Source organism: Spinacia oleracea, chromosome 5 (genome assembly GCF_020520425.1).
Source record: "Spinacia oleracea cultivar Varoflay chromosome 5, BTI_SOV_V1, whole genome shotgun sequence".
Classification (NCBI taxonomy): Eukaryota; Viridiplantae; Streptophyta; class Magnoliopsida; order Caryophyllales; family Amaranthaceae; genus Spinacia; species Spinacia oleracea.
In genome coordinates this window covers 15,400,299-15,544,477 of record NC_079491.1, presented here as the reverse complement: position 1 = coordinate 15,544,477, position 144,179 = coordinate 15,400,299, and the positions used below count along the sequence as shown (strand labels likewise).

The 144,179-nt window shown below is 36.1% G+C and overlaps 9 protein-coding genes across 13 annotated transcripts in view; 5 read left to right on the top strand and 4 right to left on the bottom strand.

Moving 5' to 3' along the window:
- The window catches only part of LOC110784628 (serine carboxypeptidase-like 45), a 3,804-nt gene extending 918 nt beyond the window's left edge, over positions 1–2,886 (top strand). The window contains exons 3-10 of the mRNA XM_021989082.2: positions 15–110; positions 256–348; positions 450–529; positions 1,118–1,402; positions 1,509–1,633; positions 1,731–1,823; positions 2,137–2,254; positions 2,381–2,886. Coding sequence (XP_021844774.2) covers positions 15–110; positions 256–348; positions 450–529; positions 1,118–1,402; positions 1,509–1,633; positions 1,731–1,823; positions 2,137–2,254; positions 2,381–2,530 — 1,040 coding nt within the window. The 3' untranslated portion in view covers positions 2,531–2,886. The remainder of the gene's footprint in view (positions 1–14; positions 111–255; positions 349–449; positions 530–1,117; positions 1,403–1,508; positions 1,634–1,730; positions 1,824–2,136; positions 2,255–2,380) is intronic.
- An 11,760-nt stretch (positions 2,887–14,646) lies between these two features.
- LOC110784625 (dual specificity protein phosphatase PHS1) lies at positions 14,647–42,261 on the top strand. Of its 2 annotated transcripts, none has more exons than XM_021989081.2 (11): positions 14,647–15,094; positions 15,262–15,354; positions 15,457–15,599; positions 36,987–37,191; positions 37,682–37,855; positions 37,937–38,097; positions 38,428–39,505; positions 40,285–40,431; positions 40,732–40,959; positions 41,289–41,446; positions 41,531–42,261. In XM_021989081.2, the coding sequence occupies exons 1-11, from the start codon at positions 15,044–15,046 to the stop codon at positions 41,886–41,888; spliced, it is 2,796 nt and encodes a 931-aa protein (XP_021844773.2). In that variant the 5' UTR covers positions 14,647–15,043; the 3' UTR covers positions 41,889–42,261. The 2 variants fall into 2 exon arrangements, with proteins under 2 accessions (XP_021844773.2, XP_056684129.1); XM_056828151.1 differs by having other exon boundaries at positions 14,656–15,153.
- A 389-nt stretch (positions 42,262–42,650) lies between these two features.
- On the bottom strand, positions 42,651–50,623 carry LOC110784624 (ATP-dependent Clp protease ATP-binding subunit ClpA homolog CD4B, chloroplastic). The gene is made up of 10 exons (XM_021989080.2): positions 50,321–50,623; positions 48,552–49,131; positions 47,797–47,912; positions 47,582–47,704; positions 47,278–47,463; positions 46,341–46,556; positions 45,972–46,189; positions 45,493–45,568; positions 45,282–45,371; positions 42,651–44,163 (listed from the first exon to the last, which is right to left on the bottom strand). The coding sequence occupies exons 2-10, from the start codon at positions 49,111–49,113 to the stop codon at positions 42,982–42,984; spliced, it is 2,769 nt and encodes a 922-aa protein (XP_021844772.1). The 5' UTR covers positions 49,114–49,131; positions 50,321–50,623; the 3' UTR covers positions 42,651–42,981.
- Positions 50,624–70,734: 20,111 nt separating this feature from the next.
- LOC110784623 (laccase-7-like) lies at positions 70,735–88,777 on the top strand. The gene is given in 7 exon segments (XM_021989079.2): positions 70,735–70,900; positions 71,515–71,666; positions 72,647–72,725; positions 72,727–72,892; positions 75,956–76,084; positions 76,337–77,308; positions 88,487–88,777. Coding segments are annotated over 7 exon segments (1,722 nt in total). The 5' UTR covers positions 70,735–70,807; the 3' UTR covers positions 88,618–88,777.
- Positions 77,317–87,153, bottom strand: LOC130461135 (uncharacterized). The gene is made up of 3 exons (XM_056829089.1): positions 86,122–87,153; positions 85,675–85,737; positions 77,317–84,382 (listed from the first exon to the last, which is right to left on the bottom strand). Exon 3 carries the CDS (start codon positions 84,379–84,381, stop codon positions 83,302–83,304), a length of 1,080 nt encoding a protein of 359 aa, XP_056685067.1. The 5' UTR covers position 84,382; positions 85,675–85,737; positions 86,122–87,153; the 3' UTR covers positions 77,317–83,301.
- Positions 88,778–88,928: 151 nt separating the features above from the next.
- LOC110784622 (uncharacterized) lies at positions 88,929–102,142 on the bottom strand. Its single transcript, XM_021989078.2, has 13 exons — positions 101,903–102,142; positions 99,673–100,005; positions 99,188–99,316; positions 97,171–97,263; positions 96,977–97,056; positions 94,600–94,713; positions 93,818–93,891; positions 90,571–90,647; positions 90,188–90,271; positions 90,015–90,107; positions 89,819–89,926; positions 89,650–89,724; positions 88,929–89,511 (listed from the first exon to the last, which is right to left on the bottom strand). Exons 2-13 carry the CDS (start codon positions 100,000–100,002, stop codon positions 89,110–89,112), a joined length of 1,659 nt encoding a protein of 552 aa, XP_021844770.1. The 5' UTR covers positions 100,003–100,005; positions 101,903–102,142; the 3' UTR covers positions 88,929–89,109.
- Positions 102,143–111,273: 9,131 nt separating this feature from the next.
- Positions 111,274–115,561, top strand: LOC110784621 (transcription factor ICE1). The gene is made up of 4 exons (XM_021989077.2): positions 111,274–112,713; positions 114,415–114,636; positions 114,736–114,906; positions 115,196–115,561. The coding sequence occupies exons 1-4, from the start codon at positions 111,451–111,453 to the stop codon at positions 115,298–115,300; spliced, it is 1,761 nt and encodes a 586-aa protein (XP_021844769.1). The 5' UTR covers positions 111,274–111,450; the 3' UTR covers positions 115,301–115,561.
- A 1,865-nt stretch (positions 115,562–117,426) lies between these two features.
- Positions 117,427–123,254, bottom strand: LOC110784620 (auxin response factor 2B). Of its 4 annotated transcripts, none has more exons than XM_021989073.2 (15): positions 122,718–123,254; positions 122,485–122,606; positions 122,158–122,253; positions 121,986–122,042; positions 121,733–121,888; positions 121,545–121,629; positions 120,619–120,709; positions 120,361–120,525; positions 119,974–120,093; positions 119,757–119,832; positions 119,506–119,677; positions 118,469–119,403; positions 118,176–118,366; positions 117,879–118,095; positions 117,427–117,781 (listed from the first exon to the last, which is right to left on the bottom strand). In XM_021989073.2, exons 1-14 carry the CDS (start codon positions 122,815–122,817, stop codon positions 117,927–117,929), a joined length of 2,535 nt encoding a protein of 844 aa, XP_021844765.1. In that variant the 5' UTR covers positions 122,818–123,254; the 3' UTR covers positions 117,427–117,781; positions 117,879–117,926. The 4 variants fall into 4 exon arrangements, with proteins under 4 accessions (XP_021844765.1, XP_021844766.1, XP_021844768.1 ...); XM_021989074.2 differs by having other exon boundaries at positions 117,896–118,095; XM_021989076.2 differs by having other exon boundaries at positions 122,485–122,600.
- Positions 123,255–139,037: 15,783 nt separating this feature from the next.
- On the top strand, positions 139,038–139,952 carry LOC110784566 (uncharacterized). Its single transcript, XM_021989024.1, has 2 exons — positions 139,038–139,073; positions 139,170–139,952. Exons 1-2 carry the CDS (start codon positions 139,038–139,040, stop codon positions 139,950–139,952), a joined length of 819 nt encoding a protein of 272 aa, XP_021844716.1.
- The last annotated feature ends 4,227 nt before the right edge of the window (positions 139,953–144,179 follow it).

Genomic DNA, 144,179 nt, shown 5'->3' with positions numbered 1-144,179 from the left:
ATGTGGATTTGCAGAAGCTAATATGTTGTATTTGGAGACACCCGTGGGAGTTGGGTTTTCCTACTCAATTGACCCTACTGGGTATGATGCAGTTGGTGATGCAGTTACAGGTATTTCTGATGCAGAAAACATAATTATGTAAACTTCTGGAAAGTGGAAATTATAAAAATTATCCATTAAACTAAAAAGTTTCTATTTTGAGATGATTTCCTTTAATAAATGTTCTAAAATTGTTTATGATTTTTGTGTGTTAAGCAAGGGACAACTTGGTGTTTTTGAGAAGATGGTTTAACAAGTTTCCACAGTATAAACACAGGGATCTGTTCATTACTGGAGAAAGTTATGCAGGTAAATTAAATATCTTTTGGTAAAATAATATCATAGAATTCAGAAATATTGTATAGTGTATATCACATGGGTTTTCTTAGACTGTTAATTTAATGATGTAGGCCATTATATTCCTCAACTTGCAAATCTCATGGTCCAATTCAACAAAAAGGAGAAAGTGTTTAACTTGAAAGGGGTTGCGGTATGTGTCCAACCTTTTGCTTGTTTTTTCTTTTTACAAAAGTTTTAATTCTGTTAGTATTTTTTAAGAAGAACAACATGATTAATGTCAGGTTCCATCCAATCATTCATATTGTTAATTTAATCCGACCATTCGATTAATTAACTGATAACACAAGTTTTACCAATCCTAGTGGTTAAAACTGGAGCGTCTACATACAATAAGTTTCAGGTTCAAATCTACCTTCACGTGTAATTTGTATTGCCATTGTGGCTCATTCGCACTAAAAAAATATAACATGAGTTTTGGGTTATATGCTCAAAAGATTAGTCGAAATGGTTCATTTTACCTATCACCATTTGTTTTTTTTTTAGCACTAATGTATGAGAAAATAACACTTTGGACTACATTGAAAATACACACCCAGACTTTGAGATAATTCGTGTTAATCTATCAGTTGGCCTGATGTGCAAACTTGCTAGTTTGTATGACACTCTCAGACTCAGAGGATATGTATAGATATAAGAATTTGTAGTCATTTACATTGGTTTCAAGAGAACATACATCCTAATTCCTAAATAATGGATGTTATGGTTTGATGTAATGCAGTTAGGGAACCCGGTTTTGGAGTTCGCTACAGATTTCAACTCGAGGGCAGAGTACTTCTGGTCTCATGGATTAGTATCAGATTTAACCTACAAAATGTTTACTAAATCCTGCAATTATTCGCGGTATGTGAGTGAGTATTATAGAGGATATGTTTCGCCAGTATGTTCCAAGGTGATGAGGCAAGTTGGTAGGGAAACAAGCAAATTTGTGGACAAGTATGATGTTACCCTTGACGTTTGTATGTCTTCTGTGCTTTCTCAATCCAAGATTATTAGTCCCCAGGAGGTAAACATGACCCTCCAACCTTCTATAATCCATTCAAACTAATAGGTCATGAAATTGTTCTCTTTTGGTGGATTAGAATTTTGAAATTTTTTGTTCTAATTTGCAGCAAAATGGTGAGAGTATAGATGTCTGCATCGAGGATGAGACCGTCAACTATTTGAACAGGCAAGATGTGCGGAAGGCTCTTCATGCCCGGCTTGTAAATGTTCGTCAATGGGCTGTTTGCAGCAAGTAAAATTCTTTCTTGTACAATATTTTTCAAGTACAAGCTTTAGACATTGAACCATACAATTAACCAACCTCCTTTTTATTTTTTTGTTGGTGGCAGCATTTTGGACTACCAACTTCTTGATGTAGAGATACCCACAATTACCGTTGTTGGTTCACTTGTCAAGAATGGAATCCCCGTCTTGGTTTACAGGTATAAAGTTTTTCAAGCATTTTTAGGTTCATAAAAGTCTCAAACATACAAGTCATTATTGTCAAAAGGGACATAATGTTAGCACTTAAAAAGTCATAGTTTGCACTAGAGTTCATCATTTGCTGGGCCACGTAAAGAAAAGTCAGCTCATTTCGGGCCAGGAGGTTGGCGTGCAAGGCCAATTTTTGTGTAATCCCCTGTAAATAGACAATATGAAAAATAGTATTCTCACAAAGAGGAAATTGATTTTTTCGTTTTAGTAGTGATGGCTGACTTTGTGTCTTTGGTTGTGAAAATTGGTTGATCAAAACAGTGGTGATCAAGATTCAGTAATTCCATTGACTGGAAGCCGGACTCTGGTGCATCAACTAGCCGTTAAACTAAAGCTCAACACTACAACTCCATACCGAGTTTGGTTTGCTGGCGAACAGGTACTTGAAATGAAACTCTTTAATTATATCATAAATTCATAATGATGTACTAGTATAACATTTTGCAATTCATTCATTCATTCATTCATTCATTCGATATAATGTGCATTGATCAATGTAATGCAGGTTGGTGGATGGACTGAATCATATGGGAATATATTGTCATTTGCAACTGTAAGAGGAGCAGCACATGAAGTTCCTTACTCTCAGCCCGCGAGATCACTAGTTCTGTTCAAGTCATTTCTCGATAGCAGACCTCTACCTGAGATGCTTTAGAAACTAATCTCATTTTGAAAAATTCAAAATCTTTTAAATGGCAAAAAGGATAGTTATATGATTTCAACTCTTTTTTTTTTTCAAAAAATTCATTAGGTTCAGTTGAAAATTGTAAAGTAGATATGCTTATTTGTGTAATGTTAGTTGAATAGAAGGAAAAGGAAAAATGAGTGGCCTTTTTTGACCCTAACAAAAAAGGGCAAATGGGAAAAGGGAATTTTGAGTTTTTAGTTTCAGGAATTGTGTGGGGATGTCTCTGTGTTGTGGTTTTGGGTGTTGTTTGCTCAAGTTTTGTAGTTTGTACAAAAGGGATCCAAGATAAAAGAAATAATAAAAGTAATGTTTTTTGTTCTCAACTTTGTGGTATTCTCATTTCTCGTGGATGTCAACTAGCTCAAAGTCAAAGGAAGTGATACTCATGATATGAGATCGAATCTCATTTATATACTACCTCCGTTCCTAAAAGTTCTTTACGCTTTCCGTTTTAGTCCGTTCCTGAAAGTTCTTTACACTCCTACTTTATTCCATTTTTACTCTTATTTGGCCCACCATAACTTACCCACTCACATACTTAATATTAGTTTCCACCCACTCACATTGTTGGACAATTTATAGCCACTCATTTTCCATTTGTTACCCCACCATCACATGTTCACCAAAATTCCTTAATTACCGTGCAAATAGTAACCGTAAAGATCATTTAGGAACGGAGGTAGTAGCTCATAGTCAAATGATAATGAAGTGATACTCAGGATCTGAGATCGAATTTCGTCTCTATTATTTTCTAAATCTCGCGGATGTCCAACTAACTCACAATCAAATGAGGTATTACCCATGACCTGAGATTAAAATCGTGTTTGGAAACTTTACTTTAAAGAAGAAAATGTGGAAATATGAGCTAGAATTCCTTAATTTTAACTTGTTTGGTAATTTAAGGCTCCGATTGTTTCAAAGGAAAATGATTTTACATGGAAAACAATTTTCAAAGGAACACATCAAGGGTAAATAGTTTTCCTTTGTTTATTTTCATACAAGAAAAATAAAATATAGAAATGGAAATGAGAGAAAAGGAAATATAAGATTAGAGTGGAAAATGTCACATTTCTTCTTTTCAATGTCACATTCATTATTTTCAAAAGGAAAGTTGATTTTTCCCTAGATAAAATTATTTTTCACCTTTGGGGAAATTATTTTCCACTCTTAACAAAACAATCAAAGGAAAATGGGAAAATCAATTTCCGGAAAGTTGTTTTCCGTCAAAACAAACGGAGCCTAGATGGAAAAGTGAGGAAAATAAAATGTGGGGAAGTATGAGAAAATCAATTAGTTATATTTTAGTTGTTTTACTTTCTACACTTTTCCCCTCACAAGTGATGGAAAAATTGTGAATTATGTGAAAAACAAAATTAAAGAAGTAGAAAATATGTAATATTCTATTTTCCCCAAATTTAAATTTAGAGATTTCCACATGTTCTTCGAATTATTTTTCTACAGATTTTCATAGTTTTACTTTTCTTCACATTTCCACATTAACTAGGTTTCCAACACAGCTTAAATCTCGTATATATATATATATATATATATATATATATATATATATATATATATATATATATATATATATATATATATATATATATATATATATATATATATATATATATATATATATATATTTTGAAAAGGAAAATTAATTCATTAGTAAAGAGTCATACGACATCTAAAAGAGAAATATAGATTTAACCAATACATGAAAAAATGAATCGAATAAAGGTTTCCCTCATCAAACTACGGCCGTTGAATAGATCTTGCAATGTAGAACGTCTCCCGTATATAACGCTGGAACATGCAAACTTTTCAGAGAGAGGGTTCTAATTTAACGATTTGTTGTAACCGCGGGGATGATTTCCACTTGATTCATATGAATGTACTCGGAAAATTGATGTCTGTTGCGATCCCGCGTAAATACCAACGGACCAACTCTACATAAATTCACTATGAGTGCACGACAAACTAAACATACTAAAACTAACTCCACCATAGAAAGATTAATTAACGAACAACGACGAACTCTCGTGTATATAATTTGCCCGCAAATCATAAGGTACACCCGGTTGCGTGTAGAGCTACACGCAACCGGGTTAAAACTACGTCGTTTTGATAGTTTTTGCCAACAAAAAATATTTTTTTTAAAAAAAGAACAAATATTTTCCGGAGATTCAGGCAGTTATCTAAAATAGCGCAAATAAGTAGGTGCACCCGGTTGCGTGTAGCTCTACACGCAACCGGGTTAAAACTACGTCGTTTTGATAATTTTTGGCGAAAAAAAAAAATTAAAATTACATAACTAACTCCCCCCAAAATCACGCATATCATGGTTACTTTACAAAAAGAATCAGTTATTTTTATTGATTAAAAAAGTCAAAAATCCTATTAATATTTTAACAAATCTTTACAAAAACAATCAGTTACTTTTATTTGCATTTAAATCTTTAACAATTTACATTGTTTTATTTGCGGTTTTATTCATACTCCATATTTCTCATATCATGTATTAAATTAATATGGAGTAGAAATACAATACATGTGTAAAGGCATATAAAAAAACAAATCGTAAAACAAAAATACATTGAAGGTGTAAAAGTACATGATAGGACAAAAAAAAAAACATTTAACCAAAAGCACATAACTAAGACCAAAAACACATTACTTTATATAAAAGTACATCTTACTTCACATAAAAGTACATATTTACAACTACAAGCACATAACTATGACAAAAAAAACATTACTTCACATAAAAGTACATATTTACAACTACAAGCACATAACTAGGAAGAAAAGCACATGTTCAATTGGAAAAGGGAATCAACACAAAATAGGACAAATTCTAATTACTGGTTGATAAACACTACGTCTGCCATTGATTAAGATGCACGTCTGTTCTTGGGAGTAAAGAAAACCCATGAAATTCCAATTAATAATAGATAAAATTATCAAAAACTGTCAAAATAAATGAAATTAACAATTAAATTACACATGAAAAAAACATCAATACACACTTACTTGAATAAATGAAGATTAACACATACGAAATTTACGAATTTGAGCAAATGTGTCGCCTAATTTGCGATTTTTGGAGATGAAGATGTTCTTTATTTTGGTTTTCCTCTTTTGACGACATCAACAATGATTCTAATTGATTCTCTAAATCTTTTTCCTTTTCTATTGACTTTTTATTTGGCAGTTTTTTAAAATTAAAAATTCTATCCTAATATAACTGCCAAAAGATACCAAAATACCCGAAAAGTATTTTTGTGTTATTATTATTCTTATATTTTTTTTTTGGTAAAAGACTATCAAAACGACGTAGTTTTGACCCGGTTGCGTGTAGAGCTACACGTAACCGGGTGTACCTTCTACTAATTGCTAAAATAGCAATTGGTAGAAGGTACACCCGGTTGCACGTAGTTCTACGTGCAACCAATTCATTTATACTTTTAACCCCTCAAAAGCATATTTTTATAGTTTAAAAGCACATATTTACAAATTAAAAGCATTTTTTACAGTTTTAAAGCACATTGTTACAGATGAAAAGCAAAGTTTTGCAAGTAAAAGGGAATGAAAAATATATAAGTATGTGCTTTTAAATCGTTAATGTGCTTTTTAAGTATGTAAATGTGCTTTTAAGCCGTAAAAATATGTGCTTTTAACCTGGTTGCATGTAGAACTACATACAACCGGGTGTACCTTATAATTTGTGCTAAAATAGGATAAAATTTAAAAATTTAAAAAACTGCCAAAGAATAAGGCTAAAGAAAAGGAAATAAATTTTGGGAAATCAAATTATCACATAGGGAGTGAAATCGGTTCCTCAAGAACAGACGTTGGGTCAATCGATTCGTTTACCAATTGTTGCACCATCGTGAGTACTATTATTTGTTGTCGGTTTGTTTTCTCGAATTGTCTGTTGTTGTTCTTTTCCAGATTGAACATATGCTTTTATTCAAAGTTATGTGCTTTTAGTTGTAATTATGTACTTTTATGTGTAGTAATGTTTTTTTTGTCGTAGATATGTGCTTTTAGTTATAGTCATAAGATAACTACTTGGAGGTGACTAACTACGAGATCAATTGTTAATTTGAGTAAGATTTTGTTCTTAAATGTTGTACTTCTAGTACTATTATTTGAGTAGGATTCGTTTACCAATTGCTGCACCATCGTGAGTACTATTATTTGTTGTCGGTTGGTTTTCTCGAATTGTCTGTTATTGTTCTTTTCCAGATTGAACATATGCTTTTATTCCAAGTTATGTGCTTTTAGTTGTAATTATGTACTTTTATGTGTAGTAATGTTTTTTTGGTCATAGATATGTGCTTTCAGTTGTAGTCATAAGATAACTACTTGGAAGTGACTAACAACGAGATCAATTGGTAATTTGAGTAGGATTTTGTTCTTAATTTTTATTTTAAGATTTTGATGGAAATAATTTGTTAAGATATTGATGGAATCTTTGGCTTTTTATTTAACAAAAGTAACTGATTTTTTTGTAAAGATTTTTTTTTGTAAGCAATCATGATTTGCGTTTTTTCTAGCGGAAAGTAATTATAATTGTGATTTTAATATATTTTTTTGGGCAAAAACTATCAAAACGACATAGTTTTAACCCAGTTACGTGTAGTTCTATACGCAACCGAGTGTACCTTCTACTAATTGTAATTTACCCTTTGTAGCATTCATTATGCAAATGATTCTCAAATGTCAATCTCATGTTGACTTGTTACAGCCTTATACAGTTATATGTCTATTCAGATGATCTTTTACGTACTATAACTCTATGAGTCGTGAACATAAAAGTGTAAATCATATTCATCACATTTTGTCATTTTGCATTATTACATCTACAGTGCCTGATTGCCAAATACAGTTTAAGCATCTAATTATGTTTGCCAAAGTGTTAGGTCTGGAACATTTACCCAGATCATATTACGTGCACGATACATCTTTTTACATTTTCCCCTTACATGTAAAGAGTAAATATGAGAGGAACCATTCATAGACATAATAATGCCATTTAGTCTATGGTATACCTGAGTGCACCTAATAATTTTCAACATTTACCAACTATCCTTTCTGATTTAGAGATGGTACTGTTAGTAATCTAGAAGGACTGACTAAAATGAACTAAATAAGACACCGGATAAATATACTACTCCTCCTCCGTTTTTTTTACTTACATCATTTGCAAATTTACACTATTCAAACACTCTCTTTTATCAATTTGTTGTGATTTATACATACATAATGAATTATATACTAATTTGAGATATTGTTAGATTCGTCTTGATATATATTTTCAAAATATTAACTTTTTATAATTTTAGCTAATGTATAATTAGAGATATTGGCTAAAGATTTGCATCGGCAAACCTGGAATATCAAATGGTGCAAAAACGGAGGAGGTGTTTTTGTGTGTGTGTGTGAATAAGAGGGGTAATATAAAGACACCGGATCATTTGAGGGAATTCCCGATGATTTTGACTTTTTGGTCCTCTGTAAAATACCTATTATATTCTTATTAACGTATCAAAATTGTTTTAATGTATAAAGTAATAATCCATCTACGTCTGGAAAAAGATCATTTAAACAAAAATATATTTAATATTTCCATTATTTGAAGCAACAATATGCTCTGTATGACATTTGTTTTATAAAATTGTATTCATATGAAATGCCAGACACGTATCACGTGTATAAACACTATAATTTTCTTTTCTTTTTGCCAATTTTGGCATACCACGTGACCTTGCATGAACATATTAATTATAACGACTATTTTTCAACGGTCATTTTTTATATTTTCGATTCATAAGAAATATAATTTGTTTTTCCAAATGTCATGAAATTACGAGATCCATTATGATATAATTTTAACACAAAACTAATTCTCATTTCTCTACCAAAAATTAATTACTCGTCTTCTAATTAGGCTCTCTTTTATTTACCTTATTTTCACTCGTTTCCGGAAAAAAAATACAAGAAAGATGATAGTTGATCAAGTATAATTTATAATTAAAAATAAATTCAGAATAAATAAGTGAAAATCAGGTGATAAATCACACCCTTATTGTTATTTTTATCTTTAATTTATTATTATAATTGTTGTTAGAGGAAACTAGGGAAGTAGTGGGGAGACGGAGAGATGAAGACTTTTTTCTTTTACTAATGGTGGAGATTTTTTTACTAATGGAAAAATGGTAAAAAAGGAGTGAAAAGTGGGTAGGGGTGTATTTTTTTTTCCATTATTAATTTAAGGGTGCGTTATGTTCACCTTAAAAAACAAGTTTCAGGTCCAATAAGTCCAGATAAGTTCCAATAAGTTCAGATAAGTCAAGATAAGTTCCAATTATTATTATTTATTATTAATCTTATTAATTATTAGGAAAATTTATAAATATTAATCCAACCTTTGCCCGATTTTCTTTAATTAAGCCTACCTTTGCAATATTTCTAAATAATCCAACCTTTTATCACCCAATTACTATTATTAAGCCTAACAAGTAAATGGCCTGTTGTAACCGGTTACTATCCTTACGTGGCAAATATAATCGTTACAGTTTTTTTTCCCCTCGTTTTCTTTTAATTCCTATTTTAATGTTCTTCTCTCTCCTATGCGTTGTATTTGCTTCCTCTCTGCAATTTCGTTCCTCTCTCCTCTGTTCATCATTCATCCTCTACCTCATTCAATTTCTTCTACCTCTGTTCATCGTTCATCATTCAATTTCGTCTCTCTCCTCTGTTCATCATTTAATTGCTATGACTGGGTTAAACCAATCAACTGTTGGATCTGGATCTTCTTCAAATTCAAGGGGAGGAATGGTGTCACCATTGTTATTTGAGTGCGGAAATTACTCAGTTGTGCGGACTGTTAAGCGAGGGCCAAACATTGGAATGAAGTTTCATGCATGGTTGTCCTTTATGGCCGGTAAGATTCCGTGATTCTTGGCAATTTTTGTACTTTTTTTCCCCAAATTCACGAATGATTTAGGGTTGTTGGTTCGTTGTGGTTCGTTGCAATTGGTTTTAATTTAGTTAACAAGGATATAGTTTTCGTAATTAATTAGGATTTAAGTAAACTTTTGTCACCTGAATTTGAAAATATGAAGTATGATTAAGGGTTTTTTTCCCCAATTTCACGAATTATCTGCAATGTTGGTTTTGTTGGTTTAGGGTTTTTTTCTTGTGGATTCACGAAAATATGAAGTGTGAATGTGACGTGTGAATTTGGGTTTTTTCCCCCAAATTCACGAAAATATGTAGTGTGAATTTATCATGTTTTATTGATTAATTTTGTTGTTGTAATCGCATTGTAGAATACGAAGTCTGGATTTTTCATGTTTGGTTGACTAATTTTGTTGTTGTGATCGTATTGTAGAATACGAAGTGTGAATTTTTCAGGTGGATTCCCGATAACAATGAACTTGACAACCTTCAACTTCAAATATTTGAAGCTAATACTACCGTTGCTGAGATGGAGTATGAGAAGAAGTTGATGGAGGAAAAAATTAAAAAGTTGCACACTAAAAAGGATAATCTGGAGGAAGATGTACAAGAAATGAAGAACGGGCTTTGTCAAATGCGTATTGAAATGATGAAGAGTTCAAGAAACGAAAGGAATTGTACCATGGCTCTGTATTTTTCATGGGTTTTTTTTGTCCTTGTTTTATTTTGGTTAAAATAGTTAACAGTAGGAATATTTCCATGTATGTTGTTTAATGTTGGCAATTTAACCATCAATAAAACGATCAAGCTTGTTACTTCAAATTACGTAGTTTTTCACTTCAAACACCAAATTATTTTCCCTAATTTACGAGCATAGTCTTACTTCAAACAATACTAATGTTATGACCAAATTAGCAAATTGTTGCCTTTAAATGAGCAAGAGTTGACTTTAAATGAACATTAGGTGGACTTAAGTTGACGAGAATTGTGCAACTTGACTTTAAATGAACGCATAGGGGTTAACTTTAACATTTAGTTATCAAAATCAATTTCATTTCATTCATTAAATTCCAACACATATCTTATGAACTACGCCAAATAAGAAGGCAAATCCTGCCAAAAATAGTTGCCTAATTAATTGCTGTTTTAGTGTGCAATATCTACCAAAATGCAAACTTAATTCTTGCTTAAATTTTGTTTTATGAACTACACAAAATAAGCCCATAGCTGACTGTTTGCTAATGTTAGCTTTTGTCGCTGCACAAAGATTTTGCCCTTGGTTCACACATCGTTAGAGGTCCTACTGAGTTGGTTGATGACAACTGGAAACTTGGCTTGACTGTGGTCCAATAGGTGTTGTTGCCTGTGTCACCAAATTACACAAAATAAGTAAAAATACTTAACGAAATCAGCAAAATGAACAAATAATGCAACTCTTAACTAGAGTTGTACCTTCTGTTTACCCCTCCCTCTTAACGGACAACCTTTTACATACTTCACCCCTAACCTTTGTTGTCTACTGAAGGAAATAATGCCCTTGGTCCAAGTATGCATTTAATAATAAGTCTAATAAATGCGGTTCAGTATTAATTAACAAGTTAATAATTCAGTGAGATCAAGTGAGCTGAATGCCTAGCTAGAGGTCGCTTCAGTTCAAGTGGAATTAATGATATTAATCCACAGCTTACTCTTGACTGAACCCGTAGGGTCACACAAATAGTACGTAAACGGATCAAGTATTTAATGACATTAAATACTCCATCTATGGATATTCGGAATCGACGGATCTTGGTTTCAGTGGGAGCTAAGATCGTCAAAGGCAAGTAAATGAATAATCCGGAAACGATGATATTGCCGGAAACGGAAATATGGATCATATCGGAAATATAAATATTATCCAAGTCGTAGATGTTGCCGGAAACGGAAATATGGTACGTATCGGAAAATATTATAGGAAAGGGAAATATTACCGGAATCGGAAATATTGCCGGAAACGGAAATATTGTCAGAATCGGAAATATTATCGGAATCGGAAAATAATTCCGGAAACGGAAATATTAAATATTTGTTCGAAACGGAAATTAATTCCGGAATCGGAAATGTTGAATATTGTTCGTATTGGAAATGAATTCCGGAATCGGGAATTTAACCGGACACGTATCGTACGAATTAGCATCGGACGAGGCTTGCTAGACGAAGTCCCAGCACGAAGCCAGGCCGTCGCCCAGCAAGCCACACACATCAAACAAACACGCCAAGGCCTCGACCAAGCCCAGCGCAAGGCCAGGCCCAGCCAAGGCTTGGCGCGCGAGCACGGATCAGCAAATGGGCTACGAGCATGGGCCTCGGAGCCGTGCAGCTCGCGTGGGCCGCGAGGCATGCGCGCAGGCTGTGCGGTGCTTGTGTGCTTGCTATACGAATCCTAAAGCTATCGGAATTCGTGCATTGATTAAATCCTAATCCTAAAAGATTAAATTAATTATTTAGAGTTCTAAAAGGATTCTAATTAATTAATTAGTATTCTATCAGGATTCGAAATCCTTTCCATAGTTCTATAAATATATGCCTAGGGTCATAAATTTATACACGAGTTTTTTAACAAGTATTCATACAATTAAAGCAGTGATTTTTGAGTAGAAAAATCAGTCATATTACTTGCCCATATTAGCCGAAAATTATAGTACCTTAAGGACGATTCTAGTTGGTCAATCTTAAGGCGGACCCGGACGTGCTGTGGACTATCTACGGAGGGACGACACTTGGAGTCCTAAAGACTTGTTCTTGTTCGGTTGGGGCGCAGCTAGAGAGGGCACGCTACAAAGTGTATGCACCTGAATTATGCTAACTGATTATGTGTAAATAATATGTTTTCCTGGCATTAAGATTTTTCCGCATGATTTATGTTTTTCATATGTATCATAACCTAACATCTACGTATATCGCTAGCCTGTATGTATAAGTTTCTCCCCTGTAAAACAACATACTTAGCCACAACTTCTTTGAAAGCAGCCTTGTTGGGAAACCTTTGCCCCACTTTCCACTGGAACACAGAAAAATCAGTGTGTTCACCTACTAAAATAGCTTGCCTTATCCTCCTACCGATAGTCAAACCCTCATCACCACTGTCAGGGGGAGTGTGTATATCATGTTCACTATCCTCGTACTCACTCACATAACCACCTGCAACACTAGTTCCCTCCCCGGTAGTATCCTTTGACTGACCACCACCTAACTTTCCCTCGGCTAAATCATTTTGAAGTTTTTGAGCTACTTCAAACAGGTTGTTGTTACGGCTCTTCAACTTTGCCCTAGCTGCAAAATACTCCTCATCACTTTCATCTGAATCAGACTGTTTTTCATCAGCTAATATCTCCTCATCCAGTAATTCCTTCTCCAGATTGTCATCACTGATATGGTCATTGAACTCACTACCTGAACTCCAGTTGGGATAAAGCTCATCATCTTCATCACTTATGTCACTGAATAAATCATTGTGCTTCAATGGACTGTCCGTTCTTGGATCTTCCCATTCATAACTTTCTAGGAATTGGCTACTGCTTGCATTTTCAGTAGTTTCAGTGGATTGGGGTTGCTGAGGAAGAAGATTTGTTGTGGTTGGTGTAGGGTTTAGAGGGGTGGGAGACAGTTTGTTGGTGGATATGGTAGCTTTAGGTACAACTGATGAGGTGGCAGCATCTTTTTTGGGTGATGATGAGGTGGCAGGATTTTTTTTAGCTAATGACATTTGTGTTTTCTTGGTTTGGTAACTCACCTCCATGATATACATACATCTCAACACACCTATACTTTAACACCAATTCAACCATCTTTAATACCTCTGCATCTTCATACACCTTTCTTAATCCATTCGCTAAACTATACCCCGGAATCAAGTAGTAAAGCCCTTCGATACTCTCATACCCACATTTATTAGCTAAGGCTTCTAAATCCCACCAACACAACTCATCAACATCAACAGGAAATGTTATACCTCGTCCTCCCTCATACACTGTCTCACCATTCGCAAAATTTTTAAAAACACCTCCATGCCAAAATTTCAGAGTACCCGAAGCCATCCTACCAATTTTCAAAAGTAATAGGGAAAATCAACAACAATTCAAGTCAATTTAACACATAATTAACCCTACTCAAACAATTTCGACAACGACAATCAATCAACAATTTACACGGCTAAAAAAAAACTTTTGTTTTTCAACATGACCACAATAACCAACATCCCACAACATGAAAAAAACCTAAATTATTGCAACAACTATTATTTTTACGAACTAACAATCAAGGAAGCCCAAAATTCAAAATTTACCAAAAAAGGAAGAAAAACTCTAGGGTTCGTAGGTTCACCTTTAATTGTACGATTCTGGAGATAACTTTGAATGCGCGGATGAGGTCACCTATTTCCCCAAGAAATTCGTTGATGATGTCATTATTCAGTACAATTGTGGTTGAAGACTTGAAGTTGCAGTTATGGAGGAGAGAGGAAGTGAAATACGTGATACCAGAGAGGAAAGAGGAGAGAAGGGTTAAGGGGATTTTTGGAAAAAAAAAAAAATAGAAAATCCTTTTAGGTGGCACGTGATGTTACGTGTCCAAAGTTTTAGGAGGGAAAATCAGCATTAGTTTGTCAACATTTTTAATGTTGACTTTTGTAACAGGTAACCGGTCACCCGGCTTAATAATAGTAGTTAGGTGATAAATGTTGGATTATTTAGAAATATCGCATAGGTTGGCTTAATTAAAGAAAACCGGGCAAATGTTGGATTAATATTTACAAATTTTCCTAATTATTAATATTAATTATTAATAAATATTTATTATTAATCTAACTAATTACTAATTATTAATTATTACTCCGTTAATTACTAATTATTAATTGTAATTAATAATAAATAATTACGGAGTAACAATTAATAATTAATAGTAATAATAATAATAATTATTATTATCATTATTTTTCTTTTATTATTTTTATTAATATCAATAATAAGTTTCAACAAGTTTCAATAAGTGGGACAAGTTCAAATAAGCTACACTAAAGCATCATCCAATTGAGGTAGTATAACCGTTCTCTCTGCTTATGTTTTTTATTTTACTGTATGTTAATGGTTACAAACTTGCAATGCATTAATTTCCAAGTTCGAATCGCATTTGGTAAAAATCTTATCATAAACTTTCAAGATACAGAGTAATGAGTACTTTTATTAGCGGATCAGATTTAAGTTCGGTTTAGATCAGCTTTTGAAATCTCTGAATTTCCGTTCCCCGCCTTTTTTGGTTGCTGCCGGTAGTATAGTCTTGCTGTATAGCAGTATACAGAGATCTAAAATGTGCAACTCCTCTCTTCTTACCTATCTCCCACTCCAAAATACTACTCCGTAGATCATCATTTTCCCCCAAAAAAGCGGGAAAATAACTGCTTACCAGTTGTCTGAATTTCAGTTTCCCCATTTTATTTGAATCAATCAACTCCAAAAAAAATAGTTTTAAAAAATCATGACAGATGAAGATCAAAAGCATGAGTCCATCACCATTCCAAAGCTCCAGGTTTTGCACTTTCTGATAACCATAGTATTAAGAGTACCAATATTTTCAAGCAAATTAAGGTTTCAACTTACTGATATTTGATGAGATTCAACTAAAACTTGAGTCAATTTGATTAGATTTCAATTGGCTAATTTGTATTCTGGATTGTATGTTTGCCGAATTCGCAGGACCGAGAAGACGAAGATCAGGCTTTGAGCAAGGAATTTGAACCAGGATTTGATGAGTCTGAAACCCCTTTACCTCTTACTGTCACTTCTAGGGTTTGCTTCTTCGATTTTCTTTTGATTATAGGATAATGGGTTTTTGATTTCGTAATTGGGGAAAAATGGAGTTTTTGAATGGATGAAATGAAATGAATACAGGTGTTGTATATGTTGGGGGACTTGACTGCTGGTCCAGCTTACAGGTTTACACAATGGTTGGAATTGGTCCGTAAGAGAACCGCTCAGTATCGGTCCTCCGGTTTTCCTCATCGGACAAGTTTTGATCTTGATACTCCCTTGAGGTACTTCCTTTTTCCAATCCCATAATCTAATTGTTCTGCTGATATAGTTTTTTCCTCTTAATGATCAAACATTTCCTTTGTGTTGTCAAGTATTACTTGGATGATCTTGTCATCTTGTGTGCCGAATGGCGAATAACTGATGCTTTTAGTTTGATCTTGTATTGCCGGTGACCTTCTGTTTCGTCGCACTAGTTTAGTAGTCTTCAGATTATGGAGATGGAGAAATTATAAGTACATATTGTATGCATTAAGTTAGTTTGTCAATGAAATGTAGAAAAAAGTATCAGGGCAAATATGTAAAAGGGATAAAGATAATCTAGAGCTGTTCAAAGAGTGGGATAATATTTATTAGGAGTACTTTGAAACGTGCAAGAAGGATAAGTGAACTGTTATCTATAATGGAGCAACATATGACAATTTCAAAAATTTTGCTGGCAGAAATATGATAAGGAACATGAGATTTCTTGATGAAATCTTACAAGGGTCATGGACTCATGGTAGAGCTAGACAAGCTCAGGCAAAAACCCCATTGAAGTGATCTTGATAGTATATGTATTCTGTTGCTACTTATTTGACCTTGCTCGATTCCTTTTAACCAAACGTGGTTTAATGGAGAGGCTATTACAGATCAACATGTCGTAGAAAACATTATGCTAATCTTTGATCTCAAAGTTTGATCCTGTTGTGAACAATTGACGTAAACTTTATCAACGTCGTCATAATTTTTTTTAAGGATGTTGTCCTCACATCATGAACAACGAATGAATCAATGAACTAACATCCTAACTCTGAGTACATTTTTGCATAGCTAGACAATTTTTAATCAACACCGAGGTTGGTAAGTTGTGAGCGTAGCTGTAGTCGAGGACAAGAAAGGGACTTTTCTCTCCAATAGAGAGTAGAGAAAATATTGGAGAAAGGTGGAAGAATGACCTTTGAACTGTAGAAAATCCACTTTGTTTTTGAAGGGGTGCCTTGAACGCTTTAAACTTATTAAAGTTTTGAGATTTATCTTAGGGAAATTGATACTTCGTAGAACATTCTAAAAAGTAGAAGTACTTCCAAGGAATCTATTTTCGTCATATCTTATTCATGTTAACATAATTGAAGGTGACAAATCAAATTTATCAGTTTTAGTTACAAGGAAAATGAGAGACAAGTAAAGAGAGAATTAAGGCACTATCTTTAGTGTATGTTGGGTATTTTAATTTTTATTGCTAAGAGGTCTTGTGTTACCGTCTATCATCCTCTCCCTTTTTCCTTTAATATTTAGAAAGCTAGAGAGATACATGCATTAGGATGTAAAAAAATATAAGTGAAATGCAGTTTAAGCTGTATCCTTCTTTCTTTGTGTGAACATGTAGAGACTTCTGAAGAAGATTTCTTTTGAGAATAGAAAATCTTAGTTTCGAGGGATCCATTTTCTTTCTATGCAGAAACTAGAAAGAGAAGTAAAAAAAGCTGCACAATTACCTATATCCCTCTAAGATTTTTTTTATATTTTATAACAAACTTACTAATTATTACCATCCCTTGAATCCTTGATGGAGATTTTTCTTAGCCTTTAATATAAGTTACTGGACTTTGGCCACCAGAAAAAGGGATGCATAAGTTGATGATGACCCCTAACTCATAGAATTTTTATGTGTCAAAGTTTTATGTGTAGAAACTAATTGTGTTGTGAGAATAATTTTCCCATACGTAAATGGGGCATGATTTAAGGGAGAGAGAAGCTTGTAGTGAAGGTTAGAATGATGTGAAAACTATTGGGTTTCACTATTGGGAAGATATTCATCCTTGTTGAACAATATACAAGAGTATTTTCCGTAGTTTTAAAGAAGGCTCTTAGGGGTCGTTTGGTTCTAACAAATAGGAAAGGAATGGATTGTAAACCCATGCCAGGGAGGTATGGATTGACATCCCCATGGTTAGCTTTGGAATGGATTCTATATCCTATACCCATTGTTTGGTTCGCTTAGCGATGGATTAGTATCAAGTACTAATACTCTACGGTGGAAGTATCGAATTACAGAAATTATGCTTAATATTTTCATTTATATTATCAAAAGAACATTGTGTTCTCTCCCATTAATTTCATCCTACAAAAAGCAAAATTATTTGGATCCAGAAAAAAACACAATATTGAAAGGATTTAGCCGGAAAAAATGAAGGGTTTGTGTAAGTGCAGTGATGCATATCATATTGCAAATTGGAAATACCAACACAATCAACTGCTGAATAAGGATTTTCTGTTAAAAAAAAAACTGCAAAATAAGGATTTTAAGGAAAGAAAATAAAGTCTGCAATTTTAATTGAGAAGTACAATGGTGAGGACTGAGGTTACTGGAGCTTGAGAAGTATGATTGAGAAGTATAATAATGGTGAGGAATGAGGAGTTCCATATGTTAGGAAATTATGCAACTTTCCTTATGAATCAGATTAGTAGGAATAACAAATAATATTTACAATAACACAGACAAATAAATTGATTATCCGACAAGTGTTATTATCTCTAAATACGCTGCAAAACTTTTACTGAAAAGATAAATAATACATAAGTGTTCACAACACTTATTGTAACTCACAACCTATACGCACCCCAATTACACTCGAGAATTTTTCTCTAAAAATTCCCGTAAAACTTTTCTCTCTCTCTCTCTCCATGCTTTATGTTTTCTTTTTGTTTTGAGATGATTTTACAATGATCAATAGCATGTTTATATATGCTTTTGTTTTTCCTAAAATAGTGGGTGAATTAAAGTAAATATCTTAGAACCTCAAATTGTTTTAGCATTTCTCTTACACATCCTATAATCTTGCAAATGATGAAATTGCTTAATTTATTTTTAACTAAAAATAAAAAATGCTTTATATTCCTCCAACAATCTCCCACTTGAAGACTGATTTTAATCTGTCTTCACACCTTACTCCACGGAGTACAACTTTCTCGTATGTTACTCATGTATGCCAACTAAAGTGGAACACAACTTTAGTTTGTCATTAGTCACCGCCTTTGTTAATATATCTGCCGGATTCTTAGTTCTTTGAACTTTTTTCAATTTTAACACTTCATCCTCTAGTAAAGATCGGATAAAATGACGAAGCCCAATATGCTTTGTTCGAGAATGGAATGTTGAATTCTTTGCCAAGTGTATCGCACTCTGACTATCACTATATAGAACATTATTCTCCTACTTGAATCCCAACTTAGTTAAACAAACCTTGAAGCCATATCATCTCTTTACTGGCTTCAGTTACTACTACATATTCAACCTATGTAGTGGATAAAACAACAATCTTTTGTAACTGCGACATCCAACTAACCGTTGTATTTCCAACTGTGAATATATAGCCGGTGGTGCTGTTTCTATGGTCAACTTCACCTCCAAGTCTGCATCGACATATACTTGTACTTTTAATTCACCTTTACCAAAGTACAAACACTTCTCTGTGGTACCTCGTAGATACCTCAAAATCCATTTCACTGCTTCCCAATGAACTTTTCCTGGATTTGACATAAACCTGCTAACAACTCCCACTGCATGTCCAATATCTGGTCTTGTACAAACCATTGCGTACATCAAACTCCCAATGGCTGAGGCATAAGGAACCTTAGCCATATAATCTTTATCTTCCTCCGTCTGAGGGCACTGATCCTTGGATAACTGGAAGTGACTTGCCAAGGGTGTACTAACTGGCTTGGAGTCACTCATATTGAATCTCTGTAAAACACGTTTGATGTAACCTTATTGAGATAATTGCAAAGTACCTTTATGCTTATCTCTTGTAATTTGCATTCCAAGAATCTTCTTTGCTGGACCTATGTCCTTCATGTCAAACTCCTTTGACAATTGCTGCTTCAACCTTTTAATATCATCCATATTTGGACCTGCTACTAACATATCATCGACATAAAATAGTAAGATGATATAACTAGACTGATATCTTTTAATGTGGCAACAGTGGTCACCGTTGCACTTCTGGAAATCTTCCTTGTGCATAAAGCTATCAAACTTTTTATACCACTGTCTCGGGGCTTGTTTTAGGCCATACAAACTTTTCTTAAGTTTGCACACCATATTTTCTTTCCTACTTTCTAAGAAACCTTCTGGTTGATGCACATATATCTCTTCATCCAGATCTCCATGAAGAAATGAAGTCTTCACATCTAATTGCTCAAGATGAAGATCTTCAATGGCAACAATACTCAACACTGTTATGATGGTATTGAGTTTAACAACAGGTGCAAAAATCTCATTTTAGTCAATTCATTCTTTCTGTTGGAATCCTTTGACTACTAATCGAGCTTTGTATCTCTTGGAACCATCATGCTCTTTTTTCACTCGATATACCCATTTATTATGAAGTGCTTTCTTACCTATGGGTAACTCAACTAGTTCCTATGTCTGGTTTGAGATCAAAGATTGCATCTCATCTTTCATTGCAAGCTCCCACTTGACATGCTTCATTATAGCATTCAGGCTCTCCCTCATCAGTCAATAACAAATAATTCATATATTTTCTGTTTGGCACATGTGGACGAGTAGTCCTCCTCAATACTGGTGCTGGACTAGAAGGTTGTGGCATGTTGGACTGTGGCATATTGATTTGTCCAATGGATTCATCTTGTTGAGGTTCCCTTACAATTGACTCTGTCATTGTACTATCTGGTACATAATCTTCATTAACAAACATCGGCCCACTGTCGCTGATGTCAGTTTTGTGTATATCCTTGTAAATAACTCTTTCATTGAAAATCACATCTCTAGTACGGATCACCTTTTTGTTTTCATCATCCTAGATGCGGTATCCAAATTCATCCCCACCATAGCCAATGAAAGTACATTTCTTAGATTTGGGATCAAGCTTATTCTTGCCTTGATCACTAATATGCACATATGCTACACAACCGAATACCTTTAAGTGAGATAAACTTATCTCTTTTCCACTCCATACCTCTTCTGGTATTTTGTAGTCTAACGGAGTTGATGGTCCTCGGTTGATCAAGTAAGCTGCTGTGTTGATTGCTTCTGCCCGGAACTGCTTCGGTAAACCTGACTGTATATGAATGCTTCTGGCTCTTTCTGTCAACGTTCGGTTCATACGCTCAGCTACACCATTGTGTTGAGGTGTACCAAGTACGGTTCTTTCCATCCTTATTCCATGATCATAGCAAAACTTCTTGAACGTGGTGTCTTCATATTCACCACCATTGTCAGTTCTGAATTTTTTGATTTTCAGACCTATCTCATTTTCAACCATAGCTTTCCATCTCTTGAAAGCTTCAAACACTTCAGATTTATGTTTTAGAAAGTAAACCCATATCTTCCGAGAATGATCATCAATAAAAGTGACAAAGTAGTTCTTTCCTTCGATGGATGAAGTATTTGTTGGTCCCCAAACATCGAAATGAACAAGCTCCAACTTTTCCTTCTTTGGGGTTCTACCGCTAGTCTGAAAGCTTACCCTCTTCTGCTTTCCAAGTATGCATTCCTCACACATGTCTACTTCAACAGACTGCAACTCTGGAATTTTTCCTTTCGAATGCATAAGATTCATCCCTTTCTCACTCATATGGCCAAGTCTTTGGTGCCATAATTTGGAATTTTCATTTCCCGATGCAACTGCAATTGAACAACACGCTCTTGCTGTCATGTAAAGAGTACCACTCTTTTTACCATGCGCTACTGTCATTGCACCTTTTGAAATCTTCCAATTATCACTTTGGAAGTTTGTAGTGTAGCCTTCGCTAGCCAACTGCCCGACTGAAATCAAGTTCTTTCTTAGGTCTGGAATATGCCTGACATCTTTCAGCTCCCAAACTGACCCATTTAACTTAATCTCACTACACCTTTACCAACAATATCACAAGGTGATCATCACCAAGGTTTCCAGGGACATACCTCTCGAAGAAATCTTTCTTCGAAGTAGCGTGGAATGATGCTCCAGAGTCTAACACCCAAGACTTTTCCTTGCTCTCCAGAGAGCATATCAACGCATCATCTCCTTCCAAAGTAGAAGTGATATTTGCTTCTGCCTTCGCTTCTTGCACTGATATTTGTAGTGCCCGATCTTCCCATAATTCCAACACTCGATAGTCTTCGAGCTTGTTGAATTATCGGGAGTCCTTGATTTCGATCTCCAATTTCTAGATTTACCTTGAGCTTGATCTTCCACGTTCATTCCTTCTGGTTGAATTTCTCCCTCTTGACTCTGTATGAAATACTGAAGAGGTTGATGATTCACCCGACTCTCTCCGTCGGATCTCTTCACTGAGAACCAGATCACGAACGTCGTCAAATTTTAACTTATTGCAAATTTTAACTTATTGCTTCATGACGAGCTACTCACAGCTGTGACTGTAGCACTCCATCTATCTGGTAAAGAAGATAAAAGTATGAATTCTCGAACTTCATCTTCAAAATCTATTTCGACTGAACTAATTGAGTTGTGACTGAATTAAGTTCGTTGAGATGTTGAACTACCGATGCACCTTCCGTTATCCGCAAATTGAATAATCGCCTCATTAAATGAATTTTTTTAGAGGCTGATGGCTTCTCATACATATTTGAGAGAGCTTTCATAAGACCTGCCGTGGTCTTTTCCTTTGCTTTATTAAAAGCAACATTGCACGATAACGTTAATCGGATAACTCCGAGGGCTTGCCTGTCGAGAAGATTCCAATCTTCAACTTTCATTCCCTCTGGCTCAGTTTCCGAGAGAGGTTCATAAAGCTTTTTCTGGTATAGGTGATCTTCGATCTGCATCTTCCAAAATCTGCACCATCGAATTTCTCGAGTTTTATCTTTCCTTCACCTGCAACCATTGCTCCCACTTAAATCTAACTTCTTTAGATCGTATTTGACTATTCGTCTATGGATACGAACAAAATTTACCAACTCGTCTCTGATACCAGTTGTTAGGAAATTATGCAACTTTCCTTATGAATCAGATTAGTAGGAATAACAATAATATTTAAATAACACAAACAAATAAATTGATTACCCGACAAGTGTTATTATTTCTAAATACGCTGTAAAACTTTTACTGAAAAGATAAATAATACACAAGTGTTCACAACACTTATTGTAACTCACAACGCACCCCAATTACACTCAAGAATTTTTCTCAAAAAATTCCCGTAAAGCTTTTCTCTCTCTCTCTATGCTTTATGTTTTCTTTTTGTTTTGGGATGATTTTACAATGATCAATAGCATGTTTATATATGCTTTTGTTTTTCCTAAAATAGTGAGTGAATTAAAGTAAATATCTTAGAACCTCAAATTGTTTTAGCATTTCTCTTAGGCATCCTATAATCTTTGCAAATGATGAAATTGCTTTATATTCCTCCAACACCATAGTGGTATTAATGTTTTTGATGATTGAAGGTGAGATCGCCGAATCGAAGGTCGAAGAAAGCCATATTGAAGGTCACCGATGATGGTCACTGGTCGGAGATGGTGGCGGCTGCAACCTCTCTCTCCTCCCTCAGCTCTTTTGTAAGTTAGGGTTAGTAATTTGGGTGGAATGGATTATGAATCTTATGTTAAGAGGTGGGTATGAGATTCCAAGGGTATGAGGTGGAGATAAAACCCTCTTGGTATGAGACTCCATTCCAAAATGCCCAACCAAACAATAAAATAGATGGAGTGGATCCTAATTCCATTTCAATCCATTCCAAATTGGCCAACCAAACGACCCCTTAGTCTCTTAGTGTGACAATTTAACTTATTGTCACATCCTTTTCTTGAATGCCAAGCTGAGGCGTGTTGGGCCCTTGTTGGTTGCCTCTCTCAACTTCTGACACCCAAGTCCAATAGGTCTTTTTACACCCTCTCACCCTGTTTTCATTCGACCCCTTAGAGACTAGACACCGTGATGGTAAAATTAGATAGAATAATAAAAGGGACAATTCTTGATTGCATTTGATTAATGAAAAGGAGCAGCCTTATATAAGGCAAAATGAAAAGCAGTTATGCTAAGATAATGGAAAGGAAGTGGGCAAAGAAATGTCCCACGTACACAACTCACTACTACTGATAAATAAGAAACCACTAACTAATCGTGCTTAATTAAAGTAAAAATTCAATAACAAACTTTGAATTAACTACTTAATTATCCGACATACCCCCTTGATTCAAAGTTGCATACTTCCATCTTCCTCCTGAAGAAGTCTTGTTTCTTGGATGCAAATGACTTGGTAAGTATATCAGCAATTTGTTGATTTGTCAATTCCACCCTTTGCTACTCAGTCACGAATGAAGTGGTGCCGTATGTCGATGTGCTTCGTACGACTGTGAAAAACAACATTTTTGGTCAGATTGCTGACATGTTGTCACTATATAACTCTATAGCACTTTGTTGCTCTTGAAGGAAGTCTGCTAACAACCTCCTTAGCCAAATTGCTTGATATGCTGCTGAAGATGAGGATAAAGCCACTGCACTTTGTTTTTTTGATGACCAAGAAATAACACCGAACCCAAGAGTGAATACATACCCGGACATGCTTTTTCTGTCATCCACTCATCCCTCATCCCCAAAACCAGCCCAATCCCTATTACAATAGCCAACCAGCTTCATTTGATCCACTTTCTTACACCAAATTACATAATCGGACGCACCTGCTATATAGTGCAATATCCTTTTCACAGCTCCAAGATGCTTCGTCGGACTATGCATAAAACGAGAAGCAAGACCAACAGAATGTGCAATATCCGGTCTCGTGTGAGATAGATAGTTCAAACCACCTACCATGCTTCTGCACGACAATTTCTCATTAATATTCATAGGAGTACAAGTTGGTGTGCACCTTGTCAACTGAAACATTTTGAGCAGGTCTTCTGCAAATTTTCTTTGGGATAGAAAAATACCATCACCTTCTTGCTTCACCTCTAACCCAAGAAAATAATGCAATAAGCCCAAGTCTGACATTGCAAACTTCTTCATCATGCTACTCTTGAACTCAACAACAATAGATTCACAAGACCCTATGTATATCTTATCATCAACATACAAACAAACTACCAAAAAATCAGCGTTACCTTGCTTCCTCAAATAGAGTGTAGGCTCATTTTCACTCCTTTCAAAACCATCTCCAGAAAATAAGAATCAATTTTGTTCTACCATGCACACAGGGCTTGTTTAAGGCCATACAAGGCCTTCCTTAGCCTATAGAATTTGTCCTCCTTATTATGAGCAACACAGCCTAGCCTCCAGGTTGGGCAACAAGTACGTCCTCCTTAACTCTCCATTAAGGAAAGCCGATTTGACATCAAACCGGTAAACAAGCCAACCAAGTTGAGCAGCTAAGGTAAGAAAAGTTCTCAACATTTCAAATCGAGCTACGAGAGAGAACATCTCATCATAATCAACACCATGCTCTTGTGTGTATCCCTCGGCTACTAGCATGGCTTTGTGCTTCTGTACACTCCCATTAGCATGATATTTGGTACGGATCACCCACTTTAGCCCAATAGCGTGTTTTCCTTCCGGAAGATCAGCTAGCTCCCATGTGTTGTTCTTCTGTATGCATTTGATTTTTCCGTCATAACATCCTGCCATACTGAGCAGCATCACCATTGTAAACAGAATCCGATACCGAGAGAGCAAAGTTAGTTGCTCCATAAAGATCACTTAGTGTACGAAACCTTAGTCGAGATTCTGGTGTACTCTCTAGTGACGATGATGTGTTCTGCTGAGTTGTGGGCTTGCTGGTGGAGTAGTATTTTCTGGGCTCGTTGGTGGAGTACTCCGGCTGTTTGGAGAGTTGATACTGTCATCTTGTGTTGCATTGTTGCACCAGATGCTTCTCCATCATCAATAAAAGGAACGGCCTTTCCTGTTTCATTAGAACTCGAACTTGCAGACTTATTAAATAACACATCTCGACTTTCTCTCTCTTCCTCCAGCTTCTCTCTGCCAAGCTCTCATCAATGGCGAAGCGTAAGTCTACCAGGAAGAAGGTTTCTCCTTCTTCACCAGCGCTTCCTTCGGCTTCTGCTTTGTTGAAGAGTAAGAGGAGAAAGGTGGGGGTTAAGAATGAGGAGATCGTTAACAATGGCGGAACTGAAAGTACTGAGCTAAGTCTTACTGTTGAGGGAGAAGAGATCGCAGGTCAGGAAATCGTGCAATCTCCGGCTGGTTCTGGCCGGAAAAGTTCTTGGAAAATTGTTAAAAAGGAGGAGAGGGACTATAAATTCCTCGGCGATCCGGTTTCTGCTGATGAAGCTAAGTTGTGTTGGCCTCATCGTTATCCTGATAAGGTAGGACAAGGAGCCAAAAAATCCAAAACTGATGAAGATAAAGAGCTTACACTAGCAAAATGTCACTAATTGAAAGTTGAAGTCGAAGGTACCAAGTTCTTCGATTTGAATGATGACACTCATTTTCAGCCCGAAGAAGGTAAACCGTCGTACATCTGTAAGATCGTTGAAATATTCGAGGGAGTTGATGGCTTTCCGTGTTTCAGAGCGCAATGGTATTACACATCCGTAGACACTGTTATAAAAAAGGGTATTACTTTAAAGGAGGCAAAACGGGTGTTTGCTTCTGAAGTCATGGATGATAATCCATTGGATTGTCTTCTTGAAAAGCTGAACATCTTCAGGGTTGCTCTTAATTTAGACATAGATTCAAAAATGTTAGCCATTCCAGAATGTGATTACTATTTTGATATCAAGTACTTGATGCCATACTCCTCTTACATAGCACCACCTCCAGAAACACTAGTCCTCTTGGAAGTGAATCTCAGGTCTACAATTTCCAATGACATCCAGGCTGATGGAGCCGCTCTTGATAAAAGAATCTTATTCTGCCAAGGTTAATCAAGGGGAGAAGACACACAACCAAGAGGCAACACTACTAGATTTATATTGTGATTGTGGAGCTACTGGTTTATGCTTAGGTGCAAACTTGTTTGGGACCAACCTTGTAATGAGGTGGAATGTTGACTTCCATGAAAATGCATGCACTAAATCATCCAGAAACCAATGTACGAAATGAGTCTGTTGGGGACTTTTTGAAGTTGTTAAAAGAGTGGCCGAAGATCCGTGTATCCTTTAACTTGCCAAAGTGAAAACGCACATGAAAAAAATCGATGCCATGGTTTTGGGGGACGATGAGGACGGTGACGGTGCTGAGAATGATTCTAGCAAAGATGACAGGGAGATATTTGAAGTTGAAAAGGTTATCGGGATATGTTATGGCAACCCTCCAGAGTGGGAAACCAGAGTTTCACTTCAAAGGTTCTATGGAAGGGATATGGAGCGGAGTAAGATACATGTGAGCCTTTGGAGGGGCTAATCAATTGTTGTGAAAAGATCGGAGAATTTGTGAAGGAGGGATACAAGGAAATTTTTTTGCCTTCTCCGAGTGATGTTGATGTAGTTTCTGGTGGACCTTCATGCTAAGGGATAAACGGATTCAATCAGTTTAAAAATACAGAGAATCCACTTGCTGGTCCTAAAAATGAACAACTTGTAGTGTACATGGATATAGTAGCGTTAATGGAGAACGTGGTTGACCTTGTGATGTTCGCTAAAGGTTTTTTAGTGACACGCTCTGATACCAAAATAGAATATGAAAAGGGAAAATTCTTGATTGCATTTGATTAATGAAAAGGAGCAGCTTTATACAAGGAAAAATAACATGTGAGAAATGTGAACACACAAGAGAAACATAAGGAGGGATTAAAATGGAATTTCTTAAAATGGAATTTCTATTGTTAATGTTTGTTTCTTAAAATAGAATTTCTATTGTTAATGTTTAGTTAATTATAGGAAAGAAGATTTTTGGTTGTTATAGAAACAATGTAAACCATTGTTTAATTAGTTTTTTAAATCATTATAAATGTGTAGAAGTGTTATGTAGAATTCATTCAATACAATTCACATCATATAAAAGTTTAATTTAAGAAAAGTTAATATTTTCTTACGTTACATGTATTATTTCCTTCATAAGGGTTGTTTGTTTATCTACAAAATATTATTTATTTATGAGGTATAGATTTCATATTATCTAGTAGAAGCCACAAATATGAAATCTGGCGGAAATTTGGCTTCTACTAGATAATATGAAATCTATATCTTACAAATAAATAATATCTTGTGGATAAACAAACAACCCTTATGAAGGAAATAATAAATGTAACATAAGAAAATATAAACTTTTCTTAAACTAAATTTTTATATGATGTGAATTGTATTGAATGAATTCTACATTACACTTCTACACATTTATAATGAATTAAAAAACTAATTAAACAATGGTTTACATTGTTTCTATAACAACCGACAATCTTGTTTCCTATAATTAACTAAACATTAACAATAGAAATTCCATTTTAAGAAATAAATATTAACAATAGAAATTCTATTTTATTCTCTCCTTATGTTTCTCTTGTCTGTTCACATTTCTCACAATTGTCCACCTCGTTCATAATTTGAGAATATTCAAATTTTGGACGAACAAATTGCATCATTCGTATCCGGTTGCACCATTTTGACAATGATTGCCTACGTACCCTCGATTGAGATCAAACCAATCGTAGTTCCATTAATTCTTCCATGTAGTGTTTAACATGGGACAATGTTTAGCAATTCCAAAAAATGTTGGAACTTATTTCCTGACACAACTTCGGTTAACATATCTGCGGGGTTCTCATTTGTATGCACCTTCATAAGAGAAATACTACCTTCCTCTATGACATCTCGAACAAAATGATATCTCACATCTATATGCTTGGTACGAGCATGATGAACCTGATTTTTAGCCAAATTAATTGCACTTTTGCTGTCACAACTTAGATTCACACATTCCTGCTTCAACCCCAAGTCATCTAGAAGTCCCCACAACCACAATGCTTCCTTGACTCCTTCTGCCATAGCCATGTACTCGGCCTCTGTAGTAGATAGAGCCACCGTGGCCTGTAATTTATCGCCAACTAACTGGAGCACCATGTATTTTAAATACATAACCAATAGTAGATCGTCGTTTATCTAGATCACCGGCATAATCAGAATCAACAAAACCATTTACTTGACATGTATCTCCACCAAAGCACAAACTTGTGTTAACAGTACCTTTTAAGTACCTTAAAACCCATTTCACAGCTTCCCAATGTGCCTTTTCTGGATTCTATGAATCTACTGACACGCTTGTGAAATATCTGGACGTGTACACACCATGACGTACATTAAACTGGCAACTGCACTAGCATAAGTTACAGTATCTATGTATGTCTTATCTTCCGCTGTAGTGGGAGATTGTTGACCAGAGAGTCTAAAATGTGGAGTCAATGGAGTTACCACTGACTTAGCACCTTTCATCCCAAACCTTTCAATTACCCGCTCAATGTAACCTTTCTGGCTCAAGAACAATTTTTGGTTTGATTTCTCTTTTTTAATCTCCATACCCAATATTTTCTTTGCAGCGCCCAAATCTTTTGTTTCAAATTCTTCACCGAGTTGAGTTTTTAAACTATTTATCTCCACCTTGCTTTTTGAAGCAATAAGCATGTCGTCCACATACAATAGAAGATAAATATAATCACCTCCACGAAGTTTACGAATGTATACACAACAATCATAATTACTTCTAGAAAACCCTTGCTTAATATAAACGAATCAAATTTCTTGTACCGTAGCCTAAGAGATTGCTTCAATCCATAAAGTGATTTCCTCAAGCGACATACTTGACTCTCTTTACCCTCAACCTTGTATCCCTCAGGTTGATACATATAGATTTCCTCATCCAAATCACCGTGTAAAAAGGCTATCTTCACATCAAGTTGTTCCAGCTCAAGCTCACTATGAGCAACAAGACTTAATAGCACCCGAATAGAAGTGTGTTTTACCATAGGAGAAAATATTTCATTGTAATCAACACCCTCTTTATGTGCAAATCCCTTTGCCACTAGCCTAGCCTTATATCTTATACCATCGATCTTGGAAGGATCCTCTTTTCTTTTATACACCCACTTACAACCTAGGATGCTCGGACTCGGGTACGGGTGTCGGACCCGGGTAAGGGGTCCGAGTGTCGGACATGAGAAATTAAAAAATCAAGGACTCGAGGGCTCGTTTTAAAAGGGTCCGAAACTTGTATATGGACTCGGGGACACGGCAATGCAAAAACAAAATAAAGATTTTTTAATTTTTATTTGCGGATTTAGAAAAAGAAATACTGGTTGTTAGTTTTTTTTTTGGTTTTTGGTATGAAGTACTGGTTAGTCAAACTCTTTCCCAAATTTCAGTAAATAAAATTAAAGACCCCATCAGATAAAGATGCATACTTCATTATTCAGTTTTAAATAAAGTAAAAAAAACCAGAAAATGAGGCAGAATATATGACCAGATAAAGATACCATACTTTATTGCTATTTTTTAAATAAAGTAAAAACTAAAAAAGAGGCAGAATTAAATAGACTACTTTATCTTCCACCTACCCAACCCCACGTCAAAACAAAAAAACAACAGAACCAAGAAAACAAAAGGTAGAAGACAGTTTCAAAGAGAAAAAAAAGGCTGACGATAAGAAGAAGATAGCCTCCTTCACCGGAGAAGAAACCCGACAACTACGTGGTTCCGATCTACTTTTTTTTTTGGCCGAACAAAAGACCTAAGGTTTCGGCGCTTGATTTGTTGGATTTGAGATTCAATTTTAGATCTAGGGTTAGTGAATGCCGAGTCCACTTTCTCTCCGGCGGGTCCGATCCGGATTCCGTGTCCGCACCCGAATCGCGTCGTGTCGACACCGGTACGGAGGGGTGGTGAGCCGAGTCCGAGCATCATAGCTTACAACCAATAGCAATCTTTCCCACGGGCAATGGGGCTACCTCCCATGTCTTGTTTTTATGAAGAGATTGCATCTCTTCCTCCATAGCAACCAACCAACTCTCTTTATCCTTGTCTTTGATAGCTTGTTTGAAGGTGATCGGCTTATCATCCTCCACCGAGAGTGCGTATTCTGCCAAGATAACCTGCCCGTAATGCCTCGGAGGTTTGTCTGACCCAAATTTCTGAACTGATTTATAATACCTCTTTGGCCCGGTGGTTGCCAAAGATTCCTGCTATTGTTGTAACACATGTACATTTTCCCGCTGAATTTCCTCATGTTCATCCTCCTCATCATTAACACCAAGATGCTCCACCCAAACATGACTAGAATCTGGTTGGTCTCTAGATTCTATCTCCACCACTTAAGTATTTGAAGTAGTCCCGACATCACCATTATTTGACACCATAGCTTTGGATAAAGCTATCATAGATCTTTCATCAAAGGTCACATCCCTGCTGATTACAAATTTAGAATCCTCTACACTCCAAAGATGATAGCCATTAACGCCTTTGCAATACCCCAAGAATATTGCTTTCTTGGCTCTTTCATCAAGTTTGTTACCCTTGACATGATAATAAGTTGTGGACCCAAAGACTCTAAGTCTCTTGTAATCTGCATGTTCCCCTGACCACACCCTATAAGGCGTGTGGTGATCGATTCACTATATAACAAGTTGTAGCAACCGACTCTGCCCACCATTCCTTGCCTAAACTAGAACTAGAGCGCATACACCTAGCCTTCTCAAGTAGTGTACGATTCAGTCTTTCCGCGACTCCATTCTGTTGTGGTGTGTTTCTGACTGTCCAGTGTCTTACAATGCCTTCCTGATCACAAAACTCCTTGAAAGCTCCCTCTGTGTACTCCGTTTCATTATCAGACCGTACAATTTTTAGCTTTCGACCCGTTCTGTTCTCAACCATTGCTCTCCACCACTTGAAAAAGTCGAATACCTCATTCTTATGCTTCAGAAAATAAATCCATGCATATCTAGAATAATCATCAACAAATGTAACAAAGTACCTGGAAACCACCCTTGGAAGAAACTTTACCTGGACCCCAAACATCCGTATGCACATAGTCTAACAACCCTTTGCTTTTGTGCTTGCTTGTAGAGAACTTTACCCTATGTGCTTTCCCCTACACACAATGTTCACAAAATTCCATTTGTGGTTTCTTCATGTTCTTCAACAAACCTTGTCCACAAAGCAATGATAGACCTTTTTTCCGACATATGGCCAAGGCGCATGTGCCATACCCTAGTGCATTCTGTTTGGTCTTTACTTCCATTGATTCCAACTGCTAAATCATTGTCCCCCAAAAAGGATAAAGATTACCGTGACGAATCCCCTTCATCACTACCAAGGAACCGCGAACAACTTTTAAAACCTAGGATGCTCGGACTCGGGTACGGGTCCAAGGATCGGACTCGAACTTTTTTAAAATCAAGGACTCGGGGACACGTTTTAGAAGTGTCCAAAATTCAGATACGGACTCGGTGGACATGACAACCATTCAAAAATATTAATTTTATTTATTTAAATATTTATAATGACCGGATAATAAATATTAACAGAAAGTATTTTTGTGATTAAAATAAAATTTAAAAAGTAAATGTTCTGAAAATTGAAAACTTGAAACTATAAATTAAAAATCACGTGATATCATTCCCAAGATAAGAAAGTGGGTCAAAAGAATATCAAAAGTTAATAAAAATAAAGATAAAGAAATAAAATACTGACATGTTGCCCCACTTGAGTACTTATTTAATTATTCCCCAATATTTTACTTTTTCACGTTATTTAATTTACTTTCAGTTGCTGACAGTTGTCCCCCACCTTCCTCCTTCCCCAGTTCCCCACACCTGCTTACTTTCAAAAAAAAAAAAAGCATCGACTTTCATGGAGTTCGTTTCCATGGAGGTCGTTGCATTCTGCAACATGCAAGAGCATCAAACCAGCCGGCAAATATTCCTAGTGACTCGCATTTCTCAGGCGACCAGAAGCCCCAAGTTCTCGGCCTCCATATCCCTAATTCGAGGCCTCTATTTTCAGATCTGATTTTCAAAACCCTAAAAGACGAGTCCATTTTCCCCAAGGCGAGTCCGGTCCGGATTCCGTGTCCGCACCCGCGTCGTGTCGTGTCGACACCGGTACGGCGGGGTGCTGGGACGAGTCCGAGCATCATAGTTTAAAACTCCATTTTCCATGACTATGTTGCAACCATTTTTCTCTAATAACCCAAGAGAAATAAGGTTTTTCCGCAAATTTGGGATGTGTCTCACATCCTTCAAGGTTATTATTGTTCCATCATCCATCTTGACTCGGATAGTACCTAACCGACAGTCTTGTAGGCATGATCATTTCCCATCTAAACTGTGCCACCATCCAAACTTTGATAAGTGGAGAACCACTTTCTGTTTGGGCACTATGGTGTGATACTCCTGAATCAAGCATCCACTTACCAGATATTTCAGTGCATTGTTCAGAAACAGAGTAACAATAATCTTCCTCGTCATTTGAGACAACACTTGCGTCTTGTTTTTCTGGTTGTTTTCCTTTGTAGTTGTTGTTGTCCGACCTCTTGAAAGTAACCCTCTTATTTGGGCAATTTGCTTTAAAATGTCCAAGCTCACCACATTTGAAACATGTTCTTCCTGCAAGAGGTCTAGATTTTGATCTAAACTTTACTCTCTTGCCTCTTCCTCTTTCATTGGTCCTTCCTCTAGTTGTAAACAATCCCTGAGCTTGTTCCCTGTAATCTCCTCCACTGCTAGACATCATCCCGCTTGTAGCAACCTTTCGAAGATCACCCGCTAAAAGTGTTGTTCTAGTTTCATCCATGGTTAGAGTATCACCCACAAGCATCAATGTTTGAACTAGATTTTCATAAGACTTTGGTAATGAAAGCAATAACATGAGCGCTTGGTCTTCCTCATCTATCTTCACATCTATAAGTCTTATATAATCCTATCAAACTTATTGATATACTCCCAAATTGAGGCGTCATCTTCCATCTTGCATGTATACAATTTGGATTTTAGCCATCCTGTTTGTTAGAGTTTTCGTTATGAAATTTGTCTCTAACTTTGTCCACACGCCAGCAGCCGTTGCTTCTTCATTTACCAAGAATGCAACATCCTTCTCAAGGCACAAGATTATGGTTGCTCGTGCTTCAAGATCTAACTCTTCCCAATCCTCATCCTTCATCTCTCCGAGGTTTTGTTCTTTTCCCACTAGCGCTTTGTACAACTTTTGCGAAATTAACAAATTTTTCATTTGCATCCTCCAATAGGAAAATTCATTTTTCCCATTGAACTTTTCAATTTCATATTTCCCACCTTTTACCGTTCCACTAGTACATCCATTATAAATATTTTTCAAAATAAAAAATATTTGGAAAAATTACTTTAAATAATCCAACATTTCGACGATTTTCCGCTAATAATCCAACCTATCGATTATTATCTAATAATCCAACCTTCATACCCTTTTATCTTTTATTGAACCCAAATGACCGCTTATCTGCTAACAAAGTCACCCTCCCACCTTTATTAAATATGAAAAAAAAAACACATTATTTTTATTTAATTACTTAAAAATAACAAAAAAACTCCTCCCCTTCCCCTTGACCAATTCACCAACCTCTATCACTCTTCAGCAACCAACAGCAACCACCGTCGTGCCGCGTCTGCAATCGCCACCGCCTGGATTCTTTCGAATTGTCGTGCTCAACGCTTGCACTTTCTTCCTCCCCTTGTTGCTGCTCCACCACTATAGACCCTTTCTCATCTCTTTCTCCCCACGGTTTAGCCACCACCATCAATACGGACCCTACCTATATCTCCAGGCTCCGAGACACTGCGTCCACAACCACCACCAATCTCCAACGACGGTGTCGACAACCCATTTTCTCACTAGACCCACAAAAATCAAATTGGGGAAAGAAAATCTAGGGTTCATGTTCAAACAATATGAGTCAAATTTTGAACAATACTTATACGCATTAATTTAGGCATGTATTCAAGTACTTGGTGTTTAATTTCAATTAATTTAATCTTGTTTTACAGTTTGTATAAAAAATTGAAATTAAGAAAATTAAATTGGGGGAAAATCATGATTTGTGTTGTGGGTGGGTTGGAGGAAGTGGTTGGCAGCGGCAGTTGGTTAGGTGTTCCAGGCGCATGCGGTGGTGGGTTCAAGTGCCAACAGCGTTAAGTGGACGTTTTGGAGTTCGTGGCTGAGTATTTTCATGTGGTTGGTATTTCCATGGTGTTATGGAAAAGAGAGATAAAATCAAAAGAAAACATGAAAGAAAGGGACAGAAGAAAAAAAAAAGATAAAATAAATTATAACGGACTAATGGCAGCATGCCATGTGAAAGATGACCGGGTGCACCGGATGTTTTACCTGCTGGGTGCAATAAAAGTAGATGACATATAAAGGTTAGATTATTAAATAATGATCGATAGGTTGGATTAATAACAGAAAATCGTCGAAAGGTTGGATTATTTAAAGTAATTTTTCCAAAATATTTAACCACTTAATATATTGACGTTGGCTCCGATACCAATTGTTGGAGCTCGCAGCGGAAATTTGGCTTTTACTAGATAATATAAAATCTATACCTCACAAATAAATAATATTTTGTAGATAAACAAACAACTCTTTAAATGTAACGTAAGAAAATATAAAACTTTTCTTAAACTAAACTTTTATATGATGTGAATTGTATTGAATGAATTCTACATTACACTTTTACACATTTGTAATGAATTAAAAAACTAATTAAACAATAACAACCGACAATCTTGTTTCCTATAATTAACTAAACATTAACAATAGAAATTCCATTTTAAGAAATAAACATTAACAATAGAAATTTCATTTTATTCTCTCCTTATGTTTCTCTTGTCTATTCACATTTCTCACAATACAAAAAAGTTCCGCTAAGATGTGGAAAGGAAAGTAGGGAAAGAAATGTTCCACGCACACAACTCACTACTATTGATAAGTAGGAAACCACTAACTAATAGTGCTTGATTAAAGGAAAAATCAATAACAAACTTTGAATTAACTACTTAATTATCCAACAAAATTTTGTAGTGAGGGTGAAACTTCTGAGCCCCCAGCATTCTCTTGCTAATTATTACTCCCTCCGTTCCTTTTTTATCTTCCCATTGTGGAATCGGGGTGGAATTAAGAAAACTAGAATCTTGTAATGATTAGGTGTAAGAATAATGATTGGGTGTAAGAGAAAGTAATAAAGAAATGAAGGAGAGAGAATATATTTTTATTAAAGTAATTATAAATCATAAAAACGGGGTTGGGTGGGTGAACAGGGAAATGTGAATGAATTAAATAAGGGATAGTGGGGAAATTATGGTAGAATATGTAGAGACTCTTAGGTATTTTTGGTACTTAGAAAGATAAATAAGGGTATTTGGGTAAAAATCATGCCCAAAAATAGAAACAGGAAGAACAAATAGCAATGCTATTTATGGAAACAGGAAGATAAAAAAGGAACGGAGGAAGTACATAGGAGTAGACTTCGGTTGATTATTTAAACTGCTGATTTTTGAAAGTTGTATAGCTTGTATCATTGCAGTAAAGTTGCCAAATGTTAGCTTAAGCTCTGTTGAGTTATATAGTTAAATTTTTGCTAGTTTTTGTGTATATTTGTATCCGATGTTAGCAAAGGAGCTAATTTTGAGTCAAGCTCTCAGGTTGAGTGAAACTGGTCATTTGAACAAAATGTTCCTTAATTATCTCCTTATAGCAATGTGGGGATTCTCCATTGGGCAAAATATAAATTGAAAGCTGAATACAATTTGCTAGGTTAACTCTTGGCACAATTTGCCTGAACAAATAGTTGCTCTTCAAAATCCGGTGTAGTGACTATCACACATCACATAATGGTCTGTTAGGACTGTTTCCAGTCCAATCAAACTGTAGCACAGAAGAAAAGTGTTCTACATGTTTGAAAATAATAATCTAAATATATTTTGATGTTGTTCAGGATTGCTGAGCAGATAACTAACCTTATTGTGCTAAACTGCTAATATTGTTGCTCTACTTTTATACCTTTGTCAGCATGAACTTATTTAGGATTAGTTATTAGCCTATGATCTTGGAATTCTTGAAAATTGTGATATCTTCTCGTTACATGATGAATGAAGATGCAATCCCATGTGAATTGTAGTCCTAGTTCTGGAACTTCCATTACATAACTGATGCAGCTACATGGTAAATGAGATCTCTAATTCGTTGCTTGTAAATGTGGAAGTGCGTGTCCTTTTCACTCTTTAGTCTTAGTGACCATGTAATGGACAAGTACGACTGTCGCTGGTAGAAACAGTGATATTTTTGAGAGATAATCTATCTACATGCTTAAAATTGGATGTTACTGTTGTGTTATGAAGTTATGACGCTGAACTTTCCTTCACTTTTTTTTCATCAGAATAGGATTTTTGTTGAATTCATTGACGGGGGAAATTTGTGACAATCATCTTTAACTTAGGACTTGCATGTTTGCTGTTGAATTTTGGTTACGCAGAGAAGGCGAATTAGCTATTGGCCCTGAAGACTCTTCACCCTCTGACCAAGCTACTGGAATTAATCTTTGGGAAAGGCTTGGCGAAGCTGTTATGTTGGACATTGAATCAAGCACCTTTTCTTGGGACAATCTTTCTTCACTTCATCACACAGAGCACAGTGGCAGCACTGACCAATCTGATGATGATATGAGTAAAGCCCTTGAGGTATTGGATTATTATTATTTTTTCTTTTTTTTTATAGAGGAACTTATAGCTACTAATATTTTATAATAAAATCAAGGAGCCATTGAAATAAAAGAGTTTTGATATTCATTTCTTTATCTGCTGATTCTGCTCTTTGTATGCAAATTTTAATTTTCTCATTTGTCACTGAAATTCGGTAAAGTAACTTTTTGAAATTTCTCTACTTGCATATAGTAGCTGTCATATGTCTGTTATGGAAGCACTGAGTCTCCCCTACTTTTGTTGGGTAAACTATCAAATTTAGAATATGGCTGTGTACAATCTGTCAATGAATGATAGACGTTGCAAATATATCCCTTCTCAAGGTTAAGATATAGTCTTTTGCAGAATCTACATTATTAAGAGATCTAAGTGGTTGGTGTGTGTGTTATTTTCCGTGGGAGAGGGTTCCAAAGGTCTTTATGAACTTATGGATTGAAAATAATCTCTGTTCCCAACATCTTCATTATAGGTGACTGTCAATTCCGGTGGAGTTGTCTTCTTTGCTTTGTTCAAACCTGTAAATGATGATTGCAAACTAAGAGAAAGTGTTGCGGTGATCAAGTTTTCATCTTCTAGAATGGCCACACAATCAGAACGTTTTGGCTATGAATTATCAAAGTGGCTAGGTGTTCGAATACCTCAGGTTGGTTTCTGTTACATTTGAGTATCAGCCTCTATAGGTTGCTGTATGAGATTGTTTCATAATTATTTCTGTTAATTTTAGGCAAGAGTCATTCATAATACAAGTTCAGAGTGGCTTCGCATAAAGGAGGCTGCTGAAAAGGCCAGAGAAGTAGCTGCTTCAGAGAGAGATGAAGTTGGCGAAGTGACATGCTCTGAGCTTCTTGAAGCTCTTGAACTAAGCCGATGCCTTTCTTTAATGAAGTATGCCCCTTTGTGTGTGTGTGTATGTGTTTAGACATAGTTTGTAGTGCTGGAAGCAGAAATTTCATGCATTCCTAAATTTTCAATTCGTTTTCCTTCAAAAGTCAGCTTATGGCAATTTTACAAGTTCAAATAACAAGAAAAGGGTGGAGAGAGGGTTTGCCTTGGCTACTGTATCTATTCTGGACTCAGATGATTTTGAGCTATAATAAGACAGAATCTGTCCAATCACGCAGGATATGTCTATAGGGACTATAACGGGAAGGGGAATTATGAAATTATGTTAGCACCTGCTTAAGAGCTTCGGATCTCATCTTCTTTCTTTTGCAGTTATGTGCATGGTTCCCCCTTGTTGGAGAACCAAATTGCATTCAATTCCAGAGATACTGCAGAGAAGATAGCATCAGCTCTCGGCAGGATTTTGATGCTAGATCTTGTTATCAGAAATGAAGATAGATTGCCTTGTAAGCAGCTAGGCTGGCGTGGCAATTTTGCTAATTTATTGTTTGCTGACAAAAATGCCTATGCAAATAAGGAATTGTTGGAGGATGCATATGATTCTGCAATGAAGCGCTTTATACCAGGAGTGGTCAGAGTATTGCAGAAGGATAGAAGGGCAAATTCTGTTGATAGCAGATTGGACCCTAATAATACTGGAATGAACTCACAAAAGTCTGATCTTTCTGATGTTATGGAATCGCCAATATCCAGTAGAGGATCTGTAGCAGATCAACATATGAATGAAATGGGTGACAGGGACTTCAATATTGTGGCAATTGATTCTGGCGTTCCTCGCAGACCTCCAGCTGGGAAACGTGCAAATGACCAGACAAATTATCCAAGGCTAGTGGAGCTGCTTCTGAATAGCTCCACATATTCTTCACATCTACTATATGAACTAACTGGAGGAAAATTAGGATATTCTGAAGCTGATAAGATGAATGATTGTTTTTCTGACATGAAGTCCATTGTCCAAGCATTCCGGCTTGGATTTCGTGCTGCTCTAAGGGACCTGCAGGGTTTTCATATGTTCCTGCTTACACTGAACCAAAAGCTGGATTCTGTTTTGCGCTCTTTTATGTGTATAGTTAACCGAAATTCTGCTGGGGAATCAGATAAAGAGGATTTTGTGGTTCCTGATTCACCAGTGTCTGCTGGAATCCATTGCCCTTCGCCCACTTCACATATAAAGGAACAGACAGTAAATGATGGTACTCCAGTCTCAAATGACACGGAATCGCATAGAACTACACCTAAGCAATCATCTTCAGGACCTAAGGAACGTTCTGACTCTGTATCTCCCAGCGCACGAGAAAGCTCCCAGGGAAAGTATGCAAAATGGAGTGGTGAGCCTGTTCGTTGCTTACGCTTGACAACAAAGCTTCGAGACTTCCATAAATATGCGAAGGTGCATTTCTTTTTTATTATTAACTATAAGAATGACTGCTGAGCAACTACCAGCATATCAGTCCAGAAGTTATAAATTGTAAAGATTCTTATTTGTTCTGATAAATGAGCAGATAACCTCTCTATGAAGATGATTTGATTGAGTCCAATAACATATCTTTTTGTAGTTTATACTCTAGATAACAAGTAACACATCCTTTCATAGTTTATACTTAATAGGTGTCTAAAATGTGGGAGTTGCTCAGTTTCTGGAAAGGCATTTACAATTAAAACTGTGGATCTATTTATAAGAGTTATTGTTATGTTAAAGTAACTGAAGGTAGGAAACTTATGTGCGGAAGACGCGTTTGAGTTCATTAGCATACCCTTTTGTGGTTTCTAGGCATCTAAAATATGGGAGGTTACTCCATCAAAAGGCATTTCAAATTAAATTATTTCTAGATAAGAGAGTTTCTAGATTCCAGAAAGTTTTTTAACTTGACCAATGCCATTTCTTTGAATCTGAAGTCTGCTGGAGTTGGGCTTTAGATATCTAAACTCCCAGCAGAAAGAATTGGATTTGGCGATTCTCCATCAAGTGTACTACTGAATAGAAGTACTACCAATAGTTTTCTTTTGCTCTGACTTCTCTGCAAGATATTGATATGTTTTTATGTACTTCTGCTGCTTCTTTTTAGCATATGTGATTTCAGTTGTTTTGTGTACCTGATACTCTGGGTGCTTAGGTTATAGCTTTTGACAAGCAGATTTCTTATTCGTGCTTTCTGTTATATTTTTCAGGTCGATGCTGAATTGAGTAAAGAACTGGAACAGTGGAATGATACGCTACGAAATGATGTAGTCAAATTATGCCAAGAAAACAATTTCAATTCTGGTTTCTTTGAGGGAAGTGATAACAACACCGTGGTTGATGCTTATGAGTTGAAGGTGTGAACCATTCGTTTACTTGTGTTTCCGTTCACTGAATATTTCTTTTGTTTTTTACAAGGTAAGATGAAGTGTCCTACAGGGCCGGATCCCCTTCTGGGTCAACCCGGCCCGGGAATGGTAAGGGGAACCCCTCCCTCAAATTGTAGTGGGGATTGAACCCCCTTTTTGTTGGAAGGTGGAATGGAATCCTTTCCATTCCACTAGGCCAAGGCATTGTTTGGGATTCTTTTGTTTAATTAGGGTTATAAAAAAATTCCTTTACTAATCTCTTACTTATGTATCTGTGTAATTTTGCAGGTAAGGCTGGAGCATATCCTTGAGAGGATATCGCTGATATCTGATGCTGCTAACACAGAGAAGCCATCGTTAATTACAAATAATTTGTTCATAAGTGGAGCTCTGGCTGCAAGATCTGTGTACACACTTCAGCATCTAGGAATCACACATGTACTCTGCCTTTGCTCAAACGAAATTGGACAGTCGGATTCACAGTTCCTTGACTTGTTTAAATATCGTAACTTTTCTGTAAGTTTCCCTCCCACTGACTTCAATGTGTGTGTGTTGTTCCTCAATAAAAAAAATTGCATAATTATGTTCCCTGTTGGGGTGCTTCTATATGAAGATGTGACGGTATCAGTTAGCTATTGGTAAAAGAATAAATTAACACGAAAATGTTTACTGCATGATATACTTCTTATTAATAGAAACTGTCTTCTCTGTAACTTCACTCCTGGATGAAGATATTTTGGTGGTGCATATATGCTCCCATTATGAATTGAATGGAGTATTATTTACGTACCCTGAATGCTAGTTATTTGCTTTTTTTTTTCATATTGTATTACTTAATGCAACAGATTACTGACGAGGAAGATTCAAACATTGGTAGTCTTTTCAATGAAGCCTGTGACTTCATAGACAATGTTGAGAGAACAGGTGGAAAGGTTTTGGTTCATTGCTTTGAAGGAAGAAGTAGAAGTGCGACAGTTGTTCTTGCCTATCTCATGCTCAAGAAGTAAGTTGAAACCGATACTTTAGTGACTATGGGGCCTTGTAATGGGGTTTATGGGAAATAACGTACAAGTTAATTTTGGTACAGGAAGCAAACCTTATTAGAGGCATGGAATGCGCTGAAGAAAGCTCACAGGCGAGCTCAACCAAATGACGGGTTTGCAAAGATATTGCAGGATGTGGATGTATCATTGCATGGGAAGGTTTCAATGGAGTGGCAACAGAGGAAACCCTCGATGAAAGTTTGCCCTATTTGCGGGAAGAATATTGGGTTAAGCAGTAGTTCACTAAAACTTCATTTGCAGAAATCACACAGGAAGCTGTCATCTGGTAGTGTAGACAGTGCAATGACAATGGAAATACAGAAAGCATTAAGAGCACTCAAGATTAGTCGAGGAGGGAGTGTTAGTCCAACTCAAAGAGAGTCGCCCTCCATGTTGGAGTAGCACATATCATATGCCGCCTTCTTGCTGTATAATTCAGCAAATTAGCAATCAGTGTCAACAATTGTACCATTATGTTCCAGTAAGTGTCAAGGATGGAACAGTAATTATCCTTTTGAGGTTGCTTAAATCCTAAAGGATGACTCTTGTATTCTAGCATGTTTTACATTCAATGTATAGGGAGCATTGTTTTGTTACCCCGTATGGGATGTATGTATTGATAAACATGTTAATCCAGCAATACGTTGTGTATTGGGAACCATATGTAATACGGCGGTGGAAATGAGAGCAATACATGTAATGTCAATTGTGAATTCGTGATACTTAGAACGAAAGTGCATAGATAAATTTTCACGGTCATATATATAATATATTACTTTGTGTGTTAAAATGAAACTGCTACCCACCCAAAATCGGTAATATATTACTTCGTAGGTTATCGTGACCTCTTGGGTCTCATTGCATTGGCGATTTCACCCTCCGTCCCTAATATCGGTTGAAAAGTAGTACTGAAAAAATGGTATAAAATCTACAGTTTTTGAAGTCCCAAGTTTTAGGCGATTAAACTCACACAATGGTCTGAGTTTACTGTTATGCCGAAACCTTGTTTATGTGCAAAATAATGAAACGAAAATTTATGCCAAGACCACTGCAGCCACGCAGGGAACCTGAATCATACACCCTCCCTGTTTTATTAGGGACTTACCACTTAACCTCCAGTCAGTTAAATCACCTGATACGAACGCAACTACTTGCATGCAAGAGTTTAACAAGGGAAAACCCATTATTACTTACAGGAGAAATAGATAAATTAATGTGCAGCAATAATGATAATTTCATTATCCTTCAACTACAACATTCTAATTCCTACAAAATCCGAAAGTTCACCTACTATCTTACTTTCTGGAGAAAAATTAATACTACAACTTACTGAATCTGTTAATGACAGATTAATGTCACATATGGTCACAGACAACCAATTGGTATTTCTACATTTTTAACAAAGACCATATCTATATGGAATTCAGAAAGCAAATCCAAGTACAAGCAAACATACTTTGGAAATCAAACTGACAGTAGACGGCATGTTTGGTCTCTACACAGTGAGAACTTCTGGTAAGCTCTCTGGAGGTGCACCACTGCTACCATTGAGGACGATAACATTTCCATCAGAATCTACATCCACAATCACTGAATCACCCTCTTTGATTTCCCTAGCAAGCATTTTCTCAGCCATGCTATCCTCCAGAAGTCTCATAATAGCCCTCCTCAAAGGTCTAGCACCATAACTAGGGTTGTAGCCTTCATCCACCACCCTATCTCTGAATCTCTCTGTTACTTGAAGCTCAATTTCCTTGTTCTTCAACCTCCCAAATACTTCCTTCAACATAATATCGGCAATTTCCTTGACCTCCAGCTTTGTAAGTTGCCTAAACACAATCATCTCATCTAATCTGTTCAAGAACTCAGGCCTAAAGTACTGCTTAAGCTCTTCAGTCACAAGGCTCTTGATACGGTTGTAACTGCTGTCCTTCTCATCATAGTCTAGGTCAAAACCTATCCTACGCCCACCTTTCTCGATTACACTACTTCCAACATTTGATGTCATAATAAGAAGTGTGTTCTTGAAATCAACAGTCCTTCCCTTGCTGTCAGTCAACCTCCCGTCTTCAAGAATTTGAAGCATCATGTTAAAGACATCAGGATGTGCCTTCTCAATTTCATCAAAAAGAACCACCGTGTATGGGCGACGTCTAACAGCCTCAGTAAGCTGGCCACCTTCAGTATAACCTACATAACCTGGGGGTGAACCAATTAGTTTGGATACAGTGTGCCTTTCCATGAACTCACTCATATCAAGCCGTATCATAGCTTCTTCTGAACCAAAGTAGTAAGCAGCCAAAGCTTTGGCAAGTTCAGACTTTCCAACACCAGTTGGACCTGAGAAGATGAAGCTTGCAATTGGACGGTTGGGGTTCTTTAGGCCTACACGAGCACGGCGGATGGCACGGCTAATGGCTTTAACAGCTTCATCTTGACCAATTACTCTGGTATGAAGTGTATCTTCCATCTTGAGTAGACGATCAGATTCATCAGTAGATACTTTCTCAACAGGAATACCAGTCCAAGAAGACACTATGTGCTGAATATCAGATTCTGTGACCATAGGACCGACATCCCCAGCTTCTGTCTCCGCCTTGCTCATTTCCTTGTTCTTCTCTACAAGAGCACTAATTTGGGCCTTGAGGTCCATTTCTCTGTCACGCAACTCACCAGCCTGCACATAATTAATGTACATGGTTAATAAGCAAGAAAATAAGTTCACAGAAGGGAAAAAGATACAAGTTTCAGTATCAATCCTGAACATATTTCGAAACTAGCAATGAGAAAGAAATGAATAAACTTCCTACTACCCCTGAACAACAAAAAAAATGAAAGCAAGAACAATATACATGTCTAGAAGACATGTATTAAGAAGATGCCATAAGCGTTTATGCATCTTTGACCTATGAAAAGAAAAATGCCTGACATTTCAACATGCTACAAAAAAACTAATAAACAAAAACATATACTACGTAAAAAACTTCAGAAACGATTGGGTGGCTTGCAAAAAGTTATAATTCATGTACTGGAGTCAGACGAGTCACCAAAAGGGGCAAAAAAGAAATTGAAGCTCGTCTGAAATACTACTATTTTGTTGCACAGCTTCAGCTATATATCATCAGAGCTGAGTGTCACGTGCTGCTTATTTCCAAGCTCTATCACAGCCCCGTCGGATCACTAGTCAAGGCTACCCGATGATTTTGCTAGGCTAAGTGTGCTACGAAAATGGCTAAGTAAGGAAACTTGTAAGCAAGTAAGCAAGAGTGGCTGGAAAGGTTTTTATATTGCTCGAAGTGTTTACAATGTGTTCTGCTGTACAAATGAATGGGGCAGCCTATTTATAGGCACCTAAGTCCCTAGAGCCTAGAACATTCTACTCTCTAAATATTCTACACTACTCTTTACAAGGAAAGTCCTACACAATTCTAGATTGTCCCACCTCCAAAGGAACCCTCTATATACAAGGAGTCATATTTTTACAAAATATAATCCCAGTGGTCAACTTGTAATACTACGATTGGTTTTTGGATATTATAGGCTTACATCACAATTGCAGTAGAAACCTTTTACTTAACAAAATCTTAATAGCCATTTTGCACTTCCTTTTATAACGATTTTTCTGGTCCCATATCTGAATCTTATTCCTAACTCTCATTTCTGTTCCATATGATGCACTATATACAAAGCCAAAAGGGGTCTGACATGAACCTGCTGCATCAGGTATAAAATCACATACAAGCCTATTCACAGGAATGTTGTTCGAGATCACATGGAGTCATGGAGGCATCATACCTTTTCAAAGTCTTGGCCACGGACAGCTTCATTCTTCTCCTTAGTGAGCTGCCTAAGTTCTTTCTCAAGCTCTCTAGCTTCTTCAGGGAGCTACAGAAATCAGAAAACATAAAAGTTAAAAAATTAATAAATCATTCAGTGTTATAATGTAGAATTGAAGAATACCCCTGAAACACGGCAAATGCAGAATCCATATCACAATTTTTTTTACCTGGGCATGTTGTAACCGAACCCGGGAACCCGCTTCATCTATAAGGTCAATAGCTTTATCAGGCAGGAAACGGTCACTGCAACATGTTGAACCATATCAGTATCAGGACAGAAGATTCACAGAAATAGAAGACGAGACAAACCCAATCCTACAATTTAATTAACTGAAAAAGGTTCATGTTTTATGCTGCATTTTGGTGTGGTTCCAAGGCTATCATTACAAATTGTTTCACAAGCAATGAGGATTTTGAAAGGAAGGCATACTTCCAAGTGAAATAGAGTAGCTGACCCTTGCAAGAAAAAATAATACCTAAATGGCTAAATGCTTTAAGATGTCCAATTGATGTAGAACAGATGAAAAAAACTCCCACACAAGAAAAATATTTTCACGTGCTCTACCTTCTCTACAGATAAATTTACTAACACACCAGTACCACCATGAATCATGAAAATTTACAGCAGAAACACCGGAAGACAAACCTGATGTACTGGTAAGAGAGTTGTGCTGCAGCCACTAGTGCTTCATCCGTGTACCGAAGTTTGTGATGGATCTCATAGCGTTCACGAAGCCCTTTCAAGATCTGTATAGTTTCATCTACAGTTGGCTCGGGCACTTTAACAGGCTGAAACCTTCTCTCAAGTGCTGGATCTTTCTCAATGTGTTTTCTGTACTCATCAAGGGTGGTAGCTCCAATACACTACAAGCAAGCACGCACAAAAAGGAAAAAATCCCTGAGATCCAAAAAACTTCATATGGCTGTGTATGCATGAAAATGTAGGATGCAATTACGTCAAAATGTAACCAATCTAGGTTCATACATTAACAGCAAACTGAGAGTCTTAGCTTACCTGTAATTCACCCCTTGCAAGAGCTGGTTTCAAGATGTTTGCAGCATCGATGGCTCCTTCTGCTGCTCCTGCCCCAATCAAAGTATGTACTTCATCAATAAATAAAATTATTTCATCACTTTGTTTAATTTCCTCCATCAACTTCTTCAATCTTTCCTCAAATTCTCCACGGTATTTAGTTCCAGCAACCAGAAGACCCATATCAAGAGTAATAACCTGATTCAATATATATATAACAAGAAATTAATAGCCTGCACATAACCTACAGAAATTCTGGGAAATGCAAATCATCGGTAGCATTTACCAAAAACATTAGTAGAAATGTACAAGGCAACTATTAGCAATAAGTGGTTCCTAGTTTCTTATTCCAGGCTTCCAGCCATTGCAGGGCTTAGCTCATCTTCCACAGATGATTAAATTAAATAACTGTAAATTCAAATAAAATGTTCTTAATAATGGCCAGAATAAATAAGCAAGATTCAAGCTCCTAGGGATCCAATGTCTTAATTGCAAATGACACAGAACTTTTTCCAACATTACACGGATATGACACAAACACACACACACACACACACAAAAACTCTGTCTTGAGCTTTTATAGGGCTTCATCTACTTCCCAAGAACCCAATATTCTTGAACAATATACACATGCACGGAACCAATGCATGATTATACCACCATCCATCAAATACAAGATCAACATAACTTGAACAAATGTATCTCTTCTTTTTTTATGGGACAGCGAAAAATAACAATTATATTTATGTGGGATAATTAGCAATATAACATGTGTAAACATCCACAATCATGTTGTGCCCACAACCAAGTCAGATGCTCCATTTAAGTCATGTTTTTATCAGCCTCGAGCACTTAGAAGCACATAATACAAAGATATTTATATTTTCTGTTTTTCTGTATAATGCAAAGAATGATATACCTTCTTTCCCTCAATTGTTTCTGGAACATCACCAGTAGCTATTCTTTGAGCAAGGCCCTCTGCTATAGCTGTTTTACCAACACCGGGCTCTCCAATAAGACAGGGGTTATTTTTTGTTCGCCTACCCAGAATTTGGGTAACACGCTCAATCTGTGCTTGTCTTCCAACAACAGGATCCAATTTTCCCTGAGAAAACAAATTAATTCAGTTTGGTACCTGTTAACTCTAAAGCAGATTGACGGAACATTATACACATTCCTACACAGAGCATGATATAACGGTAAAAGAATAACTTGAGACCTACCTCTTCCGCCAATTTTGTCAAATTTGTTCCATACTCTTCCAAAGTTGGCATCTTATTCCCTGTAGTGCCACCTCCAACACCAGCACCAACAGCTTCTGTGTTTTCACCGACCATACGTATAACCTATTGATCCCATGAAAAGGTTTTACAGTGTTAAAAGCATAATATAGACAGTAGAAAAAAATCAATTAAAAAGCAAGAACTGTGTTTCTGACCTGCGTACGGATGTTACTAGGATCAGCACCCAAATTCTCTAAAACACGAGCAGCTACACCCTCACCCTCACGAAGAAGACCCAGAAGCAAGTGCTCTGACCCAATATAGTTGTGGCCTACAGCAGTTACGAAACCATGTTAGAATAAAAAACACTGAACACCCCCACATGTATAATACTAAGACACACTATCTTGGGGAATCCCCTCCAAATGTGCAAAGTAAACTGAAGCCTCACTTCTTTATATTCCGTCATAGGGTGGGTAGCTAAGCTGAATTGCTAATAAACACAATCCATTGAAAGACTGAAGGGAAAAGAATGCTGGACAGACAAGGAAGACAAGGTAGCACTCAATATAGCATCAACAGTGGGCTTGGAACGCAGCAATCACAACGTTAAGGCCATCTATAATGCAATCGTCTCAACAAGAAGAGATGCACCACTCAACCGATTGAAGACATTTTGCAGTATTTGCATGTTAATACTAAATAGGCAAATATTCATTACACTAAAAAATGATGATTTGACTTCTGCAGACGCATCATAATATTAGAAGGCCAAATTTCTTGCAAACATGTATTTCCTGCATCACATAAAGATATGTACTCCATCTGATCCGTTGGTATTAAGAGGAAGAGGGTAAGCTTAGAAAACAGAACAAGAAAATAAGAATCACATGAAAAATTAGTAGTCCATCTTCCATCTAGTACAGATTCAGAATCTTATTTCGGAAGCTAAAGGCCCACATGGACTTACCAAGTTGACGGGCTTCCTCTAATGAAAGTTCCAAAACACGCTTGGCACGAGGAGTAAATGGAATTTCAACAGCAACAAATCCGCTGCCCCTCCCAATAATTTTCTCAACTTCTACACGAGCATCTTTCAGATTAATTCCCATGGATTTCAAGACCTTGGCAGCAATTCCAGTGCCTTCACCAATAAGACCCAGCAAAATCTGCTCTGTGCCAACAAAGTTATGGCCTAACCGTCTTGCCTCTTCTTGAGCAAGCATGATTACTTTAATTGCTTTCTCAGTGAAACGTTCAAACATAGCCCTAACTACACCACGGCTGGCTGTCCCTTTACGTACAGAAAGCACAGCCCTCATCTTGGAGTAGAAACATTCACTGGTAGTTCCCAAAGTATCCAAAGCATTTCCTCCACGCAACCCCGAGAAACTTCGCATTCTATATCCGGGTGCCTGAAGGCTGGCCATCATCTTCACAGCCTTCTTACCCTTATCAGATCTTTGAAATTGGCCATTTACTTTGTAAGCCAATGAAGGGATGTTAGTTGATTGAATCAATGCCCCAGCCATGACTCACACCCAGAAAATCTGCATTTGATGATAATACTTGATTAGCAAAAAAGATATAAAGCAAAGCTCAGGAATGTGGAAGAAATTACAATCAACAACTTAGTTCTACAAAAACTTGAAAAAAATGGCAAGTGCAAGCTTGATAAGACAGGCCTTGTTTTCCATTAAATTGGGTCTCAAACAAATAGCTGAAAATGGCAACAAATATGGCAAAATGAAAATAACAGAAGGTTTGCAAAGTTTCAGAAAGAAGACTTAAAGCTCCGAATTAGTATTGTATAAATCAACAGTTAGTTGTAGCTTCTAAGTTCTAACAGTAGAAGATGAAAGCCATAAACTAGTGCCAAGAAGCAGCTTTTCTGTAATTTAAATCCTAGCTAAATGGATTCACGACAGCCATTTTAAAACTACAATCACTACAATTGAAAGGAATAGAACTAAGAAAACCACATGTGTAACATAGATGAGATGACACAACCTAAAACTATAGGAACATCACATATGATATGGCGATTAATTGAAAATAACAAAGCAATTCAATCATCACTAGTTTCCCAAGCTGACAACTTTAGAGTATAATTACTGAATATCAAACCCCTCGTGCCTCACCCTTTGGACGCTGATTCGAACAAACAATCACCACCTTAAAACTAGATACTGGAGATATAATTGCACACAAAACATAGCTTATACAACCATGGACCATCCATCTGACCCTCACATAAGCTTTCACCAGCTAAAAACACATCAAAGACAATTACCTCTAAAGATTTAAAAGTACAATATCTTTCACAATTATCCTCAATTAAACCCAAAGCTCCATTCCAAAAACAAACCCAGATAATACCTTCCTTTTCAGCAATAATTCCCCACTAATTTAAATTGAAAAATGGGAATCACATAAATAAATTTACAATTAAACTGGGAAATGGGAATCACATGTGAAAATTAATAACTACTCCCAAAAAAACCCAGAAAACTGACATCAACCATTGCGATAACAAGAAAAGAAGATGAACCCACCAAATATTATCAACTCAGGAAAAGATCCCAGAAACAAATAACCAAACAGACAACAATAGAAACAAATTCAACAAAAAATGAGAAAACCCTAACTTCCAATAACCCAATTAATTGAATAAGCTAGAAAAAGCGAGAGAATTGAACAAAATGATAAGAAAAGGGTAGAAGATGCAGATAACTTTACCGGAAAATGGAAGAGAGAGAAAATGGGATGGGGTGAGATGGTGGGTGAGGGAAGAAGAAGAGACTTTTCCTTCCAAGTGAGAGGGGAAGGAACGGCTGAGATGAGGTTGTGAACAAGGAAGAGATGTGTAAAACTGAGAAGTGGATAATATATTGTGGTGTATGATTATTGGGGCGGTGTGTACTCTTAATATATCATATATACATAATACACTTTCTCTATCTTAATTATCTTTGCTTAAACTTAACTTGTACAACTTCTTCTCCTTTGTTCATTCTACATTTTGCACCCTTTGGCGTTTCATGCTTATCGTTGTATTTCGTAGAACTTTAACCAAAAAGCCATTAAAAAGCCATTTGCCAAACAAGGCCTATATCTATCGTTGTATTTTGTTTAATTATCACACAAAAAATTACAATAATTTGATACGTTGAAAGTACATATACTGAAAAGGATTTTACATGATACGATGTGAATATGTGATACTGGAGTATTTTCTTTTTCCTTATGTATAAATCACAAGATATATTCAAAATAAAGCATGTGGATAGTGTAAAAGTTCAAACGATGTAAGTAATAAAATAATAAAGTATTTGAGTAAGGGTGATGCACCGAGTTGTCATTATGGGAATAATAATTAAATATTATATTCTTTAATAAAATTATATTAATTTCTTTTTCACAAGATAGTTATTCTACATTATATAATATTAATTAATTTTGCAAAGATGTCATGTAAAAGGTTATAGCTCGATTGAATAATGTTCTAGAGTCAAAACTGTAGGTTGCAGGTTCGAACCTTATGCAATAGCAAACATATTTCTCATTTTTAAAATGAAATTGGATTACTAACATAGATTTATTGATTAAGGATGAGCGACAAGTGACACATAGACGTTTGTAGAAACGTCGTTTAATATACAGTGTAGATGTGTACAAGTTTGATTTTTCTTTTTCTTTTTCTTTTTCTGTAATATTGTATTTTTGTGATTATTTCATGCATAGTCTAGGAAAATCTTTGTTTCTATAGGCCTACTTGATGGGCGTGGTAGTTTTTGTTTGATTTTTCTATAGGTATGGATTGAAACAAGCTAGCAAAGAAGTTTTGTTGAACTACTGAATTTGAATAGTGTTAGGTGTCCGATTAAATTTGTGATGAATAGTTGATAGCGTGTTCCGATGGGTTTTCAACAATGAAAAATTAGTAGGTAATCGTACTAGTGATATGTATCTTAAGTGTGTAGTAGAGATACACTCTCGATAAGAACGATACTTTCATGACCTATATGGTCAAAGTGTATTGAGATTAATATAGTCATAGTTACATCATTCAAATTTATCTTCTAAATAATAACCAGCTGACGTACAAATAAATAGGAAATCCAGTATATATTTCTTTGAACACTTAATTTAGACAAAGACATAGATTATTTAAAATAATATAATAACATCGATCCTCACCATATTTAGATGGTCGTGAGTTCTTTTAAACCGAGATGATTGCCGAATCGAAAACAAGTTTGATCGTACACAATTGCTAATTGAATGTGTCTCTTCCTATTCTTTGGTCATGCTGTGGAATGAAGCATGCGTAAATTCAATCTAAACATGATGAGAAACTCAAATAAGATTTGTGTATTTGTCAAGTTGGATTAATATGAGAGTCTGTTTTTGAAAATCAGTTAAAAATATAGATTTACACCAAAGGACTCGTTATAATCGCTTAACTAGTGTGTGGCTCGGGCGTTGCCCCGGGTTTTGACTTTTATTTGGATGTATTTTTTGTAAATATGTGTCCATGTAGATGATGGGTCGTCATAGAATTATGGGGTTACACACAAGATTATTAGCTGGCGATTAACAACCTTTTCAAGCTGAAACTCCACGCTCTATTACCCCGAGTGCATGTAATATGTTCTATAATTATTCAACCACTTACTCGTTATTACGTTCTATTACCCTGAGTATTTTTTTTTTTTTTTGAGGCTTTATCTAGAAAAGTAATAACTTTACATTTATAAATTGAATAATCGTTCCCTTTTTTTGCATTCACTTCTATTCAATTTGTTATTTATTGTAAAAAGATCATAAATGTTTATATAGAATATATAACACAAGTTGTAGTTGGTTTAGATGGTTGGATGGTGAACTTTTAACAAAGAGGTATGGTGTTCGATCCTTGCTTACATGTTTTTTGGTTGTCAATGACATGTCATGATGTTGATTAGTGGTGACGTGGCGTAATAAGGAGAGGTATACGTGACACGTATACGTTCTTAAGAACACCTTTTAATATATTAGTATAGATAATATTCGAGGCAAAGGACGAGTCAAGTTGAGTCAAAAATCCTAGTCGAGTATGTCACCCTTTATGTGAGTCATCCCTTAAGTCCATTAGGTCCATTAAAGCCTAAGTCCACCTAAAATCTTAATCAAAATTATTTTCTAAGAATCTAAACCAAGTTAAGGTCTACCAATCGAGTCATCATTCACCTTCACACACTTAGAATCTTTCCTCTAGAGTCCACTAACACCTAGAATAGTTTCTCTAATCCTTATCCCGTAACTAAAAGTCAAACCCGTGTAACCAAAGGTAAAAATGATAAAACGGTCATAAAAGGAGTTTTACTAAGAACTGTAAGGCCTATAACCTATCAATCTGTAGGTCTAGCCTTAGTCCATCATCCAGAGTCAGTTTCAACACAAAACAGTTAGCGGATTGAAAGTTATAGTTGTTACAGTCCAAGAGTTTTATTAAATTCCGTTTGTATTATGAGTCAAATCCATGTCCAACCCTTGAGTCTGAGTCGTCCGAAATAGTGTGCTGACATACTCCAAATATTTGGTACGTTGTTATAGATAACATTCACTATCTAAAAGGATTATTGAGTTAGTCCATACCTCGAAATAAATAAATTAACATTCTTAATTTATAAGCGATTATCACATTCTGTTTTCATCATCTACACCTTAAAATTATACAAAAGTCAACGTTAGACCATGAGAGCACTATAACTCTCACTTGACTAATAGACACAACAAAAACTTTTGTATGCCCTAGATCTACGGTATTTTAATGTAAATCCAAATATAAAAGTGAACCAGACCAAAGATATAAGTGACCTTATTTGAGGACTAAAGTTACCTTACTCAAGGATAAATGTGACCCTAACCATTGAAAAATGCGACCCTAACAATAAACAATGAAGTGACCCTGATCAAAAGTGATATGCTTGTTACAAGTTATAACTATGACCAATACAACACCAACCATGAAAATATACACCAATACACAAGTGTAATATAGGTAGTAGGCTACGTGGAGCTTGACCCCACATCCATGTACAATATTAAACATTGTTCTACCATTTAAGCTAATAGCCTTGAAAATAAGATAACTTATAACTACAATAAAGAAAACTTATAACATCAATAAAGGTAAATAAAAGAACAGAATATGTGCGGATAACCTTCCTCTTTTGGGCCGCCACACAATATATTATCGTAGATCGGTCTTTCTGAAAAGTTTGTGTAGACAAAAAATTATTGCCCAAATGAAAATTTGACACTTACTCAATTTGTTATTTTAATTGAATCTTGAGACGATCATGATAATCCAATTTATAATCGTCCAGATTTTAGAGCAACCTATTTCTTGGGTCTCATACATACTTAGTCAAGAAAAAAAAAACTACCCTTAAACTGGCAACCCAAACTTCTAAATACTCAGTTTGCCACTCATATTGATCAAGCATTCCTTGTCGCCTTAACTCTCAGGTATGTTAACCAAGTCTAGCCACCTAATTTGACTAATACATCAGTCTTGACTCATTAACATCTCTTAATCTGTCAACATTAATAAAAAAAAAATAGGTGATCATATCCAACTTTAAAAAAAATCAGTTTTCTTCTTTCCAGTTTTCGAAAACAATTCGTATATCAAATGCCTTCTAAATGACTTAATTCTTCTCTAAGGGTCCTAACTAATTCGAGAATAATTCAAAGAGAGTTGTCGTTTGGCAACATAAAATCTAATCTTTCAAAAAGTCTTTATCAAATCTGCTCTCTTCAAACTTCCAGTCCAAACAGGGAAATGTCATTCCACCCAAAAATTGTTGAAACCTAAGGAACACAATACAAAATTTAATTGAGGACAAGGTCTTGCCCCTCCCAGTGTAAGATATGAAGTTAAGAGCACTGCACTCCAATTAAGATTAAACATCTATTTTTAGTGTTTAAAACTTAATTGACTTCTCAAAACATTCCTTTGGTGCAAAGCAACATTTGGGACAACTATGGAACACCTACCTTCTGTCGGATTGAACGTTCCACCAGAATGTTCAAAATCGGTTAAATCCCGACCCTCGCTCTTAATTGAACATTCCACTACTAGAATGTTCAGGATAACAGACTCATAAACAAATCCCTCCCGGACTGGAAACGCGAAGCTACAAACTAAACTTTTGGCTGACACTTAAGACTAAAGATTATCCAAAGCTCGAAGATTCTGGCTCAAAGTTCAAAGAAGCTCAGACCTAGAATTTATCACTACAAACTAACTCTGTGTCATCATACCTTCCATTCCGTTCTTAAAATAGAATAAGAGGCTAAATTGTTGACAAGCCTTCTTATCATGTAATTTTATTCAAGACCAATAAAAATTTCTTTTTAAAGTACATCATTGATCGTCTTACCATAACAGCTTTAAAAGCAATGAACGAACAAAAAATCAAATTATTCTGCACTTTATATAAAAAAGTTCGCAATCAATCACTCACCTGGGCCCTACATAGCTCACTAACTTCAAAAAGAAACGATACAACTCAGTCCACATACATGACCAACAACTGGGGGCTCACTCAGTCCACCTTAATGATTTATGAAAGATACAATCCACCAACACAAGAGGCAACTTGCAACCTTTAAAAATGTCCTTTCCCTTGACCATGAAATAATTAATCCACTTTATTGTTAGCCATGTTGAACCTCGTCTAAATGAGCCTTTTTATTCAACCCGCACTAATCTGAACCTGGAGATGGGAATGCAGTATGGCAACAGTACAGACCAGAAGATGCATACCTGGAAAAAGGAACGTAACTAATCAAGTAAAAAGGACTATACACCAAGGACCATTCCAAAAAAAAAAAAAAAAAAGGAATCCAAGAACGCTTTGAAGTAACCGGTCAAGTTAAAAGTCCTTAAAACTAAATGTGAAGAATGAACAACGACGAAGTTCTACCAATATCAAACAAGGTCACACACCAAGTCCAATTGTCAAACTACTAAGGGTATAATGGGAAATGAGCCTTAACCGTTTTTTCCACCCTAAGCCTAACCACGTTACAACCCCAAAACTTCCCTCCTCCAGGTGAAGTAATAAACATATATCTTTCATAAATCGTATGAAAAAATAAGAATAAATCCCCACTCGGGAAAACTTGAAAACCGAGCACCAATCATTTGGCAGTAAGAAGGTTAATCAGCTTTGCAAAATTAACTAGAAAACGAAACGTGAAAATAAATCGAATCTTGTGAAAACAGTGCATACCAACCGCCTAACTCTAGAAATTACTAGCGCTTGCCATGCGAGCGCTAGAAAATTATAGCGCGAGCAAGCTGTGCGATGGATTTTTCCAACGCCTGTGCTTAAGTGTTCAGAATTTTTCCTACACTTTTACAGAAAAATTCGAACACTTGGGGGGTACATCAGTGGTCGATCCGGTTATTTTTATGCAATTTCGTGCAAATCAAGATGAATTTATAATAAAAGAATAACTCATAATAAAAAAACAAGAACTACATAAGGCATGATTCCAACCTGGATACATATGTAACCCCTAAAGGTGCAACTACTTTAGTCCAAATTCCTTTTAGACATCTATTCTGAGTAAAATGTGAAGGAAATAATGCCCTTGGTCCAAGTATTCATTCTATGATAAGTCTAATAAATGTGGTTCAGTATTAATTAAACAAGTTAATAATTCAGTGAGATCAAGTGAGCTGAATGCCTAGCTAGAGGCCGCTTCAGTTCAAGTGGAATTAATGATATTAATCCACAGCTTACTCTTGACTGAACCCGTAGGGTCACACAAATAGTACGTAAACGGATCAAGTATTTAATGGCATTAAATACTCCATCTATGAATATTCGGAATCGACGGATCTTGGTTTCAGTGGGAGCTGAGATCGTCACAGGCAAGAAATGAATACTCCGGAAACGATGATATTACCGGAAACGGAAATATGGATCGTATCGGAAATATAAATATTATCCAAGTCGTAGATGTTGCCGGAAACGGAAACATGGTACGTATCGGAAAATATTATCGGAAATGGAAATATTGCCAGAATCGGAAATATTGCCGGAAACGGAAATATTGTCAGAATCGGAAATATTATCGGAATCGGAAAATAATTCCGGAAACGGAAATATTAAATATTTGTTCGAAACGGAAATTGATTCTGGAATCGGAAATATTAAATATTGTTCGTATCGGAAATGAATTCCGGAATCGGAAATTTAATCGGAAGCGTATCGTACGAATAAGCATCGGACGAGGCCTGCCGGACGAGGGCCCAACACGAAGCCAGGCCATCGCCCAGCAAGCCAAGCGCGCCACACGAACAGCCAAGGCCACGCCAGGCCCAGCGCAAGGCCAGGCCCAGCAGGCCGAGGTAGCGCGCGCAGCGCGCGTAGGAGCTACGTGGGCTTGTAGCTCGCGTAGGCCTCGCTGCGTGGGCTGCTGCTCGCACGCACGCGCATGGGCGGCCCATCGTGGCTGTCGTGTGTGTGTGCGTGAGTGTTTGTGTTCATGCACGATTCCTAAAACATGCAGAGTTCGGTTAATGATTAAATTCCTAATTCTATTAGATAAATTAATTAATTAGAGTTCTTGTAGGATTCTAGGTTTAATTAATTTGTATCTGAATAGGATTCCAATTCCCTTTCCATACCCCTATAAATATGTGGCCTGGGTTCACAATTTATAACGAGTTTCAAAGTATTCAAAGTGAGTTTTTGAGAGAAAAATTCAATCACACATCTTGCTCAAAAGTGCCGAAAATTCTAGTACCTTAAGGGCGATTCTAGTTGGTCAATCTTAAGGCGGATCCGGACGTGCTGTGGACTATCTACGGAGGGACGACACTTGGAGTCCTAAAGACTTGTTCTTGTTCGGTTCGGGCGCAGCTAGGGAGGGCACGCAACAAAGAGTATGCATCTAACTTATGCTATATGATTATGTGTAAATAATATGTATTCCTGGGTTAATGGTTGTTTCCGCATGATTTATGTAATATCATATGTATCATAACCTAACAGTGGTATCACGAGCCCCTTATTATTTTCATAATCTAATTTGCATAAACATGGTTAAATATTACAAATTTGCAAGAATTAAAAGGGGTGATTAATTTTCGTAATTGTTAATTAATTGCAAATTGCGTTTATTTAATTATACGTACGCAGTTTTTCGGCAGTTTCTTCGTTACTCATCCTAATCGAGTGATTTTTGTGTCAATTCCGCATGTAAAAGGCATTCTAAAATTTTGACAAAAAGAGTATTTTTCTGCCGAACCCAGAATTCTCAAATTCGAAGCCTAACTATGACTTTTGGAAGGTTTTAATTTTTCGAATGCAAAATTTCGTAAATTTAAGATGTTAAATTAAATATTTGCGATTCTTGTTGATAAATCTTGAATTTTTGATTGACCTACTGTATATGTTTAACAAGTTTGAATGCCTAGCCTTGTTAATTATGCAATCTAATTTGTAATTATGATTAATTTGTTGAAAATTAGAATAATTTAGAATTAATTTGATTTTCATAATTAATTATAATTTAATTAGAAACCTATGATTAAAAACCACCATAAAAATTGTAAATTTATGATAAATTTTAAATTTTTATGACCTAGACTTGAATCCATGTAAATCGGAAATCAATTGAATAATAAATTTTCGATTTTTTCGCCCTAAAATTATGAAATTAATATTATTTATTAATTTGTCATTAATTTTAAATATAAATTTTAAATTTTTATGCGATTCGTTCATAAAACTTGCACGCACAAAGCAATGGACGCTTCGTGTTACCCTTAAGGGGTGTTGTATAGTGCGGGCATGCGACGACGAGCAAGGGAGCTCGTCGCCCGTGCGGCACGAATGCAATGAGCAAGGGCGTAGTGCACGAGCACAGGGCAGCAGCCCTGCCTTGTGTCGTGTGCCACGAGCTATGAACAAATGGGCATGGGCGAAACGCAAGCCAAGGCAGTCGCGTGTGGGCAGCAAGCGAGCTGCGCCACAACGCGCACTGCCTCGCGCAAGAGCGCGCAGCCTCGCGCGCAGCGAGCGCAACCTCGCGTGCCACGAGCGCTGCGCCCAGCGTTGCTCGCGCGCACAGCGAGCGATGTCGCGCGCCTAGCGAGCGATGTCGCGCGCACAACGAGCGATGTCGCGCGCACAGCGAGCGATGGCTCGCGCGCACAGCGAGCGATGGCTCGCGCGCACAGCGAGCGCTGGCGAGCGCGCACTGCGAGCGATGGCTCGCGTGCGACGAGCGCTGGTGCGCGCGCAGCGAGCGCCACAGCGTGCGATGGCTTGCGATTGGTAGAGCAGCAGCTATGCGACGAGCGCATGGGCTGCGCGCATATGGCCAGCAATGGCTGTATGCGTGCGGCCCATGGGCGTGCAATGCGTAGGGTGTTTGCGTTACGATTAGATCGTTTTGAATGTTTAATTTGAAAATTTCAGTTCACGTAATTTTAGTTAATTTTAAAATTAATAATTTAAATTATTTTCTTGGATTTTAATTTTGAATATTGTAATTATAATAAATGTTATTTATTCTAATTATTTTACTAAAATTAAAATCATGAATTAATTTAAATAACGACTGAAATTAAATTAAACTTTTTGGATTTAATTATAAATTTATATGAGCTTTAAATTTTAATTAAAATTGTATGTTTCCGGTTAGACTAGAAATACATTTTTATGTTTAAAATTAGTAAAGCATATGAATTTATTGGTTTAAGTGGGAGCGCTTTTTAGTCATAAACTCTTGATTAGGTCTACAAATCCTTAAGGTTAAAACAACTTGATTAGAATTAATAAGGACTGAATAATTGGTAGATTATTGGTGCCCTTGATTAATTGCTGCAAATATTTACGTGATGCATAATGTGTTTTACTAACCAGCTAAGTGGGCCATTCATGATAATGAATGGGTGAATGGTATATATTGTATATGTACTGTTTTGCAGGTTATGAAGTGACTAGTATGGCCCAAATAGGATAGTAAATATGGTCTGCGTACCATTAATTTGAATGTAATTGGTCTAAAGTACCAAAGTTATTTTTCAATTCAAATATGGTCTGCGAACCATCAAATAGTTGTAATTAGTTATAGCTTATCCTATTTGAAGAAAATGGTGCCTCCCACGGAGATTTTCAAGACGGACTTTGAAGTCAGAGCTTCAAGATGAAGTCGGGCCATACTAGATCACATTTATCTTATGCATGTTTTAAGTTATTTATTGTTTTTAAATATGTCTTAAAATGCATGAGATCAAAAGCTTGATTATGTTGCATGATTAAGGATTTTAGTTCACTTAAAATCTAACCAACATAGTAAGAGCCTTAAGTTCCAAACTTAAAAAATTGAGTTAAAAGGTGCCATGCCAAAATATACACTTGCTTGGATATCCTTTACATCAATCTAGTAATAGTTTTCGCTCAGCGAGGTGTTACTTATTGGTCCTAAAGGGGCAAGGTACACAAGTAATTGTGAGTACATGTTAGTTTTGGTGAAACTCAACGATATAAGTAAGGAGTCCTTTTATGTCGTGGCAAAATCGATAGGTTTACCTAATAAGTTCTTAGACGTACCTATCAACCAAGAGTAGTTTCTAGACTATTAGCAAAAGGCTTTTGCTTACCTAAGATGTTCTAGGATTAAGTCGACAAACTGTGCTTAGTTCTTCAATGATTTTAGGATCTTAGAATCATTTTATTCACACTTGCCGGAACACATAACTTGAATAAAATGCTTAATAAACATTGAATTATGCATGTATGCTAGAATTTAAGTTTATTAAGAGAAACTGTGAATGGTTATTTATTTGTTTATTCTTTTCAATTGTAGTTTTTAATATGGCAAACAACAATTCATTCAACATTCGATCAATTCTCGAAAAGGAGAAGTTGAACGGGAAAAACTTCCTTGACTGGCAAAGGAACTTGCAAATAGTTCTTATGCAGGAAGAAAAGGAGTATGTCCTAGATGAGGCGATGCCCGAAGCTGCAGGCGACGGGGTCACTCAGGCAACCCTCAATCGTTGGATTGATGCCAACAAGGATGTGAAATGTCTAATGCTCGCCACCATGAGTGCGGATCTGCAGAAAACGTTCATCAACTCAGAAGCTTTCACAATCATCAGTGAGTTGAAGAACATGTTCCAAGATCTGGCTCGAGTCGAAAGATTCGAGACTCATAGGCAAATTCTTGAGACCAAGCTTAAGAAAGGCGAGCCCGTAAGTCCACATGTTCTCAAAATGATTGGACTCATTGAGAATATGAGTCGGCTGGATCAGCAATTTTCTCAGGAAATGGCTATAGACACCATCCTCCATTCTCTTCATAGCGGGTATGATCAGTTCAAACTGAACTACAATATGAATAGTCTGGACAAAACGCTCACTGAGCTTCACGGTATGCTGAAGACCGCTGAAAAGACGCTCAAAAGTGATAAGCAGGATGTGCTTATGGTGCGTGGGGGCAAGTTCAAGAAATCTGGAAAGAAGAGGAATGCTAAGAAAGGTGGTAAGAAGGCCAGCCCAACTAAGCAAACTGGCGCCAAATCTGTAAAGAGGAAGGTCAGTCAACCCACTTCTGAATCCGAATGCTTCTACTGCAAGAAGAAGGGGCATTGGAAGAGAGATTGCTTGAAGCTAAAGGAAGATCAGAAGAACGGAACAGTCGTTCCATCTTCAGGTATTTTCGTTATAGACTGTATACTTGCTAATTCAACTTCTTGGGTATTAGATACAGGTTGTGGCTCACACTTATGTTCCAATCCACAGGGACTAAGAAGAAGTAGAAAGTTAAGCAAGGGTGAAGTCGACCTACGAGTGAGAAATGGAGCACGGATTGCTGCATTAGTTGTAGGAACTTACTATTTGTCGTTGCCCTCCGGGCTAGTTTTGGAACTGGAAGAATGTTTCCATGTTCCAAGTCTTACTAAAAACATCATTTCAGTTTCTTGCTTAGATGCTAAGGGATTTTCCTTTTTAATAAAAGACAATAGTTGTTCGTTTTATTTTAAAGAGATGTTTTATGGATCTGCTAGATTAGTCAATGGACTTTATTTATTAGATCACGACAAACAAGTATATAACATAAATACCAAAAAGGCCAAAAAGAATGATTCAGATCTCACCTATCTGTGGCATTGTCGATTAGGCCATATAAACTTGAAACGCTTAGAAAGACTTCAAAAGGAAGGAATTCTAGAACCATTTGACTTAGAGGATTATGGTAAATGCGAATCATGTTTACTTGGCAAAATGACAAAGCAACCTTTCTCTAAAGTTGGAGAAAGAGCAAATGAACTATTGGGTTTAATCCATACAGATGTATGTGGACCAATGAGTACAAATGCTAGAGGTGGTTTCAGCTACTTTATCACTTTCACTGATGACTTCAGTAGGTATGGTTATGTCTACCTAATGAAGCATAAGTCTGAATCCTTTGACAAATTCAAGGAATTTCAGAGTGAAGTAGAGAATCAATTAGGCAAGAAGATTAAGGCACTGCGGTCTGATAGAGGCGGTGAATATCTGAGCTATGAATTTGATGACCATCTGAAAGAATGTGGAATTCTATCAGAATTGACTCCTCCTGGAACACCACAATGGAATGGTGTGTCGGAACGGAGGAACAGAACCTTGCTAGACATGGTCAGGTCAATGATGGGTCAGGCCGAACTTCCATTAGAATTTTGGAGACATGCACTAAATACAGCTGCACTCACTATAAATAGAGCTCCGTCTAAAGCTGTCGAAAAGACTCCATACGAATTATGGTTTGGAAAGCCTCCAAATGTGTCTTTTCTTAAGATTTGGGGATGTGAAGTATACGTCAAACGATTAATTTCAGACAAACTTCATCCAAAATCTGACAAATGTATCCTTGTGGGCTATCCAAAGGAAACAAAGGGGTATTACTTCTACAATACATCTGAGAACAAGGTGTTTGTTGCTCGAGATGGTGTCTTTTTGGAGAAGGATCACATTTCCAAAATGACAAGTGGGAGAAAAGTAGACCTCGAAGAAATTCGAGTCGAACAACAAACTCTAGAGAATGCTCAAGATGACATTCAGGATGAAACTCATAGATCTTTAGAAGAATCTGGTGAGAATCATGGTCAATCTAGAAATGTTACCCCGCGTAGATCGCAAAGATATAGATCCCAACCGGAAAGGTACTTAGGTACTTTGACGAACGAAAGCTATGACGTTCTATTACTTGAAAGTGATGAACCTGCGACTTACAAACAAGCTATGACGAGCCCTAGCTCCAAGCAATGGCAAGAAGCCATGCAATCTGAATTAGACTCCATGTCTGAAAACCAAGTATGGGATTTGGTCGATTTGCCAAATGGCTACCAAGCCATTGGAAGCAAATGGGTTTTCAAACTGAAAAAGGACAAGGATGGGAAACTTGAAGTTTTCAAAGCTAGATTGGTTGCAAAAGGTTACAGGCAAGTCCACGGTGTGGATTACGATGAAACCTTTTCACCAGTTGCAATGCTAAAGTCTATTCGGATAATGTTAGCAATCGCTGCATATTACGATTACGAAATATGGCAGATGGATGTCAAAACTGCTTTCTTAAACGGCGTTTTAACAGAAACTGTGTTTATGACACAGCCTGAAGGTTTTGAGGATCCAAAGAATGCTAAAAAGGTATGCAAGCTAAAGAAGTCAATCTACGGATTGAAGCAGGCATCCAGGAGCTGGAATATACGTTTTGATGAAGCAGTCAGTGACTTTGGTTTCATCAAGAACGCAGACGAATCTTGTGTATACAAGAAGGTCAGTGGGAGCAAAATTGCTTTCCTAGTATTATATGTCGACGACATATTACTTATCGGAAATGACATTCCTATGTTGAACTCTGTCAAGATTTGGCTTGGGAAATGTTTTTCGATGAAGGATCTAGGAGAAGCACAGTACATATTGGGCATCAAGATTTACAGAGATAGGTCTAAAAGTATGATTGGACTTAGTCAAAGCACTTATATCAATAAGGTGCTTGATAGGTTCAAGATGGCGGACTCCAAGCGAGGCTACCTACCCATGTCTCATGGAATGACTCTAAGCAAGACTCAGTGCCCAAAAACACTTGATGAGCGTAGACGAATGAATGGGATTCCATATGCATCATTGATTGGTTCAATAATGTATGCTATGATATGTACACGCCCGGATGTTGCGTACGCACTCAGTGCTACGAGCAGATACCAGTCAGACCCAGGAGAGGCGCATTGGACTGCTGCCAAGAACATTCTGAAGTACCTGAAAAGGCACAAAGATGACTTCCTGGTCTATGGTGGAGATGATGAATTAATTGTTAAAGGCTATACGGACGCAAGTTTCCAAACCGACAAAGATGATTTCAGATCACAGTCTGGGTTTGTCTTCTGCCTCAACGGAGGAGCAGTAAGCTGGAAAAGTGCTAAGCAAAGCACCATTGCGGATTCTACAACTGAAGCGGAGTACATTGCTGCACATGAAGCAGCAAAGGAAGCTATATGGCTAAGGAAGTTCATAGGTGAACTTGGTGTAGTCCCCTCCATTAAAGGACCAATAGCCCTGTATTGTGACAATAACGGAGCTATTGCACAGGCAAAAGAGCCTAGACACCACCAGAGAGTCAAGCATGTACTTCGTAGATTTCACCTTCTACGAGAGTTCGTTGAAAGAAAAGAAGTCGAGATAAGCAAGATTGGAACTGATGACAACATATCAGATCCATTAACTAAACCTCTGCCGCAAGCGAAGCACAACTCGCACACTGCAGCTATGGGAATCAGGCATATTGGAGAATGGCTTTGATGTCTCTGTTTAATGTTTTAAAGTTTTAGAGTTTAAATCTTTGTAAAACATTATTGGTTAATCATTCACAATAAATGAAAAGAATTCATTTTTCCATTTAATTTGTGGTTTATTAAATGATGAGTCCCTTCAATTTGACGATATATTCAAGATAGACTGTCAGGACCAGTCCTGTGACTAAGAAATGTCTATCAAGTGAACTTGAATGTCAAAGGTTGAAAATGGTCCCTAATCGGAGTTTTCTATAAAATTGGACGCATAGAAAACGTTAGATGATTAGAATGCAAGATGACTAGTAGTTCTGTTTCTTGAACTATGTGGACATGGCAATGTCATAATCATTTGCATAGATACTTACTTTGGGAAGACTAGTATCGGACAAGACCTATGAAACTTTACTTTAAGAGATGAAAATTTGTCATAAGTAAATTTCATTAAATTATTAGACACTAAATCCTCAATACCTGAGTGATTTGAGATTACTTGTTTGAGAACTGGTTGCTTTGACGTTGACCAACCGTCGCACCGTAAAAGGAGGCTATAAAGGCAACGCTCAGGTAATCACCTATCAAACGAAGTCTAATCTCAAGATCGCAAGATTGGGATTTTCCTCCCATAAATCGGGATGAGATGCTTAAAAGTTGTACAAGGCCACTCGGAGAGCTAGAAACTGTGAAATGCATGGCCGTGCTCGGATGAATCATAGGCTATGATTATCTGTTTATTTGATCAGTTGAACTCTGAAACCGAGGAACACCTCTGGACATAATAAGGATGACAACTCTTACCTTATGTTCAAGAGCAAGCATCGAGCGACAAAGGAATTAGGAAATGCACACTTGTCCCTAAGGACAAGTGGGAGACTGAAGGAAATAATGCCCTTGGTCCAAGTATTCATTCTATGATAAGTCTAATAAATGCGGTTCAGTATTAATTAAACAAGTTAATAATTCAGTGAGATCAAGTGAGCTGAATGCCTAGCTAGAGGCCGTTTCAGTTCAAGTGGAATTAATGATATTAATCCACAGCTTACTCTTGACTGAACCCGTAGGGTCACACAAATAGTACGTAAACGGATCAAGTATTTAATGGCATTAAATACTCCATCTATGAATATTCGGAATCGACGGATCTTGGTTTCAGTGGGAGCTGAGATCGTCACAGGCAAGAAATGAATACTCCGGAAACGATGATATTACCGGAAACGGAAATATGGATCGTATCGGAAATATAAATATTATCCAAGTCGTAGATGTTGCCGGAAACGGAAACATGGTACGTATCGGAAAATATTATCGGAAATGGAAATATTGCCAGAATCGGAAATATTGCCGGAAACGGAAATATTGTCAGAATCGGAAATATTATCGGAATCGGAAAATAATTCCGGAAACGGAAATATTAAATATTTGTTCGAAACGGAAATTGATTCCGGAATCGGAAATATTAAATATTGTTCGTATCGGAAATGAATTCCGGAATCGGAAATTTAATCGGAAGCGTATCGTACGAATAAGCATCGGACGAGGCCTGCCGGACGAGGGCCCAGCACGAAGCCAGGCCATCGCCCAGCAAGCCAAGCGCGCCACGCGAACAGCCAAGGCCACGCCAGGCCCAGCGCAAGGCCAGGCCCAGCAGGCCGAGGCAGCGCGCAGGAGCTACGTGGGCTTGTAGCTCGCGTAGGCCTCGCTGCGTGGGCTGCTGCTCGCACGCACGCGCATGAGCGGCCCATCGTGGCTGCCGTGTGTGTGTGCGTGAGTGTTTGTGTTCATGCACGATTCCTAAAACATGCAGAGTTCGGTTAATGATTAAATTCCTAATTCTATTAGATAAATTAATTAATTAGAGTTCTTGTAGGATTCTAGGTTTAATTAATTTGTATCTGAATAGGATTCCAATTCCCTTTCCATACCCCTATAAATATGTGGCCTGGGTTCACAATTTATAACGAGTTTCAAAGTATTCAAAGTGAGTTTTTGAGAGAAAAATTCAATCACACATCTTGCTCAAAAGTGCCGAAAATTCTAGTACCTTAAGGGCGATTCTAGTTGGTCAATCTTAAGGCGGATCCGGACGTGCTGTGGACTATCTACGGAGGGACGACACTTGGAGTCCTAAAGACTTGTTCTTGTTCGGTTCGGGCGCAGCTAGGGAGGGCACGCAACAAAGAGTATGCATCTAACTTATGCTATATGATTATGTGTAAATAATATGTATTCCTGGGTTAATGGTTGTTTCCGCATGATTTATGTAATATCATATGTATCATAACCTAACAAAACGAACTCAGCCAATTCCGGCTAAAAGTGAGCAAAATATGGAGTCATAACATTCAACTTAAGTCATTAAATGCAAAAGTGCTAAAAGGCACACGATTATATAATCAACCTAATGACTTTGCCAAGAAAATAATAGAAATTTGCCTCTTTAGGCATAACTTCCAAACGGAAGCATTAACTTCCGTAAATACCGTGTTTCTTGCCATTCGAATACATAAATATTTTCCTCGAGTAAAAGATGCATCTACTGAAAAATAAAACTTCTTCTTAAACATTGCTAAAAAAACTACGTAAGACAATCAAGCATTCTTTATGAAACAACAAATTAGTTCTCTTGACATCATTATCATCCCTTGACATCATTATCATCCCTTGACATCTCATAAAGGGTAGCACTTACTATCATTATCATCCCTTGACATCTCTTCATGCAAGAATGTCCTTCACCTTCTTGAAATTGAGCATCTAAACTTCATCCAGAATCGAGCAACCGATAGTTCTTACAAGTACTACAAGCAGCAACCCAAGTGAAGCTCCCACAATAAAAAAAAAGGGAGACGGTTTGATCTTAGGCTATACTGAACCATGTGACCACATTGTCAAATAACTTCCTTGAACATTCTCGAATATGCTTTTTAGTAAGGACCTTACTTCTTCATTATGTTTTCAGAATATTTTCAAAAACTAATTGGATATGTCCTCTATCTTAGTCAGTTCATTCATTTCTTTGCTAAGCAATCAAGTTTGGATGCACCTTCCTATGTTTATTTCAAAAGAGGAAAAAACTTTGCCCTACTTTATACTGGGGGCTAGCTTAGCCAACACATCCATTCTTCTTCTTAACGACTGATTGAACACACAAGACTTTTTCATTGCGAGTAATTTGGAACTAAATCCGCAATCTTCAACCGATATCTTTCTACAGAATTAAATCCGCTAAATCTGCAAAAAAGACATTGTTGACTTTGAAATATGCATGCGTCTTGTTTCATGTCTGTTTCGTTGAGTATAAGTCGAAAAACCTTTGGCTAGAAGGGAGCCACCTAAGCTTTGGTCAAGGAAAATTTTGATCTGCTAATTACCTTGACCACATCAACGTCGCCTAAAGCAAAACAACAAGTAGCAATTACTACTCGTTCCTCGAATATACCTTGCACTAAACAAGTATGATTCAAACTATTCATGAACTCTCAGTAGTCTGATGAATTATGTTTCATCCAAGACGTCATGAATATGCAAAAATGTATTCCAAGCATTACAATACAAAACCAATCCCGTAGCCATGCTTGGGGGCTTGAGAAGATCACTTCAAAATTGCTCCGAACGTCGACTTTATCACAAATTATCGATGCTAATGATATACGTATGTCATAGGGAGAAAATTCTACTATTCAGTTGTATAAAACAAACCTTGGTTTGCTATAACCCTCGTCCAAATTCTAAGAAAGATTCACTACCCTAGAACGTGAAAAGTTGCTCCAAACTAATAGGGCAAAAAAACGTCGTGAGTTTCTAAAAACTCTAGATCATTCCACTGCAACGAATATGCATGACATTCTGCATATATCCATTCGACAGTTTGATCATTTCTCCAAAGGACAATGAAAAGCAAAAGCAAAACCGAGCAAGAAATGTTAAGAGAACTCACGAAAATGTTGAGCAAAGCAGCAACAGAAATGACGAACAATTTCCTACGAAATTGGGTTTTAAAGACGAGTAGCGCAAGAAATTTCTTGCGCCCACCACGTAAGCGCAAATGTTTTCTTGAGCACAGCAGTACAGCGCGAAAATTTCTTTCGCCCAAAGATGCTCTGACAAAATTTGTACGGGCCACTTAGCCTTCGCCCAACTGCAAATCAACCGTTATACTTTACGATTTCCTTCCCGCGGAAAAACTAACGGTTTTTCAAATTTATTATTTTTGAATAAAAATAATAATAAGCATCGTAGGTCACCAACAAGGCACAATCTCTTGGAAAATAATTGTGATCCACTAACCGCCCACGACCCCAATCATTTTTATCAGAATTTCTTATTTCTAAAAAATAAAAAATCCCAAGTTATTTCCAAAATTAAATTTTTTAAGATCAAAATTTTCCATTTTCTAAAAGAACGAGAGTAAGTTGAAGTTTTCCGCTTCTAAAAAGCAAGTGTCAAGTTCTGTTTCTAAAAAACGAGCGTCGAGTTTCCGTTTATGAAAACCGAGAGTCGAACCAAGTTTTCCGTTTCTAAAAATCGAAAGTAAAGCCAAGTTTTCCACTTCTAAAAAGCGGGAGTTAAGTTGAGTTTTTCCCATTTTCTCTAAAAAGTAAGGTAGTAAGTTTGCTGCTTTCTTTCAAAAAGCAGGGCATCCAAGTAAAGTTTTCCGCTTTCTTTCAAAAAGCAGGACCGTTTAGTTTCCATCTATCTGAGTCCACTCACAAAATTTTAAGTATCTGTTTTCATAAAATTCCGTCTCAATGAACACCTTCAATGACATTGTGAGGAGGTATAAGTTCAGTCAATAAATCTCTAATGACCCATGAGGAGAAATGTCGACATTCCTAAGTCAAATGTCATCACTCGGGGGCTTGTAAGACCCTCGCAACCGAATCAATTTCCCAAAACTTAGAAAGTTAAATATTATTTATTGTTTTGAAAGTTAGTTAATTCCGCTGCGTAATTCTGACAATAGCCTTAACCGTTATCACGGTGGCGGTAATATCTTAGTAATTCCTTTATTTTAAGTTGGAAAATGGTTTTATAAAAGCAAGGAATTATTAGGGTGTTACAGTATAGTTGTTAGTCCAAATGGGTTTAGGGATGATTGTAGTTTTCTCCTTGTTGTTTTCTGGCTTGGATACCCCATTGTTGTGCTTGTAGCGGTCCTACGTAACCTTGTTTGTCGCTTTCAAAACCTTTTATTCGAACATTGCTCCTTATTTTATGGGGTTCATAGCATGCTTTTCAAGTCACTAGCTTTTAGTGACTCTTGTTGCTTGTGACCAAATCACAAGCCCTTCGCAACCAGCTTGTGTCGTTACTACTCTTCCGTTTCTTTCCTTGGTTAATTTTATAGGTTCATAGGGTTGTACGGGAGCCTCCAATTGCTTACCTCCCCTACAACTCAATCTTCTACAATGAACTCACTAAAGATGGTTTTGGCACGCTATTAGATCGAAGATATGCGGTGTAAACAAAGTCATACCAACAACAACCGAGGGTCCAACGTACAAAGAAGAGATTGCTGCTCTTTCAGTTTTAGTAGCTTTTTCATAGCTTGTTTTGTAATCTTGTAGTTGTAAACGTTTGTTTTATTATGTAAAATTAAGCCTATGTCAAAAAAAAAAAAAAAACTAAACTGAAAAGTACTAAGTACGTATTCAACTTCGTACGAAATATGATAAGTAAGCGTTGTGTACATGGCAATGTTTCCCTCTGACTTTAAGGTCACGAGTTCGATTCCTACCAGATGCAGTTCCTTCGAACCGATACTCTAGAAAGTTCTTATTTTTTATCGTCCTATTTCCAAGATACCTACGGTCCTACGTAACGTAGTTAAGTTGATTTTTTTACTTACGAGAGGTTCTAGTCCACTAAAGTCGCGCGTCCATTTAACCAAAAAATAATTTACGGATCATGACAATGATCACATCTACTAATTAACCAACCTGAATAATAGAAAAATGTGGTCAAATTATAATAACAATAAAATTCAGAACAAAAGTAATATTTTTGATAAGCAATTACAATCATATGGAGTATCTAAGTTTCTATGAAATTGGCGTTACATATTATACTAACCAATATTTGGAAAAAAATAAAATAGGTTAAGAAGATTAAGACAGAAACCGAATCACTAAGAATCATATATAATTATATATTTCCAGCTAAAATTATACTACGTATAAATTAAAACTTTGTAACCACGCAACCTTACTAAACTAATTATGGTCAACTCTAACCCTACGTATACATTTTCTCTATATGTAATGCACGCTTCTCTATATATACTAAACTTCATTTTGCTAATTTGCTTCTCAATATCCACTAATCACTATACTAATTACTAATTAGAAGTGAATTATATACTAATTAGTCATATAAACATGCTTCGTCTATTGATCTCTCTGGCTTGGGTTATGGTGCTACTGGAATCGTCGTCTTTGGCTTCAGCAAGCGTTGTGGAACACTCTTTTTATGTAATTTCTCTACCTTTTTACATAGTACTACGTATTAATTAAAGAGTATATTCTGATTATCTTACATAATCATGCATGGAAGGTGAAAATAGACTTCCTGGTAACGTAGACGGTGAAAAGTAAAGGTAACATGTAGCTAGTGATGTGAATTACAATTTCAACGTAGCTTTTTGCCAAAATAAAATAAAATGATCATGTGTAAAGTGCTTGCATGTTCATGGTAATATCTGTTCACTCCAAATGGCTTATGATTGTTGTAATTTTTTTTATCACCATTCAAGTGATACGAGGTTTCATTATCATGAAGATTATCATGAAGATTCTACGATAGAATGATGGTTGTCTTAGGGCGTTTCCTATAAGATTAGAAAGAAAATAATCAATTGAAGTTGGCATAAATGGTTAAGAGTCTTTTGCTCCTTAACTAAGGTCTCGGGTTCGAGTCTTGGAAATTAAAAAAATCTCAACTGGGAGAAATGTTGTCAATCGAGGTACCCATACAAACTCCAGCAGGAAATTACTATATAAAATGAGAGATTTATAAATTAAAGTAATTTTCAACTATAAAAAGAAAAAAAAGGAGACTATTTAACATTGTGTATGTACATTTGCAGGTGAAAAATCTAACTGTGGAAATATTGTGTGAGAAAAGAGTAATTACAGCAGTAAATGGAAGTTTACCAGGCCCCTTGCTTAAAGTTCGAGAGGGCGATACTGTCATTGTCCATGTTTTCAATGAATCACCCTACAATATTTCAATCCATTGGTGATTATACTAAACTCTCCTTAATCGTTCAACTTGCTTTGTCAATTACCAGTTTTTTTTTTTTTTTTTGCCCTTTTTTTATTAGATTACGTACGTTAGCGGATTAATTAACTAAATCATGGACAGTTGATCAACGATTACAGTACATTATATTGGAAAATATTAATAATGTATAATTCTATTGTACATTTCAGGAACAGAAATATATACGAATATATACATCATTAAAAACGAAACATCAACTACTTGATATGAATAAATATTAATCCAATGATTAATTAGCAAGAAATCAACTATATCTCTGTCAAAATCATGAATTAGTCCAGCTTTTAGATGATGTTAAAGAAGAAATAATTAAATTATTTGCGACACTTGTGTTACTATCAACTATGGAGTACATGCTTATAATAAACAACTAGTTTTTGGGCCGGGCCCAGGTTACCACATTAGTAATTTTTTCATTTATTTATTTTTATTTTCGCAATTATAACATGAAACACATCATGTAATAGTGGTAAATGCTTTATTATTTAAACACAAGCAGAGCGCCATGTGTCATGTAAACTTCTTTTGAAACGCATTTTAATACATAGTATAGATAATAAGTGTTGTGAATCTACTATATGTCGATAAAGATTGATAATTTTTTTAGTTTTGTTTCCATAATCACTTATTAATTTATTTGAACACTTGCTCGACTCCGTTCGATCTGTACATGCACCAACGTTATTTTCACCTATTAAGGGGGAAAATAAGTTTAGATAAAATAAGTTTGGTTAAAATTCAAGAAAAATAAACGGTATCCATGTTCAATTTACATGTAAAGTAAATTATAATAAAATAAATTAAATTCAAACACGTGAAAAATAAGTGAATAGAACATTGCTATATATACTTACGTGTGTAAATCGTTACCATTAATTAATTACTATAATAAAAGTTACTTTGTACTAACTGGGGTGTGGAACTTGTACGTGTAGGCATGGGTTGTTTCAGAAGCTAACTCCATGGGCAGACGGACCATCATATATAACTCAATGTCCAATTAAACCGGGACAATAACTACACTTACAATTTTAACGCAACAGAACAAGAGGGCACGCTTTGGTGGCATGCTCATAGCAAATGGCTTCGAGCCACCGTTTATGGAGGTTTCATTATACTCCCAAGAAAAGACCTATCTTACCCCTTTGCTAAACCTCATCAAGAATTTCCTATCATCATAGGTACGTACATACGTATTTTATATTTCGTAGTTACATAAAAAAAAAAAAAAAAAAAAATAGCTCCACATGCTCATCATGTACATAGCTTATATATGATAGATCGAGCATGAAAATGCTGGAAGATATACGTGCACTCATCACGTACGTAATTCAGTTCACCTGAATGTATAATAAAAATAAGTAATAAGGTCTACATGAGTGCATATAATAAAATAAATAATGATGTAAGTTGTGACTTAACTCGATTTATGATAATCGAGGAGGCTAGAATTGTTCTTAATAAAATATTAATTATAAAAGACTTTTATTGATAGGAAAGACTATATATATAGTTATATATAGAGATCGAGATAATATGAGAATATATGATTGAAAAGTTGAACAAGCAAATTTGATGTAGACGTTAATAATAAAGTTGACAAATAGATCGACTCATTGTTCTGTTGGAGGTTCAAAAGGGTACGCAACTCAATCCATTGTTCATATGCACCATATTTTATTGTTCTTTTAGTTCAAACTAATACCTAGCTATTTGAATTGGTCTAATCAAACTAACTAAGGCTACTTCCAAATAATCTAAATAACAAATTAAATTTCATGAGACACGCCATTATAAATTTATAATAACATGTTAATTAACGAGCTATTGAAAAACATCTTTGCTAATCATGCGTAGCCAAAATCATCACACGTGATGGTAATATATGTACGAGTTTAGACGAAAAACACTAGGATAGATTGTATTAACTGTATAAGGATGATATTCCATATTAGTGATAAAAGTCATTTGCTAAACTTGGTCAGATAGATTGTGTTAACTATATAAGGATGATACTATGTATTAGTATTAAAAGTTATTTGTTAACCAAGGCCACGTTTAATACTCGCGTAGTTTGCGACTTTACATTCTACCTACAAGAAATTGAACATGAAACATCTTAGGCGTACCTAATTAAATATAAGCACCCCCCTCAAAAAAAAAAAAAAAAAATATAAGCACACTCGAATATAGTTAATTTTGTATTCATAATAAGTAATTAGGTCAAATGTATTAAAATTATAGAGATAAAGAAATTTGTTATTTGGATGGAACACTACAAGAGGGGGGGGGGGGGGGTGAATTGTAATATGGAACCTGCTAGCCAATTTTTGCGGAATTATAAAGAACATAAGCAAGTAGAGAAACAATACAAGAGAGATTTTACGAGGAAACTTTCCAGGGCCCAACTGGAAAGAAAACCTCGACCCACTAGGGATTTCAACTCAAACTCTTTTCACTATAGGGCAACAACTCAGTTACAATCCTATAAGAAACTTGGCCATTACTTGAGTTCCTCTACGAACTCAAGTTCCCAATAGTTGTTCCCTCAAACAACTACGCTCTCACTGACTTCCCTAGAAGTCTCTCTTGACTCTTAGACTTCACTCAAAGCCTCTCTGTTTCTCTCTCATAGACTTCACTCAAAGCCTACCCAAATACATATCAGGAACTCACTCACGTTCCTGCCCCATACACATCAGGAACTCACTCAAGTTCCAGCCCAAAACTTGATACAAGAATTCACTCAAACCCTTGACCAATTCCCCATTACAAGAGTTCACTCAACCCTTGACCAACTCTCAAAATATTGATGATTGATAATTGATTAGTATCCCTCTAGAATGTAGCACGGGAAAAACCAATGGGGAACATGTCACTCGTAGGAACTTGGAACTCGTAGGAACTGACTCAAAAATGTGGAATGAAAAACATATTCTTCTATAACATTATTCCACAGCCAACTCTTATGGAATGACACAAGTCAGACACTTTGGAATGAAGATATAAGCCTCTATTTATAGCGTGTACAAGACTTAACCATAATCCCACTAATTCCTCCACTAACAGTAAGTTTCCTAACTTCTAGGCACTTACCCATGATCAGTTAGTTGGGGAGAAACTTGGGGAGAAAGCAGTCAAAGTCTTGGGCACAACTTATACCACGTTTACAGTAAAACAGTTAGAGTAAAAATATGAAATAAAAAGAAAATAAATACTTGGAGAAAAAGCAACGTTTTATCAAAACATAATCCAGGAGATATTTTTCCAAAACTCACTTTTTATTTATTTTCTTATGCAAAAATATTTTACTGAAAACCTTTTCATAAACGTGAAATAAATACATGAGATTTCGTTCGTGCAGGAACTTGCATTACAAGTTCCAACACTCACAAACTCATTATACGTATTTTAAATTTTGACTCTTTATTTTCCAAAAGCAGGTAAGATAAAAATAAATAAAAGATGAAATTAAAATCAGAATCCTAATTAAAGTTGATTTAATTTAAAACTTATCTTTTATTTAAAACTAAATCTTATCCTAAAATAACTAGTGCATATTATCTAAAACTCTTAACCAAGTAGAGATTTATTAAGAAACAAAACTCTAAATAAATCCCTACAGATTACGATAATAATATGCAACATATTCACTGACTCTTAGATGCTTTTGACTCTAAGTTCCACGAGTTCCTTTTGACACCTTGTTCCATTACCTTTCACGCTACTACATACTTACATGAATCCTAGAAAATAAACTCTTATTTCCTGTCTTCATGTTCCATGCTGCTCCGCATGTTGGTTGTTCCACCTCTGGAACTTCTTGAACCATGTTCCCATCAGGAACTTATTTATGCCTGCTTGATCAGTTTCTCTGATTGTCCAAGTCTACATGCTTTGGCCTTCTCTTGTTCCTGCTCTGGAACTCCTGATTTTCTTAGCATAGAAACTTAAACATTTATTAGTTAAGTTTGCCTGTCATCATCAAAACCCTGTAGGTCAACAAAATTGATAGAGTCCAAACAATTTGTTAGTTAATTATATCTTTCTAATGATTATAGCTTCAAAGTATATTTTATTTGAGATTTGTATTTAGAACATGCATCTATTACTATATTTTATTTTATTTTGACAAGGAACATCTAATACTAATTGCAAAATACTCGTGACATCTCTAAATAAGCTAAATAAAATAGAGAGAGTAATACAATTAATAAGCTAATGATGAATTTGACATTTTGTAGGGGAGTGGTGGAATGCTAATGTACTCGAAGTTGAACAGCAAGGCGCGGCCACTGGAGCTGCACCTAACATTTCAGATGCCTACACAATTAATGGTCAACCTGGTCATCTTTACTCTTGCTCACAAAATAGTAAGTTCCATTTTTATTACACCTCACAATTGAACGTAACATACAAATGTGATGAAAGATATTGTACGGAGTGAGTATTAAATTACGGCATAAGTTTAAAATTTTGACCAGCTAAATGGTAAAAGTGACGAATATTATGGACCGGAGGAAATACGTACTGTAATATACTAGCTAGTTGCATACTTGCATTTGGGTTTGCATTCTTTTTTATTGAACACTAATACAATTCATTATATTGATGGATATGATCAGAAACCACAAAGTTTGAAGTAGTCCAAGGAAAAACATACTTACTACGCATAATCAACGCTGCACTGAACAACGAACATTTCTTCAAGGTAGCAAATCACAACTTCACGGTGGTAGCTATCGACGCTACGTACACCACCCCTTACGAAACAGACGTGGTGGTGACCGGACCAGGCCAAACAGTCGACGTCCTCATGACAGCCAACCAACCTAATGGGTCATACTACGCGGCTGCGCAACCATACTCAAGCGCACCCGGTTTACCATTCGACAACACAACCACCACAGCAATCTTCACCTACGTCGTTGTAAACACTACAATTAATACATCCTCAACACCACCAATCATGCCTTCATTACCCGCCTTCAACGACACCCCAACGGCTCATAGATTCTTCACCAATCTAACCGGTCTAACTTCAGCTCGGTTTTGGGAACCGACAATTCTCGACGTCGACGAACATATGTTCATGGCAATTGGGTTAGGCCTTGTTTCTTGTGGGAGAAACGAAAGCTGTTTAGGGATATTTAATCAGAGTTTTGCTGCTAGTATTAACAACATTTCATTTCAGTTACCTACAAGGATGTCCTTATTAGAGGCACATTACTCTAATGTTAAGGGTGTTTACGACAATGCCACTTTCCCTGATACGCCTCTAATGACATTTGATTATACCAACCCTAACAACAGCTTCAACCAGAACTTGTTGATGACCACGAAATCGACGACTGTGAAACGGGTTAAGTTTAATACTACGATTGAGATTGTGTTTCAGGATACTGCTTTGGTTGGGATAGAGAATCATCCTATGCATATTCATTGTTTTAATTTTCAAGTACTTGCTCAAGGGTTTGGGAACTATAATCCTAGTGTGGATCGTCAAAAGTTCAATCTTGTTAATCCGCAAATCAGGAATACAGTTGCTGTGCCTACTGGTGGTTGGTCTGTCATCAGATTCCGTGCTAACAATCCAGGTAACTACTTTCTCCGTCTCTTTCTGTTCTTTATGTTTTCCTTTTTGGGTGTCTCAAAATGTTCTTTACATTTCCTTTTATATTATCACATAAATAATTTAATATTCTATCAAAATTTGTGTCCAATTATTATTTTAACCAATTAAATCCATTGGTACTCCCTCCATTTCTTTTTGTTTGTTACGTATTCCTTTTAGGGTGTTTCACAATGTTTGTTATGTGGGAGAATATTTCCTTTTATAAACTTATTATATTATCATTTTTTGTGCCAACTTTTAATTTTAACCGGCCCTATTTAATTCACCTTATTTCTCCTGATCTGATCTGATCTGATCTGATCTGGTCTGGTTTGATCTGATCTGATCTGATCTGGTCTGGTTTGATCTGATCTGATCTGAACTTATCTGATCTGATCTGATCTGATATGGTTTGATCTGATCTGATCTGATCTGGTCTGGTCTGATCTGATCTGGTCTGGTCTGATCTGATCTGGTCTGGTCTGATCTGATCTGGTCTGATCTGATCTGATCTGATTCTTCATAATTAAGTTTAAACAAAAATCTACATTTATCAATATTAAACGACTTACGTGTAAAATAAATGTTTACACAAATTTATAATATTGATATTATTTATTTGACTTTGCTCATGATTTAACTATTCCTTATATTAGCTAGATAGACCTAGACATGATCTAGATAGATCGGCTATGATCTATACATATAAGTTCTGATCTGGATATGATCTATACAGATCGATTCTGATCTGGACATGATTTGTACAGATCGATTCTGATCTGGACATGATTTGTACAGATCTGTTCTGTTTGGACATGATCGTTCTGATCTGGACATGATCTGTACAGTTCAGTTCTGATCTGGACATGATCTGTACAGACCAGTTCTGATCTGGACATGATCTGTATAGACTAGTTTTGATCTGGACATGATCTGTACATACCAGTTCTGATCTGGACATGATCTGTACAGTTCAGTTCTGATCTGGACATAATCTGTACAGATCAGTTCTGATCTAGACATGATCTGTACAGACCAGTTCTAATCTGGACATGAGTTGTACAGTTCAGTTCTCATCTAGACATGATCTGTACAGATCAGGTCTGATCTGGACATGATCTGTACAGATCATTTCTGATCTAGACATCATCTGTACATATCATTTCTGATCTGGTCATGATCTGTACAGACCAGTTATGATCTGGTCATGATCACTATTAATCAATTCTAATATGGACATGATCTTTGCCGATCAATTCCGATCTGAACATAATTTGTACAGAGTCGATATCTAGACCAGTTATAATCTGGACATATCGATTCTGATCTGGACATGATCTGTACAAATCAGTTTTGATCTAAACATATTGTGTAACGCCCCGACCTCTAATTCAATTATTTAATCATAATTAGCAGCGGAATTAACCTAATTCGGTCGGGACATTACCCGCCGTAACTCCCTCTTGGGAATTACGAGGCAACTATCAATCATAAGCTATTAAACTCCAAAATTCACATAATCATCCTTCTCAAATCCTTAATCAAAGTACATAACTTAATCTCGAATCTTTACTGAATCTTGTTACAACTTAACATTAACTTAGGTGAACTTGGTAATAGTGAAATCCTCGCCACTACTCGTTTCCGTGGTCCCCAGCAGTACCTAAAACGGAAAACAAAACGGTGAGCCGAAGACTCAGTAACAAGTTACCCTAGCATCGTAACATCATTTCAATTCATTTTATTTAATAAACAGGGAGAATAGAATATAGTAAAACATTTAATAAATCAATATTTCAGAAGCATCATTTCAAAAACATCATTTCAGGAACATTAATTTCAGGAACGTCATTTCATTACTCTTTTTCCTTTTAACAGTATTTATTCTGGTCGTCATGACTTTACAGGAAAACATGGTAGGACGTCTCCTACGAACAGGGGAAGCCAGTGCTTCATAACAGGGGGAGTCAATGCTCCATAACAGGGGAAGCCAGTGCTTCATTTCAGGGGGAACCTTGGTTCCATATCAGGGGAAGCCAGTGCTTCTTATCAGGGGGAACCTTGGTTCCATATCAGGGGAAGCCAGTGCTTCTTATCAGGGGGAGCCTGGGCTCCATATCAGGGGAACTTGACCAGTTCTTACACTTTTATTTATCATGTTTACATTTCTTTTAATCGAACATTAATCAGGAAAATCTCAATCATTCAGGGTGGTTCAATAAACCATTAAATCTCGTTATTTCATAAAATCATTTCTTTCAGGAATAATAATAATTCATTAAATTAATACTTTGCATAAAGCTGCATTATCGTAAAACAATTCAATCAAATCATACTTGTAATCCCGCAATTCACAAAACATCATTATAAAACATCAATCATTCATAACATCATTCATAAATACATTTCGAAGGGAATGCGGGTACTAGCAGTAACCGTTACCTCAATTCCACGATTTGACAGGCCTTTTTCCTTGGTCGTTCGTCCTGAGCTCCGAGTCCAATTCTTTCAAAGTATTAAATCATTGAATTAGTACTAAATCGATAAATAGTTTAAAATCAATAGTTTATAAAATCATAGATTTTATAATTAATAAATTTTATAAATAAAGAGTTTTAATAAAATATACTTTCGAAATTTAATGAAAATAATATTAATCAAATTTTCAATAAAAAATATATATGTATATTTATTTATTTTATAAATTGTTTGTCATGAATATTATTTAAATTCCCTTTTTGTTAAATAAATCTAGTAATTTCCTTTATTAAAATCGATAATTAAACTTGAAAAATAATAACGATTTATTAGTAAATAATTATATTATAAAATCAATTTATTAAACATAAACACCATAGAAATTCTGAAAACTTAGGTTGGTCTTACCCAAAGCCCAAATGGTTAAGTTGGCCCAACTTAAATTTGGGTTGGAGGAAAATGAATCAGGTTTCAATTGAACTGATTCTCTCCTTTTTTTTTTGGAATGAGAGGTACGAACAGAGGGGGAGGGAGCACGGAGGAGCAAAGCACGAAGAGGAGGGAGGACGGAAGTGGCGGCTGGGATGGGCTCGGTGGTTCGACGTAGCATCGAAGGTGAGACGGTGATGGTGGTGGTTGTTGGTGGCGGCAAAACTGCGAGAGAAAGGAAGAAATGGGCATGAACAGGGCAAAAACAGGGGAGTTGAGGGGTGGCGTCGTAGGTGGTTGGGGAAAGCTACAATATTTTCCGGCGAGGTCAAGGGTGGTGGTGGACTCGGCTGGTGGTGGTGGTGACAGTGAGTGGGTGATGCGACTGCGGTTTGTTCGGGGTTAGGGCGAGAAGCAGGGGAGATGAAGGAGGGGGGGAGGCGAGGCTACGGGTGGTGATGCTTGGTGGTGAACGGTGGTCGAGTGACGCTAGGTGGTTGGGGTGATGGTGCTGGGCAGTGGTGGCTATGGTGGTGGCAGGCGGTGGTTTTCACGGTGGTGTTTTCGAATCAGGAAAGAAAAGAGAGTGAAATTGGTTTTTGATTTTGGATTTTTGGTTGGAAAAATGGTGACAATTTGTGGCTTATTTATAGTGTTGAGTTGAGTGAAATCCTTGGGAATCAAGGCATGAATGTAGTCTGAATTGTGGGTAGAAAGGAATGAAGGAATTCCTTCATTCTTGTTGTTGTTTGTACGTGAATAGCAAGGAAAGAGAAGGAAAGATGCCAATTTGTTCCTTAGGGGCATTTTGGTCATTTCACTTAGTTAGGCAAGATTTCTGAAAATTGTTCTCTATTTTTAGGAAACTAATTGGAATAGAAAAGTTTAACTAAAACCAAGTTTTAAAATAATTATTTATAAAAATATCGTTAACGAAAAATAAATTTAGTTTTCGAATAAGAACGTTCCGAAATTATTAAAAATCAGAAATAAATCACGGAATAATTTAGATTTTTAAAAAGTAGCTTAAGCTCGAAAAATTTGAAATTTAGTCATAGAATCTGAAAATTAATAAATCGTGTAATAATATTAAAAATTTAAGCGAAATAAAACTTCGTTAATTAAAATAAAGTTTGAAATTAATATTTAAAACGATTTTAAGCTAAATAAAAATAATTAAGCATGATTAATCAAATTTAAAAACTTCGGGGTATTACACTCTTACCCCCTTAGAAAAAGTTTCGTCCTCGAAACTTGAAAATTAGATTTATAAAATGATTGTTGAAAATTGAAAACGCTCGAATAAAAGTATAATGTTTTATTTAAAACCAAGATCTCACCATTTCAATTCTGACAATGTCTAGCCTTCATTCCGCCATCATCTTTTAGAACTCCGCTTCAACTCGAGACCTAGAATCGAAGAGTAAAGAACACAAAAAGGGGCAAAATTATATTGATCCTTAATCGTCATTAAGGTCAATTACATTCCGCCATCGTCTTTCGTATCTCCACTTTACTTCATAAAATAGGATCGAGGAGCAAAGAACATAAAAGGGGCAAATTGTTAGCTTAGACTAGGCTCCATTTTACTTTGTGATATCTTGTTTGAAAATATTTTCTACCAAAATAGTAACTTTTAATGAAAAATTAAATTATAATTCTGAAAATATATGTAGATGTAGTGAAAATAAATATTTATCAACCAATTTCAATACACGAATAATTTGTAAAAGTCATTTATTATATCAATCTCGTACTCTGAGCTCAGGAGAACTTCCATCGGAGGCGGCTTCCATGTATAACAATTAGATTACCAATATAATCATGTCAGCATAAGCATAATCCATATCATATAGACATAGTTTATAAATTCAAAATTCCATATTCAACATAAGCATAACATTTGATCTGACACATGAGCATGGTTGATTCATAACACGTTTACAAAAACATCATGATTCATACATTATATCATTCTCAGGCGACTATTTGGAGGTATCGCGGTTTCGTTTGCTCTTGCCTTCTTTGCTACAGGAATTCTTGTTGTTGACTTTCGTTATTCGATTTGTTTTGATTTCGATCTTCGATATTTCCTTATGCGTCAAACAACTTTGTTGACTACGTTTGTTGTGGGGGGTTCGAGTCCAATCACGTGACAGGAACTACATCACTAGACATAAGACTTTGTTACTCATCCTTAGTATTTTAAGTCGACAAACCTTGGATTTGGCCGAAACTCTAAGACATCAAGCATGCCTTTATCTAGCTTCCAGAAACTTAGTTCAGACTACCTGGTTTTACAGACATGTCATTTTGTCGATTTCTATTCTCAACTCCATCGTATTCCTCAATCATTCATAATACTTTTCGAATTTCATAACATTCATTGATATCATCAATCTGATAGATAGACTAATTCTCGATAACTTATTTTGGTAAGATCTTTAAAGCTTATATGCAAACTCAATCTCATGCTTTCACCATAAATCATATTTTGGTTTCGATCACATAATATTTTTGCATAACTTTTTTTTTTTTTTTTTTTTTTTAAGATTTCTAGCTTAGCTTCCTTAACATATCTGGAAATATACTTAGGTGCTTATAACCACAAAACAATCATTATGAAAGGTGCGGGGAAAATAACCCATAAAATCAACCTTAACCATAACTTAAACGCTTTGAACCCTGAATATTAAGTGATGATTCATCTTTTACAAACTCACACTCTTCTTGTACTCTATCATTCATCCTTAAATACAAACTCATGCTCTTTCGGTACTCTAAAAATCAACCTTAAATAATTCATAAACATAGAAGTTCCTTAAAATAATTCATATCCACAAAATCATGCTTTTATTAATTCTTTCATAAACTTCCTTGAGGACATTAATGATCCTTAAACATTTCATAACATGTCCTTGACAAAATATCTATGACATGATTCAAATCTAAAACAGGAAACTTAGGTTCAAACGTACATAAGAACTAAATTGAAATGGTATCAGCGTTGACGTCATCTTCTTCTTCCTTGTCAGCTCTCATCATGTAAGCTTTTCCAGATATTGGTGGTCATGGTGGATCATGATTAACCCTAGCATTGTTGTTGTTTCGTTCATGATTGGTCGAGGTTGCTCTTCCAGTATCTGTGGGAGGTGGTTTAGGGCAGTCTCTGACAAAATGATCTTTTCCTCCACATCGATAACACGTCTTCGTTCCTGCACGACATTCACTTTCAGTATGGTTTCTCTTTCCACACTTAGCACACCATATACTACGAGCTGCTCTATCATTATGACCTTGGTCTCTTCTATAATTATGGTTTCCTTGGTTTGGCCTTTTAGCTCCTCCATGATTTTGATTATCATTCTTCCTTTTGTCACCAGCATTTTGTGCTTCTCGGAGTAGTACAACTCGTTCAACATTAACTGCGATATCAACCATATCTTGATAGGAAGTAAACCTTTGAGTTGCCAACCTATCTTGGTATTTCAAATGAAGACCTCGCTCAAAACGGTTCATCCTAGATTGTTCTGTCGATACCAGCTCCGGTGCAAATCTTGACAATTCCATGAACTTGTTTGCATATTCCATAACACTCATTGTTCCTTGTTGCAAGTGTAGAAACTCGTCTTCCTTTTGTTTCCTCAAAGATGGTGGATAAAACTTATCTCTCAGTAACTTTTGCAGTTCGGTCCAACCAAATCTAGGCTCATTCTTCCTTTCCTTATTAACTTTCCACCATAAACTTGCTTGACCCATTAAGTAAAACACGGCGAAATCGACTCTCCATTCCTTAGGACATTGCAAGGTTTCAAACAACTGATCTATGCGGTTAATCCAATCCTCGAATTCTACAGGGTCGGGCTTGCCATCATAAGATGGTGGGTTCAGGGATGAAAACTTCTTGAACATTGACGCATTTTCGTTCGCATTCGTCGATTTCTTTTTCTGAGAATCTTTGATTAATTCAGCTAACATCGTGCTAACGGTTTCTAATCGTTCCATCCTTTCTTTGTGATCTTCGATAGGTTGATCGTCATAGGGATCATCATGGGCGACATCCTCGTAGATAGTGTCATCGTTGACATGGACGTTGTGATCGTTGCGAGCTCCCTCGTTAATATCGTTAGTCACCTCGATAGTTGACATTCTGCATAACGTGCTCAATCAGGAGAACATACATAATAGGAAAATAATCCCTTTTCGGCCCGTTCCTACACTCACACTCATTTCATTTTAACATGATTCTAACATATTCTTTTAAACTTATTCTTTAAAATTCTTTGCTTAAAGCCTATTGAATTCTACAACGCGCAATACCCGTAAGATTTAGCACTTATGGTCCAGAACCTTGGCTCTGAATACCAAACTGTAACGCCCCGACCTCTAATTCAATTATTTAATCATAATTAGCAGCGGAATTAACCTAATTCGGTCGGGACATTACCCGCCGTAACTCCCTCTTGGGAATTACGAGGCAACTATCAATCATAAGCTATTAAACTCCAAAATTCACATAATCATCCTTCTCAAATCCTTAATCAAAGTACATAACTTAATCTCGAATCTTTACTGAATCTTGTTACAACTTAACATTAACTTAGGTGAACTTGGTAATAGTGAAATCCTCGCCACTACTCGTTTCCGTGGTCCCCAGCAGTACCTAAAACGGAAAACAAAACGGTGAGCCGAAGACTCAGTAACAAGTTACCCTAGCATCGTAACATCATTTCAATTCATTTTATTTAATAAACAGGGAGAATAGAATATAGTAAAACATTTAATAAATCAATATTTCAGAAGCATCATTTCAAAAACATCATTTCAGGAACATTAATTTCAGGAACGTCATTTCATTACTCTTTTTCCTTTTAACAGTATTTATTCTGGTCGTCATGACTTTACAGGAAAACATGGTAGGACGTCTCCTACGAACAGGGGAAGCCAGTGCTTCATAACAGGGGGAGTCAATGCTCCATAACAGGGGAAGCCAGTGCTTCATTTCAGGGGGAACCTTGGTTCCATATCAGGGGAAGCCAGTGCTTCTTATCAGGGGGAACCTTGGTTCCATATCAGGGGAAGCCAGTGCTTCTTATCAGGGGGAGCCTGGGCTCCATATCAGGGGAACTTGACCAGTTCTTACACTTTTATTTATCATGTTTACATTTCTTTTAATCGAACATTAATCAGGAAAATCTCAATCATTCAGGGTGGTTCAATAAACCATTAAATCTCGTTATTTCATAAAATCATTTCTTTCAGGAATAATAATAATTCATTAAATTAATACTTTGCATAAAGCTGCATTATCGTAAAACAATTCAATCAAATCATACTTGTAATCCCGCAATTCACAAAACATCATTATAAAACATCAATCATTCATAACATCATTCATAAATACATTTCGAAGGGAATGCGGGTACTAGCAGTAACCGTTACCTCAATTCCACGATTTGACAGGCCTTTTTCCTTGGTCGTTCGTCCTGAGCTCCGAGTCCAATTCTTTCAAAGTATTAAATCATTGAATTAGTACTAAATCGATAAATAGTTTAAAATCAATAGTTTATAAAATCATAGATTTTATAATTAATAAATTTTATAAATAAAGAGTTTTAATAAAATATACTTTCGAAATTTAATGAAAATAATATTAATCAAATTTTCAATAAAAAAATATATATATGTATATTTATTTATTTTATAAATTGTTTGTCATGAATATTATTTAAATTCCCTTTTTGTTAAATAAATCTAGTAATTTCCTTTATTAAAATCGATAATTAAACTTGAAAAATAATAACGATTTATTAGTAAATAATTATATTATAAAATCAATTTATTAAACATAAACACCATAGAAATTCTGAAAACTTAGGTTGGTCTTACCCAAAGCCCAAATGGTTAAGTTGGCCCAACTTAAATTTGGGTTGGAGGAAAATGAATCAGGTTTCAATTGAACTGATTCTCTCCTTTTTTTTTTGGAATGAGAGGTACGAACAGAGGGGGAGGGAGCACGGAGGAGCAAAGCACGAAGAGGAGGGAGGACGGAAGTGGCGGCTGGGATGGGCTCGGTGGTTCGACGTAGCATCGAAGGTGAGACGGTGATGGTGGTGGTTGTTGGTGGCGGCAAAACTGCGAGAGAAAGGAAGAAATGGGCATGAACAGGGCAAAAACAGGGGAGTTGAGGGGTGGCGTCGTAGGTGGTTGGGGAAAGCTACAATATTTTCCGGCGAGGTCAAGGGTGGTGGTGGACTCGGCTGGTGGTGGTGGTGACAGTGAGTGGGTGATGCGACTGCGGTTTGTTCGGGGTTAGGGCGAGAAGCAGGGGAGATGAAGGAGGGGGGGAGGCGAGGCTACGGGTGGTGATGCTTGGTGGTGAACGGTGGTCGAGTGACGCTAGGTGGTTGGGGTGATGGTGCTGGGCAGTGGTGGCTATGGTGGTGGCAGGCGGTGGTTTTCACGGTGGTGTTTTCGAATCAGGAAAGAAAAGAGAGTGAAATTGGTTTTTGATTTTGGATTTTTGGTTGGAAAAATGGTGACAATTTGTGGCTTATTTATAGTGTTGAGTTGAGTGAAATCCTTGGGAATCAAGGCATGAATGTAGTCTGAATTGTGGGTAGAAAGGAATGAAGGAATTCCTTCATTCTTGTTGTTGTTTGTACGTGAATAGCAAGGAAAGAGAAGGAAAGATGCCAATTTGTTCCTTAGGGGCATTTTGGTCATTTCACTTAGTTAGGCAAGATTTCTGAAAATTGTTCTCTATTTTTAGGAAACTAATTGGAATAGAAAAGTTTAACTAAAACCAAGTTTTAAAATAATTATTTATAAAAATATCGTTAACGAAAAATAAATTTAGTTTTCGAATAAGAACGTTCCGAAATTATTAAAAATCAGAAATAAATCACGGAATAATTTAGATTTTTAAAAAGTAGCTTAAGCTCGAAAAATTTGAAATTTAGTCATAGAATCTGAAAATTAATAAATCGTGTAATAATATTAAAAATTTAAGCGAAATAAAACTTCGTTAATTAAAATAAAGTTTGAAATTAATATTTAAAACGATTTTAAGCTAAATAAAAATAATTAAGCATGATTAATCAAATTTAAAAACTTCGGGGTATTACATATTGGTTATGTAAGAATTGAATCTGATGTAGACAAGATCTTTACAGATTTGAACATGATCTGGACATGATCTGTACAGATCAGTTATGATAAGGATATTATCTTATTCTATCAGTTCTGGTCTAGATATATACTCCGTAGTAGTTTTGATCTATAGAAATCAGTTTTGATATGGACATGACCTGATCATATCGTTTCTGATCTGGACTTAATGGTTTTAATTTGGACATGATGAATTTGAATGTTTTGTTAATGTTTTTTTATGCCTTAAGTAATAGGTTTTAATTGCACCGACAACAAAATTCTTTTTTATTAAAGCAATAATAGTAATAAAAATATTAAATATAATCAATGATATAAATAATAATACTCCGTAATAATTATCATCATAATAATCTAGTCTGGTCTGATCTGATCTGATCTGATCTAAACTTATTTTTTCTGATATGATCTGATCTGATCTGGTCTGGTCTGATCTGATTAAATCTGAAATAAGTAATAAGGTCCTGAAATAAGGTGAACTAAACATGGCCTAAATTTCTTTACAATTTCCCAAGTACGTTAAGTTAGCAATCTTTGTGCTTTTCCATTATTGGTTCATTTTGTTAAATAAAACAATCTTATTGGTTGTTGGAGTGATTAGTGGATTGATGTTTTACTTGGATTTTTTTTTAATAAAAAAGAAAAAGAATATTTATTATACGTTAATAAACGTGCAAAAGTCCAAACGTAACAAACAAAAAGAAACGGAGAGAGTAATTAATTGCAACATTTTTAACAACTTAGTTTCTCACACAAACACAATTTTATATGGTAGTTTTTGGTAAAATTTCCTTTTTTTTTTTTTTAATTTATTGATTGCCTAGTGTTTACTGGTTAAAACTATTTGCATTTTATCCGTGACATATTATTACAGCTGACCATAGAAATTGGAAGTACCAATGATGTCTTGGCCTAGTGGTTAAGACTAAGGGCCTGTGTACAATAGGTCTCAGGTTCGAATCCCCCTGCCCCCATTTGTAATTTATATTGCCCTTGTGGCTCATTCGCACCAAAAAAAAAAAAAAAAAAAATAGAAATTGGAAGTTATTTTTGAACATGGAAGTTTAATTGGTTGAATAAATAGGTGTATGGATATTGCATTGCCATCTAGATGTGCATCTAACATGGGGTCTAGCTATGGCTTTTATTGTGGAAGATGGCGGCACACCGGAATCAACCTTACCGCCGCCACCTGCGGACTTGCCCAAGTGCTGAAACATTAATGTCCTTGTTTATTATGCGTACCATTTTCGCAGTGTATATATATATACTTGTACTCCCTATGTATAGAAGGTGCACCAATCATTAAAATACGGTCAACTAAGAAAAGTGCACCAATCATTTCTATACAGAGAGAGTATAATTTATGCATGCTACTTGTCATTCTTCACTAATTGTTCATACTCCGCACCATTTATTTTGTATCTACTACGAATATGTTTGTTACATTGTTTTGAATTGTTTTTTCCATACGAGGGCATAAATAAATATTGTTTCAATCAAATTTTCTTTTAAAGAGTTCAGTATGCACAGTAGATCATTTTATTACTCATTCTTGCATATGAAATGAACATGTTTCATCTTCGTTAGTTCCTCCCTATGTAGTTCAAGTTATCAAATTGGTTAAACTGTAAGTGCATATTTCCACTCTTGGTGACTATTTCTACAAAATTGGATCTACACTATTTATGTAACTAGAATAAACTACTACCTGGTTTTGACAGATTTGGAAAGCTTCTTTTTCTTCTTCTTAACAGCTTTAGGGATCTTGGTCTTCCTGGCTTCTCTCTTGTCCTCTTTAACTTTCTTCTTGTTTTCCTTCCTGGCAGCCTTTATATCTTCAGGAGTCAGCTTATTTCCCTTGTCTTCTGATTCACTAAAGCTGCCATTATCCTCATCTTCACTTTCATCATCTGTTTCGCTGACACTCAAATCTGGATGAGTAGCCTGGTTCTCAGTCTTTTGGTCTTTCGTTTGAGTCATATTAAATGCCGACTTGAGTCCAGTTATGGTTTTGTAGTACATATCTCCTGTATCCTTCCCGCTAGTTAATCGAAATGCATCTTCCTCTGCATCTTTTACTTCTTCTAATGTCTTTGGGATGAATGACTGTTGACACAGAATAACAAACAAAACGTCATCTTCCATTTAAAACACCAACATGCATTTTGCATATCTCCGTATCAACTGAGATATTATGGGTAGTCGACTGACTGTAAACACGATCACCATTAACAAACAAGGTACCTGAACAAATACAGAGTCTGCTATTTGCTCCTCGGCAGACATCACATCCCCTCGAGCCAAAATCTTTTCTTGTACCTGATCAATATAGCAAGCTCAATATATATAGTTTTTTACACAGAAAGAAAAGAAAAATTGACAACAATATATGGCAACAAATGCCTTGATATACCACTTCCAAGTAAGTATCCACGGCTTCATCAGTAATAGTTGGATCCACAATGAAATCAAAAAGTTCCCGGATATTCATAACAGCGACACCACTTTTCCTAAAGAAATCCTGCACGTGAATAATTATAATTATTATAACTTAAAAGCTGAAGATATAACTAGATTATAAGGAGAGCCCAGCAATTTTTATTACTTACAGATACATGAAGGCAATCTTCACGTAAGAAATCAAGTGCGTGAGGATGGTCAAGATCAACGGATTGTGAGACATCAATAACATACAAGTGACCCTACAATCCATGCACGTTTAATGTAACTTTGTTTCATGAGGCATAGTAGACATTAGAAGATAGGCTTGATACAAGCATACCTCATAATATAGTATATTATACTCGCTGAGATCCCCATGTACCAATTTACATTTCTGATACAGCGTCCGCATTGCTGTAATAATCTTGAAACAGAATGGACACATCAAATGTTAAAAGTGGCGTGGCATTTAAAATAATGGGAATATGATGCATTTATCCCATAGATTAGGTGGTTAGTGGTTACATAATACTGTACTAAAAAATATAGTTAATCAACAAACGTGGCTTTGAAGAATTAAGTAATATTAACTACTCCGTATATTTCTCCTGTGGCCAGTAACGGAGTAAAAATTATACAGTACTGCAGGATTAATTAGAACGAGCATGACCAGATTTTGTCCAATTGCCAGGAGGGGGAAGGGGAGAAAGAGTTCAACTGTACCTCTACATAACATTCCCGCAATTTGTCAAGAGATAAATCTGCATCTTTGAGTCGAGGTGCTGCCCAACCTGCCTTCCCTGCAATGTAAAAGGTTCAAAGGCGCAGGAAATATCAAGCATCTGATAAGAACTTCTGATAAATGTAAAAATATATAGCTGTATAACTTTTGGATTTGATCCTTGTATTATACTAATACTACATACAAAGTACTTCCTTCAATCGAAATCAAAATATATAGTCCTTCGTTATTCTGCCTCAATATTTTTTATGAAAGCTCATTATAGACGTGATCTTCATCCTCTCATTCTTGCTTGTGTACCTTACTCCCTCGATTTTTTTTAATAATTGTTCTACTTTGACTTGCACGTATTCCGAAGCACAACTATGACAAAATATCTTAAAGACTTTAACTATGATTAATAAAAGTATACAAATTTTAGTATTTAAAAATATACATTAAGACAAATCCAATAACATTTTATATTAATGAAAAAATATGGTTAAAGTATGGAGTACGTGAATAGTGCTAAGCCAAAGTGACACAAATAAATAGAACAGACATATTGAAGAATGACAGTAATGCTAAGATATTGAAAAAACTTTCACCTATTTAAGACATATATGAAGTTTGTTTGAACTTTAGCAATGACAATTCAATAAGCTAATGGGCTAATGGCTTAACCACCAAATTTATGTATCCAACATATCTTATATACCAGGTCAATGCTCTGATCCCATAATACAAAATAAATTTTGAACATTTTCACGGATGGTGTCAAGGCTGCCTGGATGCAGTTGTGATCGCGGTAATGGTCACGTTGTCGTGGAAACGGCTTGTAATGGATAAATTAAAACTCGGCAGTAAAGGTCGCGTTCTATTCATGCGTTACAAACCGTTTCTGCAACAACGTGGTAGCAACCGCATTGGCAATTTTTTGGTATGGTTGCAAGTCCAGGAAAGTTTTTCTCAGGCTTAAGCATCTGCTGGTGATGATATCAGTTATCAAGCAGAATTAAAACAAAGGATCCTTTTTTGGTATACACCTGAATAAGGACAACATCATTTCTAGTTCAAATGTAGTCCTCAAGCCTAATAATTCTTTATACTCCAATCACTAATCAACCATTTCTAGTTTTGTACTCTTCATCAAAATTTCTCGGAACATCCCCTTCATAGCATGATGATAGTAGAGATATCAGTTAGTAAAATTGGGTTCATTTTCATGATTACTTTCCCTTTTTCTAAAGGATCAGATAAAATGACATGGGCAACGTTTTGATTGAGCATTTGAGCATCAAACATGCGGTTTACCCACTATTTCCCTTTGCGCATTTTCACTGGCACAACTAGGGCCCTTTCAAAAATTTCTCGGGATCTGTCCATAGAAACACCAACAAATTTTTGGGCGGAAATCCAGAGGAATTTCTACCATATACGAGAAAAGGGTTAAGCCCAATCTCAAGCCCTTAAGCTAATGCAGCATACCATCTACAAAGTGAAAAAAGTGCCACTCAACCTAACACTTGATTTGGGCATTCATCATTACCAAAGTCGGTTGTTTCTTACTTTCCAAATGCACCCCCCAACTTGTTATCTAAAACATCCTCCACACTTCAGCAATGTAACCGTTCATCACCATGTCCGTGCCACCAAAACATCTTTGAGAATGATCCAACACATACCAAAATGAGGCTAAGTGCTAAATACATTAAACTAAGGACAAAAGAGTAAGAGATCATCACCGGACTCTTCCTGCTCTTGAAATAATAAGCTACAACATTATCAAGAACAGAATTCCATCTTTTCAGAAACTCCTCTGTCAAAAAGTTTTTATTAAGTGCTTCCCACACAAAGAACAAACAGTATGTAGGAAGAATCATTTCCAGCTGCCATCAGCAAGGGAACCTAAAAGAAAAAAAATACTCTCGATAAAGCTAAAGACGTTATAAATAACACACGAGCCTCTCTCAGCGTTACACTGCCAAAATGTTTTATCATATCTTTAAGAATTAGACTTCATCCAATAATTAGGAGGTCTTAAACAAAGAGACACCCCAATGTGTCTGGTAACCATTACATGCTATCACTTCGCCTACAGTAGCCCTTAAGCAAGGGAGTTACATAAATAAGGAGAACAGCACCTACACGGATCTTGCCTCCACATGACAACTTCATACCAAAACAAAACCCAATCGAGTTTTTACCTTCAAACCTAAGAACCAATTCAACTACAAAACATGAAAACCTCCTGAGATGGATCTTCCTATGCCCACTGCCCTTCTCCATGAGAGGAAAAACACTCTAATCCTAACCATTCTGCCCAATTTTTGAACTACATGGCGTTCTACCATATTGCATTGTGAGACTTTAGCTGCTCCATGACCATATCCCAAAGAGATTTGCACTTGGACAAAGTACCAATGAGAAGACCCACAACTCCACCTCATAACCCAAAAAATCAGCTACACACTGAAATTCAAGACCCAAACACTGAAATTCTGTAAAGTAAGCTGCAACCCTGAGATTGCACTGGAACTAAGCAGCACCTCAAGTAACCAACTTACACTCACCAGGGTTACAAAAGATAGGGATATATTGTTGGTGAAGAGGAGATTGAAGGTGATTAGCTCTAGACTCAATAGATATAATTTTTAATGCATATTCCAACTAGAAGACTGACCTCAAATAAACAATTCGTGATTTAACAAAAGACTCCATCACAAGAGTGATTTTTATTTTTTTTGGTATGTACGATGCACTTGATTTTTCTACTTAACCCAATAAGACACTCAAAATGTGATTTAGGGGAATTAGACTTGGGATAAAGAGGCACTGTCCTTTAAAAATGTGCAACTGTAACTATTCCCTGGTGGTTATAATCAATGTACTCTGTATGTTTCAATAATAGAAATAACATGGAACTATAATAAATATAAAAAATTTAGGACTGAATGAGACTGACAGCAGTGATTCCCCACACGTGAGAAGTACATACAGTTGCAAGTTGCAACGACTTAGCCTAAAAAAACAAGATATTATTCGGTCAGGGGAAAACATTCTCCTTGGATTTTGATACTTGTATAAAATTAATAAAATATGCCAAATTAAGTACTCTGGGTAATTGGTAACAAATTCTTGGCTGGTTCGTCACTGATTTTGTTCTTTACTTGGGAAGACTTCTACTTTCTTTTTTCAGCTTAGTACAATTCTTTATACATAAGAAGAAAGGGAACTTTGAGAAATTACCAATGAATTCCATGACCAAAACATGGAGTCTCAAAAGAACAGGTGTTGGACAGCGTAACCCAGCCGCTTTCAGCCTGCATTTCACAGAATATGCACTCGGTAAAAGTTATTTTGCTTAACTTAAACAACTAAGAAAAAAAAAGGAGATGGTACTTGTGCTCTATTCCCGCATTAGATTATTACGAGTGTTGTCAAGAAAGACCAGAACAATATCCTAAAATTATTTTAATTTTTTTTGTTTTTAATTTTTTATGCATTAAAGTTAAACATAGAGTGAAGTAAAAGATAAATGCAATACATCAAAAATTAGAATGATTCAAACACCAATGGTTTCAATTATTTCATTTACAAGTTACGACACACCTACTGGTATTCATGGGAACAAATCTATAATTAAGGAGATTGCCAAAGAGTAGGATTTTGCCAACCTTGTGTTAGCAACTTCTCACAAAAACACATTTGACATGGTGATAACACAGAAACAAATTGGACAGAAGGGTTTGGATAGTACATGCAATCTACAGATTCACATAGCTCACAGGTCAACCAGGAAAAAGAGAGTATAAAAAATGGGTCAAATTGTGCCAGCAACATTTAGAACTACTACTAGAATTTAATTTGCTTTCACATTGGTGACTCGGCGAGCCCATCCTTTAACATTCAGCTGAGTTCTAAGCTTACAACCCAGCCTCCAAATATTGCTTTGTGGCAATCAGCATATTATATTTTGCACCCAAGCGTTACAGATACAATCTCTAATTAAACAAGATTAACAAAAGTACCTTATAAGATTCCTCATTTCTTTCTCTGCCCATGTTTTGACCATCTTCCGAGGATTGTGCTTACAGTACCCATGTCTGAAACGATAGTCACCTTGCACGTATCTATCTCTATCCCTATTTTTCTCAAAAAAAAAAATTAGCAGACAAATAAAAGAGCAGTTCATTTTATTTTTTTCAATCCATTTGGGAGGAAACTATAAACGATAAAAATTAATATTCCCTCTGTCCTGTATTGATTTCCCACTTCCCTTCTGGGAAATTCGGGAAAAAATTTATTGTGGGAAATGATTATTTTTGAGTTGTCAATTTTGTAAACAAACTTTTAGCATTTTTCCTATTGTCCATGTCAACTAGAAATGGCAGGTTAGTTATCAGGCGGAGGCTGTGACCATCAAGAAACAGAAGAATAAGCTTGATAGATAGAAGGAAGAGGACGAGCATGGAAGAACAAAAGGATCAATAATGGAAATTATATCTAGTGAAAAGAATGATGTATCCAGGTTATATGAAAGTATAGTACTCCGTACCAAATCATACAAGATCCACGGACATCTCTTGCACTTGCAGGTCAAAATAGAAGAACGGATGAACCTAGAGAATCGTATTTTCTTTCTTTCCTCGCACACTCTCACTCCCCCCCCCCCCCCCACCCTCCCACCGATTGTCAGTTGGCTGTCTTCTTCTTTCTTTTTCGTCTGTTTTTATATTCTTGTTTTTGCTCCTCTGACCCTATTACGTCTTTTCTCTTTCTTCTTCACCTTAATTTCATTAAAAAGAATTAATTTTACTTCCAAAATCGATATACCAACAAATCTTATGTGCGAGTTTATTCTCTTGCTGAGTCGTTGAACCTCTTCAGTTAGCATAAGTTTTTGAGGTCTACATGTCATACCAACTACATTCATGTAATTGCTTCCATTGCAGATTCTTTTTTTCCGCTATTGCTAATTAACTACTCCCTCCGTTCTTGTTTATTAGTCCCTTATGGAATATAACAATCCACTAAAAGGACACCTTACATGTGAACCTCTAAAGAATCTCACCCATGTGGGTAGGAGAGAGAAAAAATTAAGAAAAAACAGGTAGGTGGAGTGTTGTTAAATCAGAAAATAAAGGGACCACTTGCATATTTAATTGGGATGAAAAGGGAATTACAATTGTAATATAAGGGTAAAAGGGGAATAATTGTTGAACAAATAAAGAAAGATTCTAAAAGGAAAACATCCAAATACGGAAAGGGGAATAATCAACAAGAACGGATAGATTATATTAAAGAAGAATAAAAATGCAGTTTACAATACCATTTGCTTTTTAGTTTTTGATATATCAACTGCTCTTGTGTTGGTTATGTGCATAAGAAGTGAAAGGAAATTAAGGAAAAAGAAAAGAGGAAATTACAAACTACAAAGAGTTGGGGTTGTGATGAATTGTGAGAAAGAAGGAGAATTGGAAAATATCAGGACGAGGAGAAGCAGTATGAAAACGCGCACTGGGGTGTTAGGCGATAGGGGGTACGCGCTTCATTTTTGTTCTAAGCGAGGTGCATTCAAAGAGGTGCACCCGAAACTTCGGTCAGTTTGTTAAAACTTTATACAGTGCGCTTCACTTCAAAGAGGCGCAAAAGACGGAGCACGACCCTATCGCCTTGGTGCGCCTTGAGCTATACATTGGGAAGAAGATAAAAAGATAAGGAGCAAGAGGAAGGAGAAAAGAATAATGAAATAAAAAGGGTGTTACAACGCAGAAAAAAAGGAAGAAAAATAAGTCATCCTGGAAATTAGACTATTTTTTTTTGCCAGATTCCAGCAACAAGGTGTTTTTAAAAGAAAACATTTGAAGGTTTTATTTCACACAAAAAAACAAAACATCAATGAAGGTTGTTCACAACTTGTGTTTAAAGTAAGGTACTTTTTGAAACTTTCCCTAGGAATCATCAATGAATAATTTGAAATTAGTGGTTAAAACAATGCAACAATACTAAGATGTCTTGGGTTCGAGGATTGGCAACTCAAATATTTATTTTATTTGAAATGCTAGTAAACATGACAGAGACTGTAAGGTCATTTGACGTGATGCCACTATATGAAATGCTAGTACACGTGGCAGAGTTCCGTGAAAGGCAACGCCTTTTAAATATGTAGTAAAGATATGACATTGTTTCTTATCAACCCGCTTAGAAAGTAGCACAAAAGATAAGGACTCCATTAAATTTATAGTACTACACTATGGTACTTGGTTCAGCATGAATTGTTCCTGACGCATATTATAAGGTTTATATCATCATTATCTGCATTCAAGGGTCGTTCAAGAAATTCTCCATACGTAGTTACTAAGGTTTCTCGGTAATGAGAAATATTTGACTTTCATTTTTACTTACTTGAAAACCAAAACTGAAGTTTTGTAAACTTTAATAGCCAATTCATTACCATCAGACTTTGTTGCATGGTAAACATTAGCCTGCACAAAAAGAAGCATACTCATGTAAATAACTGTCCTACCTATCACATACACCATACAGTTAAATCTGGAGACAAATGATATACTGCATTATCAATAATAAAAGATTTTTACCTCTTTCCCTGTTGATATACAGCCATTTATATCATTGAACACACCACGATTCAACATTTTGAAGAGAACCATTCGAGTCCTGGGGTCAATAGCCTGGAATATAATAATTTATTGTAGACATAGTGAAATCAATACAAATCAAAATCAGCTGAAGAGAGTCAAATAATGGATGCACACTCGCAGGAACACTATACAAAGTCCATCAAAATCAGCTGAAAAGAATCAAATAATGGATGCACACTCGCAGGAACACTATACAAAGTCCTAAAAGAAAGAAACAACAAAAGTTTGCTGCAACAAATTGATCACTGAATGAGGCTGTTAACAAAATCAACAGCCAGGTTAGCACTAAATTATAGTGTGTAGCAAATATATTGTTGACATGATGATTTTTTTTACAAAAGGTTATATTTTGGTTTAATTGCCCACCCAAAAGTTGTTTGCCGGATTTCTACTGTAAGATGTCCTGTTTCAGTTATAAGCAATGCTTTGTTAGCAGCATGTATTGTTTCTTTCTAATGCTGGTGCATCATCATCCCTTGGAGAATGCGTCGTAATTTATTTAATTTAACTATTTCTATTACGATACACTGTCAACAAGAGGTGGGGAGCTCCAGAGCTGCCATTGTGCCGGCATTGAGGTGTGGGGTGCTCAGCTCCCATGTACGATGTACCGCAACCACGTGGTTGTAGAAGTGATGGTGGACTTGTGGTTCGGTAACTTAGGGCCTTGGTTCCACCCTATCCTAACCAAAGCCCTAGTATGGGATGGGTTATTGACTTATTGAGACATTTACTAAAAAAAAACATTGCTCTTGAGATTATATGACCTATGTTACTCGGACTCATTATTTTCACCTCAAGTACTATTGTTGGATTCTCGAAACTCTCACATGTATACGACACTTCAACACTTCATTTTGGCTAAAATCATTGAAATTTTTCAACAACAAAAAAAGCCGAGTCGGCCACTTGGATACATACTCGTGTCCGACCGACATGAGTACTTGTGTCCGAGTAACATAATCCATGACTGCAGTGATGGTCAGGACTGCAAAACAGCATCTCAAAAGCGTAATGCAAGAATATTGGATTACCGCATGAATGAACATATACAAATTTTCAAGTTCATTGTTCCTATTTAATGATTATCAAAATATACTTTAGGTTACACTAGAAATCAAACCTTTTGTAAACTTAAGCAATTTCATAATTTATGAATAACGGTGGTTCTTAATATCCATGGATAGTACTTACATAAAACAGATAAAAAAGTAATTTTGTATGTAAATTCAACAATAGTGATAGAAATAGCGCGGCTTATCATTGTAGAAACAAAAGTATTTTATAAATAATGTGGCAAGGAATATCCTCCAAGTACTGTGAAAGTTTTATTTGATTCAACTGGGCAATCCTCGGAATTTTTTTGTCAAGTACGGCACAGATTTACAACTAGGTGAACTTCTGTCCCCAGAACATACGGCAATAAATAACATAAAGCTCTCGTAAATGGTTTTGTTACAACATAGAATATTTGCCACAAAAAAAATTCCTCAGTATCTGCACTATCTAAGCATCTAACAGAACTTTAAAATCATTTTCTACCTCCTTGACATACTAAGGTTGTACTCTTCGAGAAACACACACAGCATGTAAGATTAGAATAAACTGAGGATGGAGACTCAATCCTATGTGTTGAATATTTAAAATGTAATTGTCATCCATAAAATCACCTCAACAATTTGTCAATGCAACCAGATAATAACACATTAGTGCTGTAAGTAAGTTTATACGGAGTATGTTTTTCAATGCTCTAGATTAGAGCTAATAATTTCAATGTATATGTAGACAAATGTAATGCCTCGTCCAGAAACTACACGTTAAACAGAAGTTCACCACTGACATAGACAAAAATATAGCAACTCATATATTTTTGAGCGGTACTTATAAGAGAAGATAAACAGATAACTTCAAGGAAAAAAAAAAAAATTAGACCCATAATATAGTGTTTACCCACCTGTTCAACAGTTGCACGATCTGCTTTCTCTGTGTTCTTTTTTTTACCAATAGCCATCCCACGCACACTCTCACGAATTGCAGTAGTGACTGAGTTGGACATGCCAACATTTGTCCTGCCCTCCCATTCCTGCAAGAACAATAAACTTGAATCAAGATACTCAAATTTCACTGAAGCAAAGAGATCAGGATGATAATGGTGCACCCCCCCCCCCCCCCCCCCCCCAAAGACACACACACACACATAAAACAAAGAAAGAGAGTTGAACCATGTGATTCAAAAATTACCAAATTAATTGGGTATTTAACCAATTTACAAATGAAATCAAGATGCATAGATCATAATCGATTAATTATTTCCCATTATTTTCTCCACAATTTTGACCACGACAAAGAATTTGCAAAAGAACACAGCTAAACAAATGAACACAAAATATTGTACAAGAAGCCCAAGTTGAGGAGTTAATGGATATATGATATAATTACCTCTAGAGGAGAAGCGCGGATATGATGAGTAATCTTCTGGCTGCGATTGGAGAGGGGTTGGAGTGTTGAAGACCTTGACCTAGACAAAGCCCCGCCATGGGCATTGGGCCGTCGAGCATTAAGGGTAATTGATCCACTTTCAACACCACCCTCATCAACGTCTTTCATATCCAACCAATCTAAAGCCTCTACTATATCAGAATCAGAAGACCAATCCTCCTCCTCTTCTTCCCCTTCTCCTTCTATCTCCTGTTCGCTGATTGTATCATCTTTGTACTTCACTATCATTGTTTGTCCTTCCATATGCTCTACTGCGACGTTTTCTGACATTCACTGTTCCAAATAAAAATTGTCACTTACTACTTAACTAGCCTCTACTCGAGATATGGCTGTTATTTTTGTAACAAGAGAGTCTTTACTTTGGAATGGCAATAAAACTCCTAAACTTCAAAGGGCTTATAAAACCGATCCCTAGAATTCACGTAATCACATGTGAAGCGATACATACGATGATACCCAAAATCACACTGTATGAATTAGGACAAAAATCACTCAGAATTTTACATATGAAGTGACCGAATCAAAATAAACGCAGCCCGTCCCTGAGCCAGTGCAGAAGGGGCACCCACCATGTCCCATGGAGAAAAAGCTCATTTTCATAGTTTTCCATCCTAACATAAAAGGGTCATAAACAAAATTCTGCAAAATTAGGCAGAATGGTTGAAGTGTTCCATGGTATTAAGGCCTTGTTAATCATCAAACTTCTTAAAAGCAACGTGAAGTCAAATGTAAGATACTAAGCACTGTTACAAAGAAGAAGAAGAATTGGAAAAAAAAATGTAAAAAAAAACTCTCTTATGTACTACACACATCATTATGAGGGTTTGTCTCCATTCCTCTCATTTTTATTCCCCTCACTAAGCCCTACATCCAAGGTCAGCGGAAGACTTCCACTTACTAGGTTCTAGACGTTATAGAAGGATATTGTCAATTTGTCATTATAACATTTAAAATGAATCACTTAATGCACGGTTAAAATGAGATGCTCTATATTAGGTAAAAATCAAGACGACTCTTAAGTTAAGAGTTAAGACTGGAATCTTATGCATAGAATAGCCATGGAGAGATACTATTGAGAAGGGAAGAATGGCAGTACTAATTATTATTTTCATGGGAGTCAAGCTAACATAACATAGATAAATAAAAGGTATTGAGTCATTCAATCCAGTTCATATTATTTACAGAAATTATTTTCTAAGTTATGATCTAACAAACAGACGCAGAAAGACCTGTTCAAACTTCAACAAATCAAAACTACAGTAATATACACAATTCAATTAAGTTTGTACGACCTAGATGTACATTTCTATCTTAAATTGGACCAATATAAAGCTCCAATATGAACAATTATGTTGCAAGAAACCGGTTCTAACAGACATCAAATAAAAATCCAACAGTCAAACTAAAATGTTGATCAAGTCCACAACCATTTTCCGAAATTCATATGCATCACATAATACCCAGGCTCATCCCTGACCCAGGCCAGGTGGGGCGCTCCCGTCCTGGGCCAGGGAAAAAAGGCCAATGTTCATGGCTCTCCATCCAAACGTATATGGGTTATAAACAAAAGCCTGTGGAATTAGACTGAATGGTTGAAGTGGTTGAATGTTATTGAGGCCTTGTTAATCATCACACTTCTTAAGGCATCTTCAAACTAACCTAATGCACTACCTTCTTATGAACAAAAACACCACCACCTACATTTTCTCAAGCTCCATAATTCAAATTAAATTCAAAAAATTTGCCCGAAGTCTTATTCAATCAAACTCATAAATTATACTTCGTACTTCGTAGTTGTAATTCTATTTTCTACTCTGCTTCCTCTTAAAAAAAATCCCAATTAACACCCAAAACATGGTATTTAATAAAAAAACGAAGTGAAAGAATAATATGATTTTCAAGTACAATTATGAACTGAATAACTGAGTATAGACTAATCAGACATGGAACAACACCAAAACAAAGCCAACAAAACACCACAACAGAACATGTTTACCTACAAGATTTCGTCATTTGACGCATCAAACCAGGAAAAATCTATCATCTCCATATGAGACTTAACACTTTTTGGGTCTATACAAATACAAATAAAATCAACAAAAAAAATAAAAAAAATAAAACAATACAAAAGAGATAAGTGGAAAAGTTATATGAGGAAAAGAAGCTATACACTGTAGTCAACACTGAGAATAGCATCCGCCGAGGAGTGGTAGTTGACAGAGGCGGCGTCGACAAGAGGTGGTGATACAACTACAAGATGGTGGTTTTGTTCAGTTAGGTTTTAAGAGTAGGTGGAGGCAATCAGAACTCCGGAGGCGGGAAGAGGAGGAGGAGGGAGGACCGGAGGAGGGAGGAACAGCAGCTAGTTTAGAGTTTGAGGAAATGCCTCTGACTATGCAAAAGGGCTTGTGCGCACAAGGTAATCCCTTACTAAAATGAAAAAATTTATCACTGGAAAATAAATAACTTTTACATATATATGCTTAACTTTTAAGCATTTTGAGTTAATTTTTACTTCGGTGTACAATATTTATTGTACACCCATTATAAATAAGAATTTGTGCTGGCTATGTGAGTTTCAAGGAACGCACCAAATATCCCTATTGTTAATTTTCAAAAAACATAATACGAAGTATACCCTATTTAGACTTATTGAATTTTAGCCCGATGTACAAATTCTATTAAATTAACTGTTATATTTTATATACTAGATTTTTAACATGTGTGATGCACGAATTCTATTAAATCGTTAAGTTAATATAACAATCATATACATACTAACTGCTACATTTATATAATAGATTAAATTAGCTTTTTTATTTTGAATTGAATTTCATTTTGGATTTATTTTTTAATTATTAGAGTGTTTCATTTTGAATGAACTTGTACATTGTATTAGGAGCGATTTCCTTCAATATTGTTTAAAGAACGTCAAATTCCCAAAATGCGCCACTTTTTAACTTAATTCCCACCATACCGTCCACGTCAGCATTAAAACCGATTTTTTTTTTAACGAAGCGGCACTAAACCACTATCTCAGGTAGCGGTTGACTTAAGTAAACCGCTACCTGAGATAGCGGTTTATAATCACTATTTATAAATGGTAAAAAAAAAATAAGTGTGTCAGGTAGGGGTCGAACCTATGACCTTCTGCTTAAGCAACAAACGCTATGTCCATTGAGCTACAGACGCTGATGTTGATAAGTTAAATTTGGTAATGTTTATAATTAATATTAAGAAATGGTAAAAAAGAAATAAGTGCGCTAGGGAGGGGTCGAAACCACGACCTTCTACTTAGAAATACGCTCTATCCACCACTGAGCTACAGACACAATTGATGTCACAAGAGGTTACTTCTAAGTTATATTTCTATTTAAACTGTAATTCATGTTAAAAATAATTTATAACTAAGCAAACCGCCATCTGAGATAGCGGTTTTGTTTTAAAGCAAACCGCTATTTCAGATAGTGGTTTATAACATTGAACCGCCATCTGAGATGGCGGTTTGCTTTAAAACGAAACCGCTATCTCATATGGCGGTTCAATGCTGAACCGAAAAAAAATTACTTTTCTTTCTCCCTTGCTTACGTGGACGGTATGGTGGGAAATAACTTAGAAAGTAGCGTATTTGGGAAATTATTGGATCTTTATGTAATATTGAAGGAAATCGCTCTTGTATTAGTGTTTGATTTTGGATTGAATTTTAGTTTATATTGGTGTTTGATTTTTGATGAATTTTATTATAGATTTATTTTTTTGATTATTTGAGTGTTTGATTTTGGATGGAGTTGTATAGAGTATTACTCCGTACTAAATGCAGAAAATAATTTCTTTATGCAAAATTTAAAATGACAAAACTATCCAAATCCTGAAAAGGAAACTTACAGTTTCCATGTCAATCGTTTCCTTTTACAAGACATTTGACCGGTGGGGTAAATATTCTGAATATGCAAACTGGCGTGAAATATGGAGCCAAATATCAGAGATATAGAGCTGCAATTAAGAAAAAAAGAAGAGGAAAATAAAAAGATGGGAGCAAGAGAGACAAATTGTGAAACTAAGCTCTACGCTTTTTCAGATTCTATTTTCACGGTGGTCGGAGAAATCACCGGCTAAAGACGAACTGATTAGGGTGAGCATTACCGAGGAGTGGAAAAACGGACCTCGAAAATCTCCCAAAGTCTCTCACTGGCTCACTGCCTCATTATTAAGCTAATGATATATAGACAATCAATCGTTGTTGCGTTTGATATATATTTCGTAACCAATAAGCTTGATTGTTTGCAAATCGGAAAATTTGACAATTTAACCTGCCATTTTTACCTTAAATCAGTTAATTGTATCAAATTTGGGTTCTTTCTCCATAGCCATGTTAATCAATTTATCTTAGCCATAATCTGACTTTTTAAAGAAGATTGTTTGTTCTTCAAATGAAAAAAAGAATAAAAATAATAACTTTACTTTCCATTTTCAATCCTTTAATTCTTGTTTTCTAAATAATTACAGAGTATAATGAAAACTAGAGATATTTTTGCAAAAATGGTGGGTGAACAATACTTTTTTTAGACGATGAAGGTGTTGGTAATTGAACGAGTGTTTTTTTTATAAGGGTATAATGGACCTTTTAAGTTTTGTATAAAGAAAATATTTTCTGCATTTAGAAATTATGGTTGTGTATATTAGTAGTTAATTAATTAAAGTATCTATGTGGCACCTAATTAATTATCTACGTGGCACTCGATTTTTTTAATTCAAAAATAAATTAGAAATCTTATTTTTCATTGGCCGAGACCAATAGTAATCATAGGTGGCGCTCTAACATTTCAGCAAATATGCCTCATTTGGTATTAATATATGTATTGTCTACCTTTGATATTAATATAACAATCATTTTCTATACTGTTTTCATAAAATAGGTTGAATATCAACAAGCATATGCCGAAGGCAAGGTTACTACAGTTTTAAACAAGTATCCCTTGTACATGACTCTTGGACTTGAGCGTGCCGGGCATCCAAGAGGTTTTGGAGGGGTGCGTGTTGGCTTAAAAAAGGCGTATGGTGAAGAATACTGCAAGCCCACCAACTCAAACTTCAGTGCATCTTTAACACCTCAAGATACGGATTTGATGAGAGAAGAATTGAAGAAGGAGATAACTAAGGCAATCCTACAACAGATGGGCTTACAAAACTTGGAGTTGCCCAGCCGTCACCCTTTGGATTCATTAAGTCAAACAATTCTTAACCTTCAACCACCTACTGAAGTTCAACCAATGCTCGAATTAAAGGTGAGGTGAATTCTGGAGTTCTAATTCAGTAATGTTCTTATCTAAATTTTGGAATAGTAATTCATTCAATAACCCGATGGCTAAACTTTTACTTATTGCATATCCTGATTGTTGAATTTAGAGACGCCTTGCGAACTACTACACCCTGGACCATCTACTGGTGATAAATTGTATGTGGTGGCCAATGCGAATGCACAACCACTAAGTGAGCGGAAATCCACCACAAGCCAGTCCCGAGTGATTATTTTGTGGTCAACCTATACAATGTTCATGAAGACTATTTGAATTGGCCACTTCCAGTGCCCAACAGTGATCTCCTAATCTTGGACGATGTCTCCGGTTCTTTTGTACTATGGCCATGTGCATGGGTGAAGATTTCAGACGAGGTGTTTTGTGTTTTTCATTCCACACCTTTGTATTTTTCATAACATTTCCTATATGTTTCAATAAACAAGATTTTTTTATGAAATATGGTCTAGATAATCAATAAACGTCACCTATAATCTCTTGGTTTTTGTAACTTGACCTTGCAGATCATTAAAAAAGCTAAATCAAATAAAGCACCAACTCAAGCTAGCAATGATGGTCAGAGATCATTAGATTTGATTGCACAAGGAAGTTCACAGATCAAGGGTCAAGGCTCGAATAAACCTTCATCGAAAGGTTCAACTTCTCAAGCAAATTTACTTTGTGGAACTAGATGTGTTTCAATCTCTTAGTAAGGCGTGCAAATGGCTGCATAATTTTGTTCGTGGGATACCGGATGGAAATTCTATTGGAGTTCAGATGGACAAGTCATTATTCCACTTTTTCGAGCATGGCATAGCATGGGTATCTAAAGTCGATATATGTGAATTCCTCAAAGGTGATATGCTTAATATCTCAATTATACAAGTCTTCATAAGGTAATTAATATAGTTAGTTGTGGTAATGTATTTAATAAGGTAAATGGTGTGCCAAGCTTCGATTATTCTTATGTTTGCTTGTTCTTCATGTCACTTCGGTTCGATGATTTAAGTTCCAAATGTCATATTGGGTGGTTGGATCCACAATCAATAAGTGGTTCTAGTTGCATACCCAATCCATCTGAAGTCCGTGAATATTTCGATGGCGGTATCCGTCAATGCACAAAAGCTAAAAACAAGTTCATATTAGCCCCGTATTTTGAAGAGTGTCTTCGATTTAATATCTTTATAGTCCTACATTAGTGACGGTTATAATGATATTTTTTATTATAGCCTCCATTGGTTTCTCCTTGTGATATGTATTTCAAGCCATACAATTTATCAATTTCATTCTTTTCGTCTAGATCCATTTCGACCCTTGTTGGTCAAGTCACTATTGAATAGGTACATTCCGTATTTAGTTTTATGTACATATCAAATAAAACTTGCAACCATATTGTACATTCAAACGTTGAATGTTAATTAACTTTCAATGAATTGTGGAATTGCAGAGCGTTGAAGAAAATAAATGTCCAAAAAAGCATAATTCCTCAATGGAAATCAGTTAAGGTAAATAATAACTTGTGCACTACTTATTCTACGGACAAAAGAAATACATTTCCTTATCTCATTTATGTTCTCTTTAATTAAGTGCGCCCAACAAGAGGGTGGGGTCGAGTGTGGCTATTACGCGATGAAATTCATGCATGACTTATTCAAAACTTGCAAGGAAATTCAAGATCTAGAAAAGGTACATAAAATAGTATACTTATGATGTATTTTTAAGCTAGAAATTAGTTAAAAAGAACTTTTCGCCTATAATTGGCATGAACCATCAAAACGTATTCAAATTCAATGTAAAGAACTTAAAATGAACATAGTTATACCAAAAGAACCTTACATTAGGCATATTTTGACAAAAATAGTCGTTTTCGCTCCCAGCTCTCAACTAATGAACCAAAATAGGAATTCTTAACCCTTTACATGTTTAAAATACTTAGTGTTAGGTTGTCAATCCCCATTCTCATCTACTTTGGTCAATGTATGCACATTTAAGGCTCCTTCGATCCTTACATGTCATATTTTGACAAAAATAGTCGTTTTCGCTCTCAGCTCTCAACTAATGAACCAAAATAAGAATTATTAACCCTTTACATGTTTAAAATACTTGGTATTAGGTTTCCGATCCCCATTCTCATCTACTTTGGTCAATTTATGCACATTTATGGCTCGTTCGATCCTTACATGTCATATTTTGACAAAAATAGTCATTTTCGCTCCCAACTCTCAACTAATGAACCAAAATATGAATTCTTATCCCTTTACATGTTTAAAATACTTAGTATTAGGTTACCAATCCCCGTTCCCGTCTAGTTTGGTCAAATTATGCACATTTAAGGCTCGTTCGATCCTTACTTGTCATATTTGTACCAAAATAGTCGTTTTCGCTCCCAACTCTCAACTAATGAATCAAAATAGGAATTACTAACCCTTTACATATTTAAAATACTTAGTATTAGGTTTTCAATCCCCATTCTCATCTACTTTGCTCAATTTATGCACATTTAAGGCTCGTTCGATCCTTACATGTCATATTTTGACAAAAATAGTCGTTTTCGCTCCCAACAATGAACCTAAATAGGAATTCTTAACCCTTTACATATTTAAAATACTTATTATTAGGTCGTCGATCCCCATTCTCATCTACTTTGGTCAATTTATGCACATTTATGGCTCGTTCGATCCTTACACGTCATATTTTGATTATAATAGTCGTTTTCGCTCCCAACTCTCAATTAATGAACCAAAATAGGAATTCTAAATGAATGTTTAATACACTTAGTATTAGGTTTCCAATCCTCCTTCTCATCTACAGTTAGTATTGGGTCACATGTAGCCTAAAATGGCACTTTCGCTCCCAACTTTCACAAAATGAACCTAAGGACTCATTCTTAACCATTTACATGTTTAATATTATTAGTTTAAGGTTTTTCTTATTCATAGATGACTATATATGCACATTGAAAGCTTGTTTAAGGCATTATAGGTCATATGTAGCCTAGAATGGGATTTTTGCTCCCAACTTTCACAAAATGAACCTAAGTAAGCATTCTACACCATTTACATGTTTAACAAGATTATTTTAAGTTTATAAAACTTACTCCAAGCTATTTATGCACATCTAAAGCTCGTTGGGTCGTTATAGGTCATATGTAGCCTAAAATGACATTTTTGCTCCCAACTTTCACAAAACGAACCTAAGTAAACATATTTTGACTAAAAAAGTTATTTTCGCTCCCAACTCTCAACTAATCTTATATTTAACTTAATTTAATTTATTGGTTTGCATGTTGTTCTTTTAAGTGTTTTCAATACTTCAAGGGAAAGGCTCTTTACCAAAGAGGAGATGCTCGCATGAAGTTCAAGACAAGTGAGCTACTTACTTCACCGATTGTGAAATACCTTCTTTGTAAATAGAACAAGCTAGTAGTTATCCGTGACTCTAAAATTACTTTGTTATTTATTGATTAATTACATTTGAATAATGTGGTAATATTATTGTAAACTTGAAATTTATCTAATTTTTGAGGAATGTCAAGGTGATGTTTGGTGAAAGAGTCTGCTATAAATTAATATGTATTGCACAGGAATTTAATTGAAATTATATTGCAGAATTAAAAAAATAAAATCACAAAGGTGGCTCTTATTACCAATAAGCGCAACCTTTGAGCTTCACAAAGGCAGCGCTTGTTGGTAATAAGTGCCACATTATTTGAGCTTCAAAGGTGGCTTTTTCAGCGATACCTTTGTGAATTGGCTAAATGTGACCAGGCCATGTGATGCACTTGTAAAGCGCCACATATACCCCTACTTTAAGCGCCATCTTTGATCTTTTTTCTACTAGTGCAAACATTAATTCATGAAGAGATGTACCATATATCATGGTTGAATGCTTGGAAAATACACAACGTAAACTGTCGAAAGTGCTTCAATGCATGAGGGAAACGCTATGAAATATTGATACGCTATTGCTAGGCTACTAAGCCTAGGACCACACTAAGCGTTAGGTCTAAAGCTACGTAAAGCTACGAAAGTAAGAAATATTTTGTTTGTGTGTTGATGATGTCTTCTGAATGTCGGTTCTTGATGTATATATACCCTAGTAGGAGGCGGTTGAAGAGCGGTTTATAGGAGAGTGGATTTTCTCCTATAACTGCTTGGACGAGAGAGAGAGAGAGAGAGAGAGAGAGAGAGAGAGAGAGAGAGAGAGAGAGAGAGAGAGAGAGATCAGCTGATGGTGACAACGTCATCCTTGACTTATTCTGCGTTTTCTAACTTCCTTGTAACTGGAGCTGAAACCTGATCCTTTTGGGCTTCGCGTTCCTCTTGGTCTTATCCTTTGTTGGAGTCTGTTTCTTTCTCTTGAACTTGTGTCTTAATTGGGCTTGACTTAACTGTTGGGCCTTTGTTAATTCATAAACTTTGTCCTACCATGTACCCTTGCTAAGGATAGGTTTTAAAATGTGTACAACAAAACCATACCGACCTGAGTACTCGAACTAGTGATGATTGTTGTGCCAACCTTTCCAGAGTGAAAGAAATGCTACCCACCTAAAGATTTCAAAAAAAAATTGGTTACAAATTTGATAAGGGGACGAAAATTTTGAAATTATGGTTAGTTAGTTATCGCCCTTGTCCACTAATTAAAGAATCGATATTACAATTTTTAAACGTATCAAAAATTATGATTTTAGTGATAACCGATATTGTTTATAATTTGGAATCGGATTGACGCTGACCCGAAATACAACTCGTTATGCATTTCATCCAGTTACTAACTTATCAACACGATATGAACCCAAATGATAAGAACCCAAACCGATATGAATCTAAACCCAATGTAACCCCGCTAAATCTATTCAACCCGACACATTCAGATGACCTGATATGAACTCTGCCGATATGATATGAACCTGTTACAACCCGTTAACCCCGTTTACAACCTGTCGTGTTCCAACCCAAACTAACCTGACTCGACCATAACCAGACCCGACATGAGCATAAACTAGAGAGAAAACTAGGCTAAGGAAAATAATACTAAGCTTCAATACTAGAAAAATAAAGTGTCCAACTAAAATAACTAAAGCTTGTTTATATAGTTTACCAAAATAAAGCCTAAAAAACGGAAAATAAATGCACGAAAAACTGCTGGAGGTTGGCGTCGCCCGATCGGGCGTCGCTTCGCCCGATCGGGCGATCCACTCGATAGTCGGCCCGATCGGGCGGATCTCCACATAGGCTCCAGGATGACCGCCCGATCCGGATCGGGCGAGCTGCGCCCGATCGGGCGCGCGTTGATGAATCCAAATGGCCTAAATTCCGCCCGATGGTTGCATTTCGCCCTCAGCTTCCAGGGCGATTTGCAATCTTCAATGTAGCTCACCCATATCACTGAGTCTAACTCTCGAGGCTCAACCATAAGCACCCAATGCTCCCGAAAGTCGGCGATGGAGGTCCCGAATTTCATCGGGCTCATATAGTGGCCTAGATCAACATGAAACGGGTCTAAAAAGACCAATTTCTCATAATCAAACCTGAAACTCAAGGCACACTCAATAACACAATTAGTACTAAAAACGGCTCCTAAGAGCACGTTTGACACATAAAAGTACTAAGGGACGGGGGTAAAAATACTATATAAAACATGCATATCAATGAACCCGTTTCTACCAATCCGAACCGATGTACCCAACCCTAATTGTTATAACGGAAGCAAAAAGATTATAAATAACATAAATAAAGAACACAAAGATTTGACGTGATTCACTAACAATGTATTAGCTACGTCCACGGGCAAAGGGGAGGAAAGTCTTATTGATCTTGAGGAGTACAGATTGCAGAATTCAATTAGATTATGACCTATAGAGTTTATACAGTACTCTGTTAAAAATAGGTCCAAAACATATAACCCTAGTATACAATAACAAATACCGTAAAGTTCGGGGGCGTTGCTCCCAAACCCCCCATCAGGGACCACCTTGCGTCCCTCGAACCCCTAAACCAGAGCGCGTCACCCTAGAACTCGACTCGTTGACCGGACGGTAAGATATTCGACCGATTCAAGGCATATTCTAACGCTAACACAAATCCGATATGGCGATATGTTTGTCTGAATTGTCACCCCTAGTTATCCATAAAAACACCCCCAAATACAAATAAAAAAATAAAAAAAAAAAAAAAAAAAGGCACCCCAAAATCCGCACTTATTTGTAACAAACTACTGTAACGTTCGAACTGAGCAGCAAAAACACACACCATAATTTAGACGGTAGTACTGCAGTAGCTTAGCTAGCAAAGTCTGCTCTTTATAAAACCCCCTGTCACCCTCACATCCTCTTCCATTCTCTCACAAAAATCCAATTCTCTCTCCTCCCAAAATAATCTTCTCTTCTTCTTCATCTTCTCAAAAAAAAAAAAAAAAATTAATAATGTTGTCAAGATCAAACACATTAGCTTGGATGGGTGGTGAAAGAGATGAAGACAATTCACCACTTGCATGGAACAACAACAACAGAGGCCTGAATTGTGATAACGCTGTTGCTGCTGCTGCTGCTGGGGGTGGTGGTTGCGGTAGCGGTGACGGTGGCGGCCGAGGCGAAAGCAACAGAGAGGGTTTTGTTAGCAATGTGGATGTTGTTGGTTCACTCTCATCTTTCAAGTCAATGCTTGATGTGGAGAATGAGTGGTATAACACCATTAATAATAACCAAAATACAATGAATTTCTCAAATGAAGGTACTGAGAATCTTCTGTTAAACCAGATTGATTCGTCTTCTTCGTGTTCGCCATCACCCTCCGTTTTTAATGGTAATACTCTCGACCCATCTCAGGTTTCCTACCTGTTTTCGTCGAAACCCACCATTTTTAACAACCCTTTAACTCAGGGATTCGGTCTGAGTAATGGGTTTTTCCAGGAACCTCACCAAATTCCTGATTTGATGAACAGGGGTGGTGGGATTTTGAGTGGTTTTACTGAATTTAGCCATCAAAATGAGATGGGTAGTCCTAATTTGGGGAGTAATTCTCAATTTTCGACTCCCCATTTGGTTCAATTGGGGGAGAATGATGGATTTGGGATTGGTTCGGGGTCTCGATTTCGAGGTTTGGAAGAAGGGTTAGGGAGTTCAATGTTTATGAATAGGACATCAAAGCTATTGAAACCTCTAGATAACTCTGCACCTGTTGGTGCACAGCCTACTCTCTTTCAAAAGAGAGCTGCCCTTAGGAAGAATGTTTTTGGTGTTGGTGATGGTGGTAGTGATTCTGGGAATTTGCTGAACTCTCGTGGTGGTGGAGGTGATGATTCGGGGTTCAATTCCAACGGAGGCGGCGAAGGAGGGGACGATCGGAAATTGAATTCCGGTGGAGAGAATGAAAAGAAGAGAAAATTTGGGAATGTGGGTGTTTTAGATAGTGTTAGCCTTGATGGCTCAGCTTTTAATTATGATTCAGATGATTTTACTGAAAATAATAGTTTTAAGATAGGAGGAGATGATGGGGCTAAAAATGGTGGCACTAATTCCAACAATAATAGTACATTAACCGGTGGTGGTGGTGGTGGTGGCGGTGTTGATTCCAAAGGTAAGAAGAAAGGGCTTCCGGCTAAGAACTTGATGGCCGAAAGGCGGCGCCGGAAGAAGCTCAATGATAGGCTATACATGTTACGATCCGTCGTCCCCAAGATCAGCAAGGTGAAAGAATTTCTTTAATTTTCGCCTTTTTTTTTATCAATTTCTCGTGAATTTGTTCTTCTTTAATTATTCATTGGTAATGTTTGTTAGAATTTGTTCTTTAGTTATTTTTTGGGTATTCATTGCTAATCTTGTTAGAATATTTTCGAAGTTTGGTTCGCGCTATTATCTCGTGAGTTTAGGAAGTAGACTTAGTTACTAGTAGTACTACTCCACTAGTTATTGAATTTTCAATATAGTATATCTTTTGTTGTGTTGTTGAATTGAGAGCTTCATATATTCTTGGGCTTTTTCTACATTGTACCGTACCTCTACAGTTCATTGATTTCTACGTGTACCCAACCATTTTAAATTTTACACATTGTACCCTTGTAGTTGAAAAGTTGAATTGAGAGCTTGATATATATTCTGTGTACATCACATCATTGGTTGCAAGTTTGCAACGTTCCTCTCCGTATTAATGGATATATGAAAGCAAGCATTAAATTAACTCACATGAATCTGGTGGACTAGTTATTGAATGTCTACACAAGTGGACCACTGTCCTAAAAGTGAAGTTACATTACTCTGTCTGCAACTTCTTCCTCTATGGTTTTAAATCTTGTATGTATGTCGAATTCAGATAAGATCTAATGTTGCTCTTCAATTTACGTAACTGGATTCTATGTCTTGTAGAGAATTTAAGAAAAAACCCTTTTGGTTTGTAAATGATCATATAGTACGGAGTACTTGTTTCTTTTAGTTTTAGCTTCGGTGATGCTTGCATTTGCACCTTTACTGGTCCGTTTAATCTTGATTGTTTTTAACTTGGTAACGTAAGTTCGAGGGTTGTGGAAAACTTCTTGTTTTAAAAAAGCTGTCAAGTTCATAACGAAATGGTTACTAAGGACACCTTCACGTTTTATTCGAGGAATCAGTTAGCGCTAAATCCAAAATCTAGTTTGAGTATTGTTCAAAATTCAAACATGTATGATTTGATTAATAAATTCTTACCAAAGTTTGTGGGTTGTATTCTTAATTTATTTAGAGTGATGCACTTTAAGAAAACTGAGCAGTCCTTGGTTCTTTGCCGTGGCAGAGTAGTCATTAGCAAAATTATTTCGAGTTTTAAGGAAAGTAATCCTCATTACAGGGGTGGGATTAGTGATAAATTGAATAATCCTCATTATTTTACGTCAAGAAAAATGAGCAGTCCTTGGTTTTTTACCGTGGCAGAGTAGGCATTACTTGTTAGGGAAATTATTTCTTGCATAGGAAAATTATCCTCATTAGGGGGTGGGATTAGTGACAAATTGAATCTCTTGGATTGAGCAATTTGCCAATTTGGATGGCAATCTAATTTATTTGGGTAAATCAAGAGCCGTAGCATTTTTTGGAATAAAGAACGGGGCGGGGGGGCGGAACTGTAGGTTGTTTTGGGAGACGTTTTATGCGGTCACATTTATGTCTCTGCCATTGTTCAGAGCTGTAACTCAATGAAAATGCATGCCTCTTTTGAACAAAAATTACCATAACCATAAATCTGTAATGTCTAGATGTATGTTGATTCTTGCTTAGTTTGGAGTAGAATACAAGAATGAGGAGCCGAAGTTAGGAGAAGCAATAGTTATTAGCTTTCTTTTTCTGTTTGCTGATGTTCATAGAATTTTTCTGTTGTACGTTTGAATTGACCAACATTTGATCCATGTAATTGATTTACAGATGGATAGGGCTTCCATACTTGGGGATGCCATAGAATATTTGAAAGAGCTGCTGCAAAAGATCAATGATCTCCATAATGAACTGGAGTCGACCCCTCCTTGTTCATTGCCGCAAACAACAAACTTCCATCCTTTAACTCCTACTCTGCCAAACTTGCCTTCTAGAATCAAGGAAGAACTCTGTCCTAGCTCATTGCCAAGCCCTAATGGTCAACCTGCAAGGGTGAGTTGCTTTACATATCTTCTTCATTTACATGGTATGTGAAGTGTGCCCTAAACTATATCAGAAACATTCTGATTTCTTCATTTGCTGAGTTTGCAGATTGAGGTAAGGTTAAGGGAAGGAAGAGCTGTGAACATCCACATGTTCTGCGGCCGTAGACCAGGTCTGTTGCTCTCTACTATGAGAGCTTTAGATGGTTTAGGCCTTGATATCCAGCAAGCGGTCATCAGCTGCTTCAATGGCTTTGCCATGGATATTTTCCGCGCTGAGGTACTGTACCCATTTTCATCATCTTAATTGTACTCATTCTAATGAATCAATCATGAATGTGTTCAAACAAAAGCCCGCTTCCCCAACGGAAAAAAAAACAAAGAAAAGTCAATGTCGTGTCTGTAATAATTGTAAACACTTAATTCATGCATCGGATTATCATTCGACAAGCCAAAATCTATGGTCTGACAATAATATCTGTAGCATACATGGTTTAGCTGCATGCTGTGTTTCAGAGAAGAAACTAACTCATCTCACTGATAATAGCTTTGGTTGTCATTGTTTTCAGCAATGCAAGGATGGTCAGGATCTGCACCCTGACCAAGTCAAGGCTCTGCTCTTGGATTTAGCCACCTTCCATGGCTCAACAGTGATGGGTAATTGCAACATGTGAATCGTGTACCAACTGTTGTTGTTGTTGTGGATCCAAACAAGATGCTACTAAAGAGCATCACTAATTTCAAAATTTGTCTGCATTTTTCGTACTTTTAATTTAAGAACTGTTTTAGTGTAACAGCCTAAGAGGTGAAGATGGTCACTTTTTATTGCTTTTCTTATTTAATTTACAATCATTTACATTGTAGGTGCTTTTAAGATCCTGCACTTTTTATCATGTAGTTTTTGACAATTTTAATACAAGTAAAATTTTCAATAATCCAACAAATAATTAGATTTTGATATTGTAAAATTCACACTAGGTTTATTCGTACAATTTTTTAGCAAGTTTTTTATATGAGATTGTCCTACGATATTTTTAAAACTAAAGGTCTTGTACGCATAAGGTATACAGTACATTTATTGTACATTGGGATAAATTTTATCCAGTTTTTTTATAAGTTTTTGTAAGTTTTAATATTTTTTTTTTGAGGGAAAGTAAGTTTTTGAATACGGGTTATCCAGTTTTTTAATAATTTTTTTGTAAGTTTCAATATATTTTCATTAACTTTTACAATATGAAAAAAAAAATTGATGGAAAAACATTTTAAAAGGTTAAATGGTCTACCTTTATACATTATTTTAGTGATTTTGAAAGAATATTTTTTATTAAAATGAAAATTTTACTAAAAAATGGATAACTTTTAAGTATTTTGATTTAATTTTTATTCCGATTTATAATATTTAATGTACATCACATTTGAATAAAAATTTGTGATTACCCTTTGAAGGAAACAAAGTTGAAATAGACCCATAAAAAACATACCCATTCCGCTTGTTACTTCGATCGTTCGTTGAACACCGTCTTACTTGCATGTTGTGTCGTCTTCAACGCACACCTTCGGACTATTAAAATATTAATACTTCGTATATGTATTAGTAAAAATTTACAGAGAAATAAAAAATAAATTTAAAAATAAAAAATTTAAAAATTCACATGATGTTTTGCTGCGGAGTATAACATAAATACGAAGTATTTCGTTTGATTCTCAGAATCGTAGATAGCAAACATTTTTTTTTTGGTGTTAGTACCCGGTTCACCCTTCGTTTGAGCCTTCGATTCTCTATAGAATCGTAGATAGCAAGTATTGTTTTTTTTGGTGTTAGCACGCGGTTCACCTTTAGGGCGAGTTCTGGGCGGTTAGGTTTCAGTCCTCTACCACTTGTTATTGCGGGGACCGAACACGGGTTCTCCCTACCAAGTTCAGCCTCAATCACCACTAAACCAACAAGCCATTAATAAATAGCAAGCATTGTGAAATAACGAGTTACCTTTTCTATGCCACGTTTTCTTTTTACAAAATCCTGCCTTTCAAAAATAATCTAATAACATCAAAATGTATAGATCTCTCTGGATTTTATTGTCCTTTTTTTTTATCCGCTTACGTAAATAATTTCCCAAAAGAATCTTAAAATTTTAAAATAGGATAGGATATTGGCAAAACATTGAAATGTAATGTTTATGGTTGTCGCAAATAACAACTTTAGACGTTTTGATATGCTGTTGATAGTTTACATGAATTCACATAGCATTACGTTTTCGAGGAAGTCATTTCGGCATGCTGTGATGTGTTTCAAAACACATTATAGGGGCATTTTTGTAAATAAAGTGAATTTCAATGGTACATGTTTTAAACGTAATGGTACATGTTTTTATCGAAATGGTACATGTTTTTATCGTAATGGTACTCCGTTTAACAAAATGATACTTTCTTTTTAATGAGTGGTACACAAAATGCCCTGTGACGTACATCACAGCATGCCAAAATTCCGCTCCCTTACGTTTTCCTCAACAAAAAAGAAAACATAGCATTACGTTCTTATTACATGATACATGTTGCGAGACGCATAAGCGCTCTGAAGTACATCTCCTTCAGTTCCTTGATTATTAGCAAAAATACTACATTGGCAAATGCCGAGCATTCAACTTACATCGTCTACAAATACCGACTACCGAGCATTGTCATCGTCTACAAAGTCATCCGCTGCTATCTTATTACATTGGAACAATACAGTTTCATGTCTGAGTTCAACGTGACAATACCAACAAGCTAAGTGAGATATATCAGCAGAAAGAACTGAAAATGAAATAATACAACAGCTAAAAATCATTAGATAAGGAAGCACTTACTTACATCAAGAGGCTGGTCAGGGATTAATAAAATTAAATAAAAATTAAAAAAAGGCTATTTACAAGATCGATTGGAGGCTCCAAGGCTAATAATGCCTCTTCGCAATTAAGGGTATACATATTATAATTATGTATATAGCTCAACATGCACCAAAAGACTACAGAATGCGTTCAAAACTGGGAGTAATACAGATACAGACGGGTTACACTGAAGACCGCCTCCTCAATGTCACACCTACACCTGTCCCAACTAGACCGCGGGGAATGCACATACTCCTCCCTCCCTATATTAATGCCAGCTCTGAGAACCTGCCAATGAGTCATTGCAAAAGGAGTCAACATACTCGTAACATACACCTACAAAGCTGGAATCATTTATCATTGTATGTAAAGAGAGAGACGATACCTAATTACAGTACACACCTAGAAAGCTAGAATCCATAAATGTCGTCTACTAATGGCTTTCAGCATTAGATGCTGATGAAGGTAGTGATTGTTTCGCTTCTTTTGAATCTGAACCTGGAGTGTTTTCATCATTTTTCGAGTGCAATGCCCTTGGCGTCATCTTTTGTACTTCTTCCTTGGTGTAGATGAATATTTTACGTGCCATGCCGCAGAATTCCCTGTGTCAATTTGCAAATCAAAATTGAACTTTGGAACCAAACTTAATAAAGCCATGAGAGAAAAAAGAGGCAACACTTACTGCCATGGGTCATCTCCAACCAGCATCATATCACCCTCGTCATCAGTGTACACAATTAGCCAATTCTTCTCAGGGTTCTTGAGTTCACCATTGAAATCAAACAAGCAATCCAATTCTTCAACTAATTGATCGTAGTTGTTAAACTTTGAGAGGTCTACGGACCTGCCAAGGGCAATCCCCTGCTTGTGTACCTGAATCAGGATAAGTTATACATATTCTTTGAAACACTAACAGAAATAACGAGCAGGAGAAAAACATAGGAATATCAAAAGAGGTAGTAAATCCTAATGTACCTTAGTACAGCTCCTGGAAGATCCGCTCGGTACTTTCATTTGTGCATCTCGGGAAAGAGATTGGGAATTTGGCGGCATTTTCTTTTCCTGCTCGCTACAGACAGGCAGATTGTCCATCTGTTTGGAGCCCTTGGACTGTTCTGAACTTCGATCAGATTCACTGTGATGCAAATGATGCAATGTGGGAGGAAGAGTTGAAGGCTCATCACCATTTCTTTGGCCGAAGGCAGAAAAGTCCCGTGTCGAAGGGCTGCTAATGAGGGGAATGCCAAATAATTTATAGTTTCCATCCTTCTGCTTATATGGCTCCTGCTCAATCCGCGAGAGCTGAGTTGTACTCCCCCTGGTTTGAGCAAGATTATCGAAAGATTGGCCTGGTGGAGGCATCCGCCAGTTTCCATTGTGATGCTCGATTCTATGACCACGAAGGATGGCCATTTCACTTAAGCCTCCACACCTCACATTTCCTTGGGCCTGATATGAGACATTGCTACTTGGTGAATGAATTTTCATACTAGATTCTGACAAATTTAGCGACAGACTAGCAGGCATTATGGACCAGGAATTTCCAACCATGCTAAATCTTCCATCTTGATCCAGTATATTCTTTTTCATAGGAGAAGTAACTGCAGTTTGATAAGGTGAGTGGAACCCAGAAGCGGTTTCATTATGGACACCAAAAGTTGACAGCAGATCAGTATAGGTTGGTTCAGGCCTGATGGATGATATCCAATTTTCATATGCATATTTCCGTGAAGCATTGGCATTATCAGCTTTTTCCTCATCAACAGAATTGGACCACACGTTTGGTTTCTCTACAGTTTCAGACTCATTGCTGTCTGCAAGACTGGGTCTAAAGGTTGGATACTCTTGACCTTGCAAGACCCTTGAAAACCCACCAACAGGTGAAGGGTCTGCTGTGACTTTAGCCAAACCTAGTTAACAACAAAATGATCAGCCTAAAAATAGCGATATGGGGGAGAAAATGCCCCTTAATACCTTTATGCATCACACAGTAAGTCCAAAGCAATGATTACCTTCTCTCGTAAGAACAGAGGACTCTGAAGATTGGGTAACCACATTTACACGCGGCCTTTTTGCTCTAGAAACTGGAAGGGGATTTATTGTGGGAGGAGTCAGAGCCGGTTCAGTTTGCCAAGGTGAGACCCTGTCTGGACGAGGTATGGTGGAAGTTTCATCCCAGCGGACCTAAAAAATATATAGGATTACTTCACAAGTTCACAACAGGGCACGGGCATTCAAGTTAAGAAGCACAGTAACGGCATACCTTCAAACACCTCCATTTAGAGTCTTGCCACCTGTGGGGATTGGCATCTTCAATGCCAACAATAGTACCTGTAAACCTACAAATGTGGGGAGAAAAGACAAAAAAATCAAATTTCAACCGACAAATTTCAACTTATCACACATCTAAACATTTGGGCAGATGATCAAATCATATATACTTCCTCTGCATATCTGCCACTACTAACTAAGAAATGTACCTTTGCTCCGGAGACTCTTCCCCTTCAAATCTCATCTTAAATCTCAGCCCTATAGAGTACTGATTTTTCACAGACTCCATGTACTGATCATATGGAACAATGAACTGAGCAGGACTTGTCCTGCAAGAAAATCCAATTCCACCAGTAAGTAAAGGCACTCTCTACTATAATTCTTGCTGCAGGCAATTGTCCCTTCCCCATTTTTCCCTCCCCTTCCTTTCTCTTCTATTTTGCTGTCCAAAATAAGTGTTAAGCAAGTTCAAAATTTAATATGTTACATACAAGAAAATATCCAGCCAAATAAAATCAGAGTCGATAGAAGGGAAACGAATATTACTAGGGGGTCCAGTGACATATAAATCGACATAGACATGACATTTAACACACCTAGGTTTGTAATAAACGGTAAACATGGTCCCAGAGTTGATTGCATGCAATGCTGTTGCCAGAACCCCAAGATGCATACTATGACTTGATATGACGGATGACGGTACAACACCTTGCTGCCTCATGGCACGCCTCACTCCAACGCGAAGTTCGCCATTCTCACCTCTAGAATATTCAGGAAAAGGAAAAGAACAGTTCAACCTCAAACTGTCACATATTGCAAAACACATTACAAGAGATGAAGAGAAGATAACAAACCTTAGAAAAATAAATGCATCACCAGCTACAAGTCTCTTTGAGCTAACAAACACACTCCAACCACTTTGAAGCAGATGCCTCCTGGGTTGACCTGGCATTCAAGAAATCAAGTCAGAATGGTTTTATTAACCACAAATACTATATACAAGCTAAATTACAAAATTAGTCTCACGATGCAGCTTTAAACGAGTACAGAGACTGATCTACAAATGCCAGCAACACTAAATGATCATGCTATCCATGGACAAAAGACAAAAATATACAAGGACCCATCAATCACATATATTAGTGAATATGTGATTCTTGTTACTGATGGTTCAGCTGAGTGATCTGATGATCCAAGTATCCAACAACCGTAAGATGCAACTTCACTAAATGATCATGCTATCCATGGACAAAAGACAAAAATATACAAGGACCCATCAATCACATATATTAGTGAATATGTGATTCTTGTTACTGATGGTTCAGCTGAGTGATCTGATGATCCAAGTATCCAACAACCGTAAGATGCAACTTCCTTGTTGGATTACTTGTACTAACATTTTCCAAAAGCACAGACAATACTTGGTAACTACAGTTCTAGCTCATCGAGTAATAATACCCACAACGAGGCAATGAGCAACAAGAAGGAATGAAGAAAAAAGTAAAGAGAATGTAACTTTCATCTGCATAGAACTAATATTTCATCAATAACTTAACAGGAGAAAATAAAATATAAAAAATCAATGAAAGAAAAATTAAATTTGACACTTCACATGATTGGCGTAAAGAGTTACATTGCAAGAAAAGATATCAACACTAAAATGGAAGGCCTCACTCATGTGTGAAAAAATAGCTCTACAACATCATCAATCTGCTAATGTACGACACAAAATTGTACGGAGTACATGATAGAGAAGACTTGTAATGGAGTGAGAATTTACCCCGAAAAATATGCCTGAAACGCCACTCATTTGAATGTAGATCCTTGGCCACCAACTCTTGTGTAGGTGGTTGTCGAGACATATCCTATAAAATAAAACATAGATGCATACAAATAAATTAAAATCTCAAAAGGCCAATCATCATCCATGGCGCATAAGAAAACCCTATTAAGAGTATTAACACTCACCAAAGGTGGAAGGCATTCATCAGCATGTCGCCTAAGCACGGAGAACCCTCCGTGAGTACTCGTGTCTGAAGCAGTCAATGTCTTACAAAAAGAGTGTACATGAAAATGCGGTTGTGGAGGCGGTGGAGGTTCCTTCTCCATAGAGCTCTCTTCTCGCTACCATCAATAACAACAACCACAAAACTTAATAAAATAAACAACCATTTCCTCCAAAAGTCCAAACCAAACTTTCCATAAACAGTAGCTCACTTACTTGAGGTTGAGGAAGCAACATCACTTGTGCATACACCTCGTCTGTATCTGCTTCAGCCTATATAGTTTCCATTGCAAGATAAATGCAACAATATTAAACATCCTTATTTTACTTGTATACATTATTATATGCTCAAAACATTCCCCAAAATTACGACAAAATAAATCCCAACCTTCAATTGCACGTCGATTACACGACACAAGATCTTCCATGGAAGACTGTAATTAGGCATTTGCTTATCAGCAGCTTGATTAGTAGAAGCTTCCACCTAATTAAACCCCCAAAAATTCAAAGAATTAATCAATTACTTCAACTTTCCCCAAAAATTGACCAAGTAAACTACTGTAGCAACCCAAATTGACCGAGAAAATTCCAAGAACAGCAACAATTTAAACCCAGATCCACAACGTCAAATTTATTCTATTCTACTCGAATTAATTAATTTCAGAATAATAATTATAATAAAATAAAAACACAGAATTTAGATGAAAAATCCAACCTGCTCAATATGTCCTTGAGGAAAGTAATAAACAAGCTCATTAGGACGAGGCACTGTCACCAAAGGACCAGCACAAGCATGCCACAGCTCCTTGTACAGCGCTGTTTCCGGATCCACTGCACCTTAAACGATTAAATTAAATTATTCACTACTTAATATACAGCCTCACACACTAGATCATTATCTCTAATTTAAAATACATTATCCACCACCGGAAAAATCGCCGGAATTACCTTTTCCGGTAATAGCGCCGCCGTGATGATGATGTTGATGTCGTGATTTAATTCCTGCTTCGTCTGTCGCTTTCATCGACGCTACCTCCGATGAACTCATTCTTATTGTTAACCTTTATCAGTTGAATTTCTTTGTTGTATATATTTGAGGATAAGAGGATGGTTTTCAGCACAGATCTCTCATCTATATACCTCCCTTTCAGCTCAAAACACCTCCAGACCCCGGTTTGAGCTTCCTTCTTAGAAAAACTAATCTAGTAAAATTTTATCAACTGCAGAGAACCAATTGAGCTCGACTAATAGTAACAAAATACCGACACCGCGATTTCTGAGACGGCGAACACGACGAAGAAGAAGACGACGATGTCCAGAGACTGCTTCTGTTGACGAAATATCTAGGAGTGAGAGTTGGAGGGAAATGGAGTGTTTGTTGAGAGTGGAGGGAGAAAAATGGGGGGAGAGGAGAGAGAAAAAATGGAGGAGAGAGAGGGGGCTGGGAGTTGTGAGGTCGTCAAAATCCGAGGGAAGGGGGGAAGGGAGAGTAGGAATTATTTCTAACCATGGTCAAGAAGAAACGGGTTTCACCCGCTAAGGTCATGGGTTGACCGGGAACAGCCGGTGAGTTTTGATACATGCCTACACTTGATTGGTTGGGGATTTGGGGGTAATCTCTAATCTGCCCATCCTCTTCACTACAAATCCCACTCCTTTCTCTCACCTCTTTCCCCATATTAATTACGGAGGATGTTATTTTAATAGGGATTCAGTCCTAACTTTTAGGGTGTTTCCTTTAAAAAAGTTTAATTTTGATTAGTTTAGAATGATCTTTGTGTTTTGTTGTTGCTTTGCTTTCCTAGTTTATTCTCATTTTTAAGTGACTTTTTTAAAGACTTTCGGTGAAAATATATGTAATTCTCGATTGGTTATGCTGATTTAAGTGGTTCTGAGGCTGATTCAACGAAACTGATTTGACTTGAATTTCAGCCCAAGTTCAAAGTCTATTGGATTCCAAATGAGCTAATTTTGATTCGGGTTTAAATTGAAACGACCTAATCGAATTTGGTTGTAAAATAAACGATTTACGATAGGCCTATATACGAACCAGCCAAATAGACTAAACCAGCTTACTAAAATTGATGACTAAATCATCCACTTATGACCTAACCTAAAAATTTGAATCAAACTATGCCAGAACAACATATCTCGCCCATAAAAGAAATTAAAAAAGGGTTTATTTTGGCGTTAAATACAAGTTATACATTACTTTATACTAAATTTAAAATATAAGCCAATAAATAACTTACACCAAATTTTCTTTAAGAGTTAACAAAAAAATGATATTACTATAAAAGGAACCACAAAAAGTTAGACAACATTCAAGTCAATCTTTTCTTTACAAACAATGTTCTTTTACTCCATATTAACTTGATGTTTAATTTGGAGGGAGGTTTATTTAAGATAGGGAAATCTTTAACCATGGTTAGTTTACCTTTATATAAAGAATTTCCAAGTCTCCTTTCTTTCTCAACACCCAAATGTTTCCATAATAAGAGGTTGTTTCCTCCTCCATTTGTCTGTTTTTGCTTTTATCATGTTTCGTGTCTTGTTTAATTTGGTAATTGTGGGTGTTTATGTGTTGTTGGCTTACCATTAGGCTAGAATTCCATACAAGGTTACACTCACTAATATTAGTAATAGTTGTTGGGTGTATCTCTTAAATACTCCTCTCTTAGGTTATATCCAATTAACACTTTCCTTAATTACCCCACAACCATTTTTCAAACTTATTCATGTTTTTTTTCTCTTATTGATACTAACTTGTTTTCTTAGTCTAACATTTACAAAGGGGTAGTAAATGATAGCACGGAGTAACGACAGTGACATTTCAATTTCGAAACGCTCGAGTATTATCTTTTAATCCGTAGTGCGCGCTTTATTTTGATTTGACTTATCTGAACTCGGTCCTTATGCACTTTAATTTTACAAATATATTCAGTAAATTAGTTTCATTGGATACTCGATGCAATCATCCAATCTACGTAAAAAAAATATATAGCGAATTAGTAAAAATTTGTTTTAATCATTAAAATTCATTTCAATTTACAAAAAAAACAAGTGAAAACAGAGCCTCATTAAAACATATGGGAACAAATTGCTTCCAAAATATTGACATTGGGAGCGTGGAGGGTCATACATGATGTATTATATTATATTTTATAATATTCCACTTAAAAATCATTTATAAGTTGTACAAAATTCTATAGATCCGGCAGTATACAACCCATGCAGTCATATAAAATGTTGTTAGATATATTTAGTATGTGTTAATTAACAATATCAACTTCTTACAATTATACGCATACAAACTATATGTGTTGGTTATTATAAGAGGTCAAATGAAACAGCATCTAATTAAAGAACGGCAGGATCGGAGAGCTTAGAGTTATCAGATATTAGTTATTACCGACAGTTGTGAAATTGTGAATAGGTGATCGAGAGATGCATGGAGTTTTAGTGTGTAAGAAAAAGAGATGATTAAGACATGCAATGCATTATGCATGTAGAAGAAACAAGCCATGTTGAGATTAGTCCTTGGTAAAACCGGAAACACTAGAAATGGGCAAACATAGGCTAATCAAAGTTTAAAATTCCGTAAATGGTTTAACTTTGTATACTCAAAAATTAAGGACCACCAATCAACCATCCTTTTTAAAAAGAGTAACTATCACTCCCCATTAATATTCACTACCTCTAGCTTCCAACAAGACGTAAAGTATTATGGATTTATTATTATCAGTCTTATCTTATCTTATTGACCCTTAACTTATCTTATCTTATTTTATTGACTTTGAACTTATCTTATTTAATCTTATCTTATCTTATTGGCCCTAATTTTATCTTATTTTATCTTATCTTATCTTATCAGACCTAAAATAAGTGAAAATAAGGTGAGGAGAACAGAGCCCAAGTGGGCTAATTATGTGTTGATACAATTCTTTTTTCAGATTTTTCATGAAATGGCCATGAGGTTTGCCTTAATGCACCAAATATCTCTTTCATAATGTACAAAATACTTCTGAGGTTTGGAGAAATAACACAAAGTACCCACAAGGCTACGGACGTTAAGTCTCCGTTAGCATATGTTTACCCTTTTGCTCTTAATCAACCATTTTAACTATTAATCATAACATTAATCCTTAATTAAAGTAATTAAACCCCAAAGAAACAATCAATTAACCCCCAAAAAAATCAATTAACCTCCAATGTTCCTGTTTTGAACCTTCACCACCACTAACCACCAACGCCACCACCGCCTTATTTCTCCGGCCACCTTGCTGCTGCAGACGACCGGCAACCACCGCACACCACACCCTTGTCTTCCTTGCCTTCTCTCGTGCTCCTTGCCTCCTTCTCCTCCGCGTTAGCAGCCGCCACGCAGCACCACCCCAGCCGACGTACTCCTTTTGCCTTGCCGGCGTGACGTTGCGCCGCCCAGCCTGAGCTGCGGCCCCCTTCTTCCTTCCTCTTCGTGCTCACCTTCTCTCGCCCTCCATGCCTCCTCCTCCGCGCTCGCCGCAGCCACGCAGCACCACCCCAAATGGCGTTCACCTTTTGACTTGCCGGAGTAACGTTGCGTCGCCTAGGCCTGAGCCGCGACCCCCTTCTTCTTTCCTTGTCGTGCTCACATCTGCTCCTGCCTTGCTTTTTCTCCATGGTTGGCTGGATGGAAAGGGGAGAGAGAAAATAAAAGAGAAAGAAAAGGGGAAAAAGAAAATTAAGAGGGAAAAAAGTGAACGGAAAGTTAACGTCGTCGGTAAAAAAGGGTAAAAAAGGTACTTTGGTGTATTTTCCCAAACCTCAGGGGTATTTGGTGCATTCTGTAAAGTTTAGGGGGTATTTGGTGCATTAAGGCAAACCTCATGATCATTTCATGAAAAACCCATTCTTTTTCTACAAAAAATCTCTTTTAGTTAGGGCATATATAGATTAGTAAAGATGACTTTTCATATACTCCGTATGACATATGAAAATATTGTCATTCTTTATTATATTTAGGCAAATTTGTCAAAAAGTACCCTATAAAATTGAATTTTTGTGAAAAAACTACCTTATAAAAGATGTTATAAATAACTACTCCCTCCGTCCCATAATTATAATCTCGTTTGACCAAAAACACGGGTTTAAAGAAAAATGGAATATAGTACATGAAAAAGGGGGAAAAATTACAAATGATAATTGAGTTGTATGGAAAAGTGGAATAAAGTCATGTGAAAGAGATTATAGTACATGGGGAAGTGGAAAATAGTACTCCCTCCGTCTCTTTTTGTTTTTTACGTTTTCCTTTTTGGGTATTTCAAAATGTTCTTTACATTTCCTTTTATATTATCAAATAAATGACTTAGTATTCTATCAAAATTTGTGTCCAATTATTATTTTAACCAATTAAATTCATTAGGTCATTTAATATCTCACACTTTTTCATTGGGATATTAATTTTTTCTCATTTCCCAATATCAGAATTTTGATAAAAGTGAAAATATTATAAATAAACGTAATTTATCTTGTTTAAATAAAAAAAATTGAGGAATCTCGATGCAAATTAATTAATCGTTAAAACGCGTGAAAAATATCAAACGTAAAGAACAAAAAGAGACGGAGGGAGTACATAGGTGGGGTTTTTAATACATTTTTTTTTATTATTAATATAGTATATGAGAAAGTGGGGACCATAATAGCCAAAATTAGAAACATGACTATAATTTTGGGACGCCCGATTTAGAAAACAAGACTATAATTTTAGGACGGAGGGAGTACCTTATAAAACTTTTAAGTTGTAAGATACTAACTTTCGTATGATTATGAGCATTGATTCAAGATTTTGGGATTGACTTTACTAGATGCATCTCACGTGGTATCTAACGGGAAAAAGAGTAACTAACTGGCATGTAAGATGTACGAAGTATATGGCAAAGTCAATCGAATTTTGAATCAACCTTCATAATTCAGAAAAAGGTAGTATCTTACAACATAACATTTTTTATAAGTAGTTAATTACCACATTTTTTTATAAGGTAATTTATGACAAAAATATAATTTTACAAGGTAATTTTTGACAAATTTGTCTTATATTTAAAACAGAGAAATAAGAATAACTTTGTACCTTTTTTTTTAAAAGATATGGGTGTCTTCTAAACAAGTTTATATCTCATGTGACATCCTGTTTTAACATTATACGGAGTAGTTTTTTTTACCACTAAACTAGGCCATATTAATATATTATACAATTTTTTAATGAAATATGAATAATGAAAATGTTCATGTCATGGTATTCATGTAATAAGATTACAAATGTTATTGATGTACGAGCCCAAAAACTAGTCTCCTAATAAAATTCATATTAATTTAGAAATTTATGAACCAATTAGTGTAACTAATATTAACTACTTCCTCCGTCTTTTTTTGTTATTTATGTTTGGTATTTTGCACGCGTTTTAACGACTAGTTAATGTGCATTGAGATTCCTCTATAGTTTTTATTTAAATAAGATAAATTACGTTTATTTATAATGTTTTCACTTTTATCAAAATTCTGATTTTGGGAAAATGAGAAAAAATTAATGTCCTAGGTGAAAAAGTGTGAGAGATTAAATGACTCGATGAATTTAATTGGTTTAACTAATAATTGGACACCAATTTAGATAGAATATTAAGCATTTATATGATAATATAAAAGAAAAACGTAAAGAACAAAGAAAGACGGGGAGAGTAATAGCAATTTAAATTTTAATACGCAACCTTTAAGAATGTACACATGGAGTACAAAGTATCACTTTTCTTTAAGTAATGACTCTTTGAACTTTACCATTTTTCTCAGTATTATTAGGCTATATTTTATTGGACTTATTTTGACTGAACTTATATAATCTGAACTTTTCTTAACTTAATTGAACTTATTTAAACTTATCTGGATTTATCCTAACTTATCTGAACTTATTTTATATGAAAAAAAAACTTATTTTATCTGAAATAAATTTATTTGTGTGTGAACATGTCTAGAAAAAACTTATTTTTGTTAAACTTATATTATATGAGCTTATCTGAACTTACATAAAGTTAACTTATCTGAATTTTTTATCTGAAATAAGTCAAAACAAGTCGAACAAGACATAGCCTTAGTAAATACTCTAGGGAATTAGTTATGGTTAATGTTGTATGAGCGATATGTTAGTTTTTCAAAACAAAAAAAAAAAGTAGTAGAAAGAAAGAACATACTAAATGCAAGACGAGAATCTTTGAGAATGTGGTGTGCAATGAAGAAGAGGATCAAAATTTTGATTGTGTTGGTGAATTACATTATAATACTTTAAGAATCTAGAAATATTTGTTGCTTCAGATGGTTGAAGACCCCATTAAAGATTGGCGTGTTCCTAAAAATGGAACGCATACACTCTGTAATTAATAACGAAACGTGTATTCGGGTACACTTAATAATTTTCACTCTGTATTATGTATATGTATTGGTTAAGTATTGGTTAAAAGCGATATTGGAACATTGACATCAGTCGATGCGATTGCGAGTGAAGTAAACTTAAGAGGCATTTTGTCCAATCTCAATTGCTAATGTTGAGATAAACAACATAGAGGTTGTAACAATGAAGCAATCCACAATGCACTCGGATGTGCATATAAAAAAAGGATTTGATTCTACCTTTGGTGTTTGATTTTGCTTTTTAAAATTGTCCTATAATTGTATAATGTTGATTATGATGCAGCATATAGGTTTTTTTCATCTTTAACTACATTAGGGAAGCTAGAAGGAGATGGAATGACTTGAAAATTTGTACGGAATTGGATTGATTACTCCGTACAAAAGGAAGGAATCAAATTTCAAATAGTAAACCAAAGTAGGAGTTAATAGTAGTTCATATTTGGTTGAGATTAAAGATGATACAAAATAAGGTTTGATAGGGTCCGAGATATGACATGAATGATTCAACTCTAAAAAGACATATCATAACACATACAATGAGGGATGACATGTTAATTGACCTCTTATTTTGTGGAAAAACATAAAGAGGCTTGACCTAACTCGATATGACCTTATATTCGAAATATGACTGTTGATAAAAGCAGGTTTAGACACGTAAGTACGACATGACTTAAGTCTTGTTCTTTTCACTTTATTTGGTTTAATTTATCTATTTTCTGATCTGATCTATTATGATCTGATTGTATTCTATAAATATTTTTTACTTTATCTAGTCTAATCTAACTTAATCTGATTTGAATTTTTTTAATATAATCTAATAAGTAATAAAAATAAGTTAGATGAGAACATAGTTTTACACTTTGCAAGAAAGGAAAAATGTAAAATTAGAGATAATGGGAAGAGTAAAGGTGAGGGGTCTCACACGGTGTACAAGTGGACAATGGAAAGAGGTGGGTGGGGCCGGGTGGGGTCTTGGCACACTTTGTTGAGTTCCATCTAGCTGACCATAGTTCATTAGACATTTAGACCCATGGTCCCCCAAAACCCTTCATTAGTTTAATCATTAATTAAGGGAGATTCATCTTTGATTCCCAACTAACAGACCAAAATGACTTTTTAATTTTCTCATTAAATATTTTATGCTCTCTTAATTAACTCTTAGATCATGCTCCTTTACCTTACATTTAGGACTATTCCCATCTAAATAGGACAATAGGGAAGAAACTAAACACCAAACATATGGTAATACTGTATTATATCCCATTTTTATTATTCATTTTGACCGGAGTAAAATAAATAATTCCTCCATTTCGGAAATATCGCACCATTTGTTTTTTAAACTATTCACATGCACTACGACTTTGGTCATTTTTTGTGATCCGTACGTTATTCAAATGTTAGATTCGCATCGATATATATTTCTAAATATTAATTTTTTATAATTTTTAATTAGACACGATTTGAGATATTAATAGTCAAAGTAATAGTTAAATGAGTAAAAGTCAACCATAGTGCAATATTTCCGGAACGGAGAAAATATCATTTGTTCATTTGACCCATTAGTCATTAAACACAAATGGGCCCTTTCCAATCTGATTATATATTTGTGGTCCTATTAGCTAAAACTCGATGCAGCAGATAATTTTTAACGGTTGAGCGTGAGTATTGATGGCCTAGTAGCGGGTAACACTGTAACAGTTAGTTGTTAAAGTATCAGTAAATTAGTATGAGTGCTCCGTATAACGATTGATATTGTAAAAAACAATAAAGCTATAATTTTACCAAACGCTACCCTTACATTTGAACACTAATATACTCCGTATTCAACGTTTGAGAAAAAGCAAGTCAACCATTATCTAAACCGCTACCTTGTCAAACGCTAGTAGATTTTTGAAATGGCCAAAACGCTATATGTTACCTTAAAAGCTATTACTAAATACACCCTATATATATCAGTATACACTAGCTACCTCCGCTTTAAAATAGTTGCGTCATTTTAACTTTAACAATATTAATTGTCTTTACTTTGACTATATTTTTCTACTAAAATATAAAGATGAATATTGTTACTAGTTTGTAAAATCTAATTGAATTTGTCTCGATATATATTTTCAGAAAGTTACGAAGGTTGTTGTTTACGTTGTCGGAAAAAACAGAGGTCTTAATCTTTTGGAATTAAATGTGGCAAATGAGTTAAGTTGGTTGAATATAATTAGGTTTGAGTTAGATCATTTTGACTTAGTATTATTTTTGTTTTGGTTCGATTAGAGTTTGTTTAAAGTTCGAATCCAGTATCAAGGATTCAAGGTCAAGTTAGATATCAGTTTGGGTCAAATTCGGAGGTCAACATTGTTCTATAAATAATTCCTACAGTTTATTTTAGAGCAAATTGTAATTCATAGAGCAAATTGTAATTCATGTGAATTATGAGTGATATGTTTTCCATGCATGTTTGTGGGGAAATCCTAATTTCTAAGGACGGAATTAAAGTTGAATTTCCTCCTTTTTTTTTAATATTGTCAACCAAGCAACTCAATTTCCCATTTACAAACTCTCGTGAACTTTCACTTCCTTCAGTCCATTATTAGACGTCAACCAAACAAACACGTACTGAAGTCTTCTGATAAAGTTAATTGAGGATTAGTCACACCCAATAAATAGTGTGGTCAATGGGGCCATAAAACCAGCTGCAAAACTCAGCAAGCTTTAATTTGGTCGAACTAAAAATGATAATTTGAGATGCAAGTAAGTACAACATTTAATCGAAAATATGGCAAATGAAGGTAGAATTGCATGTGTTATCCTTGATTGGACGACTCAGGTGTACTACTACTATAAGAAGACGAGAGACGTAACTTTTGCATTATCTACATAGACTACGTTTGTTTTTCTACCAACTATTTTTCATTCATCACTCCCTATTTTTACTATGGAGTATTTACTTTCTTGACAAAAAATGTACCACGAGTTTGCAACCAATCCAACATACTTAGACACGTAGTATTTGGTCTTGGATCCAGTAGGTCATATATCGAGCTTGTTAGGGTGCGGTTTTTTCCCCGGATAAAACTTAATATAAATGTATATGGACTTACTAGACAAGATCTGATTAAACCCGGTTGATTTGAGATTACTTGATAAGACATGATTGTAATTTATTGAATTTAATCATACATGATTACAAGACTGTTAACTAATTGATCTGGCAGAGTCTGCTTTCATTCAAGTTATCTAAATTTATTTAAATATCATTCCAATAATAAAAGTGTGGACTGCCTTATCATATACTGTATACATATATATATGTATAAGTTAAAGTTGTGTTATTATAATTAATCACCATAGATAAACAATAGGCAAGAAAAACTATTCACAAAGTTCATCTAAAGAAAAATTAGACATCATCGATCTCAACATGAACTAAACATGTAAATAGTGAAAAAAAATGTTAATACATACCGATGCCCTTACCTGACAAAAAAGTCTAAATTGTGGTACCAATGTAAAAAAGAAAAGTAAACATATAATGTGTTTCACTTTTATTATGTTGCTCGAAATATATTGGCTAACCACGTGCACCTCTTTGCCTAGTCAATTTGCAACACATAACTAACACTATAAGAATATTTTGGATTAAAATATTCTATGGGTGTAGGTAGCACCCACGAAAAAACTTTAGTTCCAAAAGGTTGAGAATTCTTTTACCATGAGCCGAATATATCTACTCCGTATTATATACGTAAACAATTTTCCTTTTAGTTTTAAGCTTAATATGAGGTAATTAAAATCAAAAGAGTATTTAGTTATATATATTAGATTGTAACCTTTTGAAGTATTTATTCTATTCAATAGCTAAGCAACCTAAATGTGTAGTGCAAAGTCGAAGTAATAACCAATAAAACCAAATCAGATATTGATTTTCCTTTAAAAAATCAGATATTATATTTTACCTTTAATCTTGCGTATCAGATTATTCGTTTTCGTACAATATACGAGGTAAAACTCTAGAACACTCATAATTTTACCAACAATATTAATCAACTTTATTACTATTATTTATTGGTCCTACTTATATTACTCAAAATCGCCCCATATATTTACCCATATGCCCTTATTTATTACGGAGCTTACTATTTACCGCCCCATATTACTCAAAACCGCCCCATTCATTTACCCATATACCCTCCTTATTTACCCCCCTCATTCACCCCCCTCATTTACCCTCTTACCTTCCCACCCCAAATCTAACCACCACCGCCGGCCACTACCTCCGGCCACCACCGCCGACATCACGTCGCCGGCGACAAAATGTCCGAATCTTCACAAGATTTTTTTCTTTTTTGTTCAGAACTTTTTTTAGAAACTTATGCATTTATATCTTGTACCATGGTACAGACTTATGAATTTTAAGCTTGTACCATGGTACAGACTTATGAGTTTTTAGCTTCGACCATGGTATTGACTTATGCAGTTTAAACTTGTACCATGGAAGAAGCTAAAAATTCATAAGCCTGTAACATGGTACAAGCTAAATATTCATAAGTCTATATTATTTAAGGTTTTGATTTGTTTTTGCATTTGATTTAATATAATCGGAAAAAAAAATAAAGACTTATGAATTTTAGCTCCTTCCATGATACGGACTTATGAATTTTAAGCTCCTTCCATGGTACAAGCTTAAATTGCATAAGTCAATACCATGGTCGAAGCTAAAAACTCATAAGTCTGTACCATGGTACAAGCTTAAAATTCATAAGCATGTACCATGGTACAAGCAAAAATCCATAAGTTTCTAAAAAAAATTCCGGACAAAAAAAAAAGAACTCTTGTGAAGACTTGGCCATTTTGTCGCCGACGACGTGATGATGGTGGCCGGAGGTAGTGGACGACGATGGTGGACGGAGGTGGTGGCCGGCGGTGGTGGGAGAAAATTGGAAAGTAAGATTAATTAAGGGTACTAATGGAAAATAAGAGAAAATAGTGGGGCGATTTTGAGTAATATGGGGCGGCTTTTAGCGCTCCACATTTTTTTTTCCATTCAAATTGTTTCCCTTATAAAAATAGCATAAGTTGTAAATTTTCATTAAACCTTTCATAAATCTCGGCATTTATTATATATTTAATACAATTTGATTAATTTAAATTGTAAATGAGGATTTTATAGACTATTCTATAAGGGACACCAAAAAAAGCATTTATTAAAATTACCTCAAAAGTTCCCTTATAAAATACGGAGTAAATATTTTTGGTATAAGAATCTTTTGAAACAGATTAAAACGGTAAATAAGACAAACAAAAAGACGGAGAAAAAAACTTATCACCATGAATAAAATAAGGTGTGTGACTTTCATTTAAAACGATCCAACAAAAACAAAACAAGTTTAATATGTAGTACGTAGATGTCAAATCTGGAAATGACTGTTAAAGAGGAAGCCATCATCTTGATTGTTTTCTTCGTGGTGGGTGTCACCAATAATGGTAGTTTAGTTTGTGATAATCTTATTTACTTTAAACGGGCGGCTTTTGATTGGTTTAATTAAGTAGTTATTCCATTAATTTTAGAAGTAATATATTTTGTAGATAATTACAAACGCAATTTAGATATTTATTTTAAATAAAAAGGAGATAAATGAGATGTGTGGTGGGTCAAAAGAAGCAATTTCTGTCGGTGTTGGATGAACAGGAACACCTATATATGTTTATGTTTTCTTAATTTTTCTTTAATCAACTTTAAGCTATCTAATTCCACGACACGTGGAAAGATTAGCTAATCTTAATCCTAGGTTAGGAATTTCATTTGGTTGCTTCTTATGAATTCTACTATTGAGATCATTAAACTAACCTTTTTTTGTTGTTTGCTTTTTTAAGTACCAATCATACCGCATATGTGTTTCTTAATCGTTGTTTTAGTCAACCGTTTATTGGAAAATACTATACATACAAACAGTGGGAAAGGGAAGAATAATCTTCAAAAAAAATTCTTGTATTTCGTCCATTTTTAAAGTGTATTGTTATTCGACGCCCATATTTTCTAAAAGTGCCCACATCTAAAGCTTAAAAATACCATTTTTCCCTTTTGATGTTAATAATAATAATAATAAAAAAACATAATAATTTAACCCCAAAAAATAATTACGATAATAATAATACTAAAACCAATTTTTTTAAGAAATGTATGTATGTTGCCGCGCACGGGAATTGCCCCGACGACATGGGGGCGGCGCACGGGAATTGCACCGACGACATGGGGGCCGCGCAGATCTTGTGCGTGGACGTCGTGTCGCCGACGCATTTTCCGTGCGCTGACGCGGTGTCGTCGGCGCGATATCTGTGCGCGGTTAATTTTTTTTAAAAAAAACTGCGATTTCTTACTCCGACGAGGTTGTTGGCGGTACCGCGGTGGTTTTCTGAGAATAGGAGAACGAATTCTTTTGTAATTATTAGACAAGGGTGTTAGTACAAAGGTGTTTAGACTTTAAGAGATTATTTAGTTTTCCTTTTCTTAGCAAACCACCGTTCAAATAAAAGATTATGTAAAATATTTGCATTACTAAAATAAAAGATTATGCTAAGCTAAAATTAAGGATACAATTAAGGCTAAGATTATGCTATAATTTACTTAACAAAGCAAATATATTTACTCATTAAATCATTACTAAAATAAAAGATAATTTACTTAGTCTAATATAGATTATTTCCTTATATTCTACTCCCTCCATTTCTTTTTGATGTATCCATTTCAGAAAGTGGGGAGTTTTTAAGAAAATTGGAATCTTGGTTTGTATTGGTATAAGTGTAATGATTGGGTGTAAGAAAAATGATTGTATGTAAGAGATTATAATAAAAAAAAAAAAGAGAAAATAATAAAGAAATAAGGTAAGAGAGAGGAGTGATAATGATGGGTGATAAAGGAGGTGAGAGAGTGAGTATATGGGGAAAGGAAAATAATTAAATAATAGGGGTGAGAAAATTTAGGTGGGAATATGGGTAGAATCTTTAGGTATTTTGGTAATTAGATAGAAATGTAAGAGTATTTTACGATAAAATGTATGTCCAAAAATAGAAACGGATACAACAAAAAGAAACACTTAAAATGGAAACGGATACAACAAAAAGAAATGGAGGGAGTAATAAATTAGAGGAGCTAAGTAGGTGGAGAGAGGGTGAGTAGAGAAGGGCAAATATGTATTTTTGCAAATAAAATGCGGGCGTTTTTAGTAAAATACGGGCATCATTTGAAAACCCCCTTGTCGCTTTGGTAAATACGGATATGGGCCACCCCCGTAAGTAAAATAGAGGTTCATTTTACAGATTAAAAGAGGTTCCATCTTAAAATTATATGGAGTACATGACTAGTCGCGGATCCAAAAATTATAGGTAAGTAGATAACTATTTAAAATTTGATGAAACTTTAACTAAAATTACGTATTTTTTTAAAAAAATTAATGAAAATTTAACTATTTATTTTTGTTCTAAGTGGGGTCAAGGACCCCCACTAAACATACCGTGGCTCTGACACTGTTCATGATAATAAGGAGAGTATTCGCATTGGATCTTACGGAGTAACGCGCTTTAACTAATTTTCTCAATTCCTTTTTATTACTTTTGGATTATCGAAATAACTTTCCACATTAAATTGCACATCATCTATACCTAGTACAAAGTATTTAAAAACGAAAAATCAAACATGTATGATTAGATGACATGTGAGACTGTGAGAGTAGGGGATAAATAAGTTGGTTAGAGCTTTCCTCCCGGTTTCAGGTAATCATGGGATCGATTCTCATCCCCGCCATTGTGGCTCATTTGCACAAAAAACGTGATTAGGTGACATGTAGTCATGTATCACTCCATCTTTCATCAATACATTTGTTTTTTTTTTTTTCAATTTTTTCTTTTGTTGTCTATTATACGAAGTATTTTATATCTTCAACACCTATTAGGCTATTACACCTCAATTTTATATTTAACACTCAATATTAATTCACTAATTAATTACATTTTTTTTTTCAAGTTGTGGAAATTATTAGGTGCACCCGGGTGTACCGTGCACCCAAATGTATGTTTATGCCAATTGGAGGTCCCTATCCTCATTTATCCTCGTATGTAAGGAGAAAATGTGAGAGGGTGCACCGTGCACCCGGGTACATGTAATATGATCTATCAACTTTCACCTCTATACAAATCATATATTCTCATTAAAATCACAAACCTCGGTAAAATTAACATTTTAATTAAAAGATGGATAAACATCCACTATATGATTGTTCGTTCTTTAAACGGGCTCAAAAACTAGTTATTATGAAATAGTGTGAAATTCAAAGATCCACGTGGCACCTAATTATTATTATAATATATATATATATATATATATATATATATATATATATATATATATATATATATATATATATTTGCTGAATTATTAGAGCGCCACGTAGGAAACATGATGGTTTTGGGCAATGAAAAATAAGATTTCTAATTTATTTTTGAATTAAAAAAATTGAGTGCCAAATAGATAATAATTAGGTGCCACGTGGACATTTTAATTAATTAAGTACTAATATATACAACTCCATTCAAAACCAAACAGTTAATAATTAAAAAAAATCTAAAATAAAATTCATCCAAAATCAAACACTAATCTAAAATAAAATTCAATCCAAAATTCTACAATAATCCAATAATTAGAACACCACGTAATGGTTCCAGCCAATGAAAGTAAGATTTTGAAATTATTTAATTTTGAATTAAAAAAGTTGAGTGTCACGTAGATAAATAATTAGGTGTCACGTAGATATTTTTATTAATTAATTATGAAAATATTACGCATTTACAATTTAATCCAAAATCAAACACTCTATTAATTAAAAAATAAATATAAGATGAAATTTATCAAAAATTAAAAACTAATCTAATCTAATAAATAAAATATAGTCGTTGTTATATATATGAGTTTTATTTTAACTTAACAATTTAATAGAATCCGTGCATCGCACGGGCTAAAATCTAGTTATAAAAATATGCAAAGAAAAAGATCGATGAAACTAGAATATTTCGAGAGAATTTTATGTGGAATAACATTTACTTAGTACAAGAGAACTCAACCATTACGATGCATTAGAGCATCTCCAATGGTTATAGCTAGGAACTAGCTTGAAATTTATAAAAGTTTCAAGCTAATAGCTGGACCATTAGAGTAGAAATAATAAATTAGCTTGGCCAAGCAAATTAGCTTAAACAAGCTAATTTGCTTGACAACTAGCTCTCAAAATTGCCAAATAATTAATTGACAAGTGGACAAGTGGGACAAATTTAATTAACAAGCTAGTTGCTAGCCATTGAAGCACAAATTAGCTAGACAATAAAATAGCTTGAAACCTTATATGACATAACAAGCTAATTGTCAAATTAGCTTACTATTGAAGATGCTCTTAGAAATTTGTAATACATGTTTTAAGTTAATGATTAGTTAGAAGACAAATTAAGCATCTAGATAATTTAATGATCTCCTAGATAATTTCCTCCCTCCCTCAAAAAAACAAAAAAGATAATTTCCTCCCTCTAAATTACATTAATTTTGCTAAAGCGACGATTATTTCGATCAACGTGTTAGCGAATATTATGTAAATAATATTGTGACATAATTAGCCTTGTAATTATCTTATGTTTAGTATTGTAAACCCTAGTGTATCCTAACTATATATATTATGTGAATATCAATACTAAGCCTCAAGGCAGTATTTCTCCTACTATCATGGTATCAGCCTAAACCCTAGCCACCACGACTCTCCCTTTCTTCTTCCCTCATACCTTCTGCCTCCTTTCGCCATGGGGTCGAATGATGAAACTCCCAAAACCCCTGCAGTCTCACATGCGTTTCACCCTGCTCTAGGCGTTACCAATATCACAAACCTCGTCAAATTGACCCTTGATGTCAATCAAGTTCAATACTCTCCCTAGGTTACTCTCTTCCGCAATACCGCAAAGGCATACAATGTGCTCGACCACATTGACTCGACGATTCCTCGACCTACGGACATTGATGATGGGCTGTGGGAACGTCTCGATGCCATTGTCCTGCAATGGATTTACGGTACTATCTCTAATGATCTTCTCTATAAGGTTCTTGATGAAAAGGCTACGGCTTTGGTGGTTTGGAGTCGTCTACGTAACCTGTTTCACAACAACAAAGGCACACATGTGGTGCATCTTGAGAACCAGTTTAGCCAAACTCGCCTACAGGACTTCGCGACTCTCGACGAATACTGTCAGGATTTGCGCACAATCTCTGTGCAGTTGGATGCCATTTGCCATCCAATCTCCGAAGAACGCTTGGTTCTTCAGCTTGTTGCTCGCCTCACCGAAGAATACAAGACCATTGCCACAATTATCCAGCAGACTGTTCCTCTCCCATCCTTCGAGGAAGCATGCTCTAGCCTTGACTTGGACAGGCGAAGCCGGGAACACTCCTTTCCCGACGGTGGGTCTTCTCCTGCCACGACACTTGTTGCTCAAACTGACAACCAACCAGCCGGTTATTCTCACTCTCATTCTCACAGTGGTAACAAGGGTGGTTGCGGGAACAAGAATTACAAAGGCAAGAACAAATGGAACAACTCCGGTAATAAGGGTGGTGGTAATGGCGGTTGGAACAATCAGCACGGCGGTGGTAATGGCGGCGGTAACAACCGCGGCACACAGCAGCAGCACCAGGTCGTCGTTAACCCTTGGGCACAATATTAGGCTCCTCCTTGGTCTTTTCCACCTTGCCCATATCCTAGTCAGCCTCATGGTGGGTTGAGACCACAACAAATCCAATCTGGTATTTTGGGCCCTGGACCACGCCAACCTATGGCAGCCCAACAAGAATTTATGACCAATGGCTACTGCAATGGGCCTCAGTTAACGGACCTGCCACAATTTTTCAACACTATGACAATGCAGCAGCCCGATGATAACTGGTATATGGATACCGGAGCCACCTCTCACCTCATGAATAATTCAGGTATCAGTTCTTCTATTGTTGATTGGCGTAAATTGAATACTAATATAATGGTTGGTGATGGCACAAAAATACCAGTTAGCGGATCCGGCACTACCACACTTCCCGCACCCTTCCCTCCTCTATCTCTTAAAAATATTCTTTATGCTCCTAATATCGTTAAAAATCTTATTTCCGTCCGTCAATTTACCTCAGATAACTTAGTGTCTGTTGAGTTTGATCCTCTTGGTTTTTCTGTGAAGGACCTTCGGACGGGGGCAATTTTGACGAGGTGCAATAGTGTGGGCAATCTCTATCCAGTGTCTTCCTCCAAATCTTCATCCACATCTCCTTCAACTTTTGCTGCTCTTTCACCGGACATTTGGCACAACCGCTTGGGTCACCCGGGCGACCCGGTTCTTAGTTTTCTTAGGAAGAATCAGTTAATTCAATGTAATAAGGGGACTAACCCCACCGTTTGTTATGGTTGTCAAATGGGAAAACATTGTCGTCTTCCTTTTTCTAGTTCTCAATCTAAAACGTTTGCACCTTTTGATATAATCCACACTGATCTTTTTACATATCCCATTAGTAGTCATACAGGCTACAAATATTACCTTGTTTTCCTTGATGACTTTTCTCATTATGTTTGGGTGTTTCGTCTAAGGTCAAAATCTAGTGTGTATGATTGTTTTGTGCAATTTCACTCTTATGTTCGGACTCAATTTGGAGTGTCCATTAAAGCCATACAATGTGATAACGGCCGTGAATATGACAATGCGTCCTTCACCCGTTTTGGCCAAAATAATGGTATGGTTTGGCGACACTCTTGCCCCAACACTTCTTCACAAAACGGAAAGGCCGAGCGCATGATTCGTACGATAAATAATATTTGTCGATCCATCCTTTTTCATGCATCCCTCCCTCCCTCCTTTTGGGTTGAATCACTCCATATGGCCGTCTATCTATTGAATATCCGTCCCACTCGACTCCTTGAGTACCTAACCCCAGTCCACATTCTATACAACAAATCTCCTTCGTATGCTCATCTTCGCACCTTCGGATGCCTATGCTATCCAAACTTGTCGGCCACGTCTCCACACAAAATGAGTCCTCGTTCCACTCCTTGTGTTTTTCTTGGGTACCCGACTTCTCATAGGGGTTACCGGTGCTTAGACATTAAAAGTAAGAAAATTATAATTTCTAGACATGTAGTGTTTGACGAGTCCCAATTTCCATATTCTGCCTCATATACACCTACTATCAAGGATTATGAATTCTTAACTTCTGAAAATGACCAAGTTTCACCTCCCCTCTTAGTCTATTCTCCAACTGGGCCTTCCCCAGCCCAGTCCACTCCTCTTCGGGATAATGGGCAGAATAGCCCACACATGGTGCGTGGGTCTGATCAAACCGCCACAACCCATGTGCAGGCTACCCATGTCTCCCCTCCTTTTATTTCTGACGCGGCCCAGCTTACTCCCTTTCCTTTCCCTTCTGGCCCAGCCCAGAACGATTCCTCCTCCCCTATTACTCCCTCCCGGTCCAGCCCAGTCCGTGTTGACCCCAACTTTGGGCAATCCAGTGGCCCATCCCATGCTGCCACTAGCCCACCGCTTTCTGCAGCTCAACATGCCCACTCTCCTCCTATGCGGACCAGATCCCAGCATGGGATTTTCAAACCCAATTCCAAATACGCCAATTACTCACTGCTCACCTCTCTCACGCCACAAATATCTCCTATGCCCCGCTCTCATCTTACCGCCCTTAAGGACCCTAACTGGTATAATGCTATGCGTGATGAATATAACGCCATGATTCAGACTCATACTTGGGATTTGGTGCCTCGCCCACCGAATGCTAATGTCATCCGAGGTATGTGGATTTTTCGACACAAGAAAAAGTCCGATGGTTCCTTTGAACGACATAAAGCTCGTTTTGTGGCTAATGGTAAGGGTTAGGAAGTGGGTGTTGATTGTGATGATACTTTCAGTCTGGTAGTCAAACCAACCACTATTCGGACAGTTCTTAGCTTGGCAGTATCTAGAAATTGGTCCATTCACCAGCTTGATGTGAAAAATGCGTTCCTTCATGGTCATCTACAGGAAACCGTTTATATGCATCAACCACCGGGTTTTGTTGATCAAGGTAAACCCAAGCATGTCTGTCTTCTTCGCAGATCACTATATGGTCTGAAACAAGCTCCGAGGGCCTGGTATCAACGTTTTGCAACTCATATTCCCTCTCTTGGGTTCGTCAACAGTAAGAGTGACACATCTCTCTTTATTTTCCGGCGTGGTACGGAAATTGCTTATCTCTTATTGTACGTTGATGATATTATTTTGGCTTGTTCTTCTGATTCTCTTCGGACCCATGTCATCTCACTTCTTAGTGCCGAATTTGCAATGAAGGATCTTGGGCCTTTATCATATTTTCTTGGCATTTCAGTATCCCGTACCAAGAATTCTATGTTTCTCAGTAAGAGGAAGTATGCTCAGGAAATTCTTGCTCGTGCAGACATGTTCTCTTGTAAGTCCGCCACTACACCTGTTGATACAAAATCCAAACTAAGTGCCACTGGTGGGAAACCTCTTGATAATCCTACTCTTTACCGTCAGTTGGCCAGTGCTCTTCAGTACCTCACTTTCACTCGTCCGGATATTTCATATGCCGTTCAGCAGGTTTGTCTATTCATGCATGACCCGCGTGAGCCACACTTTCATGCCTTGCGCCGTGTTCTGCGATATATCAAGGGGACTCTTGACTACAGTGTGCATTTCTCATCTACTCCTGCTTCGGGTTTGGTCTCGTATACTGATGCCGATTGGGGTGGTTGTCCCGACACCCGTCGCTCTACATCCGGCTTCTGCGTCTTTCTAGGTGACAACCTTATTTCATGGTCGTCCAAACGACAAAGCACTCTCTCTCGGTCGAGTGCGGAGGCTGAGTATCATGGGGTTGCCAATGTCGTTGCGGAAACTTCGTGGATACGTAACCTGTTACTTGAACTTCATTGTCCATTAAAGAAGGCGACCGTAGTGTACTGCGATAATATAAGTGCCATCTACATGTCCCATAATCCGGTGCAACATAAACGCACCAAACACGTTGAGATGGACATTCATTTTGTACGGGAAAAAGTCGCACTTGGTCACATACACGTTCTTCATGTCCCCTCTTCATTTCAGTATGCTGACATCTTCACCAAAGGCCTCCCTCAACCTTTGTTCGTGGATTTCCGTTCCAGTCTGACCGTCCGCCCTCCTCCCGCTCCGACTGAGGGGGTGTGTTAGCAAATATTATGTAAATAATATTGTGACATAATTAGCCTTGTAATTATCTTATGTTTAGTATTGTAAACCCTAGTGTATCCTAACTATATATATTCTATGAATATCAATACTAAGCCTCAAGGCAGTATTTCTCCTACTATCACAACGCATATACATACTTCGTATAACAAAGTAGAGAAGTTTATACCTCTATACTTTATTTTTTAATATTTAAAAACGAAACCATAAATGATTAGAAATACATGTCATTCCCTCCTCTCATCCATCAATTTATTTATTTTTTTCAATTTTTTTATTGATTGCTATATTTTACAAATTTAATGCCTCTTTTACTTAGTCTTTCTCATTCAACATCAATTTACCAATATATCAATGTATTCAGTCAATATTTTCTACCCCATCCCCTCTTTAACACTAAAAAAATATTTCGCCATTTAATTTGTATGTTCTTTCAACCTTCAAATTCCACCCAGTCAGTATTTTCTACCCCATCTCCTCTTTAAATCATATATTCTCACTACATTATAAGCCGTCAATAAACCTAGAACTTAAAAAAGGGTTAAACAATCATTATATAACTGCCCGTTCTATAAACGAGTTCTAAAAACTAGTTGAGTTAATCGGTGTAGTTTAGAGATGGTTAAAATAACTAAGTGAAAGTAGGGACGGATGGTAGAAATGGGTTACAGACTTACA

Bases quoted from the DNA above. Each gene is read 5' to 3' on its own strand.
- LOC110784625 (XM_021989081.2), top strand. From the start codon at position 15,044: ATGACAGATGAAGATCAAAAGCATGAGTCCATCACCATTCCAAAGCTC. The intron at 37,192-37,681 runs GTATTGGATTAT...TCTTCATTATAG, and splicing joins ATATGAGTAAAGCCCTTGAG to GTGACTGTCAATTCCGGTGG. The intron at 38,098-38,427 runs GTATGCCCCTTT...TTTCTTTTGCAG, and splicing joins CGATGCCTTTCTTTAATGAA to TTATGTGCATGGTTCCCCCT.
- LOC110784620 (XM_021989073.2), bottom strand. From the start codon at position 122,817: ATGAGTTCATCGGAGGTAGCGTCGATGAAAGCGACAGACGAAGCAGGA. The intron at 122,607-122,717 runs GTAATTCCGGCG...TAATCGTTTAAG, and splicing joins CGGCGCTATTACCGGAAAAG to GTGCAGTGGATCCGGAAACA. The intron at 119,678-119,756 runs GTATGCCGTTAC...TATATTTTTTAG, and splicing joins CTAAATGGAGGTGTTTGAAG to GTCCGCTGGGATGAAACTTC.
- LOC110784622 (XM_021989078.2), bottom strand. From the start codon at position 100,002: ATGTCAGAAAACGTCGCAGTAGAGCATATGGAAGGACAAACAATGATA. The intron at 93,892-94,599 runs GTACTTTTGTTA...TGTGAAATGCAG, and splicing joins GAAATGAGGAATCTTATAAG to GCTGAAAGCGGCTGGGTTAC. The intron at 90,648-93,817 runs GTAATTTCTCAA...TTTACATTGCAG, and splicing joins TTTGGTCATGGAATTCATTG to GGAAGGCAGGTTGGGCAGCA.
- LOC110784624 (XM_021989080.2), bottom strand. From the start codon at position 49,113: ATGGCTGGGGCATTGATTCAATCAACTAACATCCCTTCATTGGCTTAC. The intron at 47,913-48,551 runs GTAAGTCCATGT...TAACTGCTGTAG, and splicing joins AGAGGAAGCCCGTCAACTTG to GCCACAACTATATTGGGTCA. The intron at 45,569-45,971 runs GTTTGTCTTCCG...AACATGTTGCAG, and splicing joins CTCTCTTACCAGTACATCAG to TGACCGTTTCCTGCCTGATA.
- LOC130461135 (XM_056829089.1), bottom strand. From the start codon at position 84,381: ATGTCAACTATCGAGGTGACTAACGATATTAACGAGGGAGCTCGCAAC.
- LOC110784621 (XM_021989077.2), top strand. From the start codon at position 111,451: ATGTTGTCAAGATCAAACACATTAGCTTGGATGGGTGGTGAAAGAGAT. The intron at 112,714-114,414 runs GTGAAAGAATTT...ATTGATTTACAG, and splicing joins TCGTCCCCAAGATCAGCAAG to ATGGATAGGGCTTCCATACT. The intron at 114,637-114,735 runs GTGAGTTGCTTT...CTGAGTTTGCAG, and splicing joins CTAATGGTCAACCTGCAAGG to ATTGAGGTAAGGTTAAGGGA.
- LOC110784566 (XM_021989024.1), top strand. From the start codon at position 139,038: ATGGGGTCGAATGATGAAACTCCCAAAACCCCTGCA. The intron at 139,074-139,169 runs GTCTCACATGCG...TACTCTCCCTAG, and splicing joins AAACTCCCAAAACCCCTGCA to GTTACTCTCTTCCGCAATAC.